The sequence below is a fragment of the Maylandia zebra genome, linkage group LG19 (assembly GCF_041146795.1).
Source record: "Maylandia zebra isolate NMK-2024a linkage group LG19, Mzebra_GT3a, whole genome shotgun sequence".
NCBI lineage: Eukaryota > Metazoa > Chordata > Actinopteri > Cichliformes > Cichlidae > Maylandia > Maylandia zebra.
Window position 1 is genome coordinate 24,176,259 of NC_135185.1, and position 119,364 is coordinate 24,295,622.

The 119,364-nt window shown below is 39.9% G+C and overlaps 1 long non-coding RNA gene across 1 annotated transcript; it reads right to left on the minus strand.

Moving 5' to 3' along the window:
• Window positions 1-1,058: 1,058 nt before the first annotated feature.
• On the minus strand, window positions 1,059-98,340 carry LOC143414157 (uncharacterized). Its single transcript, XR_013094685.1, has 5 exons — window positions 97,984-98,340; window positions 95,804-95,888; window positions 88,264-88,334; window positions 88,008-88,114; window positions 1,059-1,163 (listed from the first exon to the last, which is right to left on the minus strand). It is a non-coding gene; the product is annotated as an uncharacterized LOC143414157 (long non-coding RNA).
• Between the last annotated feature and the right edge of the window lie 21,024 nt (window positions 98,341-119,364).

Sequence of the window (119,364 nt, forward strand, 5' to 3'; positions counted from 1 at the left end):
AGCCTTCCCTTCCTGGATAAATATCACCAATGGGAGCAACAGAGCCAAACATGCCCAGGTTCACTAGTAACAGCATATTTATTTGTATAACATATCCCACTTATCCATTATTAGCTTGTGTATCCTTTAAAGTGGCCACAGTGCAACTTTAACAAGATGGATTTTGCTATATCCCCGGACCCTCCTGATGTGCATCCTGCTGAGTCTCCCTCAGAGGTCAAAGGTTGGAAATTTATGAATGATATTGTACTCTGAAGCAGCAGTCACAGGCAGCACGGTTACGCCGTGTTTCCAATGTTCTGCAGCAGCACTTTTTCTATATCTCTGGATCACATACAAAGGGAGGAATAAAGAGAAGGTAGTCACCAGGATTAAAACTGAATAGTGCATTAATGTTTGGCAGTGCAAGTCCTCAGCTGCAGAACCACATAATCATTTATAATGAGCAATATTTGTTTTTGATTTTCTTCTTGCTCAAAGTATTACAGTCTAAAACTTTTTTTCCCCTTTTTTAAATCAGCACACACGCTTTTTGCTCCCACCGCACGTTTCTGCTTTCACTACATAATTTAATATACTGTGTAATTTCTTCTACACCTCAATTCAATCAGCACTGACAATGGGACCTTTGACATTTTGACACATTAAGTGGAGGTCGGCCTCAGAGAACAATGTCATTGCTCTAGAAACAGCACCTAAAGAAAAAAAAACCTCATTTCTGATCCCTTCACATTCGAACTAGACAAGCGGCATCCTGGGATTTCTGTTCAGCATAGAGAGAGTACCTGTAATCTGACTCTCCACGTCTAAATGGGAGTTGAATAGGTTACATTGTGCAACACCAAATAAAATGCTTGCAATGCTTTAGTGAGTGTTTTTCATGGTTGGAGGCGAAATGGGGTTTGTGACGATATTTGAGCGTTTAATGCTATAAACACACAGACTTCCCTCCCTCTGGCATATGGATGGCTCCCAGGGACGCTTTGCATGTAAATATTCATAGTGTGATGGGATGGGCGATTAATTATTAAGCACAGCATAGAACTGTAATACTTGAATCTTGTTTTTTTATTTGCTGTACCTGAGGATGAACATTTTGAGGTGAAATGGGTCATATTTCAAAAAAACATTCTTCCGGTGAGGCTGAAGAAATTGAAGAAAAGCTGTTAAGAAATAGAGAGCAATAATTATCAAGCAGAACATGCAAAATATGTATGAATATACATAATTAACATCATAGCTAAAAGGCAAAGAAAGTTGATGATAACAGCAGAGCACAGAAACGTTTCTCTTACATCAAAATCAGGGGCATGACCACTCTAAAACGAATAACATGAAAGTCTGAGCGCTTCCTGTTTAACTTTCCAGGTGAACTCCATTGGCACACATTCCTGAAGTGTTTTGGTTTTTTTTTCCCTCCGCTAAGCTTTGCGGCCTCATGACAAACTGTCACACTATGATGGAGCTCGAGTGGGGCCACCAGTGAGAGGTGGTTAGAGGGCCATACCTGATCTTCAAATTGCAGATATTTGACAACTAAGAAGAGAGCTGGGTCTGTATGGTTGGGTAAAGAACAAGGAAGGAGCAGTGAAGAGTTAAATAAAGTGTAATTTTACACTCATAACGTTTGCTTGAGTAGAAGAAGCTTCACTCAAGTAGAAGCTTTATATAGATTCAAAATGCAGATTGGCCCCTCCAAAAAAGAAAAAAAAAGGGAACCAGTGATGCACATCATTTGCGTTGACGTGACTCAAAAGCAAAAAGGACCATAAGATGCTTGCATCCTTGCCATTCAAGTCATTTGTGTCCTGAAAAACTCTGAGCGGAAATGAATTAACAATTTCCCTAGTTGCTGCGTCCTTTTAAAACCCTCATTACGCAAAAGCATTGTATATATTATTCAATCCCTTAGAGGAATATAGAACGAAGACTATGTTCATCTTATCATCACTGGGTTGTAATATTATAATCAATTAGCATGGATGAACTAATTGTCCAATCTCTCACTTGCTAATTAACCCAGGAAATATAAATGGGACAAACTAATGCTCCATTTTTTAAAAAAAAGAGGATACACAAATTGAGCTCATGCTTTAGTTAACACGGTTGGTTTCTTGAATGGGTTCGTCAATATGTATGAGCTACATCAAAGAGCCGAGATAGAAATGGGGCTTGCACAGATGCAAAAAAAAAGCAGAACACATTTAAGATCCAGAATATGCAAATACATCGATTCTTGTTGAACTCTGGTGTTTGCATAACATCGAATGACACAGTCTGTGAGAGCTCTTGTGTGCCACTTGTGTACAGACTACAAAACACACTGTCCTCTGGGATATTTTATTTAAAAAGGCACACTCGGAGCGCGGCATAAATACACCGAATTTCAATGCGCTCTTATTTCCAAATTGCAGCTGCCTAAATGTGGCTGAAATTATGTAATTGAATGTAAAGCAGGATTGGAGTTTAACGCGAGCTGATCGCTATCACTCAGTCGCACGGATGTCGTAGGTGATGTGGATTCGCCACGCTGCGGTTAGACAAAAGGTTGTCAACATTTCTGGTACAGTGAGGCTGATGAGATTAGAGCAGAGATAAAAAGTTCACAGTGATAAACAGCGAATGAGACACTCGGAGAAAATCAGTGAGATATTTGCTTGTGTAACTCTAGACGTATGTTTCCAGGGAGTAGCCCTCGGCTAGATTACAGTACAGATGGTGACTAACTGCCCTTTAACAGAAATGAAAGTACAGTGAATAAACATATCTTTTAACCCAGGAACACTAAGACGGTTTATTACTTCAAATTTTATAGATACGGAAACTCACTATTGTGTATAAAATAAATGTATGTATAATAAATGTCCCATTTATGCAAAACTGCTATTTGTTTACACCAACACAAAATAAGGAATTGGCCCAAAAACGCCAGACAACTTTTTGTTTTTGCTCTCCGGTCCTTTGTTCTGTGCTGTTGTCAAATTTGAAATTTAATCCTGTTTTCACCTGACTCCATCTGTAGAAGAGATATCCCACATTCTCCTTTAATATTCACTGGTGGTTAATTATTAAAGGTATGTATTTGAATTATAAATATACTAGTTATACAGAAGTAGGCAAAGCAGGCATATAGCCTCAGGCTAAATTCTTCCATTACCCATTATTTTCCAGTCTGCCGTCTCCATATGCCTGCCTCCTTTCCCTATGTCATCTCCAAAAACACAGAGGCATTCCTTTGTACTTACCTACCCCTCCCCACTTTGGCCACCCGAAAAATCTCCCCCTCCATACATATGTGTGCTGTTTCCTTGAAGTAGGATGTCACACTTGTCTTAAATATAATGAATCACTATCTTCAAGGCATCCCTGGATCCCAAACACTCCCCACAGAAACCTGCCTAGTCCTCCCTCGTTTCGAGCCTTCCTACATGTCACAAATCATCCGTTGTGGAGGGCTCTCCACTAAATCATTAACATTGTCAGAAATGACTGGGCCAAGAGTGGGAAGAGCCCAGAGATGCAGCAAAGGCGTACGTGCATGTGATGGGAATATAGAATGGTAAACAAAGACACAGCCTTATACCCAGTCTTCCTTTTCCTTGCTGTTCCCCTTTGCCTCCTCTTTGTATTGTTTTTTTTTTTTTTTTTTGCTTTCCCCTTTCATGGGATTTTCGAACAAGAGAGAGTAATACAGTATGAGGAAAAGTAAAGAAACTGTCAAAGAAGTTTAACAACTCACGTGAAATTGCTAGCCTCCACTCTTGAAACTGCTGTGAGTTTTTCCTGAAGAGTTTTTTCTTAAAACTCTTCTTTGTAAACATTGTTAAAAAAAAATATGTGCAGTGCGATTATGTCTCTGGGCCATTTTGATAACCGTATTTGGAGGTCCAGCGTTGAGAGGATAATCAAAATTATGACGTCTTTTCCTCGAGTGGGTTAACTTAAACTGTGACGGCTTTGTTGTCACACAACGATAATTCTCCTGTCATACAGCATTATAGTTTGTTCCATATACAGCATATGTGCCATCTAATGAAATGCAAGCTCCTCGCGTGATGCTTCTTATCAGCCGACTTCCTTTTAATGCTATAGCCATACTCTCATCTTAAGTGTACACTCCTACCTATGGTATCATCCATCAAAAGGATTACTAATTTTCCTTCAATTTCCGTTGCTCTCTTAAGAATCTAAAGGATGATTGATAACAGATGAAGGAAAAGCACAGTGGTACTGTTTTTAACCTTGCTCAAGTCATTAATCTGCTTTATACCCATGAAGGTAGTAAAGGAGACAATGAATTAGTCATTAAAGCACAGGTCAGTTTATTAGAATTCCTGATTGAACTGTAAAACGACTTCTCCCAAGATGCCCGAGCAGAAGGAGGAATCTGCAAAACTGGGGAGAAAAAAGGAGCTGAGGGAAGCAAGCGGAGGAATTTGTGCAGGAGTGCATTTTCCCATCGAGAAAATGGCAGAAGCCATCGCTAATCTGCCAAAATAACAGCTAATTAGCACGCAGAGTGTATCTGCACACAGTTTGGTAAAAATCATGCACAAACTGCTACATGAAAAATATCAAATGGATTGTGCTAGTTAACATGCCCTCATATAAATGCATGTAACTACACTAAATCATGGTATTTGGCCAAACCTCGTGTCTGTTGTTGACGTGAGTGCTGGCTTATGTTTGTGACTAATTATTAAGCCATTTGGTTGCTGAAGCAGCCTGAGACATTTGCCGCTCCCTAAAACAGAGTAATCATCAAATGACTGGCAAAGGGGTCATGAGACCTGACTGAGAGGATGTAATAGATAAGATCGAAATCAAAACACAATGCAGTGCTGGCGGTGTTAAACAAGTGGATTTAATTTGTCTTGGAAAACAAATTTGTAGTAATTAAATCCTGCAGCTGCAATAACTGCGAGTGTGAAAATAAACGGAAATAAAATTCATCGTAACGATCAACAATTTGGTTTTTTAAATCTCTAAATCTGTTCCTGCCAGAGAATTATCAGAGGGGCAATGTTCGCATAAATCTGCTGAAAATAGCTGGTATTAAGCAGCGTAAAGTTTAAGAGTTGCAGTTTGCAAATGCTACATTCCACTCCCAACAGCCTGGATAAACACATTTCCCAGTTATGAGAATTCAGAATATGACAGCTGAGATATGCCATTATTAGCCAGCATTCTCAGGCATGTAAACATCTTAGTCCATTAAATGGTGATTTTGTGGCCTGCGTAAACTCTGTTTCCATGGCAGCAAACATAATATTGTTTATTTATGTAAACAAGGGTGTTTGTGGATGGGATATGAAGATCAATATAAACAGCCTACCCTAAATGACCTGAATGGGGTTGTGCTGTTGTAGAATATTCTGTTATCATCATGCATCACTTGCAGCATGGAGGATGGTTTTTCAATTTGCCAAAAAGTGTTTATTTTAGAACTTGCATGAACTGTGAGCTGTTAGATTGTTTTGAGACCAAATGCAGCCGGAGGGCTTTCAAGAGCTGATTGCGACGTGTCATTCTTACCAGGAAGGCCACTTATCACAGTGGCCGACTCCAGAGGAGCTGGCAGGGCTTTGGGGTTCTCCACTTAATGTTTTGTCTATGACACGAGAAGTGAACTGCATTAGTTTAAGGAATGCCTGAATCAGACGCACCAGGTGCTTTGAGCATGTGGGCACACAGGCTTGACTTACACTGTGGTGGTTTCTTGTTTACAGCCATGTCTACAGACTGTCACCCCAGTCTGTCTTACTCCGTAACTAAATGGAACTTTCATTTCCTGGTTTGTAAATGAGTCTCTCCCTCTGCTTTTGTTTGATATTTATTTATTCAGTTTATGTGACAGGAACAATGCACATTAATCAACATCTCAGCTTTCACGTCACTGTAAATGTGTCAGACTCTCTCTCCCCTCTCTCCCCCATCCCCCCCCCCAACTCTCCTCCCTCCCTCTCTCCTCTCGTTGTCGTTTCTCCTCTCCTTCCCTCGCAGTGCAGTAGCCTCAGCGTAACTCCAATCAGCAAATCAGCACAGTAACTCTAATGAGTGAAATTGCTTATGAGGGGAATCTGTTTCCGATGGCGGGCCCGATGATTAATGTGCACTGACAACATGTCTTTCCTCAAGGAGCTTTGCTAGGCTGTGGCAGATGTGTGACGCCACCTCCTCAAAGATGGCCTGCTCTTCCTCTGAAAGGCCGACATTCAAAGGGAGAGGGATTAACTGGAAATGCTTCTGTGGAAATTACGTAAGCTCAAGTGTTCAGGACAGCCCAGGACTGAAGAGTGATAAAATAGTATTAATATAATAATGATCACAATCACACTTTGGTTTTCTCGAAGTTATGATATCCATGTAAAAACTTATGTACACGCTGCACTAACACAGCAACAACGCAAAAGCCCACTGATCCAACTTGGAACTGGTGCAGATTGTCGAGACTGTTACTCTTGTGGAGTACTTCGGTTACCTAACCATGCAGTATTTTTAATGGTTTATATAGTTACAGAAGTTCATTAGTAAGTGAAATTGGATACACGTAAACTGGCTGAATGTTTTATGTTACTGTTTGACTTTTATTTAGAATAACCGCCAAGGATGCCAGTTGTTGACGCTTGAAGTCAGAAATTCCACATATCTCCAGCTCAAAATGACATCTCATTGGCTGGCATGAATATTTCTTTCTCCAATGCAGTTGCTTGTAATTACAGTGTGAGTGATACGACCTGAACCTGATAATATGCTGAGTTGTGGTTGGAAGGTAACACTACAGGCCACTTGAAGGTGGTAATTTGCTACAAGGTGTACGAAGCAGATCCAGTTTTACACCTACACTTAACCTTCCAATGCGAACAAGTTTCATGAAGCAATCATTTTATATTAAATATACTTTATATATATATTATAGTCTAGTATTAGGGTATGACAACATTTTTATTCTTACTTATATAAGTGTACAAATTAGAAATAATAAGAAAGGGCAAGTATTCTGTATTTGTTTGAAGACTTGATTTTAATGGAGTTCAAATGTGCTTTTTTTTTTCTTTCTCACAGAGCGCTTTGATTTTTCCCATATTACATCCACGAGTTGAAAAACAGATATTATCCATGTCATGATATAAATCTAGAATTACTGCCTTGTTGTTGTTTGCCTCTGCAAAACATTTCAGTTGCTTTTTACACGGGGCAGCTGTGGCTCAGGAGGTAGAGTGGATTGTCTAAGCTTTGACATGAAGACCGACTGAGGCGGAGATCAAACTATCAACTTTTCAACGAATAGATGGTAGAAGTGTGTAGAAAAAAAGCCCTGCACAGATATGTCTATGAACTGGTGAATGTGGCTTGTAGTGTAAAAAATGACTTCTTTTCAAGAGTGAAAGAGTATCTGTCCAAACTAATACATATGTAGTGTAAACTATACAGAAACTTTCAAGCAGGACATTAATTACTATCCCTAAACTAGTATAGAGTGAAACTTAGGTTACAAACTCCCCCTTCAGTTCCTAAATGACTGCACTGAAACGTGGCCAGAAAGGTTTATTTGCAGAACATTATGATTTCACAGTGAAATGTAATCACTTCTTCTTCTATACAGTTTTGCCATTATTAGTGTGAATTCTTGCGTTTTGGCCAAAAAAGTGTTGCGCAAGGTCACATTGACCTTGGTTTTTGTCTTTGCTCCACCAAGTTCTGCTCGGTTTGTGCCAATTTCTTAAGCATAGTGTCCATGGGACCGGGGTGGATGCATGGATGGACACGCTGCTTTTACCTGCACAGCCGCATAGCTACACATACAGTAATGTAGGACTGAATCCTCGTGATAGTGTTATATAGAACACAACCTTGGTCCATCACTTGTGATGCGATGGTGGTCTTACTGAGCTCAAATTAAGAAGTGTCACATGACACATTGTTACACATGAGGGGAATCCAGTGGCTGGAGTTCAGCCCTCCTGCTTCAGCTGCTCAGCTGTTTCCATTCCATCATGCGTGTACATTTCATCCGGCTCCTGTTAATGCTGAGAGATTGCTCACAACTAATGGCCGTTTCTGAATGTCTTATTAATGCTACATGAAATTAGCCATTTATTTGGACAACTGTTTTAAACAAGTAATATGATAGCAGCAACAAGCACACCCTTCTGCTTGCTGTGTTGGAGCTGCAGTTTAAAAAGTTACTGTATGCCATATATCATCTGCAATAAAAATGTCCATGATACATTTCAATCTTTTCACTTTTTAACTGTATTGGCTCAATAGCATGTGATGAGTTTAGATTAATAAGGAACTATTCATCTCCACACTTCACACTTCAAGAGAATTTCTTATCTACCATAACCATTCCCCAAATTACATTACACAGAGTCTGAAACACTTATCCTTGGTTTGTAAGGGTCTAATGTAACATGCACCATTATCGCAGAATTTCTACCTAACGACCCAACTAACCCGAACACTCCTTTCTTCATTCCAAGCTTGCAGATGAGATGAGACCCCACTGAGCCAATGAGCTTCAACAAAACTGACTTGATTGCCAGGGATTTAGCGTCAATGATCCTAGAATAACAAGGAGCATATTGTACCATCAGCACAGGGTTGCACAGCCAGGCCTGTTCCAGGTTAACAGGCTTTCAGATGCCTGGGCTCAATGATGGAGGTAATGATCTCATGATCCAGCAATACAGGTGAATAGATAACTGCATAGGCAATGGGGACTATAAAGGAGAAAAATTGCATAGTAGAACAAGTGGACACCCTACACATTGAAAAATGTGTAAAGATAAATTCAACGAAGGGAGATTATTGCATCATATCATTATATTGTTAAATATTTTTTAAGACTCACAGGGTGAGAGCAGTTAAATAACAACAGAGTTAAACATAACAAACTCATAAGAGATCATGATTAGATCATGAGGTACTAATAAAAAAATAACTATGGCATTGTGTCTATGGAGCGCATGTAAAGTATCAGCTTGCAAACAAGTCATTATCACAGTGAGACCACTGACGTTGTTACGCATCGCTGTCAATATTATGAGTGGAGCTTCAGTACTTTGCACAACTCTATATGAAGTGGTTTGACACTCCCACTAATTGTGTGTGACTTTTATCAAGCATTGAAAATTCATTTCTTGTAATTTCCGCTGCAAAGACACCTTGTCAGCCTGTCCCTGCCAGATGCCAAAGTAGTGGCGAATGAGTGAAAGAAAAAAAAACAGCTCATTTTGATTATTAAGATATGATTGACACCAAAACAAAGAGCAGTCATAGTGCATTGTGCATTTGTTTTTAATTTTCCACAAGTTTTTAATCACAATGTATGACATCTGTCACCGGGAGGCCTCTGTGATGTGACTGACGGAAAAGGCACATTTGTGGTGGAGGCACAACAGAGTGTTTATATATGATGCTTTCTGCATATGTGCATAAAAATATCTGCAGTAAAGACAAGCTTGCATGCATCTATATGCAGTCCTTCTTTGTCTGCATGTGCATATAGGAAACATGCACGTGAGTTGACGCTGATAGGACAAAAGCAAGGTAGCATTATCATTACTTAACATATCTGCCTGCCTGCGACCACCACTCATAAGCTTAGTCCCTGTCGCTAACCGCCTTGGGAGTTCAGATAATGTTCCGTGGCTGACAGAAGACAGGTTGATAGCTGTCAGGGACAGAAGCAAAATAGATGACAGGATTTCATTGGGGCACCTCTAAGGCGCATTAGGGACCTCAGGATCCCAATCCCCAAACATGCAATGAAGAATCATTTTGTCACAAAGGCACAGGGTCGCCTATCACTGTCTATTGCATGCCTTGATTAATCGTAGGGATGGATCAACATTATGTCCTATTCAGGGAGATGCTTAATTGCCTCTGCTATCCAACTCATCCATTGCCCTAATGATTGTGCGTCTGCTCCTCTGGACACATGGGTAGTCTGGCGGACTGTAGCTTAGCAGGACAGGACCCCCTTAAACATCATCACCAGCTGAGAGCTTACCCTCTTCAGACACCTTTACCTCCCCCCAACTGCGAATATGTGGATAAATGGAGCCGGCTTCATCGCCCGTAGCCCCGTGTTTATATTCACAGCAGAATGTCTGCGAGTGTTAATGTATGTAGATTTCATTTCTGATGAGTGATTATTTGACTGCTCATTTTGCCTAAGATTTATGGCACTCTCTCTATCTCCTGACTGCAGTGCCACTCTTATCTTTAATAAAAGAGATGAGGACATTAATCAGGTTTTGTTGGCGGCCCTTACTAAGACATTAAATGTATTGTATGGGGTGAGTAAACACGCTTCACATCCTTCTCTCTCACAGTAGAGAGAGACTGGAGGAAGGAGGGTGAGGGACAGGCAAGAGGCGAGTGAGAAGGAAAAAAAAAACCTCATTATATTTATCATAATTTCACATCTGCTGTTTTTGAAGCAATGTACCATGAGCCCATAAAGTGTATTACAACTGGGCATAAATTCAACTGATTTGTGGCTGGAGTAGCTAATTCCTTGAGTACATTTTAGAAAAACAAGCACTGAGCCCTGAAATTGCAATTCTATAAAGGCTTTAAATTACTGAGTACAGAATCAAGAACTTGCCTGATGTGCTGCGCATGGTGACCGTGTTATAGGGGAAAGCAGCACTCCCAAGATAGAGACAATAAAACCTGAGATGAGTGAGCCATATACTCAAACAAAATAAAGGAAGAGAGGATGGGGCTGGCTACAAGATGAGGAGAAGTGACTATCATACCCCTTCATCTCATTTTACCCTTTTAACCACAAGGATGCATTTGAGAAGACACGTTTAATTCTCTTCCTCTATAATATCAATCTCTCCCTGCTTCATCCAGGAGGAAGACCTAGTGCAGACGCTAGAACCGCGTGCAAACCCTCCTCATTCAGACGTAGTAAAAATGATACGAGTCTCATCATTAGCACAAAGGGGAGGATGTGTACTGAGACACTCCTGGCCAGCCAAAACAGAAACAGCCGCACGCATTTCCACCTATAATATAAGCTTGTGCACGCACAGTAACACACAGCATCCATTCATTAATTTCCCAGAATCACTAGCAGATATTTATGTTTTTCACTTTAACTGATTTGTATGACTATGTGATGCCTTCTTCACAAATCATTAAAAAAAGAAAAAGAAATCAGTTCCCACTTTTTATACAAAAGTATTATTTTGCTATCACACAAATTCAAGGCGTCACGATGTCTCACGGTGTATTAATATTTCATGTCATTCTTTCTCCTTTCCCTCATGCACTCCCATTCTATCACCTACCCTACCCACCTTCACTGCATCTCACCTCCCCGCGTTCTTCCTCTTCTATCTAGAGTCATTTGGGATCACCATGAACAAGATTTTCATATCAGGTAAATGAATATCTTTATCACAGAGGCAGAAGCTGGGATGCTCGGGGAGCTGGAGAGAATAATCACACAGAGCAAACAGTCTAGGGAGAAACAGAGAGGCACTCAGTAATAACAACCTCTCTCAGTCTCTGACACTGCTCTCTGTGTACATCTAAATAGCCTGCTTACTGTGGTGGATGCTGTGGGATCAATGGCTTTGCTGTGGCTTACCGCTGACCTGACACCTTGGAGGAGCCTACAGGAAAAAAAAGGATGAAAGGATGTAGTGATGGTACAACACGAGCCATGACACAATATTTGATATACAAGTTTAAGAGAAGTGCCTTTTTTCTTTTAATAATTGAGACATATTGGTCATATTTTTGGCCACTCTGGTAGTACTCAATCACTCAGTTCACCACTCTGGTCCTGACATAATTTTTCGGCAGCTGCTCCCAAGCAAATTTATCATCCAAAGATGAATAATCCTACTCACATTAGTACATTTTCAATTGGTGTGACAATCATTTTGTAATTTTTCCAGTAAAACATGCAACTATTGTACAGATTGCAGTTTAAATTTACCCAGACACTGATGGTTCCTTATGGATGACACCTAAAGATTATTTTAGGGATCCTCTGACTTTTCCACTGGAGCTGTACAACTCAACTAGTGTCACAACAACAGTAGGAGTAGCAGTAGCCAGGATTTGAAAACCATAGCTGAAGCTTAATGTAAAATCTACAGGAAGCATTTAAGATTACACTCTAAATGAATGAAGTTAAAGGTCGTATATTAAATATACAAATATTTTGTATATGTGTATTTTTTGTATCTATATGAACCCATTAATTGCGTTCTTCGTTAATTGTGCCATGAACGCCTCTGCAGGCACACACATTATCAGATTTGTTTGCAGTGTTTGGCTAACCGTAGCGGTGCTAGCAAAAGTAGCCTTTGTTTTTTCATGCTAGTGACCACATTTCACTGCAGAATGCGGTTACACATCACTTGGTTGTTTGGGTTATATCCCAATTTATTTGATCAAAGTCCACATACAGCGGGTATTTACTGCAGAAAAGCGTTAGCTTAGCTGTCATCTGTTTACTTCCTTATTTTCTCCTTTGCAACTTTAATTCACTGTCAGGGCTGGAGAGTGGAGCCCAGTAAAAAAATAGTACTGGATTAATACCCTGACTATAGTTTTAAAACAAAGCATAACATTTAAAATATTTGTGCAAATAAAAATAAAATAGCACTGATTAGCTAGAACAGTTTGTCACTAGTTTTATGCACTGTTACTAACAATTATGGAAGTTTTTAATAAATTAGATAAATCAGTCTGTTTCTGCATAACAGGTAGACTTTTCATTTACCTGTATGAAGACTGGGAACGCTTCATTCTTTTCTAATGTGGAGAGCAGAACAAAAAAGCAGCCATCTCTCTTTATTGCAATGCCCAATAACAGTTGATTTAATGGCTATAAAATGTGTTCATTAGAAGGTTATAGTTAAGAAATATTGAAAGTATACCTAAAAGTGTCACTTTTATAGTGAATGAACCGGATAATATAATCTAAAAAGGCTGTGATTATATTCAACTCCTGTCCTCCAGCATTATCTTGGAGCTCATAAAGGGATGAAATTTAATATGATGCTTTCAGTCAGTTTAATTGAATTTTAATTGCCACTTTGGACAGAAGGTTTAGATCTAATCAATAAAATATTAAACTTTTGGGGCTTTGAAGTGGAATGGTCTCCCTGTCGCCCTCGGTGCAATGCATCCTGCCGAATGGCGTGTATAAAAAGTCTGTTTATGAGATGAAGTAGCTGAGCCAACACCTTGCTGTTTTCCATAGAATTTCAACAGAATAGCAGAACAGCAGATAAATAACACAAGGCGAACAAGCTGAGATTCTATTAATTACGCTGGTGTGGAAGAGTGGTCGGTCACCTTCAAAGGAAGGCCTTTAATGTGCCAGAGCTATAAATATTTTGAAATGTCACACCTTGGGAAGACAGCATCAGGCCAGAGCCGTGGCGATAAATCAAAGCCGGAGAAGAACCAGGAAAGAAAAGATGGCTCTTTGGTATTTTAGAAATAATTACTAATACAAAAGAGGTAATGAATGAAGCTATAAATTACATTAAAACAGACCATTCGGAGAGAAATAGTTTATAAAACCCATTGCTGTTCCTTAAAATTACCTTCTCAGAATAGCGGCTATTTTACTTCATCCATCACTCATGGAGAAAAACATGTATGTATAATATAACTAACTCAGCTGACTGATGCAAAATTAATTGATTTTGTGCTGCTTTAAAATGGGAATATTGTTCTTTCCAAAATTACCATCACAGTAGTTTCTCCTTGCAAATATAATGCCTTACAATAATGTCCAAGGTCAACTTCTATGGGAACTATTAGAACCTTCCATGAAGTGCAACTTCGATCCAAATTGCAGAAGCTTTTCTCAGAGATACGACCTGGACAGACACCTGTGAGCTAGTGAGTGGCCTGTTTGTAGGCCACTCACTGACCGCCACTAGCATCACCAGCACACAATACAGTTATAAATCTGCAGGAGCCTTGGTAAGGCTGCTGCACGGATGGAAGGAATTTATCCTCCATCCCTATAGAGAGAGCTTGCGAGAGGAAATTGACATGGCCCATCCTCTAAGGCTCATAAAAGTCTAAATTAAATATCAAATGGAACCACTGATGGATAGCGTCCCTTCCATGGATCCCCAGCCCCGCCTCAGCCTCCACTCCCTGCCACGACAGGTGCTGCTCACATGACTGGAGAGCCAGACAACTTTGTTAGTGGGATTATTCTTGGTTCAGTGTAAAAGCCCCTGTGTACAAAATGAAGCAAGTGAACATAACAAGATGCCATTATTCGTTTCTGGTTTCTGCCAGTTAGATCCTCCCTTTCTTTCAGAGGATTCATAAATATTACACAGTGCATGTATGACTGAATGTTTTTTCAAAAGGAGCAATTTATCATCTGAATTACAGAATACATGATTCTCTACATATCCATATTTATAAACTCATGATTCTACAATCCTCAGCAGAAGAACGCTTCCAAAGATTGCTGTCAGAGCGAAACACCTCTATGGCAGATACACTAACACTAATGCCAACCCCACCACAATAGCAGTGGTAACACAAGGCTAAAACTGCACATTATGAATCATCAATTGTCGCCCTGCTTTGTATTATCTCCAGAGAAAATCCCAATCTGGGCTTGAGCCCACGGCTGATGGACACCCCATTATTCACTTGCGCTTCTTCAGCTCTGAGACAGGAGTGGGGATAGGCAGTAAAACGGCGGCCTTAAGATTAATCCTCCCCTCTTTCTCCTGCTTTCTGAATCAGAATGAAATAGAAAATTCCCTTCCCTTAATCAAAAAGTTTTTATCACCCCCCCCTCACCCGCACCCCAACCTGGAAGTGGAAGTGGGCATAATGCTTGTTCCATTGCTCATCCCCTGAATTGACACTGTAGTGTGTGATGAGAGGGATCTGCTAGTGCTGTCTTTTGTACTGTGACAAGCAAGCACAGCCCCAATCCCAAAAAAAGTTAGGATGCTGTGTAACATGTAAATAAAAATAGATTGCCATGATTTACAAAAATCTCATGAACCCACATCTTCACGCTAAAACATGGAAAACACACCAGATGTTTAAACTAACATAATTTACTATTCCATGAAAAAACAGGTGGGATCTGCTTGTCGTGTCAGTAACGTTGGAAACCATCAGCACCATCAAGGTTCATTTTTTTCGTATCAGGGAATAAAACTTTCTTCCACCTTTCAATGTCCCATGTTTGGTGCTCTCTTGCAAAGTCCAAATGGTTAGTTCTGCGGCGTTCAAGGAGATGAGGTCTTTGAAGACATGTTTGTTTTGAAGCTCTTCAGTCTCAGATGGTGTCTGATTGTTATGGGGCTGAAATCGACACCCTAATTTGGGTAGAGGATTGTTCAGTGTCTTAACGGACAGATAATTGGATCCTCTGGCTCGGTGCTGGTGAAATTTTTTTGGGTCTTCCACTTGACTTTTTTTCCATAACCCTCAGGATCATTTAAGAAATTCCAAATGACTGTCTTACTGCGTCCCACCTCAACAGCAATGGCTCGCTGCGAGAGACCCTTCTTATGCAGTTCAACAACACGACCACGTTCAAAAAGGGACCGTTTTTTTCCTTTGCCATCAGAACATCATGACAGTGTGACTACCTGACAGAAAATGACAATGAATCCACATTTTTTTTCACAGATTTGCCCTTTTAAAGGCATGTATTTCTAAATTTCTAATCAGCTGTAAAACAGCCTGTTTTACTTTAAGTGTTGTTCTCAATAAATTGTTTGCTCAAAAAAAATGTTTTCTCTCACTCCTATCTCTTCCTGTTGCACATTTGGGACTGTATATGCAGGTTTTAGACCACCATAATCTCCCATCCAGGCGTCTTTTTGAGGGAAGGCTTTGCATTTTTCAGCAAGACAATGTTAAACCACATTCTGCATAAACAGCATGACTCCATAGTAGAAAAGTTAGGGGGTTGAACTGGCCTGCCTGCAGTCCAGACCACCAATTTCCAGCTGTAAACATCTGCCACATCATGTAAGAAAACACATGACAAAGACGAACCAGCTGAGCAGCTAGAATCTTACATCTGATGAGAATAGGACAGTTTTCTTTCCCAAATGTCCAGCAAGGGATCTCTGCAGTTCCTAGACATTTACAGACTGTTATTAAAAGTAGAGTGGATGCTACACAGTGGCAAGCATTGGCCTGTCCAACTTTTTCCAATGTTAGCAATAAAGTTTTGTAAACTAAGGTTGTATGTCTGTGAAGGTTCTCAGTCATCCAGGTCATCGTAGTCAAAGGAGCTTGCAAAGAAAAGCGTCTGGACTTCTTTAAGTTGCTTGAAGACGTTTCACCTCTCATCCGAGAAGCTTCTTCAGTTCTAAGGTCAAATGGTGGAGAGTCCCAGATATAAACCTAGTGGGAGCAACCCCCCACGGAGGGACAAAAGGACCCCCTGATGATCCTCTAATCGCCTGAGCCAAGGTGTGAAACTGGGTGTGGGTCCCAATCAACCAGAGTTTCGGGTGTGTTCATTGTGAAACCTGGCCCCACCTTATCATGCGAATTCCTGAGGTCAGATGGCCCAGGATGTGAGTGGGCGTTAAGGCGTCTGGGAAGGGATCTCAAAACTGGATGATAGATGGCAGAGAGTTGGTGTCGTAAACCCCCGCCTCTGTTCAAAGATGGTCGCTCACAGTGGACATAGATGGCTTCTTGAACACACAATGAACACACCCGAAACTCTAGCTGATTGGGACCCACGCCCAGTTTCACACCTTGGCTCAGGCGATTAGAGGATCATCAGGGGGTCCTTTTGTCCCTCTGTGGGGGGTCACTCCCACTAGGTTTATATCTGGGACTCTCCACCATTTGACCTTAGAACTGAAGAAGCTTCTCGGATGAGAGGTGAAATGTCTTCAAGCAACTTTAAGAAGTCCAGACGCTTTTCTTTGCAAGCTCCTTTGACAAGGTTGTAAATTAAAATCTTTATTATTTACATACAGGTCTTAAGGGGCGATCGAAGCTCAAGAGTTGGCAGTTTGTCTTGTAATTGGAAGGTTGCCGGTTCGAGCCCCGGCTTGGACAGTCTCGGTCATTGTGTCCTTGGGCGAGACCCTTCACCCGTTGCCTACTGGTGGTGGTCAGAGGACCCGGTGGCGCCAGCGTCTGGCAGCCTCGCCTCTGTCAGTGCGCCCCAGGGCAGCTGTGGCTACAGTGTAGCTTCCCATCACCAATGGGTGAATGACTGAATGTAGTGGAAAGTGCTTTGGGTCCTTAGAGACTAAGTAAAGTGCTATACAAATACAGGCCATTTACCATTTAAGAACAGGGCAACCACATTTGAAATAACATGGTGGCAAATTTCGTGGTACTGTGCTGTAATAGAAGGCAATAAGGCATGGATATATAGAAAAAAGGCTAATAACATCATTTTAAATCTAATTATCAGAAAACTTATTCTATATGAGGAGTGTCTAGAGCCAATTATTTTAACTAAAACCGAACAATCACAATCATCTTTTCCTCGTGCTCACAGGTTGGTAATGTGCGGCATAAAGTGAGATGTGATTTGGCTCTCAGTGAGATCAAGCATCAGGTGAGCTGTGAAGTTGCGGTTGTAGTTGTCTCTTTCCTCATCCAGCTAAGCTCACCAAAGCCTCGATGCCATCATGCCTTAGTCGGCCCGCATCACTTAGCAGAGGGGTGTGAATTTGTTTTTACGGAGGCGTTAATGAACTGTGGGCTTTGCGGCCTTAATGAGAGTGTGCCTCTATTGAGCAAAGGTACCTGGGAGGATAATAAGAGTTCACAATTCACAAACGTATCCCTCGCTGCCGCTTATATGGTGTTTTAACAAAAGAGCTGTTGATGGCCGCTGATGCAGTTCATCTCTGACCTGGCAAATCAGCTGCGCAAGGAAACAAGACTACGGGAGTATTCGTCATCCATCAAGAACATGCAGTTTTGTACCACACCTTCTGGCTTCCAGCCAAGTCCAAAGCGACCCATTGTACAGCAGCCAAAAGACAAAGGCAGCTCCCCCTCTGCTCTGCGAGAACAGTGCGTGGAGGTGTGGGTGGTTATGCAGATCACTAATTGTACAGGCCACCGGGGAAAGAGAGAACGGAATGGCAGCCTCTCTGCAAGACATAGCGAGGGAGGGGAGGGACGGACTGGTGTGAGCCACCCTCCTTTCTCTCTCACTCCCTCTCTTTCTCCTTCTTTTTCACTCTCTACCCTAAATTGGCAGCTGGCAGGCAAATGAATGCAGTGTGAAGTGAGCCCACTGAAGTGCAGGGTCCTGCTGTTCAGGCAACAAAGGAGCTCCATGCGAGACATCTGCTGTTCAGTTATCAGAATACATTTAGTCACGTGCCTCCCTTCCCGTGCTCTTTCTCCATTCCTCTTCCACCAAAGCCATGCAACATCCATTCTGTCAACTGAGAACTGAGCCTTTCTTTCCAGCCAGTCCTCTTCAACAGCATTCTTCTTTAGATCACTCCTCCACTGATACTCCCCCCATCGCTCTCTCTCATTCTGTGACTTGCCTTTACAATCCCTCTCTCCACCTCTTTTTACGCTGCCTTTATTTAAACAGTTTAGGTCTGGCAGATAACCCTGGAGTGCTTCCTATCTGGTCCAGAATGCTTGAACTCTGTGTGAGTGATCACAAGACGGCCTGAGGAAACAGCAGACTGAATCTTAATGAGCCACACTCGCACAAGCAAAAGTAAATTGAGCTTACCACCATGATAAATTAAGCTAATGAATGCAATTGTTTTGTGGCACGCTAGCTTGGGCTGGAGCCAGATGGTCAATACTTAGTGCAGAGTTTTGTGGCGCTTATCTTACTTTTCCTCTTTTCTTGCTTTTCTGCTAAAAAACAAAAACAAAACAAACAATTTCTTCCTTCTGTTATATTACATTTTGCTTCTATCTTAGTTTACTACCTCTGACACGGTTTGCATGAATACCTTTTAGGTATGTGTCCTTCCGACACGGTTGACCAGGGACTTGCAGCTGAGTAAAACAAGCATCAACGAGGACATGATAGGGGTCTGTGGTGGAGACCGTGGTGTGCATTTCTCCCCATTTCCTGTCCTGACTCACGATATCCGTGTTTACTTTAACATTTAATACCCCTAAAGTGTGTCACTCGGTTTGCACGCTCTTCACTCTCCACTTTGTCCTCCATCCTCTCCCAGTGGTGCAGACTAGCATGAAGGTTGCACATCCAGGAAGGGACAAACCCCCTCCTGTACTGCGTGTAAACTAGATGACTTCCTCTAGGCAGGTGGCACATATCCAGATGTTCTCTCAATTTCCTTCGTGTGTGTGTGTGTCTGCTATGTGTATGCGTGCATGTATTGCTTGACACACCCCAAGACGGTGACCTCCATGCTCTCTCAACAACATCACCACTGGAGCAGTTTACACCATAATGACTTGTACTGCCCGAGGCCCCACCACATCTGTGGCTCCCTTCCTCCATCTTTGTCTCTCAGTCTTTACCTCTTTCTGTCTCTGTTTTTCTCTTTGTCTTTCGACCTCCCTAACATGCAACCTGTCCACAAGTCTTCTGCTTTCTCTGGTCTGTCATGCATTTTCCCACTCACTTCAGCCTCACTTTAGTCAACAGCACTATTACTGGGGGGAAAAAATTGCAAAGCTCACTTCGCAACGACTTAATGCATGTCTAACATGACACCTATCTGCCACAATAAACAAACACATCATTCATGTCAGTTGGCTCGAGAAGGTAGGTGCAGCCCCTCAGTGAAGGGCCGAGTGTCCAAGATAAAGCGCAGGGTCTGCTCTGCACTGACTGAGTCTAATGTCAGCAGGAGTGACGTGTACTCCACCAACAACAACTCAGCTCATTACACACCCAGGACGGCATGGAGGGAAAATGGTGCATCCAAAATGTGACCATGTGCTGACCAGGCATTCTGTCCCAGTCCTCCCCCCCGGCTGTATATGGAGAGCAATGACCTCTTACGCTGATAGTGCGGCATTCGATCGATCACACGTGACATTTGTGACACTGCATGCATCCTAGATATGCATCTCCGCGGTGTCAACTTATCAGTCAAACCATCTCACAGACAGGACATACATATCAATATACATGTTCAGCAGCTCCAGCAGGGAAGCTGTATGCGGCCTGACTCAGATTCTCTGACGATTTTACATAAGATCAACTGTGTCTCTGTGAATCTTGCCAGAGCCTGTTTCACCCTTACAGGTAGTAAACTCCCAAATACAAAGCAGACAGATAAATAATTGACTTCATCATCACAATACAGGGGGTCCATTTTTTTGTTTTTGTTTTTCAGAGATATATCTATATTTTTTTTCAAGATATACTGTACTAGAGCCACCTCTAAAAGATACTATAATGTATCTATCTGAATTTATGAGAACACACACACACACCAGTCACCACACACAGTGTCTTGTTTTCAGGTTCATTAAGCCCCAGTGTTACCCAGAGTGGCTGACAGGATGAGGAACAGTGCAGAAATCTCCCCCTGCAGGTATTCATTCACATTATCATTGGGAAAAAGCCTCTCTCGTCAGTGCCCTTGTTACGGCTCGAGGGGGGACCACTAATTAGAGAGACAAGAACTGCTTGAGAATAAGTCCATTACACCCATGTGGACCCAAAAGCTTAAAATACCTGGAATATCAGCAAACTCACAATATCTCCTCTAATCACTCTCAATCTGGCTGAGGGCATCTTTTAAAGCATGGAAAAATACGACCAAAGCATCGTAGAGATAGACAGGAATGGAGGGAGGAAGCTGTCGGCTGTTTGAGAGGCTTTATGAAAATTATCTTCCAATTAGAAGCGATAATCAAATCATACATGAACCCCACTCGTGAATTCTCAGCAATTTCTCCAATTTCTGTCTCTTTTTACGCTCTCAGTCTTAACCTGTGAGTAAATGAGTGTGTGTGATGTGGATCCAGCTTCAGATGAACTCACAGAAGAAAATGTGTTAGTTTTCTCATCAGCGGTATTTGTACTAATACACTGGAAATGCCTCTATCAAAGTGCAGGAGTCATGTGCGGCTCCTCATTGTAGTAATACAATTTAGGGTGAAAGATATCAAACTGATTATCACTGCTCATTTAGTAATCTCAACCCCACATCAACAGAAAAAAGCAGCTGGGATATAACAATGAAAAATATGATCAACTGAATTAGTATACACAAAATACAGTATACATGCATATTGTACTATACTACACAAATGTATCAGAGGAATTTTATGACAGCTTGCAGGTGCTTCTGCTTCACTTGAGCATTTACACTTTATGCCACATAATATTCTTGCATTTCAAAGGCAAATCATGCATTGTTAAACTGATGGACCCAGAAGCTACTACTTACAGCATACACTGCAAAACTACATATGTTGTCAAATAATCTTGTCTGTCATTACCTTTAAAAACTTTTATTTTCTAAAGACAGCTGACAAGATCTATCAGACCTCTGAGATCATTTCAATTTGTACCCAACAGAAAACAACCGCCAGAATCAATCTGGTGGCACTAGATGAGTGACTTTTCTCATAATGTTAAAGTTAAAGCTAAACGTGAGCTACACTATCAGTCCTGTTTGAAAGTGCAGACAAAGACAAGCTGAGCACCAACATGCCTCAATTTCAAGCATTTCAAGCTGTTAATATTTTACTTTTCTTACAGTACACAGGTACATGAAATCCCTTACAATACTGTGTCACATTGAGAACTAGTGCATAGGGAATATTACTAATTCCTACTTAACTTCATTGCTTCACATTTTCATTTCATTACGCTCCAACAAATGATCCATTAGTTTGGATGGAGACTCTAGTAGGCAGGTGAATTCAGCCTGCGTGCAGTTGGCAGTATTTATGCAAGTTGATTTAACTGCTGGATAGGGTCCTCTTGTGAAACATGAGTCAGTTCCAGCATTTAACCTCACCATACTAATTTATGCACCATGGCATAGGGTACTTTATCATCTGCTCTTTGGGGAGAGACAGTCATCTCATTAGGCAGGATTTAATGAAATGCAAGGATACACTTCTTAATTCCGTAGATGGCTGAAACAAAAATCCAGTGTAAATCCTGCACTCCTCTGTGGCTGTATAAATTGTAGCAGACAGAGGAGGGAGGAAGAGAGAGGGAGAGGCAGTGGGAGAGACTTGAGGTGAGGAAGAAAGAAGATGTGCCTATAAAGTCCAAATTTGTTTTGCGATGGTTACTTTCCTGGGTTGAAAGTTGGATAAAACAATGTTTTGGAAGCACGTGGCATGGAGATATACTGACTTATATCTCAGACATTGTAAGTCTAAAATATCTACAAAACAGGACGCAGATGCAGGATCTTTATTCACAGCAACAGACCAACATGTGCAGCGAAGCCACTGTTCTAACAAAGTCCCACTAGTGTTCTAGCCTCCAGCCAACAAAGGCATGTTAAATTCTTTTACAAGAGCAGACAGTCGATAGAAAGAAATAGGACAGACTGTTGACCAATCTTGGCAAATGTACTTGTTCATTTTCAGGCAGGCCTGTAGACAAGAGCCACCAGACAAGGAACACACCAGCTCATCATCAACTGCACGACACAGAACATTAACACCATAATTTACATAAAATTACTTACATACTGGTGTAGTAATTTAATTTGTTTGACCAGTACAGTGCAACTGTGAGGAATAGATTCATGCAGGCACTACGAGGGAGCTCTGCTTACTCTTCCACATGACTAATTCTATCACAAAATGTTATTTAAAAAAAATAGACACTTTAGAAAACCCCATTTAATTTACAACTCCCTCCATTCCTTCCCAGGCACACGCTCGCATGCGCGAACTGACATTCATGTGCAAATGTAGTTGATGCTGTAGTTCCGCATCAACGCCAGAGTATCCACTGGACAACTTGCATTGCAATATGAATAATTAGATGCTGATGTGTTTCATGCGCAGACTTGTAGAGAGACCTCAGGTTACAGTGACCTGGCGTAACACTTGAATAGCCCTGAATAAAACTTCTTTGAAATTCACAAAGGCAGTTTCACAGGTGGGACATTGTCAGTTACTGATGTGTCAGTTATAGAAAAAGTCAAAGCAAAATGTCCTTTTGATTAACACGTTTACAGTGAATGAAAACCATTTAAAAATCCTCAAAATAAACTGACTGTGACAACAAGCAACCTCGAAAGTTCTTTCAAAATATGCTAAACAAAACTGCCATTTCCTTAAGCGACTTGTATTGTGTGTATAGGTACTAGCCAGCACTGGCATTGCTTGGTATGAAAAGCACAATAACAAAGAAATATAATGGTCTGATGGTGATTTATCTTTAACGGCTTTGCCTAAATTCAAATGGTTTTAGGCTCAGCCCACAATATCTGTTGTCATCTGTTAAACAAGGTGTAGTGCTGGAACGGTATGGTCAGCCAACATTTCAGAGTCATTAGGTTCAGTGATCACTCTGCAGGGGACCATAACTGCAAAGGAATTGGAAGCCATTTCTAGACTAGAGGGAACAGTGGGTGCCAGCACTATTTCCTCACTGTTTCCAGACCCAGTAAGGCTTCATATGAGAATTTCAATGAATTGAAAACAAGGGTAAAAAACATCACAGAAACCGATCATTGATCTTTACACTAAACTTTGGTTTGTACTGTGTTTGTGTTACTGGCAGGTTTTAAAGATAATTTAAAAGAATAAAAACTGAAATGAAAGATACAATTTTCAGGTTCTTCTTCCTGTGTCATTGATTCAGTTTTCTCTGATATGTATGCAATATTGAAATACCTCTCTACTGTGTGTCACAAAGTATTAAAATGATCTCTACCACTGATTCCAAACATGGCAGTAGGGTGCTGGTTGAGCATCTTTTTCTTTTTCTCTCTATATATATTGTCCTGTCTAATAAAGGCGAAGATGCCAAAAACAAATCTTAAAACATGCTAAACATAATGTAACGTGAACATATGCATCAAATAAAATAGAAATTTGGACAAGAAGCTAACTTTCTCTGTGTTTCAACTTGTGTTTTTTGCAGGTATAATCCCATGAAATAGACTGTGCACACTCATTCTCTTGTGTAGTGCATGAATTTCAGTTTTCTCAAGTCAAGCACAGCAAGACACTTACAATACACCTACTTAAACCACAGGTTTTAGCTTCTGCTAATGCTTTAAGCTTGTTGTTTTAAATATACTTTATTGATAACCAATATTTACACACACAGACACACAAAAAAAACCCACAACACACATTAGCACATAAAAATCTGCTACCTTTACCTAGCTAGCTAGCATTAGCATTTAGTCTGTGCTTATGATATCGTCAATCCTGCTTCAGCTGGTTGAAAACTGGTTGGTGATCGCTCGCTTTTTGCACACTCTATGTAAAGGTAGTGTAAATGCACTACAAATAGGAACTTTGAATGCTGAAGTATGTTGAAGATACAGTATTTCCCTTACTACTGATTCACTGCTAGCTACAGACTAGCTACAGTAACAGAGCAAGACCATAGGGCAATAAATGAATAAATAAATAAATGCCGAATAAAAAGAATATAGTTGAAGTCTAATTCAGTCGGATTAGATATAACTAATATATTTCCAAACTCCTTCAATTAAATGCAGTTCTGAAACAAGGAAATCTATGAGGGAACATAAAACAATGCATCTTCAGCCTGTTTTCTTTGAACTTACAGGAGAATTACAGCAGCTCTTATTCAACATCAGCCATGGCTAACCTGACAGGAGAGCTGTCACCTTCCTGTCAACCTGGCTGCTGTTTCAACGTAAAACCCTGTCACTGTGACACGGAGAAAAAAAAAAACCTCACCACCTCTACTAGAGAAAAGAACTTAATGTCCGCCCTGAAAATTGCTCAATTCCTTTTTTTCTGTCCCTGTGACATATTATTATATATTGTTTCCAGGAAAAGCATTTTCTATTATTTCCATTAGAAATATGAAAGTTTTGGGGGGTGGGAGAAAAGCGCTTGCAGGATGTAGAACAACATTTGGGGGAGAGAGGTGAGGGTAAAATGCAATTGAAAGGCTGTAATTATTTGAAATAGTCTGCTAATGTGTATTATCATGTCATTAAATGTAAATGAGATGGAGCTAAAAGACCCAAAGCGAAGGACTTGTGGCATGCTCCACAAAGAGAGGAAAGGGTGGGGGGGGGGGAAACAACTCCATAATGCGGAAAAAAATAGAGGAAAAAATGTCAAGGCTATGTTCATTTGTGGGGACGTAAACATTTAATAAGCTGACCAACCCATGACAACGAACTGTGATGCATTTACAAACAGCTACTGGAACTTACCAAACCTTTGAGGCTGCTACTGACACGCAGATAAAGAGAGGGCGGATAGTGAGAGCGATTTAGTGGGAAGATCCTGATGCTATCTGAAGTCCCAAAGATAACTGTCTTGATTGTGAGTGGGTGTGTGCACGAGTGTGTGCGTGCATATGTGTTTACTCTTGCATTTGATCCCCGACGTGAGCGAGCATCATTCCACTCCAGCTGCTTAATAAGGCTGTCTGGGCCAGCAGCTCCTCATGGCCCCCAGCCCTGTTATCAGAAACATTAAGCTGAATATTAATGGCCTGGCTCGAGACGCATGCCATTAAGCTTGGTTAGCCATTTCTCTCTGTCCTTTCCCTACCACTGTACAGGAATTAATGAATCGTGGCTAAAACAGGGTACACAAAAGAACAAGAGAGATAGAGAAAGTGAAAGAGAAATGAGGAGCGTGGTTGGTGGCTATTTCTCAAAAGCAAAAGATAAATACGGGCGAAAATGTAACATGTCATGTGTGGACAAAGGGGGGAAAAAAAAAAGAGTAAGGTGGCAACATATCTAAAAATAAACTCCTGGTTGTAGTTCTTTCCCTCCCGCTACATTAATAACACACCCACGACAGACCTTTGTGTCTTGCTCAAAGAACGAAACAACAAAAAAATTATTTGGTAATGAGTTGTTCATCTTTATTTCCTCTGGCTGAGCAGGCACATAGGTTTACATTTAAAATGGAACAGAGAGAGGGAAAGCACTTATTACTCCCTAAGTGCTGTGCTGCTGCAGTCTAAGCAAAGTGAGCTGTTAACGGATATAATTTGTGCAGAATAGCCAGAGGAGAGCTTTTGATATGCAGAAGAGCTGACCTCCGGACTGCCACTTTAATTGGGTTTTTAATTTTCCAGGCCATCTGACAGTATCAAACATGATCCCTGAGCTTTGCCCCACTGATTGGAACCACCGTGACAAGAGGAGCCTGACGTTCCCTTCGCTTTTCACGGGAGGGAGGACAGCAGAAAGAAAAAGGAAAAAGAAGTGAGACGAGAGGAAATAAAAGCATGTGAGCCAAAGAAGGGCTTGGGATGGAAATTCGTCTTAATAGTGAAGACCTGAGTGCGGTATTGTGCGGGGGCTGAGGCTGTGCTAGTGATGGGATACCACCCTCAGAGATGGGGAGGAAAGTGCAGACTGCTGAAATATAGGCTGTCACTTCTGACTAGCGACAGTGCACAAAAGACCTAACCAGACTTCACTGCTTGAAGAGCTGAACCAGTTGTATACAGTATGCTAAAGACAGCAGGTCAGTTAACAGAGGCAAACTTTAGTTCTGAGCTCAAAAGAGTTTTGCCTCATTTCACAACAGTTTTTTCTGCTGTTGCTAACTAGATCGAAATCAGCAGGTGTAATGTGTATGCATTTGTGAGCAGGGTTGTCCAAATACTCTTCCACACTCTGCAGGAAAACTTCAGCTCTCATCTGGAAACATTATAGCGCAGCGTGGAATGGCTTTCAAATGAGGCTACATCATCAAATCCTAACATGGCCCATCAACACGCCAACCACCACAATTATCACCTGCGCCAGTCCATCTGGCTCGCTATCGTCACACAGACAAGAGTCTGTCTTGTGGTTTTTGGACAGGGGTTCCTACTGCAGCCTGTTTGTTCAATCTGCAAGACCACACAAAGAGTTTCAGCCCTCTAATCTCCTAACCAAACAAGACAGCAATTACACAGGCAGATAACTAGGGGACATTTTCATCCGTGGTGACAGTGCTGGCACAGAAGTGTGTCTGTTGTAGACAGAAGAAGAGAGGGAGACAGAGGGAGAGGGAAGAAGACTGTTGTCCTGTTTGAAGAAAAGAGAGGTTCACCTGCCAGTCAGAAAACACAACTGTGACACCCACTGTAGTCATTACAAATGGACAGTTATCTCAAGGAGCACTGGAGGTGGTTGAGCGGGTCACAACCTGCCAACAGGATGTGACAGTTATTGACTAACTGACATATTTAGCACTTTTATTTATGTCATGGAATTTATTTATTGCTGACATGAAACTCTGGATTGGATTTCCCTGAATCCAAACATCCGTGTTGAACTCTTTGTACACCATGAACGGAAAACTCTAATTCCAAGCTGAAACAAAATGACTCATGTCCTTGGTAAGTGTGAGAATGTGAATGAAATCGGTGGACAGGGTCATCATTCAGAATTAAGTCAGTTCCATGACATGCATTAGACAAATGTAGCTATTTTTCACGAGTAGTGGAATACATTACAGATGAGATTGAGAGTAATGTACCTTTCTTGGCACCACAGAGATTCTTCAACCTTTAGTCATTAAAAAGTGGGAACTTTTCCACCTTTTCCTTAAAGTTCATGTTCTCATTGAAGCTAAATTACTCTGTCCTAAGATACTCGTAAAAAACCTGCGATGACAAAACCCTTTTAGCATGTCATGAAATACAGAGCGGTTATATATTTGTACGTGTGAGGTGCACGCCTGCTAACCTGCACTCCTATACAGCGAAATCTGCATGCATAAGCACTCGCACACGAAAGCACACGCTGAAACGAGGCTCCATACACTCACACTCACATATACACACACACGGGCGTACACAGAAATCTCATTAGAGCCTTTGTTAATTGCAGTAGACAAATGCTAATGGTTTGGGCAACAAAGCAGCCGTGTGTATGAAAAATGAGAATCCACAAAGTAATTATTACATCCAATATTAATTTAATTATACCATTTTTTGTGATACAGTAATTTGAGGAGGGCTGGGGTTGGGTGGGGGGGTTTCTAATCACACTCACTCTTGAAATAAATTAGGAGTTACAGAGGCGCAGGGGAGCTGAGGATTTCTCCAAAGACTCACTAGGGGGGAAATAGCATCATTCTCCTTCAGAGAACTGGGATTTTCACATTTAAATTAAAACGCTACTGTTGCTCTCTCATCAAATGTGAGACTGCAAGAAAGAGAGTGGGATGCCTATGTGTTTTCTGTGCCAGAAAAAACACAGCCTTTTTTGTTTCCTGGTGGCCATGCCTAGCGTTTGGCTGATGAGAAAATGGTGAGACGGTGCGGCTGTCAGTGCATTGGCTGTGTCTGAATAAAAGTACGAATATTAATCATTTCTCCTGGGCCTGGTTTTGCCTCTTCGCCTCTGTCTTCTGAGCCCAGAAATGTAATTGCACTTGTTTTCTATATAATCAGTAGCCAGAGAGTCTGTGTTATTACAGACTCTCAACGAGGGAGCTTTTGTTTTAATCTTTTGATTCCAAAGTCAGGTTCTTTTTTATCAGCTGTGGTGTACACAAAAGAAAGTTTGATTGGCGGGGAGTTTGCATCTTTTTTCCACCACCACCCCCACCCCACCCCTCCTGTCTCTGTCATGTAAATTGTTATTGTCTTTTACCTCAAATTGCCTGAGAAGTTTGTCAGATGAATGGATTCGCAACGCTGCGCTTTCTTCTAAGGATTTGTAGGCTACATAACACGCACGGCGGCCAGTTATAATTCAAACAAACACACCTCAGCCCCAGCCTGTGCAAGGCTGTATCTGTGCATGCACAAATTGGACAGATGTATGTTAACAGTCTGTGCCATTGTACCTCTTTTTGTGCATGCGTGTCTCACTCTCTTTCCCGCTCCAGTCTTTTTTTATATTCACACTTTTTAATAAAGCAGAACATCTCGCCTCTGGACGTCACATGGATGGACAGCTGTGCCGGTGGTCGAGGTGAAAATAAACCCCAGGACATGTCAAAGAGTGAGATTTCCAGTCCTAAAATTAGATGAGAAACCTGGGTGTCTGTGAAGAGTGGGAAGAAGGAGCGAGGGGAGGGAAGGAGCGCGGAGGGGTGAAATAAAGTGTTAGAGAAGCACGTCCACCCCTGGTCAGTTACTGTAAATCAGGTCCCTGAATGACTAAGGGTTACACCTCAGGAAGTAGCTTCCTGGAGTCAAAAGTGCAATGGTATTTATATAATAACACTGTTTCATTCCAACATCCCCCCGTTACAGAGTAATGGGGCCTCTGGCAGCAGCGCCTTTAATGCTCTAATGGCAGAATTAAAACCAGGGGATGCCAATGAACGGATGTAAATTAACAATCACCTCGCTATAACAAACTCGTACACACGTACTTTATCACACACATGCACACAGGAAGTCAGCATGCCAACTTGCTCGCGTCCTTCAAGCAAATAGCAAATTAGGGGAGCATCTGATAAGAGTGGGCTATTGTTTTCTTATCTGCCTGGAAGCCTTTATAAGTTAGTGCCACGTGAAAAGAGCTGTTTAACGTGACTTTCAAACCAGTGGTGGACTAAACAAGTGCAATGAGATTTTTTTTCAAAGTAAACAAAAGTTGTGTCTGCATTTGTCACCAAAATGACTTGTCCAGGGGCCTACATGCAATAACCTCCTTTGAAGAAAAAAAAGACTGCGCAACACTATTAGTAGTCAGGAATCCAGAGGGTGAATTGCCAGCAAACATTTTGATGAGTAGTAACCATCAGCTGGCCGTCTTTTCTTGTTGACAAATAGCTCCAAAATGAAAGTTTATTTGACAGCACAGAAGCTACCCCAGTGTTTGCTCGAGGTATGCCTTCAACATCTCGCCTAGACATCGAGGAGGAGAAAGTCTGTTTTCTTTGTGGATTTGAATAAAATAACACACACAAAAAAATATATAATAATAAAATAGTCACTTGACTGATGATTCAAACTTGCAATCTCATGCTTTTATGTCCACACTGGTATGAATAACACCATTCCTTACCAGTTTACCATGCCACAGATGAAGTAAAATGTACTTCTAACAGGCTGTGGTACTACTACTCTATCTATACTGTATTGAGATGTGTGGACAAATCCGTTTACAGCAGTAGTTGTAGTTGAAAGGTTTCAACTGTTTTTGAAAAGGTAAGAGAAAAATTATTAATACCACAATTTAAAAATAGTAGACAAAGAAAAACGTCTTAGCAAAAAATGGAACTAAATATTATAATAATACCATAGCTAACTGTACTAAAGTACTGCAGTTTTCTCTAAAATGTAAACTAAAAATAATCAAGATAGTAACAGTAGCCACTGAGTGATGTTATACTGGGGTTGCTTTACTATATTTCAGTATATTAATTTTCTATTTTTACTTTTTTAGTAGATTGACTTCTCTTTTATCTCCCTTTACAAAATTAACTTGCCTCTTGTTTTTAAATAATTTATGACACAAAAGATCAGGCAACCCGTGCTGTTAAAATGCTTTGTACATAATTAACTTCAAATGTTATTGTAATTGGAGGAAATCCACACATGGGGATTTTACCCACCTTTCACCACAGAGCCTTATGTTCTCTACTGGGACAGGAAATGTTTGAGGAAACAAACTTAGTTCACATGTTACAGGTGGTTATGATAGAGCGACTATTCAAACTATATTTCTCTGGGGAAACACTAGCCCTGGAGTATTTACACTAACAATGGGTCTGGCACGATGCCCATGTTAGTGCCACATAGCCATATGTGAGTGTTTACAGGAGGGCGAAATGGGGTTGTAGGAAAATAATGACAGTCAATGTGCAGAAGTTAGAACTGGCAGCATTTTTTCCCTGCAAAGTTTTAAAAAGAAATTCCTACTGAAACACATCGTGTCAATTTTTCAAGAACTTATCTGTACTCCCCAATGCTTCTTCCTGGCTTCATATTGCACCATTATTCACCAGCCTAAGTAGAAATAAATTGATGGATTATCATTTGAGTTTATTCAATGGCTCAAACCTTATGGAAGGAGAAAAGAACAGTCCTTGCCATTTAGGATAATGGTTAAAAATGTGTATGAGTGTTTAATGTCCCTGCAGTGTTTGCTCTGTAGGGGTCTCGCAGGGAGAGGAAGATGGCTGTTCTGGGTCACTGGGGTGGGGACGGCTAGAGCTTAGTCGATTAGCCAAACTCTTTTTAACCACATCAGGCCCAACTGGCAGGCAGAGAGGCTGCTAGGTTCAGGCACACTCAGGCTTTTTGTTGTCCTATTATTCCGCTCAATGATTGGGATAATAGGCAAGCCTTTCTCTCGTACCCTTTACACCCCCCGATTCTTTCCTGTCTCGTTTCTCCTTTAAATGCCCTGTTGTTCCACGCTGTCATTTCCCGTTGCTATTTGAATTTTTTCTTCGCTCTCTTCACAGACAAGGTCGTTTATGAATTTGGAGCGGCTATTTTTGTTTTTGTTTTGCATTAGTGCCTTTCGGTACTTTTTATATGATAATTGTGTTGCTAAACTTGATTTCATATATAATAAAGAGTAATATCACAAGGCCATGTGGACAGAGTGACCTACATGGAAGATCTGGGTAAGTACGCTAAAGTACCCCAGGTGACTTCATATGGTCTTCATTTTTGATAACAAACAGTCGGCATGCCACCACATATACGCAGATGTATATGTTACCCCAATCAGATCACTCAAGAGGCTTTTCGTGATATTGCAGTGACAGATGGACAGTGAAACCTAAACTGTAATTAAAAGGTCTTTCTGTTTAAGTGTTTGTCCTGTTTTGTTCTAAACCCATCCGTCCTCTAATACGTTGGTAAAGTAATTGGAGTTCAGATGGCTCCACGTGGGTATGGATAGAATATACTCAACCACCAGGGCACACCAGGGCACCCAGACCTCTTAACTGTAACATCAACATGGTAATGCTGAGCTAATAACATTACAAAACAGCAATTCAGTTAAACACACTCAAACAAACTTTGACACAGATCTGAGATCCAGACTACATATGTTGAGGGATTTAAATACAAGGTACTTTAGGGTTAAGTGCCTCCCGTCCCCCCAGCCCATCCACCATCCCTGCCACCACCACTCCCACTCTACCCCCTGCAATGCCTGATTCCCCATTTGCTTTTGTATAAACCCAAATAAGGAGATTTGAAGAGATAAAAATAAAGGGCACTTAAATCTACTAACACACTTATGGTATTGTTCAGTCTGGTAAGGTTAGGTCTATCAAGAGCCTTAGTTTCTGCAGCTGATAGCTTAAAGTTCCCATTAAAGTGAATTGTTCAATGAAAGTTTTTACCTTTTTGAACAGTCAGAAAATAAAAGTAGGATGTCTTTTGAACATTGGTCAGTACTTATTTACAGATTACAGAATTATGAGTCCTGGGAGCCCTGATTGCCAGAATAAAGCCCAATGTAGTGTTAGCATGATCACCTATTTATACTACTAAAATAACTACAAATGTCCAAGGTTGAGATAAAAATATGAGAATAATCGTTGCTTCTTCTAAAGCTGATGACGTGTTAACCAACAGTATCTGTGGAGCTAACGAGAGGCATTCATTCTGAAATTTTCTCCAATCTCTTTTTTTGGGTTATATTTAGTCACGTTTTTTATTTAACAACTGATCATGTGAATTTATCCAGATAAACAGTGTCAGGTAGAGTTGAAAGGTCAGCCGAGGACAGATGTTAAAGTAGGAGTCAATCCAGGTCTACTAGATTCAGATATCATCATGGTTGGAGGGGACCTTCATGTGACCCCAGCCTGCCATTAGGGACTACACAGATAGATGTCCTTATCTCTCCCTGCAGCTCCCCTGCAGCTAACTGACAGAACTGGGAACTGTCAATCAGTGCTGACATGTGATGTCTTACTCAGCCAGGAGATGGGACAACACAAGACGAATCACTTCTAAATGACAAATCACTGTCGCGGTGGTGGTTTATCACCGTTTTGTCTTAGTCCTGAGATATGTCTCTTACTGATTGAAGATAAATACACTTGTTTGAGAGTGATATTTCAGATTTTCAGAGGGGTTCGAATATCACCACAGAAAGAAATCTTTAGCTACATGGAAACAAAGAAAAGATATTAGGCCTTTATATGACGAGCCACATGTTCAAAATGCTGATTTCACAAACAGGTGGTATAGCAGGAATGAAAGGATTCACTTCACTTAAGTAGTGATAATTTAGCAGTGATCGTTGATCACCCCTTCTCGGAAGCTGACAGCCTCAGTGACATCCTCTTTCTTTCCCTTTCCCATCCTAGCTGCTTCCTTATATGGCAAGCTATAATGACAAATGCTGTAAAGTCTGTGTAAGCACTGCCTTCAGACACTAAAAGTGACCCTCAAGAGTGTAATGGGGCTATATTCCTTCTGGCATTGTGAAAAGGTGAGACAAAAACAATTTATAACTCCTTGTACTGCCACTTAAGGACTTTCACCACCAGTTTATTTGCAGTGAATGAGGAAGCCTTTAATTTTCAGTGTTTCATAGGGAAAATAGGTATGTTTAGTAAGGTGAATAACAGGTTAAGTTGCAAGTTCAGTGCTGGTGTTTTTTTATGGGTTTGGAGGGCATGTGTTTAGAGCAGGGATTAAAACACGTGGATACACAGCAGACACATATGACACACAAATGTGAGCATGACTTTTAAGACAATAATTCAACTTAAAATGAATAAAATAATTGTTTTCTTTATGTTAATGTATTATATATGTGTGTATGGCAAGAGTAGTTCATTTTTAGTCAACATAACGTGTACCCTCCTACCACCATAAGTAGTTGGAAGTGCACCAAAATATTCCTTAATGTGCAGTTTAGAAACTCACTGAGCTGTTCAGACCTGTTCTAGTTTTAAAGTCCTTGTGACATCCAAAATATATAAGTCCACAATGGCAAACAGCTCTGTCTTTTTAAATTCTAAATCAGCAGATTCCCATCAAAAAAGTCTCTCCAATAAGCCAAATCTTCTGCAGCTGCTGCGAACGCAAGTATTTTTTGCATGTCCCAGTGGAAGGAAGGGGGCCAGGGACTGGTGAGTGTCGGCACCACAGTCCAGGATGAGACAATGAACATCCGAGAATACATTGGGAAGATGGCCCCAACTGACCGAGTGCTCAGTGAATACCTCAGGCAGCAGAAACCCAAGAAAGAGGAGGGAGACGAGGAACCATCATGGAAGGACAGGCCCCTGCACGGTATGTACCACCAGCAGATAGAGGAGGTGGCTGATATCCAGAAATCCTACCAGTGGCTGGACAAAGCTGGACTGAAAGACAGCACAGAGGCTCTAATCATGGCAGCACAAGAACAAGCTCTGAGTACAAGATCCATAGAGGCTGGGGTCTATCACACCAGGCAAGACCCCAGGTGCAGGCTGTGTAAAGATGCCCCAGAGACAATCCAGCACATAACAGCAGGGTGCAAGATGCTAGCAGGCAAGGCATACGTGGAACGCCATAACCAAGTGGCCGGCATAGTGTACAGGAACATCTGTGCCGAGTATAACCTGGAAGTCCCGAGGTCAAAATGGGAGACGCCCCCAAGGGTGGTGGAGAATGACCGAGCTAAGATCCTGTGGGACTTCCAGATACAGACGGATAAAATGGTGGTGGCTAACCAACCGGACATAGTGGTGGTAGACAAACAAGAAGACGGCCGTAGTGATCGATGTAGCGGTTCCGAATGACAGCAATATCAGGAAGAAGGAACACGAGAAGCTGGAGAAATACCAAGGGCTCAGAGAAGAGCTCGAGAGGATGTGGAGGGCGAAGGTAACGGTGGTCCCCGTGGTAATCGGAGCACTAGGTGCGGTGACTCCCAAGTTAGGCGAGTGGCTCCAGCAGATCCCGGGAACAACATCGGAGATCTCTGTCCAGAAGAGCGCAGTCCTGGGAACAGCTAAGATACTGCGCAGGACCCTCAAGCTCCCAGGCTTGAAGGATAAACCGCCCGCAGGGGCGTGCTGGGTGGTATATATATATATATATATATATATATATATATATATATATATACATATATACATATACACACACACACACACACACATACATACATATAGATATATATACAATGGTGCGTCTAAGGCATAGGTCTCAAACTCTGGCCTGCGGGCCAAATTTGACCCGCAGCCTAATTACATTTGGCCCACGAAGCCATACCAAATTACTATTAGAGCTGGCCTACTGGTATTATACAGCTAATATATATATTGTTTAGTATTAAGCTTTGCTTGTTCCATATTCAGTTTTTCAGCAAAACGTGTTTGAGTCCATAAGAAAAGATTCATTCTTATATCTGGAGGAATAGAGGTATAGACGATTTATTAAATAGTTTAGAGTCCTAAGTAAAAGTTTGGAGGTAAAATAAGAATAAAATCAGCTTAATCACAAAGTTGATTCTCCTAAGTTTTTCTACAGTTCTTGGTATGAGTATGCCTACTTAACTTTTTAAACTCATAGTAGTGCTTTAGTCGTGGCCATTTTTATACTCACAAGGCTTCATCATCTCCAAAGCAGGTTTAATTCTTGATATTTCACTCCTGTGCTCACAAAGATTACATTGAAAGTACAAAAATACAGGAGCTGTTGGTATTAGCAAGCCGGGGAAATTACATCTTCTCTGTTCAATAAGTGCTTGGGACTGTTAATCGGTCTGAGTGTAAGACTATGGTCCACAAGTGAAGTGAAAGCCTCTGAAAGCCTTGTCCACATTTTTGTGTGCGAGAGAAGAAGAGAGGGGGAAGAGAGAAAAGACTATAAGCAAGTTGGTAAGAGAAAAGCTCCTCACTATCAGCCGAGGTTCCCATGTATTTATGTGAAAGATATTTATTCAATTTCTGAACTCGAGGGACGGCGGATGATAATCCGTTAAATGTCTGCACACACCTTCCCCGCTACTGGCACCTTATTAAAATATGTAGATTAATTTGCGACTGGTTCTGCATATGATTAGAGCAGAAGGACTGAGTGCTCGAGATTCAACTCATATTTGTAATCTTCTAAATTTAACAGCGAGTGAGAGCTTGTCAATTAAATAGAATGAAATGATGGGGAAGAGCAAGATTCATCTTCATCTCCTTGTTTTATGCTCGAGTGGCCACAGAGTTATCATTTACAGGGCTTCAGATAATTGGCAGCAGTTTTGTTGAGCACCTCCGATTTCAGGATGAATTTGTATTCTTCAACCAGACAGCAGCTCAATACTCTTTGGCAAAGTGTAGCCAGGCTTTGTCAATTATAGTGCGTATCACAGGGAAAAATATCATGTCATTTCAAATGAGAGAAAGGCATTAATAGAAGAGTGAGGTGAAATAAGATCTTATGGAATTTCATGGTATTTATGTCACTTTATTTGAAGGTGATTGACTTGGACTTTTCATTCTTTATGTGTCAGACTTCACTGTTAATTTGACTTGCTCTGGAAATTTGATTTAAAATATAGGACACTTATGTGACAAGCTAACAAGACCAGTTAAAACTGTATAACTGCTCTATATACATTGTGCTACTTTACTTGGCCTAACAGCGGGAGCGAAGACACAAAAAATCTCTCTATATATATTTACTGTATTGTAGTTATGTTATACCAGTTTAAATACCTAATTTAAGAATGAACTCAATTAAAAAGCATTCTTATATTTAAAGCTTTTTAACCCCTAATGCACTGTTTCCTATTCTGGTATCTGGTGCACATCCTTCATTAAAGGCTAATGTTTCTATATCCTGTGCATATTGGCAGCTGTTTTTTGTTTTTTTTGACTGAGTTGAATAAGACAACAGAAAAATGATCTGACAATGAGGTTCGTGCACAAAAAAACCTTTGTCATCAGACCCAATAACACAATTTGGGTTAATTAAATAGGCAGTGATTAAGCCCAACATTTGGTTTAAATCAAATTAGTTGTGCCTTCAGACAATGCTAGTACACCATGATTGTAGTATGGAGAGGTCATGTAGGTCTCTGGAACAGGTTTGAATTGATCTGCCCAGAGGAAATGAGCTCTTGCTCAAGCAGCAATCAATGCAATAAGATCTAGTATATTACGACAGCAGCACACTTGTAATACTACCATTGATATTGCTCATTAATTATATTTATTGAAATTAGAAATTTTTCCACATCTTGTTCCAAACTTTATCCACAAACTTAGCAAAGTTCTCAAGGAAGTTAAAGTTGCCTTCTCGGGCTCTATGGCAGATATAGCCATGGGGCTTTCCTTGTCTTTGACCAGAACTCAGTAAAGACCCCAGGGCTCAGGAAAGACAGAGGTGAATCACACACACACACACACACACACACACACACACAGTTGTCTTGACAGTTTCTTGTTTCACCTCCCCTCAGCACTTTTCCATCCCTCCGGCAGGATTTTGCAGTGCCACTTTTCACCCACTTTGACCGTCAAAAGTTTAATCTGAAAACGAAAACTCTGCTGCTGCATCATTCTGTTAGTGCTATATAAAACTATCCAATTGGTTGAACTAGAATTCCAGCAGAGTGAGGAGGTGGTCTTCGCTCCATGCAACAGAGCCTACAGCAGCTGAGCTAAGGCTGGTTTGGCGGTAGATTTTTCTGGAAAGGAAAGGTAGTCTTGTGCTGATTGTCCAGCCAGACAGTGAGACAGGATTAGAGACCTCTCCTGACACTTGGCACAACACACAACTGGGGGCTGAGTTAATTTAACAGTACAGAGTCAGGGGGTCACGTCCTGACCTAACCACTACTGGCAGAGTGAGGAGAACAAAAGACACTTTGAAAAACAATACTTTGGCCTCTCATAATGCACACAAATTTCTAAACAATATGTTATGAATTCACCTCATATGACAACATGAACCTGCCAGATATGTAATAAATAAGTTAAACTTGATCATTGGTTGGGTGGAAAGGAGAGGACTAGTGTGTGCCCGTGCATGTATGTGCATTAGTGTTTTTCCCAGCTGGGTGTATGATAGGTTCAGAGGAGGAGCGGCAGGGCCTCCTTGGTCCTTCAGTCCTTCAGTCACTCAATTCCTTTTGCTTGACTGCTTTGCTCAGCCAGGCTGAAAGCTGCACTGTTGTCAGGTTGGAGTGTGCTAATTAGGCTGCAGTTTAATTTTCCAGGATGCTCTACTGCCCTTTAAATGGCCATTTCAAATTCAAAGTGATGGTAATTGTACTGTGGCGTGCTGATCTTGTAATCACCCTGGGATTTTTTTTCTGCTTGTTTTTTTTTCTTGTTTTCTTTCTCAGTTTATTCCATCTCATCTTATTTTTCGGGACCTTTGCTGCTTTCCGTAGGCATCTTCGATTGCACATTGTGTAGACTCTGGTAGGTCTAATCCAGGGTCAAAGCTACCAAGGTTAAACAGGGTCTAAAACAAATAACATCTAGTGAAAACAGGGGAATTTGGTTAAAACATGGACCAAGTTAAGAGATTAGCGGGGGGGGGGGGGGGGGGGGGGGGGGGGTTGGAACGTGGGACAGTTTTCCCTGTCTCCATGTGAATGTATTTCCCAAAAGTCAGTGGGTCACAAACTTCACTAATCTCGCTACAAAAAGGAACGTCTAACTTTTAATGACAAATTCAGCAGGGTGGGAGTATGAGGAACATAAGAGAAAAGGCAGAAAAAGGACACATTACATTACTTAGAGGCTGTATTAAGGGTGATTAACCTCATGTAACATTTTTTCATTTGGCTTACATCCCAGTTTAACTCACCCAGATTAAACTGGTTGATGAGGAGACCAGCTGGAGTTATTAGAACACTGGAAGAAAGAGTAATTTTGATAGCCTCCTGGAAGAGTAATTGGGGTTAATGAGCTGTACTGTATAAGGGGAAATTATTACATTTTGCCAAACTAAAAATCTCAGTGGCAGACGTATAAAAAAAAAATCCAAAGCAACCATTACTGTTACAAGATTTGAAAAATGCACCAACAATCATTAACCGTAGGATAAAATACCTCTCATTTCAATAATGAGACTGTTATTGATTGAAATCACCTCAACTTTTAACCGCGACTGCCTCCTGCATTTGCACACGCAGAATTCCTTTTGTCTAGTTTTATTTGTTTAAAAAAACATGCACAACAGCACACATGCCTAATGAAAATTCCTTTGGCAAAAACAGAACTTTTAAGAACATAATCAATTTCACTTCCTGAATCTTAATTAATTCCAGCGGGTGCATTTCCTTTTGTTAAAAGTGGAAATACCCTTGCTGTTTGATGCTATTTACTCTTGTCCTGGACTAGCTTTGCTTTGTCAGGTGAGGTTTTATTTCTTCTTGAAAGGGATTCCTTGAAGTGACTCGAGTGTCAGGTTTGTGACGCTTCCTCTTTTCAATTGTCTTTGCACTCTGAGGAGATGTGAGGACGGGTGGCTCCTCAGCCGTCACAATATTGATACTGTACGATGGCTGTCGAGGCACAAGCCCCAGCTTCTAATCTGCCCTGACAGACCGTGCAGCACATGAATGATAGCAGGTGTGACATCACAAATAGGAAGGAAATCAAATGGAGTGAGTAAAGAGAAAACTGAATAAAAACAGAAAAAGTTTTGGAGGAAGTTTTTTTTTTTCAGTTTAATTTATTCCTTCATGGCAAAGATTGGTAGATGGAAAAGAGATGCTCCTTTCTGTGTCTCTGATCCAACATCCATTATCTTTTTCTCCTACTGTTCTGAGCTGGAGGAGATGGTTGATGGGACAGTGGCCTGGGCCATTCATTGTAGCAGTGTCAGCAGTGGATTTATTTTCTCTTTAGTGTGCAGAGGGAGGCACAGGACAGGACGCTTAAGACTGTAGAACAAAGGCATACAATAGACTTCTTCAAAGACACCTTGAAGACACTGATTCATCAGTCAGACAAGAAGCCTGTGGGCAGGTGTCTGGTCACAATGGGTCACTCACAGATACGTACACAGACACACACAAGTACACAAAGAAAAGGCATAGAGGAAAAAAAACAAAGGTGGAAGCTAAATCAACTGCTTGCTTTTTACTGTGATGCTATAAGATAGATGGATCCTAGATGACACCTTTGTCCCAGAATGCAATGGGCCTAGCAGCTCTTTGTTAAGTTGTAGATTTCAGTTTCAGTATAGCCAATACTGTTACTGTCTCTCAAGAGATTAAACACTGTGAATGCAATTCCAGTTAATGTCAAGGGATTTCTTTACTCTTTAATAGCTCTGTTTTGGAGTACAATATGCATAAAAAAGCAATGGCAGAATTTCCCAGAGCCCCATGTGTTATTCAAGAACTTCATCAATGATAATCCATTATATGTCTGATTAATAACCCAGTTATTGATCAAGAAAAGAACCATAAAAAATAAAAACAGTCATTATACATTATATGTTTTTAAAAAGCAACAAATCATATATTTGAAGCTTCAACCAGATAGTGTTTGCTTTAAGAATAACTTGGACACAATTCATTAATTTTCTATTGTTTGAGCTCCAGTAAGACTGGATTTTGCTGAACATCAGACTGATATATGATAGTATCGCAGTTTTTAATTTTGTGAGGCCAGGCATGTGTGAGTAAGTCATAAATATCAGCAATCACTATTTTCTAGGTCCACTGAGAGTGTGAGGGCCCAAAATAATATATGTTTGTACACGGAGAGCAGGTGAGTAAATGCAGAGCAAAAACATATCCAAGCGCTGTCACAGTTTGATATGACAATAAGAGGTTTGCTTGGTCATATCGTGAGCATCCGAGGCTATTGTGGGACTAGAACTGGGTGTGAGTGACAAGGTGAGAATGGGGAACATATGTCTGATCAGGTAACATTTCCATTTCAGGCCACTGTGAATCTGATGGCAGTTTTATTTTTGTTGTCTTCACTGGACACCTTAAGGTCACTATTATTTGCAGACTAATTTACTATACACGTATAAAATAAATCCAAACTTATCTGTATTCATAGTTTTCGCAAGTAGTGAGAAAAGGTGAAATTGTGTGTTTACCACAGAAATGTGGGTAATATTTGATTGAAACTTGTTTTTAAACTGTACTAGGGTGACATACTAATCACTTGCATTTCCAGTGGAAATGCAGACATTAGGTACTGTATAATCTATATGGTTTCACTAATAGCACCAGAACCTTATGAGAAAATTATGCTGTTTTTCCTCTTAGTTGTCTCGTTGCCAGTCTTTTTTTCTCCCCTTGTCCCACAGGAAAGACTCTTGAAATTGTTCATTTACCGAGAGGAAGAAGTTGAAGGCCAGGACATTCTTTTTTTTCTGTCAGATTTGCAAAGATTATTCCCATCATGATCCTATTAGCCACAGGGAGAATGTGACTACTTAAGATGGATTTATGGAAAAATAGTTATCCCCCAAAAAACATTGGTTGGTGGATAAATCCAACCCCCCTCCCAGCCACAGAACTTATTCCCTCTGCAAATTCGATTCAAGAGGCTACATTTGTGTTCTCAAGGCCAACAAGTCTGAAAGTCATAATCCCAGACCACAAGTACCACTTCACGTTCCCAGCAGGCTCTTTTTCCTGGAACTTTGAGATTGCTGAGGCGGAGCTGATTTGGCAAGGGATTAATCAGCCCCAGCACCTGCAGTCTCTGTAACCAGCTAGAGACCCCAAAACAGTGGGTTAGCAGAGGTAAAGAAACAGAGTAGAACTTCTGATATCTTGGAAAATTCCATTTATTTCCTGTTATATGTTTTCATAAAATGTCCTAATTATTGTAAATTATTGTAAAACATAGATTGTTTAACAAATTCTTGTAACTTTTTAGGCACTCAAAGTCAAACCCCTACAAAGTTTACTCTCTGTTTGCTAATGAATGGATTTTATTTTTGCACTCATCCTAATGAGTGAGGCTTACCTTCCCTTGCCCTTCCACAGTTTATTTTCCTCAGGTCAGAACCCCAGCTAAAAGACCCCATAGCTGGCGCCATATGTGAGCAAAGCAGGGGGTGGTGCAGTGGAAGCCTGCTGGTCATGCCACTGAGCTCAGGTAGGTTCCCCAAGCCGGATCCCCCCCACCCGAGCACCCAAGGGAGAGGAGGTGTTAAAACCTGAAGGGCCTTTGCCTGGTCCCCCTGAGCATGCAACCATCTGCTCCCCGCCCCCACCCAGCTGGCCACCTTTGATCCCACCAATTTTGAGCTAAAATGAGGATGATGACTGAGGTCTTCCAGTTTGTTCTAGAGAAGAGGGGGGAAGCAGGGAAGAGAGGAAGAGCAGAAGTTCAGGGCCTTGAGATGGAGAGAAACTCGGCGATGACATGGCTACAAATCCCATGGACGTGTTTCCGCCTAAAACTACATGTTACTGTGAATGTGCAGGGACAAGCATCTGAATGTGTCCTCAGCTGATCTGTTAAGAAGCATGGTAGCTTCAAACTGTTGAGCCACACTCATTGTTGAGAGAAAATACTTAAAGTCTGTCGCATAAGACAGCACAGTGAACAATGAAAAAAAACTTGCAGGTAGATTGCCCATTATTACATGAAAATCTCGGAAATCCTACCATTTATCTCCCTTAATGGTTAGGAATTCACTGCGACCATGGCAAGCAATTGCAACATTTCATATCTCTAATTAAAACTCGTCTCTCAAACAGATGTAAAATGTGACCCAGGGTCAATTAAAATTGATATCAAAATGATCAGAATTACTCTTTCACATGAAAACATATGGATCTGAGCCAAATGGCTTATACTCCCAATGATTAAAAGAGGATTTTGAACTGGATGACCAATTCAGTGATGAATCAGTGAGTGAGCCCACAATCAGCATTTTGCTCTAACGACCCAGGACCAAATTGATTCCACAGAAAATATCATGTGAATAATTAAACGCATTGATTAAACAGTGAGATAATATTTAATTAAGGTGGCTCATTAGAATTCCTGGTGCCTCACCATTAATGGGTCATTAACACAATTAATTAATAAAGCACCCTAAAAGGAATTCAATCTATAATGAGTACACGTTTTTGAAGAAGTTAATTAGGTAATCCCAGCTCACATAACGTCTTGTGAACAGAGTCTAATGTGAACTACAGTTACTGTTGAAACTTGCTGAAGTCTTTGTCAAGAATGTAGCCAAAGAAGTTGGACTAAAGACAAAAAAGGGTGTTTTCTATAGCAATTAAATAAATTAAGAGAGTTTGTCCACTTGCGATGAACAGCTCTAGAACTTTACAACCCAGATGGTGCATCGTTGTATTTCCATGGGGCACTGACAAAGGTGATTTCACAGCTGAGTTCACAAAGTGGAGTTTAAGGATATCTGATTTTTCTTGGGGTCCCTGAATAAGGGGTTTTGTTAACTAAATAACAGAAGTGCAATTGTCAGCCAATTAATTGTGCGACTGAAAATGAATCAGCTATTTTAAAAACAGTTTGGTCTATATCTTAAGTAAGATAGTGTTTAACTTTAAATGGGTAAAATGCCCAGCTTGCTAGCTTGGAGACGGATTGGAATTGCAAGTGGGGTGTTTTCGGTAAACAGATGTGGCACTGGTGATTGAATGTTTGGCTGCTCCTGATAATCGACTAAAGATGAGCTTATGAGAAAAGTCCTAATCAAACTGTTTGATTGGTTGACTGGTCACCACAGGAAGTGGCGACCATTAGCTGTTTAGTCCAGCATGGATGGTTGAGCAGGAAATCCTAAGAGTTGGATCTTTTAAAGAGGAGAAAAGAACATCACATGTAGGTACCACACAAATGTTCAATCAACCAAACACAGTTTATCTTTTTCCTTTTTAATGTTAGTACCCTAATGTTAAGGACTTTATAACTATAGCTGGTTTAGTAAACATTTTAAAAAGCACAGTATTACTTATTGTTATTACTAGCCTTTTTCACTTCACTCATCAAGGACACAGGCATATATGGTTGATTAATCCCATTCTTCTTGATATCTTTGTTTATTCACTGTATATAGACAAACAACAGAAACTTGGTTATTTATATACAACAGATTGATATATACATGTAAAACTGATATATATTTGTCTTCTTTTCAAGCTACATAGAAACATGTCTGAAAGACAAAAAAATAACCTGTGAATCTTGGGTTTGATTGTTAAGTAGAATATCATAATGTTTGTATGACCACTGTGAACGTGCACCTTTAATCTGTAATTTTAAAAGAGACAGCACAGGCATTGATTTCATTGGTCAGTAATTTAAAACCCCAATTGTAATAATCTTGGCTGTTGATGTAAATTTACCCGCAGGCTGATCATTTAACCTCAAACTGCTGTGGTTATAGTAATTGACTTTTGTTTTAAACGTGTGTGTGTGTGTGTGTGTGTGTGTGTGTGTGTGTGTGTGTGTGTGTGTGTGTGTGTGTGTGTGTGTGTGTGTGTGTGTGCAGGAATGATTAACAACAGTCACATCCACCCATAAAGTTTTACATAAAATTTAGCAGTTCTTGCAATTGGCTTCACACAGTCCTTATGGTCCTAAAAAACATCTTCAGCTTTAGCAGAATGAAGTTTTGTCTGTTGTCCCAAAGACATATATTTTAATTTATTATATATAAATGACCAATCAAATTTAAAAATAACCTTTAAATATTAAAGCAATGTTAATACTTTTGTATTTTTGACTGCTGCTCAGACAACTCTAGACTCAACTTGAAATTGAGGAAAATTTATTAGGCAATATATCTGTCTGCTGACATTAAAACCATCAAGCAATTAACCAAGTTACACAGCACCTTAAGCACAAAGTCAGCAGCTGCAGTGATTTATTACGGCAGTTTGGTCTGTTAGATTCTGCATTTTTATTTGGAAATTCTTGACATGAAATATTTTGGGAATGCTTGATCTATATTCTACAGAGGAAAGAAGGCAAGGTGGTGAAGTGACAGCTAAAGCAGCCCTGTGTGTGATCAGGGGTGAGCTCCCCTGGTGAGATTCCTCACCCCTGTAGCGTGAACAATCCTCAGACGTGATCTGGCAGGCTAACCGGCTTGCATAAATAAAATCGGTTATCTCCCCATCCCTTTGCTTCTCTGTCCGCACTCGGGCTGTATTTAATCACACGGGGGCCGAGGCAATGGGGCCGTTTTTCTGCTGGAATAATCAGACAGCCTCCATGTGTCCTGGTCATATGTATTAATCCTGCCTTCCTATGGTTGGCCTTATCAGCTCCCAAAGCCTACCTCTCATGGGATCTGGGCTGCTGTCTCAGTGCCCTCTAATCTGCCCTGAGAAATTGTTAACAGGATGTAAATGCGTCCAGGGATGATATATGGCTTCGTGTATAACATACATGTTATTGTTAAGCATTTTGCATGCAAGCCCTGAGATTATGCACACAGAGAATAGAAGAGATGGTATTGATTGATGGAATAACAAATGTTGAATATCGTTTTAGATGCAAATGATCAAACAGGGTTATGGGAGAAATCTTTTTTCTTCTTCTTCTTTTTTTTTTTTAGCATTTTATGGATATAGACAAGGATGAAATAGTAAAGGGATTGGAGGACTTATCTCAGGCAACAATTTTAATTCAATGGAATGAAGTAAGGAGAATCTAAACATTAAGATTATTTTATGATTTTATGGGTTTCACTGTAGCTAGGTGAAAATTTGGATTTTCTTGAATTCACTAAAAACAAAATCTCAACGGTACAATGTGAGTCATGTTTCATTTTTTTAAAACATCATAAGGTGTCAACTGCAATTAGTGTCTGAGACAGTGAAGGAATACATGTTTTGGGTTTTTGTCACCGATCCAGAAATTTATTCACGGCTTCTATACCGTGTTTGAATTTTTTCCTTTTTTTTTTTCTTTTTTTTTTTACAAAAACATCATCTTGTCATTTTCAGTCAGAACCTGTTTGGAGTCAAAGTCAACTTCAGCTTACTTTCTGATGCATTTATATTTTGATGTACACTGTTTCATCTTTATTCTGTCAGCAGGCAGGGCGTATTGCTGATGAGCATTGGAAATATTCATACAAAGCTGTCAAGAACTGCATTTTTAAAAACATCAATAAAGCATATAGCGGTGTATATGCTGTCAACTCTAAGTAATATACTGTATTTTATCGAGACTCATAGTTATCTATACTTTCCCCCAAAAAAGAGAGAGAATCAGTGATTCGCTTTGATGAGAAAACTATTCACTCTCCAGTCATGAATCCCCTCAGTTTTGTTATCTTTTACTTTTCTTTTTCTCCAGTGCTCAGGCTAGAGAAAGTGTTCGTTGTCACTTCCTGTCAAGGTTCGTTAGGACTCAGCATCAGTTCCGATGGACAGGAAGCTGTGTGATTTTTCTGTAGTACAATAATTAGACCCCCCCCCCCCTTTTTTTTTTCCCATCCAGAAACTGCGATGCAAAGCATCTCAAAGTACTGTTTGCCATGATTAAAGACGGCTCATTATCTGTGGCTAGTCCCCGTCTGATTCAAGCCCCCATAGAGGAATGAGAGCAACCCAAAGAGAAAGCACAATTGTCCCTGTCACCCAAAAGGGAATCTGCTTTTTTGTATCTCAGGTCCTTCCCACTCTAAAACTGGATGTTCAATTTCAAAGATTAGCTTAAAGCATTAGGTTTTCTTAAGTTAAATCATACACCTTAATAATTTACAGTATGAGCTTAACGAAGAAGAAAAAAATAACAAAATATAAACTAAATCTGCCTGCAAATAACTGAAACAGTTAATTGATTAAGGTGTTATTTCAGCTCTTCACAAAATCAAGCCAAACATAAAGAAGAACCAGATGAAAAATGACAGTATTCCCAGCATTCCTTCATCCACTGATATAACCTGAAGGCATCCTAAGACAGCATACCTGAGGGAACACGCAGAAAGTGGTAAGATGGAGGTGAGGACCACCACAGAGATGCAGCAAAAACAAAAAAAAAGGAAGAAAAAATAAACAATACATTTGTCCAGCAACCATAATTATGAAAAATCAAATATTGAGTTAGTCTGCGTGGTGGCAACCTTTGATAGAAATGTTACAAATTAGGTCCTCAAATAATGAATAATTTGTGACCACTCTCAGTGGTGGCTCCCAGCAAGAGAGTGCCAAAACGTGGACATTTTTCAAGCTGGGGACTGATTAGGCTAAGGATGGGACTCGGCTGGAGGACGGACATCGCAGCGCTTCCCCAGAGAATAAATTTGCACCTGCCCCATCCGGAAGAATGGACCTCTGCGTTTGTGCAGTGCACGGGACTTAATTATAAAACATGGCTAATTTGCACACTGTACTCAGCTTCAAAATTGGAATCTAGTTCACCACTGAGTCTGTTAATTTGCGCAGGAAACTACCGACTGAGAGGGGATGGGGCTGTGATGGGTTTGACAGCAGACTGGACAAAGAGCGGACACAGTGAAAACATCCATATTGCGGGCCTGGATGTCTAGCTCTAACTCGCTATCTCTGTCAACACACAGTGTTCAGGGAGGGAAAAACTAACTTTGATTCAGCGTACCAGAGGAATAATCCTAACTGCTTCATAGTGTGGGATAATCTCCATAAAGTGAAATCACAGAAGGGCGGATGGTGGAATACGAATCCTTACACGTCTCTTCTGACAGGTGACCGGATTGATGATTCCACGAGAAAATGTATATTGCTGAAAAGGCGGATGAATTATGACAGTTTTCATATTAAGCAGACTTATCTGAAGCAAAGAGCATTAAGAGTGCCAAGTACATCGACCGATACAATCACAAATTGACCTGCCAATCACCTCGCTCTAGCTTCAAAGGTGCAGATAAAGTATTTAAGGTCATTGAAAGCAGATTCCACTGTCTGTTGGCCTCCCTCTTTACTATTATCACAGCCGTGTTGCTACCAATAAGAAAGCGCCTTGGTCTCTCTTGCAAAATGAAAAAGATCTCAGATAATTCCCCCGGGCTCAAAAATGGGGGCTATTTTACAGCTAGGATTTTAAACGCAAACTGAAATAGCCCTTTAATACTTACTTCATGTCTGAGAAGACTTGGTAGCAGCGAGGTCGTGGGGTGGAACTTGCCAAGGCTTACAAGGTAATCTCATTGATATTTATTCATCTAATGACGACAAAGAATGTAAACTAATGGCTACATTCGTTCCACGATGACCCCAATGAGTCTTTTACATATTAAAGTAATGAATTGTACATAAAAAAACGGCTCAAAATCTTCAAGTCTAACATAAAATAAGCTCTAGCACAAAGCAATCCCAGCAAGGTATTAAAGTTAGCAAATGGCAGATAATACCACAAGATTCTAAAATGTATGTCCAACAATGATCCTGTAAGGGTGAATTAAAGCTACTGACAAATTGGATGTGAGACTTAAAGACTCAGTTTCTGTAGACAGAAAATTTTAATGCTACCCTTACGTTCCTTATTTGAAAACTCTCGCATGAAATTTGGATAAAGACTAAAAACAAATTCCATCTGCAAACAGCTTAGTGTACACCGAGTAATTGCAAATGGCACGACCAAGATGATATAGAGAAAGGAAGTGGCAGGAAAAGTGAGTTCTTCCAGGGAGATCGAGGAGGTAGCGGGAGGGGATACAGAGTGCTGGAGACAGAAAGTCGAGCACAGGGAGAGTGTTACTTTTTGGGGGAGATCACTCCTCACAGTGAGCTGGAGCTGTCGTACCTGTCGCTGCGGTGCTGACAGGCGGTTTGTTTGAATGGGGGGTCAAGCAAGGAGCAGGGGAAGTGAAAGAATGCTAAGGACGCTCAAAGTTACTGATAGCATGAGGGGATCAGGCAGCAAAGGTGACACTGTGATTTATTGACTCCTCAGGGGGTCATCTTGACCTAAGTTTGAGGTCACTGTAACAGCCTCTAGTAATGGGAATTTTCTTGTCCTTATCTTCACTATAAACAAACACACATTATTTAAAACAGGGGGAATCAGAACAACTTTAATATCTATAACGTTCAGACTCTTTATAAGAATTCCATTTTATTATATCAGAGTTATTACATAAAAAGGCATCCTGAAGAGAAGATACTTAAAATTTGAAACAGGATACTGTTTTAGCTTCACATGAGTAAACAGCAGGCTGAAATGATATTCCAGTGCGTAAAAGCAGCACTCAAAGCACTGCCGTCTGCTCTCCTTCAGCTGTTCTTTTTGCCTTGTTTACTCAACATTCACCGGCGTCCATGTTGTCATCACCTGTGAAATGACTAAGCTTGGAGTATAAAGCTCTAATGAGAAAACACACAATGGCACTCATTTGGTATTGCAGCATTACACAGAGATACAGTACGAAGCAAATCCCCGCAGCTATCCAAACATGTTGCTTTTCATATTGCCTGTTGTTGCCTGCCGTTTGGCTTGCGTGGCCATGGGGGCAGCTGTTGACACTGTTACCATTGCATTTCCTGTTAAGCCTACCAGCTGCCTCTCCTCTATTCTCCATGGCCCCCTGGAAGGGTGGGTGAAGCAAGTGTTACCAGCCGTCTCGACGACAGACAGCTCCTTTCTGCCTCTGGCTGTTACTGTATCGCCAGGCTTTTATGGCACAAAGAAAACCAGTGAGCGTGGAGACCACAATGGCCTCAAACACACCTAACAAGCCCTCTCTTATTAACACACACTTTTGGTGCTGCAGGTTCAACCTACAACTGGAAAGGGGCGTTTAGAGGGTGGACTGTCTGCCACAAGCACAATGATAACATGGCTGCAGATGAGCATATGTCAGCATTAAAGCTGAACACAATTGAGATGCAGCTGAATACACAGAGGTTCATTTAAACTGAGATGTTAATCAAAAAGCAGGGAAATGCATCTTCGGCCATATGTTTGTAAGAACATCAGTTTAACTGCAATACAAAACACAGAGCGAGATTTCCACAACTGAGAGAAGAAAACATTTTTAGAGTTTTAGAGACACGGTCAGACTGGAGATTGCTTGGCTGATTCAGATTTCTTTTTTATTTGTTTGTTTGTTTTTTCGTATTTTTTACACTTAACGGTTTCAGATTTTTAAAAAATGTTATTATTAAAGATAGCCAATGTACAAAATTCAGTTTTACATAATGGTTTTGTCTATTAAGTGGAAAAAAGTTATCCAAATATACCTGGCCCTATGTGAGGAAGTAATTGCCCTCCCCCTTGTTAAATCATGAATTAAATTTTTTGGAAAGCTGGGTTCAATTTCACTAGCCACCCCCAGGCCTGATTACTGCCAGACCTGTTGAATCAAGAATTCAGTTAAAGAGAACGAGAAGTAGGCTGATATATCTCAAAAAGTAACACATCCTTCATTGATCTATTAGTCTGGAAAGGGTTACAAAGCCATTTCTAAGGCCTTGGGACTTCAGCAAACCACAATGAGAGCTGGGGAAAAAATGGGAAAAATTTAGAAACTTGGAAGAGTGGCAAACCTTCCTAGAAGTGGGCGGCCTACCAAAATTACTCCAAGAGCGCATCAACCCCTCACTTAGGAGGTAACAAAAGTAGACTGAACAGCATCCAAAGAACTGTAGATCTCACTTTCCTAAGTTAAGTTCAGAGTTCATGATTCAACAATAAGAAAGAGACTAGCAAAGAACACAAAATGTCTCATAATTGTCAAAAAACAGCTTGATGATCCCCAAGACTTTCGGGAAATACTTGTGTGGACCGACGAGACAAAAGTTGAATGTTCTGGAAAGCCATGTTACATCTGGTGTAAAACTACCGCAGCATTTCATAAAAAGAATATCACACCAGTCAAACGTGGTAGTGATTGTCCTAAGCTGCTTTGTTGCTTCTTTTGCTAATACATACAAATCTCTCACAAGACGACGTCCCAAAACTGATGGAACCATAAATTTGGCTCCACCAGGAATTGCCGAAGGAGAATGTCTAACATTCAGTTTCACACTTGGGGTTATGCAGCAGGACAATGATCGAAAACAGAAGGCAAAAAAAAAGGCAAAACAGTCCAGACTTAAATCCAATTGAGATGCTTTGGCATGTTCCTAAACCGGCCCTACATTCTTGTATGGCCCCTTCAGGAAGGGGGCAAATAATTTTTCACTGCACTGTAAGTGGGAAGTAGAACTCAGGAAGTAGAACAGGTCATCTACCCATCAGAACATTGGTATTGAGTTTCCCCTGATGCATTCATCGGCATGTCAATGTTGGGTTAAAAGTGCTCATATCATTGGAATCAAGTATACTATCTGAGACTGAACAGCTCAGTTTTAGTCTCTGACTGATGGACCAGTTCATTTCTAACTTTCTATCATCAACAGTGAAAAGTTGGCAATAGCAATGTAATGTAACTATATGCAGTACAGCATGTAAAAGAAAAGAATGCAAGAAATACGTAAATGCATTTGTAGGGCCTCTCCATTCTCCTTCAATTTTAAATATTAACTGTCAAACAGAGGATACACATTCAGGTAATTAGTTTATATGCATAAGAAAGACACCAGAGGACCAGTGATGTAAATGTGTCAATGCAATGTTTGGAATGTATGCATAAGCTTTGCAAGCAAAACCAAAGCAATCATCCCTAAATGTGTGAAACAGTTTCTTTACAATGCACAATCGATAATCAAATCTGACCATTTTGATGGGACTGGGGCTTTTAAGAGCAGACTTTGAAAAAGTTCTTGTCGTTATTGATGGCGGCAGTATTCTCATGTGGATGTTGATGGGGGGGGGGGGGGGGTTAGTTGTGAAGATGTCACATGATTAAAGCAGCAATTGGAGATAGCGATGATCGGTAGGGTAGGAGAGGAGATAAGAGGAGAGTAACCATGTTTAAAGTGTGCTGTGATCAGCCATTGCATGAGGGAAAGCAATGACAGGTGTATTGGAGATAGGCTTACAGCGAGGAAAACAGAAATGGGTGACTCCTCCAAAGCGCTGCCGCTAAAATTAGAATATTTTAGAAGATATGAACAATGGACAGTGAGATTGGGGAATAAAGATTCAAAAAAGTATTTTTATTCCATCTGAAAATGACCTTTCCACTATGTGTTTATTGTTAATTCAACGACTGTAGACAATATAGCTTTACCAAGATAGAAGACCTGGTCTGTCTTGCTTAAGAATGACAAAAGTAAAGCCAGGCAACACTGGAGGACAAGGCCATCCATGAAGTAGAGAAGCTGTAGGAGAAGGTGTTTATTTCACACTTTATAGACCTGCCTTGTCAGCATATCAGATTCCTAGCCAATGTCTCAAACATAAAGCTGCGGTGCAAGAGACACCTCAACCCAGTGCAACATTCGATAAATATAATAAACATCCCTGTGAAACAAATTGTTCATAAGATACCTGTTTAATTTTTCAGATCTCCTTGAACCATATATTTCCTTATTAGTTTGGAGACATTCGCTTGGCTTGAGTGGATGGATGATGCTGTCAGGGGCCTGGGCATTATGGCGGCTCTGTGTGAGTGATTTCTACCAAGGAAAGCCTATTAGGCCTGACAGGGGGATGATGATATTAGGCCATCATCATTCAGGAGACACCGCCCCCACCAACCCTACTACACCCTCATCCATCAGACAGCCCAAAACACCCAGCCATGCTCCCGCCTTTCTTTGCTCCCCCTCACTCCCTTACTCACTTGTTCTCCCTCTTTACTCTTTCCTTTGTTTTTTTCTTCTTCTTTTTTTACACTCCCGCCAATTTCCTTCCTTTACAGACTGTCTTTTGCTTTTACGGTATTCCCCTTGCATCCTTATTTTCATTCTTTTAGGTCTACCTATAATATCCCCTCGCTTTACCTTTCCTTTCTCTCTCTCTAATGGCAAACACAAAGACAAATTCTGCCCTTTTCTTAGCCCATGAAACATTTAACATTTCATTCCAGATCTTGGCAGACGAAAGTAAAAAATGACCTAATGAATCTTACTTATTGTCTACCCTGAGTGCAATCATGAGCTAAATATGACATCCCTGTCCCCTGGCCTGTATCCATTGTCTTCATGGCCTTCCCTGTTCTTGCGTATCTTGTGTGATTTGAGATTTTTGACTTTAAGCTAAAAACCGTGCAAGCCAGATCAGCAAATCAGTGTACTCCATATTCCTTGGGTGCTTGGGTGTAGGTAAGAAGAGAAATTTTACCAATATACACGAATCTCTCACAACATTAAAACCACGAGTAGAGTGAATAACATTGAGCTGCTCAATATTCTTTTGCGAATCCTTTGACCCTGGCATTCACATGGATGCTACTTTAATATGTACCACTCACCTAAACAAGAACACACTCTTACTCCCCACTTTAATCCCCTTGCAGGACAATTTGCCCAGTGACATCACAAAAACTACATGCAACTCCTCAAAAATGTATAGAGCTATACCAGCAACTGAAACAGTATATGTAAACTATAAAAACTCGCCATGGGTTGCCTTCTCCACCAAATTTCATCAGGAGAGCCTCTAGCATGCTTATAGTTGTCACTATATTTATGTTGGGTGTGTGAGGCAGACTCAGCTTGTGTTTAGATGGATTAGCACTTGGGAAGCTTTAGACATTAAGTACCTCCCAAACCAGAGATAGACACACATAAATTCTTCAGTGTTGCAAGTGTTAGCAATATAGATTTAAATATATATATATATATATATATGTGTATATATATATATATATATATATATATATATATATATATATATATATATATATATATATACATATATTTTGATAATATATTTCACATGAATAAAGTAAAAATGTATTGTCTTGATTGTCAAGCCCATTTAGCAATTAGTCTGAACACTGCTGATCCCCAAAGTCATCATCTATATCTTCACAAGTATGGATGGTTGAAATCCAGCTGGTGAAGTATGAACTATCTACAATTATCGGCTACAGGCAATTTGATTTGATTGATTTTCATGTAAGTCACTTCTTCTAACTAAGCCATGTGCAATGTATTCTTGTTTGCTTTCAACATAGAAGGCAATGTTGACCATTTTCTTCTTTTGTCAGGATGAAACAAGAAATGGTAAGAGATCTCTTTAGTAATCCATCTGACCCATAGTCTCTTTCTTAACCCACAGCCTTTTGTTGATGTATGATCCTAAGACAGCCTTACGACCTTAGCTTTTTAGTCCACAGTTCCTAGAGTTGTGACCCTCAAGACCCTGAGACTTGCGGGGCCCAAAGCAGTTCCATTGATAAAAAAATTAAAAAAAGCTTAGTCTAAGCTTGTTTCACATGGCGATCAGTTGAGCCAATGGCTGTCTGCTGGCCTTGACAATGGATGGTTTATATGCTAACAGTCAAATGGTGTCAACAACGCACTGCTCTTTCAATCTCTATTGTCAACCTCTTCTCATTGGGTTTTGTCTAAAGCCTTGATCAAACATGCCTTTGTCCTGCACTTGAATATCAGCTCTAAAAGCAGCAGATATGGCAACATCTGCCTAAAGTTGTATATGTGTGACTTTAAATATAAATACACTAGCATATATATATATATATATATATATATATATATATATATATATATATATATATATATATATATATATATACACACACATACACATATATAGTAACAACCCAATGCATTTAGGCACGTTGAAATGATGAAGACAACCTGGATATAGGAAAGGTGATATAACTTACTTTGACTGCGGTATGGCTGATCTGAGTATTTCAGAGACTGCTGAACTACTAGGACTTTTGCACACAACCATCTGTAGGGATTACAAATAATATTCTGAAAAATATCCAATAAGCATAAATTCTCTAAGCAAAAATGCCTTGTTGATGCCAGAGATCAGAGGAGAATGACCAAACTGCTTTGAGCCAATGGGAAGGCAGCAGTAACTCAAAGAACCACTTATTACAACCAAGGTATGAAATTGCTTCTACAATTGACATGGACTCACCAAAATTTGACAATAGAAGACTGAAAAAAACGTTGCTTGATCTGATGAGTCGTCCTTTGGATATGACACCATCCTGCATTGTATCAACACGTCACGCTGGTGATGGTGTGTTAATGGCTTAGAAGGTATCTTCCGGGCAGATTGTGGGCTCCTTAATAACAACTCTAGAATCATTTAAACACCACTGAGTTTTTTTTGCCTAGGACGCCGATTACTTTATGACCACAGTATCTGATCTTCTGATGATGCTTACAGCACAATATTTTTGAGTTCAAATCATCTCAAACTGGTTTGTTGAACATGAGTTCACTGCACTCAAATGGCCTCCAATAGAGTACCTGTGGGATGTGGTGGAATAGGAGATTTACATTCATTTGTGCAGCCAATGAATCCAAAGCTACTGTGTTATGCCATCATATCAATATGGACCAAAATCTCAGAGGAATGTTTCCAACACCTTTTTAAATTTATGCCATGAAGAACTAAGGCAGTTCTGAAGACAAAATGGGATCCAACCAGGTACTAGCAAACTCTCTCTAACAAAATGGCTGGTGAGTATACACGATTTCTTACACAGTCAATAGACAAAACAATTTCCATATTACTTTTTCATCCTCCCTCAGTACAACAAAAGAAACAGCTTCTATGTTAAGTGAAGAAAGACTTTTTTAATTGGACCTCATTATGCACCGCATACGCATACATTTATAAGGCTGATTCCAAAACATTCAGACCAATTTAAGACCATCTGAATGATGTTATTAAAGAAAGGTTCACCACTAAGGCAGCTTTCTCCCAGGAGAGCATTACGCATCTTCAAACAGCATTCATGGTTTACCGCTTTCCATTATGTTCACTTTGAATACTGTCAAAAAATTTCATTATGACATGATGGGGTTTGGTATGTAGATGCAGGTCAGATGCTTTTAAGAAACTCCACCCATAGATTCTTTTTGTCAGTCATCCTATGAAAAATGATTGCTCAGTAAAGACTCCAGGCGTTAGTCATTTGGATTCCTGATGTCTTCATGTATTCTCAGTGTCCCTCAGGCCATCACAAGAGGGTTACAAAAGGCTTACACCTTTCTGTAGTTAGTGTGTTTAAACCATAGCAGAATACTAAAGATATGGATTTGTTTTCCTCCTATGGAAACCATGAGTATATCATGCTGTGTTGCCATAATAGTTAACATTGTATCAAAAATATTTCAACAGTGATTGGGTCACTGTGATTCTATCTACTTACACGATTAAATGTAACTTGATACATTAAATGCTGGATTATTATCAGGATGAACAAATAAAATAACACGCAGATAGTCTATAACTAATAATATAAAAATATTATAGTAATATTATTATATAATATATAGTTATATAATTATATAAAATAATAATAATACTATAATATTACTAGGGTTGTATCCAAGTATTTGACTATGTGGGTATTCATTCACTTGGTAGAAATTCAGTTTTCAATTTGGGATTTGTTTTAATGTTTTCTTTTTTTTTTTTTAATGAAAACCATCTCAGCTTGTCTCTCTACCCCAACAGAGTTGTTGGTTTTTATTTTATTTATTTTTTTTTTACCTACATGACCTTTTCATACCTTTGTGGAACTTCATACCTAAGTTTTGTATAATAAGAACGATACCTTTCTGTCTCATTTCTGTACAGAGACAACCCAATTGGCTCAGTCACAGTAGAACAGAAACACAATGGCAACCTCCTTGTGACTAGGAAAACTGGTGGTTTCCAATTTCCTATGTAAGCAATTTCTTCAATTTTTTTTAAATGTGAATTTCTGTGTATGTACCGCCACATATTTGAGGTGTTGTCCAATTTTCAATTAAATTCGATCGCAAACTAGTTTGAAGCTGATAGTTAACTGTCTCTGTTTTATTGCTGTTTTTTTGAGAGCTTGACACACTAAATTTACTATAAAGACAGGAACTGACTGCGAGTGGTCACAGATCGGGTCCACATCTCTAACGCAACCATTTCAAAGGCAATAAAATCACAAGTTAATTGCAAACAGTTGCAGTGATTTTGGTCATGCCTTGGTGTCCAACCACTGTTTTCTCTAGTGTGACTGTAGCACAAGGCTATGAGATCATCTGTGCTATGAAAGTAAATGCAGAACTCTTTAATGTGCATATAATTTCATTTACAGTACTGGATGATGATATAGCTCTTTATTCTTCTATTATTCTCCTGTTAGTTTGTCTGCCAAATCTAGCAGAAATTGTATTTTGTAACCCAATGTGACTGTAATAGTAATTTCATATAGTAACATGCACTAGACCTCTTAGACAGACTGATCATTTTCAGCCACGGCCCCAAAATAGATTGGGGATTACCTTGGATGTGAATATGTCATGTGAACAAAATGACAGAGGCAGACCATGGTGAGAAGCAGTGGCTTTAAAGGTTTTATGCAAAACATGATATCTCTGCCTGCATTTCCATTAACTGGCTGTACTGAATTACTTAATATGGTATAGACATTAATTGAGGGATTACTCTAATATAAATCACACTGGCTGTTTGCTGTTGTGCACAGAGATTCAGGTTCAGAGCTCCAGCTGAGAATGTCTGCTATTCCTGAGACATGCAAAGCAGAGGAGAAAAAGCACTCATAATGCTAATTCTAGTGATGGTTGGTTACTGTCACAAAGAAATCTACATCGATTTGCCCGTACATGAATGTTGCAGCATTTCCAGACAACGTGACAACAGAATTTAGCCACTGCAAACAACTCAATTTGATCAGCTTTATGTAAATCAGTCATTTGAGGAAGGAAGAGGGGGGCTGGTGAGAAGATTAATTGCAAATGTTTACAGTGGAATTTGGACTGTGTGTTCAACATGCTAATCCAGCCAGGATCCAAACACAACAGAAATAACAAATTAATAACAATTGAAGCGTTTCCTTATCACAGACAGCTGTCTGTTTACTGTGTTAAAAATCCAGACGTCTGCCAATCCTGAACACTTGTGCGTACTGTGTAACACTTTTATTAAAGACCCAATCTTAGTTATTGGTACCATGCAAGGAAACGCCTTTTTAAAGTCAACACCTGCCAGAAGTTCCTGACTAGTGTATTTTTTCTTATCCCGCCACCCCCCACCCCCGTGCTCATGTGATTGCTATTAATAATTAGCTACGGGCACTCTGCGACGAAGGCAAAAGCAAATGCATTCTTGTGTTTTCTTTCCATCAGTTTGGTTGTCATGTCATTAGCTTTGCCTTACATGGATGAAATTATTAGGGAGTTTTGTATGGAAAGCAAGCCGACAGCATCGCCAACTTCTGACTTGACCTCTTTATCCCTTTAAAGCCTGAACCATGAAGTAATTGCCAGATTTATTTGTGTTTTTTGTAATTTATTGCTTAAAAATTTACTGGGCAATTTATTTAGGTTTTTCAGGGGAATGTCACAAATGTTTTATCACAAAAAAAGAAAGTACTGTGATCTTAAACGGTTACTTAAGTGAAGTGAAGTACATTTAAGTTAGGGTTTTAATTATTTTCTGTAGGCACTTAATTGCGTGTGTGTGTGTGTGTGTGTGTGTGTGTGTGTGTGTGTGTGTGTGTGAGAGAGAGAGAGACAGAGAGTGAGGGAAAACAGCTTTGCATCTTTAGTGTTGCAGATCTTTTCAGCCATTGAAACAAAGAATGAAAAGGATTTTTTTTTTTGCACGTTACATCCATATACACGCATGCGCACGCACACACACAGAACAGATGTATTCAAATTATTGTACCTTGACCCTTTATTGAATATCTGAGTGTGCGCATGTGTGTGAGTGTTTGTCTGTTCGTGTCACTGGCAGAAGATGGTGTCAGTCCTTAGCCAACCCCCACCTCTTTAGCTAGTCCTAATGCCCCTTTTACCTCCCCATTTTCTCTGGCCTATTCAAAACCTGTCAGTCACTACTATGAATTCCATTAAACCGAAAGGGTGCCGTGTATTTACCTGAAAGAAAGGAAAAATATACACCAGCAGTTTGTGTCACTTTGCGAAACACCGAACTTTAAATCTGCAGTTTGTCCTTTTTTTTTTGATAAAAGTAAAGATTTCTCTAGGGCTGTTTGCTCACACAAATCTGAAAGTACCCTCTCACTGTTCTTCACTTTTTCTTCACCTGAACACTGAAACTAAAATCCCAGTATAAGGTCACATATTAAAAGGAAGCAGAAATGTGGAGTCAGCAGAGCTGGCTGGGAGAGAAATGTATGTCTGGGTCTGAATGTGCTGAATGAATGAATGCAGGTCATGATTTATCAGGCCCAGAGAGCCACTCTCCGCCTGTCCTGCTGAGTCCTGATGGCTGCAGCCTTTATGTAAAACAAACCCAGCCTTTTCATTCTGCTGCTCCCATCGCACCACTTTGCTGTGGCTAGAAAGCCAGACTCTGCATTCCCCAAAGCAGCCCAGCAGCCACAAAATGACCATGGGCTTCTGTTTTTATTGAGGTATGAGCTAAAAATCCGCTCCACATGAGAGGCAGTTATTACGCAGTGAAGAGCAGTTTGGATTATAGAGCAGGCAAGCAGTTATGATTGAAAACAAAGGGATGGTTCATTCCGAGCTCTGTTTAACTAGAGGGGGTTGGCGGATTTAGCTGACTGCACTAATATTCAGCAGGTATCTGTCATTGATCATGATTCTGGCAACATATTAATACTTTCCCTACAGCTCAACATTTGTAAAGTTGAGTTTATGTGCGGAATAATTGGTGGCTACTGAAATCTTAATGCTCTGATCACCATTTTAGTAGCATTCATCAAAAGTTCTAATCTAAAGCGATGAGACAACTTCTGCAGGGAAGATTATGTATGGTTTTAAATACATACATTCTGCGCTGATCAAGATCTCCTTTTCGAAAGACTGCTCAAGCAGTGCACACCAACCTACCACTTAAACCCCGAAGGCCTTCCTTCAAAGTTTGAACTGAAAATGACCCCTTTCAGTTTAATTACCGAGAATCTCAATGACCCGGCATGTCCTTTTTTTTGTCCAACAAGGTGAAGGAGGGGTGTTTATGACCGGCTAAGCCTAAGAACGCCTTTCGGTGCTGGAGGTGTCAGTGGTAACCCCACAGTGGTAGTGTGGGCCTCTCCACTGGTCAGCAGTATTTAAGGGATTGACAAGAGACCAGGACAAAAGCACTCAGTCAACAAGCTGTTTAATATCCAGTATTATGGAGTGAACATTGTGCCTCAAGACAGGTAAACACATCTCCATTGATCCATTGATGGCAAGATAGAAATATTTTCTCTCGCCGCTCACTGCTATAAAGTGCCCCCTTTCACAAAGACAGGGAACAAACAATACAGAGGAAAAAAGCAAAGAGGCATATAGGAGGGCTGACATTCTGCTCCATTGGTAAATAATAGCATCAGCAAGCTGGCCTATCTATAACCCCTGAAACCGCTGTCTGCCAAGATAAAACGTTGGGCCTGCTACTCCAGAGCCTTCGAAAAAATCAACACGGCTGATGGAGTTTTATTTGTCTTTAATGTCACACTCAGTCTGGGCTCTCTAAAAAATAGTCTCGAGTAAACACTAATGACAAGAATGCTCTTACACACTTCAAATTGGACGTAAAGCACACCACTGAAAAGCCATTGCACCTCAGTGGACTGCTAATCTGTTGAACCTCTGAAGTGGATAAGACCGTGATGAAAAAAGCCTGTGGAGCTCTTCACAACACACACCGATGATGAGTAGAGTAACCTTAGGCCTGCTCGCACAATCAAAAAGAAACCAGCTCTGTTTTTCTTTTTTTAAACAATCAATCTTGACTCACGACTGATTAAAAGTCTCGCACGCATGCCATTTGGTGTTGAAAAATATCAAATTGCATGTTTTACCATTGTAATTGCACATTTTTATGTACTGTTGACACCCTTTCCTCCTCTGCTATCTTTTAACTGTGCGCTATTATGACTTCTCCCTTGTAAGCTGTGAATTAGATGCCTGCTTTTAAGTTTAAATGGAGGCGTATCCTTTCCCACAGGCTCTTACATATGAGCCCTCTGTCAAAGAGATGGGGACAGACACTTGGTATGCTGTTATTTTGTGAACTACTCCGCTTAGTGTGAAAGCAGAGGGCATCTCGTCCCAGCAGGAAGTGGACAGCTCTTCCCCCTGTAATGATGCATAACTAGCACACTTCCATTCACTCTTGCAATCCTCAATGAGGACGGCCTCTCAAACCTAACTATTATAGTCTAGCTAATGTCAGAGAGTCAGCCGCATTCAATATTATATTTTGGTCTTTTCTGCAGTTTGATTACTCTCCTTTACAAACACAGACCACCCCACCGCTATCACACCCACAATGGCATCCATTTCCCTCTATCTGGTTGTCTGTCTCTTACCAGACCTCTCTGAGTTTGTCTCTGTGATTTCATCTTTATTGTCATCTAGGCTTAACGCTGATATCCAGTCCTGTTCGGTATAAACAACCACTGTGGGTAATTCACACTATATTAAAAACTGGCGGTGCAACAAAGAACTCTTAACAGTAGAGACCTGCACAAGCAAATTATCACTGCTAAATTAAAACTCTAAGCACAGTCTAGATGGTAATAATATAGTAAATCTCCAGAGCAATCACAACCTGGGTGCATAAGTTTACTTATTTTTTCAGTAGTCAGCCTATCAGAGTGTTTTAGGGGCTCTAATGGCCTCATGAAAATGTCTTTATTATGGTATACACAATAAAGGTAATGTAGATTAGTATCTGTTGAACCGTTTGGATGAGCACAAATGCGTGGTAGTGTTATGGCTTTTGAGTTTGTAGTAGTAGAGCACCCATATTATTTGGAAGATGTATGACAGCGAAATGGCTCTTGATTTTCCTGGATTATTATATGTTACAGTTGCTATGTCTAAGTCACTTCCTTAGCTGTTTGTCAGAAAATTCTTTGCTTTGTGGTGCAACATTAAAAACCCATTACTAGGGGTCTCATTTTAGTGCATGATAGGGTTCATATTTCAAAACATTTCTTTGTTCCCTCAACTGTTGATTGTTATTCATGCAATGCAAAATATAAGCTCCGTATTCCTTGCAAACCCTACCGTGGCGTGTATCAAAAAACTCGTGTTCGCCTCCCACCTTTCAAATCGCAGCTTAATGTGATAACATCAGGATTATTTTGCATTTAAACTTATGTGCAGAAACAAGAAATTTGCATAAGCATCAAAAAACTCAATTTAAAGCATCATCTCACGGGTCAGTGGGATTTATATATGACCTAAAATGTTCTCTTTTATATACTTTTGTAACTCTTACGTATATATTAACAACTAAGAAAAAAAATTGTGGTTTAGTGATTTTATTAAAATCTTGCAGTGTTTTTGTCAGTCCATATTTTAAACGCTTTGTCAATAGTGGCATTCAGGCTGTTTAGTTCTGGTCGCTGTGGGCATAAGTGGCATATTTTTTAATGGGAAGACAGTCGCATTTTAATGTTCCACAAGAACAGGCTACCACTGTACTCTTTTCAGCCGTGGCCCTCCTGAATTCAAGCCGATTATGGATAACAACCACATTACAGCACGATGCATCAAAGACCTAGCTTACTGCTCAGTGGGGAGCCACTCTGGCACATTTCAAAAATCCACCCATTCAAGAGCTCTCACTGGAAGCATGTTATGCATTAAATGTGTCACACAGGAAAGTGTCTTCTGATCCATCTGATTCCAGTCCTCATTGCTGATGCTATGCAGTTGTGCTGGTTTCATTAAAGGAGGAAAAAACAAAACAGCGAGACAAAGAACAAACAGCAGCGTAAACAAAGGCTCACATGGAAATAATGACAACAATGAATTTGAATTTAAAATAAAGCTCATTAACTATTAACTGCTTTTCACATGGACTGTCTGGTTAATTACAGATTTTTCTGAATGTTATTTTGCAGCTTAAGCTTTGAAAATCTAACTAAAATTTAAGGAACACTCTGCTGTGCTGTTCTGCAGCACTTTCCTAACAACAAAAATTATTTCAAGAACAACACAAAAATCAGGTGAAGTCTAGGCTGTGACATTAGCAACAAAAAATTATGCACTATAATGTGCGTTTACTGTATTTCCTACTTCACGCTTAGCTCATATTACAAAGATCCATACATCCTTCTGCACATTTATGCAAAATATCACGTCCATTATAATTGAATCTAATTCATCTAAACTAATTGCAGGCTTGTTGTGTTAATAAGCAGATGTTTTTCACGCGCAGGTGTGAGGACCCTGGACTACCAGGGTGTGTTTATGTATTTGCATAGCTTCACACCTGTTAATGAAAGTGCTTGTTTTTCCAATGAATTTCCATGTTCCTCTAATAAGACTCAGTGTCCTCCTACAGCTACCCTAATGACTGTTATCACACCACCTTCACAGAGCCCAACGCAGGAGTTATAATAAACTGTGCACCGTAGCAATGCTTTGTGTGTATGTGTGTGTGCTTACACATTCACACAGGTGATACATGATCCATGCAAATGGGTGGAAAAGGGGAAAACCAGCAGATCAACCAGAAGAGAGCCATAAAAATACTCAAACAGGTGTTGCATCGTCTTTATACATTCACACATAAAGGCGAAGCATATTATCATTTACCTCGATTATTTTAAGGATATGACATGTGAAATATATTTATCTATATTGTACAGCACATTCAAAGTTTTTTCCTTTTACTTGGTCTTGTTTTTCCCCCCTTTTCTTATCCCATTGTCCTGCTCTCGAAAAATCCAGCCAGCACTGACATTTTGCGGGTGAGAGCTGGTGAGAGCCTGCCAAACCTTTACCTACACCCATCAACTTTTCCTGAGAGCTTGAAAACATGCCAAGGCTGCCTCCGATAACAAGCAGAAGATGTGGAGATGCTCCTCTGGGCAGTAACAGAGGTCTGTGAATAGCTTACGAATTTTCATCTTTCCTCAAAAATGCCCCTCAGCCTTTTGTGACTTTCTATGCCTGGAACTGTAGATATTTCCAACAAGCAGGCTTCTCCATTACCCAGAGCTAAATTAACAGCATTTAAGTGTCTATTAAAACACCAGTGCTTTGCTGCCTCTGGCTGACCTCGTCTCACCCTTTTTCCATCCGCTGCTGCTCATTAAAATGGCATAATTGCAGGTAAGCATCCTGCTGTATCAACACGCTTAATTACCAAAGTGAGAGAGGTTCATAGTGCCACATTGGCCCAAATAAACCTGGGTAGCACAGGAATAAATAACAGTTATCATTAACAGTCCAAGCCTGTTTCATTACTGAGGGCAGGGCCTTTATTGACGCGTCCTTATTAGCTAAAGAGAAATTAGGTGATGACAGTGTTTTTGGACAACAATAATAACATACTGTCATTCATATTTGTTGCTTTTTTTAAATACTAATTAATCGGGCAAGCATTTCTAATAAGAAACAATGTCTTTCTTTCAATCATGACATGAAAAAAGATCTAAAAGTGTGGAAAAAAAGTCAATTAAAATGGAAGTGAGGCCAGTAAGCAGTTGTGCTTACTGTGGAAGATATAAGGCAGTTAGCCGGGTTTACTGGGGTTTGCTTTCCGTGGTACACTTATCAAACTCAATTAATTTTCACATGTTCACACTTCCCTCCTTCGAGTAGTGAGTGGTGGTTTAGTTAAAGATTCAGGGTATAGTTAAGCTTCACACAAAAATCTGCCTTTTTAGCCTCTGTTTACAAAAACAATGTGCAATATGGTTTTATCTTATTTTACATCTACTTTGACTTCACTTCTAAATCGGCTTCCATCATGCCCTTCCTGAAGCTGGATTTAACCTCACTTCATTGAAGGTTTTAACTACGGTGCTAATCGGCTCTCAGATTCCACTTTTGTCATCTCCCGTCCCCTAATATGCACTAACTGGATATATATTGTATGGGAATGTTCTCACTTTTTTAACCTGCCTCTGAACCGTCAAATTTCTGCTTGCTCTTGATCCGTCTATTTTATACATTTTAGGTCCTTTAAAACCCTCCTTTAAAGCTTCTTAGTAACAGTCGGTCGATCAAAGCCACCACAGCCTTTCCATCCTCTCCTGAACTGAAGCACAAGTTTAGGATTGTCTGAAAAGGGACAAGGGACAAGCCGAAATGGTATTGTTTGCCACTGACCTGACTCAGTAAACCAAAATGTGGTACCCTTACACACATCATGTTGAAAAGGTGCTTATTTTTATTCAACAGTGCTGAAATGTTTGATTTTCAACAAGCATCTTGATTTAAAAGTCACCGTTATTTTGTAAGTTAAGCAGAGGAAAAAATACTTTTACCTCATTTATAACTGTGATACAAAGCGAAAGGGTTATCCATATGTGCTATTATGCTGTGAATAACACAGACTGCCTGTCTGCATTTTTCAAAAGAGGATACTGCAGGTGTTTTTTCCTCTTCTGCACAAACCTCAGTAAGGAAGCACAGGTGCACTGTGTCTGTGCACATATTTCAGAGAGAGAGACAGCGAGCGCGTGTGAAATCCATTTGTGAATGTGTGAGCATGGTCTGTTTGTGTGTGTGTGTGTGTGTGTGTGTGTGTGTGTGTGTGTGTGTGTGTGTGTGTGTGTGTGTGTGTGTGTGTGTGTGTGCAAGGTATTATTTGCCAGTCTGGGTCAGAGGAGGTGCAAGGTATCAAAGATCACAAAAAGTGTATGACAGCTGACAATTTCAGGCTTTTGATTAAGATTTGTTGATATGACCAGTCCCTGGGTCTCTCCCAAACTCACTCCAGGGATTCTGGGCTGCCTGGCTTTACCGCAGACGTACAGCCCGTCAGCTGATAGAAACAGGCGGCAGTTCTCCTCATCGCCTGCCTTACCTCCCTGCTGAAACCCCAGTAATTAGAGTCTGGGCAACATGCAGAAAAAAACACCTACAGAGAGCACAGTGTCATGGACATCACCAATTATGCAGCAATCTTGCTCATGGATGCAACCAGCTCTTGTTGTAACGACGCACACACACACACACCGATGGGCATGCATAGCCAAGCCTACGTACACACACACACACAGTCACTCACATACACAGGGAGATCATTACAGGACTAAATCAGGTTTAATCTTGACATCTGCTTATTATTTATCAGAGTGTCATGTCAGCAGTAAAAGCCAGAACACATGATGTTGCTTATTATTGCTATTTTGGTCACTAATCCCTATCAAGGTCCTCACCTATAAGCTTTGTATACACCTGAGATTCATTCACACGCATTCAATTATAATAAATTGCTACAGTCATAAAACGGGTATCTGTTTAAAAGGAAAATGAGCAATGGTGGATTTTTAGGCATAAAATTGAAAAGAAACTTGCTGAAAGCCGCATATGCATTTTATCTGATGACAGTAATAAGTTCTAACGACTATTATCCTTTAGATTCTTTGCCATTAAATCATCCTTGATCCATTATCTCCAGCTGAACTGTTAAGCACCACAGGAAAAAAAATGGCTTAAATTTCACAGCAGCCATAAGATGCTGTTGACTCGAGGCGAGTGTCTTTAAAACACCTTCTCTCTCTAGAAAAAGAGCAGGAAAAGTTAATTGCAGCATTTGCTCATCGGGGGAAACAGAGGGCCACTCAAAACGTCCCCTCATTTCTGAATTAGAGACACACATTTAGCCACAGGAAATGTAAAGTGGGACTGCGCTCCATGAAGAGGAGGTTAAGTGCACTAATGGAAAGCAGTTAAGTGTTTGTTATTGTTGCTCTGTTATTTCTTTTCTCGTCTGCATTTATGGTTTGCAATCACAGATGTAAATTTTTTATTTATATATGTTTTAACTGTGCGGATTTAATTCATCATCCAAATATAACATCCGTTGTTGCTAAATGCATCTGACTGCTTGTCCTTGGTTTTGTGAGAATTTTTAATGTCACATAAATTCAAATACTTCATGTATATATCACACACACAGTACAAAGACAGCTTGTCAGTGGCCTTTGTTTTTTACATGCTACCTTCATTTTGATAACACTACAGCTAAGAGCCAGTCCTCCCACCCTATGCATTTTTGGCCTTTGAGGAATTTGAGAAAGAGACTTTTAGTAATTATTTGTGCAACTCTTTCCAGTATAACTTGACATGTACATTGTTAATGTAATCCTGCTGATGATGTGCGGCGGAATTAGGACGTCAGTATTTTATTTAACATGGTTAATAGTATTTCCCTTGGTAGAGATTTTTGAGGGGAGGGAATTAATGGGTGCATTGTGGCAGCTATTGTTAGCTGTACCGAAGCACACGGACATAGTAAAATGCTTGAAATTGTATTTGTCATGTTTAAACTAAGTCAGTGCCATAAAAAAAAGTAGGTGTCAGAGGAGAGAAAATCCTCAGTATTGCTCTGAGCCGGCTTTGACACAGATCTTCAGCATAACATGCTGCCTCTTCCAGAACAAAACAACCCAGGCAAAGCTCGCAGACTTTTGGAGCAACCCCTTCTAATGAGAATTTTGTGTAATTGATGTCACGCTATGGCAAGATTGGGATCATTTCTCAGTTTCGTCTCTTTGTTTGCTGCCATTTCAGAAATACGCCCTGTGAACTTTAACAGCCATTTATTCTTTCATTTCCTTCTCTAAACAAAAGCGGGGCCTCTTTCTGCTCATCACCGTGCCAATATGAGAGAAACACCATCTTGTCACGCAATGTAACAAAACCATTAAATGTGCAGCATTAAAAGGAGACGAGATGCAATTAGCCAAGAAATTACTCTGATCTTGGTGACATTTGGGAGAAATTGTAACACAATATACACGGCCAACGCTTGATTGACAGCCTAATCCAAGTTTGATGGGCGCGGGTCCACATTCACCGAGCAGAGCGGGTCGTCGAAAGATAACGAGTACAGCTGCACACCCCTGATAGCTATGTCCGCCACGATTCGTCACCGGGCAAATTCCTCTGGTTTAAACGATGATGAAAGTATCGACCATTAATGACAGGATCATCTCCCTGCCTGAAATAAATGCTCTAATCCCTTTTGCCAGGTCCATGAATTCCTAATATGAGTTATATAAACTGGAGCAATAAATCAGTGTTAGCTCAGTTGTATTTGGAAAATTGTACCAAAGCTCTTTGCCCCCTCTTTAAAATGCAAGACAGGCAACTGAGGATGCTTAAGCTGTAACATCCAATGAGTTATTGCAGGGGATAGATTAACTTTCTTACAGCAATAAGAATTGCAAATAGGTGAAGAATGAGGTGGAATTTCCCTCCGCTATTGTGATCTGAAAAGCGTGTTTGACTGCTGTCAGTGAATGTTGATGAATTTCAAAATCGGCTGGACCTTCCGTAGGTTGAACATGCGTGATGAGACCAGCGATTGGAATATTCTCATTGTATTATTAAAGTCATTAAAAGATGAAGCACGGACAGCTGGGAAAATTATTAGTTTCTCTGAACCAAACAAATCAGTTTTTCTTTGCAACTTTTTGTAACACTGCATCGATAAATTACAAGCTCATATGTATCAACTGCACACGCTAAAAAGTACAAAAGGTTTTGCTTATAAAACCCAAGTTGTATTTTAAGGTGCATTTGAAGTAAATTAAGAATATATGCTTTTGTCAACACAACTGGTTACTTAAAGCACATGGGAAACCATCCCTGAAAACATGAGGAACATGATAGGAGAGGGGAGAAGACTCTTGACTGACATTTTTATACTAGAACATCCACCCATGGGATGGCTGACATAAAAGCAGAAACACATTGCCTAATTCACCTCCCCTCAGTAAGATGATTGTAGCCTTTTTTTTAAAGAGAGGTGACACAATGCTGCCTAAAAGTAATTATTAGGGTGAGTGGAAAGCAAAAGTGAAAGGCTGATGAATATTTCATAAATGTTAGCAGCACTTACTGGACACAAGGCCTGATTGATGGCAGAGTGGCTGTAAAGGGTTGGATGTTGAAGGGCTGCTGCCTCCTTTCACACCAGTGCTTACTTCAAGCACCATCATCATTAATCGCAGAATAAAGATGTATTTATCTGAAGAGCTCTTCATTAATGGCCTGCCTTTAAACAAAAGTAGTGTAGAATTTGTTTCGTTTGACTGACGTGCACAAGACTGTGTGATGGAAAGCAGGCGACCAGTCTTTACATCATTAGTAGTGGCGTGTTTACTCGAAAAATATATAATTAGTGTGACACTACAGATTAAGTATGCTAAGAGTCAACTGCTTTAACTTTTAGAAAATGTACAGAAAACAGTCTGGTTTCTGGTTTCACAAATGCACACACATTGTGTGCACAATCATGTTTGTCATAAATGTTAGGATGCTGTCTAAAATGTAAATAAAAATCAATAAACTTCTGATTTTTTTTAAGGAAGCTATATGCTCAGTTTGAAGGGACTGTTTTATCACCAAGTTGCATCCCCTTTTCTTCTTCTCAGTATTTAGGAGCTGAAAAAACTCAAGGGATGAACCAGTGTTGTGTGTACACAAAACAACTTTGCAAAGAAAACATTTTAAAAAGGCACTTTGTTATGTGTAGATTTCTGCAAAAACAAACAATTTGTTCCAATTTACATGAAAAAAGGCATAAAATAAATAGTATTAGGCATAAAACAGTCATTTTGCACCAACAGGCTCTGTCACTGAGCCTGTTTCTGCTGTAGGTTTCTTCCTGTTGAAAGGGAGATTTTCCTCCCCACTACTGCCAAGTGCTTGCTCATAGGGTAATGTCTGATTGCTGGGATTTTCTCTGTATTACTGTAGGGTCTGTACTTTGTAATATAAAAGCTCCTCGAGGCATCTTAATTGAATTTCTAAAGAGCTCAGCTTAGCTTTCCTTAAAAAAAAACTTTAAGGAAACTGGACACGTTGAGGACAGGCGAAGTGGCACACCAAAAAAAAAGTAATCCAGAAAAGACCTGACACAGGATAAGGAGAGATACATCTGGAACATCTGGACTGTAGGGAGTGATTAACACCAAATTATTGTGACTTTCAGTAAAGTGCTGCTCACAGGTCAGATAATCACAACCATTCAATATCACTGTTACTTACTAACTTATTCCACATTTGATAAAATGTGTTTTCTGTGTAAAAATGTTATTTAGATATAGGGTTTACCTCATATTTAATTCACTGTACTGTATTTACATTTCACACAGTGAATTCAATGCATGATGTGTCTTTTTTTAACCTCTATAGTTTACATATATGTGTGTCTTCTAGCAGCTTTCTTCACGGTCTTTCCTGACTCTTTACTACATTTTTACTGCATTGCTGCCACTGCATATTATTGAAAGATCATAAAACCAGAGTGAGACCAATAAATCAGCTAGGTCATTATAATATAAGTATTACCCTCTAAAATTCGGAATTGACCAAGCTATATATTCTTCACCGTGTATGTTTGCATATAAGTAAGTGAGTCATGCCCATGCAAATGAAACAAGTACAGACAAATACAAAATATCATGAAGACTTATATTCATTAAATTCTATTATGAAATAGTGGAAATGAGACAAATCTCCGGTCATCTATTAAACCCTAAATCTTAATAATATCAAGGTTACTACAGGAGACAGAGAAGAGTCAAAGGCAGCAAAAAAAAAAAAAAAAAATCAAATGGCATGTATTATACTGGCCACTTAATATAGCAAGCACTATAGTATTCAGGTGCAGACATCTCCCACTCTACTACTCACATAATAATTTGACATAAGAGTTTTCTGAATTTTTTAACAGGAAACGTTTGCTTATTCCACCTTACACCTTATAAACACAACTGTTATATTATTTCCATCATTTCATAAAGTGCATCAGTCTGGTTTACATTTTTGTCTATACGATTCACATGCAGTAGCATAATAGATATGCTTTCCTCATATAAGTTCAGTGAATGAGCGCACACGATTATTTTTACTGCCCTGTGCCCTCTGATGCATTCTGATACATAACGCTGCTTTACAGATATGGAGAGACACCTAAACCTACTTTGGATCCACTGGTCCAGCTCTCTTTAATTAAAGAGTGTGCATTTTTCTATTACTGGCAAGTACATTTGCAGACAACTATCCATCACACATTTGCCCCCTCTCTGCAGGGACGTAATGAATTGATCCAAAGTGATGTGTAGTAGTAATTCTTCAGAGAAACTGAATGAAATGTAAGCATTGGGTGTATTTTTTTTTATATTTCTCCCTTTATTTCTCTGGGGATTAATAGTGCCCCATAGGCATGGGTATCATATAGATGGCAGCGAACATTATGTTGACTAAGGTTTTCCTGCTATTACCATGTATTTCTAATAAAACTAAAGCCCTAAAGAATGAAGCGCCATCTCATTTTTCATTAGCTTTAGTGCCCTTTACCTGAAGTCTTCCTCTAGTTCTTTAGCTTTGCTATAAGCCTGCTAATAACTTAGTCAGACCATTAGGGAACAGAGGATTTGAGCAGTTATACATGAGATATTAATGCAGGGAAGGTAGATAGATATTGCTACTTCCATAAAAACTGTCACTGTTGGTTTTCTACTGTAGATTTCTCGCAGTCCTATTTGTTTATCTTGCTTTAAAACTTTTAGAATATCACAGGGAATATGGACTAAGCCCCAAAGTTAGGAGCTGCACAACTGCAAAATAACAGAAACCTGATTATTGTGGTCAGCACTGAGAATTGGGTGCTAAAGAATTTATCACTGATGCACCTGGAAGATAAACTAGAAAACTTTTTTAAAAAAATCACTTTACCGTTTGCCACACGACATCGTTTTCCCTCATTCTTCCTGTATGAGCACACCTGTGGCTCAGGAGAGTTAGGGGTCATGACAGCATCCCTTAGGGGGGCCAGCCTTAGACATGCCCAGCCCTGCTATATCCCAAAGGCCCTCCTGTCAGCTGTATGCCTCCACTACCGTCACTGATTTCCTGTGTTTGTGTGTGTGTATGGGTGGGTGTGTGCGCGTGTGTGTGTGCTCTAGTGTGTGGGTGCATCCTGCTGCAGAACAAGACCCAATTTGATTTGCTCCACTGGCCTGTGAAGCTCGGCTGCGAGGCAGCACCTCTCTTTATTCCTCTAATGGCTTCCCTTCCCCGCTGCTGCTTACCCTTCCCCAGACAGCAGTTATGTGCACTCTTGTAAATATACTGTAAATATACACAATGAACGGAGAAGAGAGGAAGCTACTGTGATGCACAGATGCAAAGGCAGACACAGAAGAGGGAGAAATGGAGTGAAAGAGCGTAGAATAAAAATGAGACAAAGGTCAAAAACTGTGTTCACTGAACAAGAAGCAACTTCCCTCAGAGGCTGACCTTGGTGCTGAGGTGTCTTTAATCTGGGGAATATTAGCAGCCTTAGATTGGCCAAAGAGGCTGAAGTGGTGGCGCCTGCCTATCAAAATAGGAGGACAAGCACCAGAAACAGTCCATTTTCACAGCTAGGGTACAAGCAGGGTTTGTCAATTTCTTAGTATTTCACTGCGGATGGTGTTCAGGGGCAATAGAGGTTACGCTTTCTCCTGCTATTGTTACATACTCTATACCACTGCAGTACATATGGTATTATACCAGTGCTATTCACCCTTTCCCCTCCCCTAAAAATGATCTAAATGGTAGCTCTTGTGAGTTGAACCATATAAGTGAGTGTGATGGAAAGACATGTAAATTGCATTGCACAGGACATGCAATTGGCTTAGTCTATAGCTACCTAACAGTATGGTTCTGCACAAATAGGTTTTTCAATGCGTCCATGTGTGACTTTGAGCCTAAATGGGTCATGCCATACAGGTACAATTCAATCATATATGAAATGAGTTTGCTGCAAGTAAACTTTGGAAATGATTTTCTTTGTCAAGTCTAATGTGCAGAGTTGTGCGGTTGTGGGTCTTGGAAAATTGCAAGGGCTGTGTGGGAGGGGGCGCTAATTTAAGAGGCTTAATAATGACCCCCTACTATTCTCTGCAGGAACTGCCTTCATTCGCCCATCACATCACATGCATGGCATGACATGGAAAGAGGAGATGCATGTCATTTTTGACACAGCTTGGCACTTACTGGCTGCAGGGGAAACTTGATTCTCTTGCTACAATACCTGACTCTTTTGGCTCGAAAGAATACCTGACTCAAAAGAAGAAAGGAAAAAGAAGTGAATCACTGATTTGTTTTTTTTTCCTTTCTCTTGTCTTCCTAGATTGAAATAAACAACACAATCTTACAAGCTTCCTTTCAAACATAAGAACACAATGCTGAATACTGAAAGCAGACAATGTAAAACCTGCTTTTTCTTACTGCAGGTGCAAAAAATGGATGAAATGCACAGTTGCATGACTGGATTAATTAATATCTTTGTAAAATTAAAGCACCTTTATTTATCTATTTTTTGCAAAGCCTTTTACAAAAGAGCTATTGTTTGATTTAAAGTAAATGTAAATGAGGTATATTTCTCCAAAAATACAACAGGGAATGTACTGTTAGTCGATGTGCTTCTATCTATAGAAATCACAGCATAATCTGACAACCCTATAAACAGACATTAGGAGTATGCTGGGTTTGCAGAAACACTCTAAATCTTATGGGTGAGAAATCATCATGAGAGCAGTTAGAGAATATGAAAGGTGAGCTGAGAGGCCAAGGTGCACACAGTGTTTAGGTAAATATCCAGGGATTTCCAGAGCTCAGAAATCCAACTGTGTGACCTTTTTTTCCGCCTAACAAGAATGCATCATTGCTAATAAAAGGCTGCGCTGAGCTTCCAGGGAAAAAATAGTATTCAGCACCCAAACACGTCAGACACCATGAATGAACCACGCGTGGAGATATAACGACACTGACAGGCATTAAAATGGTGAAGTGCATGACATAAACATCGGCTTCAGGCATGAATCGGATACAAAATCAAACTCACTGATACACAAGTGTAGTCTGCATTTTTTTTTTTTTACTATCATTCTTATTATTATTATTATCGGTATTTGTTTTCTTAAACATAAAAAATACAACATCTAAAATGTCTTACATTTTTTACTTTTTCAGCTTTTATTGTTATTTTCACTTGAAATCTGCTCTCTGATTCTATAACGTGAGTTATTAGCTCAGTCTTTACTTTGGTTGATTCATGTGGGGGGTTTTTTCCTAGAAAAGACCAAAAACCCTGGGGTTCATTGAAAAAAAAGAGGGCCCCTTGATGCAACAGTCACTATAATGCAAGTGGCATGGTGTGTCCGCTGTTAAACGATTCACATGAGAATCGCTCCCTCCTTCTTCCCTCTATTTATCTCTGTTCTATAGTCTTCCTGTCTTTGACCCATGTAGAATCTAGCTTCCCATTTGGGCTTCCATGCGTCTAGTCATTTACATTTCAGCACATTTAAACCCTTCCAAATAAGATCCAAAAGCGTGTCATCACACTGACTGTCAGGAGAGGCACTTCCCTTAATTTCATTTAAATTTTCATGTTTTTTTTTTCTTCTTTATTTTTTTTTGTCTTGTTTCAGTTTGGTAGGAGGCTTTCTCAGAGGTAACCGTTTGGAATGATTGTGGGCTCAAAGTGTAAATGTGAATCACAGCTTACAGCCTGAGAAAAACCACAGTGGAATACTCCAAAGTTATTAGTTACATTCTCTGAAAATCACTTCCTTCATCATAAATTTATAACTGCTGAATTGTAACCAATAGCTTTCATAGTCTGCCACCTAAAAAGGACCCAGCGCGCCAATTTCAGGTGAATTTTTGATATTTCATTATGAAATGAGCCAACTGTCTCATTTCTATCTCCCAAAATTCACTTTGCAAGAATTATTGCAACCCTCCCCGTGCCTCCATTTCCGCAGGTCTTGTCTCATCTTCCTGTAACCAACCCACGCTCATCTGATTATCAGTTGATAGGTTTCTGTCTTTATGTATTTCACATTCAATACCAATGATGAATTGAAACTCTGACAGTTAAATGACTCTGTTAGGTTCCTCTTAGAGCCTCCTAATTACTTAGACAGTACTTCCTGATATTTTTTTATATGGTTATTGTTCATAGCATTGCTGGTAATACACCTAGGGTGGTTCGTCAGTTTATATAAGTAGATAAATTGTATACTTGATGGCAGAAAGTTGTTCCTGCAGTATTGTTATACAGTTATTACATAAATAATAAAATATTATGTATCGATAAATAATATCGATATATTTTTTTTAAGTGATTTAAAGAAAGGCACTTTCTTAGCATCTATGTGAATTAAACTGAGGTTTATCATGTAACTTGGATAACTACAATTCTAACTTAAATTGCATACTCTTCTATGGAAGAGCATTTAATTATATTCAAATTAAAGCCTTAAACCAAATGAAAAACTTAAAAATGTACATATTTTGCTCTTCTACATGTAAAGACTATGAGTTAATACTTGTAGCGATCTTCACACCCAAACAACAAAATAGGTCATTTCCTAACAAATACCAAAAAGATGTGAGTACTTGCACAAGATTAGCGGCCCTGCTGAGGTAGTATGCTTACCTCCAGCTAGTGGAGGGGCTCATGATTTGTTATTAAGGAGAAGAGAGCCTTTCTCAATATTTACCTTATAGACATTGTCACCCAAAGCACCAAAAGCTAGTATTCTCTAATTGATTGAACATTTATATAATTGTGTCTGAGTGATTATATGAGCATTGTTTTGTACCTGATTGCAGTCAGACTGAATATTTCAGGTCTGCAGAGAACGAGTTGTCATTATAAATACATTCAAATTATGTATTTTGATGGACGAGGCCTGGACTTTTAACTATGAGATTAAGGTTTGTGTCCAAGGATGTTTTTAAATATAGTTCGCATATTAAACAGTTTATTGAGTTGTTTCTTTCTTTTTCAGTCTGCTTGTTTAGATTTCCTGTAACTATTTGCTTAAGTTTCAGGGGAAAAAATGTGATGTTGCTTACATGATACTATTAATCACATGCTAAAACAATATCATATTTCTCTCTGTGATAAGTCGTTCCCTAGTTTGTAAACTTTAGATGGACATTTACTCACACCAACTCAAGATGACGTCCACGTAAACAGTTTTCTATGAAGTTGGATTTTGTTCTGAAGCTGGACTGGATGCTGCTTACTCCATGAGGCATCATGGGATTTTGCTTTACAGAGACTTCACAGAAAGATAACTTGACACAGTTGATATTTTGTTTTTCTCATAGTTGGATTTTGTTTTTTCACTTAAAAAAAAAGGCACCTAATTTTGCATTGTTATGTTAACATGAACACACCAAAATGCATGTCAGCTGTCTGTTCTACATGAACACCTAGATAAAGAATGATTAAAAACTCCATGCTGGCAAATCACGGAGGATGTATTGTTCAGTATTTTTATTTCCCAAACTTAAGGTTGTGTGAGACTACCCTGAAATTTTTCCTTTAAAAACTTGCCAGAACCTTGCAGTTAACACGTCCTTTACAAACACACACACACACACACACACACACACAGTCACATTTTCCCCTTTGATGATATTCTGAAATCAGTTCTCTTTAATCACATGCGCCATGGTGTTCAGGTGTTGAAAAGCCCTTTTCCCTCCCATCTTCCTGAGGTTGTTGTTGTTGGAAAATAATTCACACTGGAAAGCAAACCCTGAACCTTTCCGTAATCCAAAGGGAAAGCATGGCTTGTATGGCTTGTGGGGGTTTTTTTAAATCAAGAAGCTTATAGATAAACAATAATAATACATTTCAACTAATGAAACCGACCACGATGTATGGAGAGCTTACCCGTAAGCCAAGCGCCTCAGCCTTGTCACCATTTGTTTGGAGCTGTTTGTTTTTAACTGCCTGCTATTGTTACTGTTTTTAATCCGAGAGGCAAAAAAAATTATTTGAATGCTCCATGGATTAAAGAAACTGTGATTTTTCCACTTCAAACACATGCAGTGTACCGTGTGATAAAACGACTGCAGCTCAGAGTTTCATTGTCCCTTTTCTTTATGCACCAAATGATGTTTATTTAAACTGTACACTCTCTTTTTTGGTTTCCAAGTGCCTGGGTGTCTCTATAAAGATAGCTTTTCTTTTGTTATTTGGAGACATTGTTTACCTTCTAAAAAGCTGGTCGGAATAATCCCAGAGCCCACCTGCTCAACCCAAAAAAAACCACCAGGAAGGTGTGTGCAAATGTGTGTGTAGCAATAACGCACAGTAAGTCTATACTTAGCCATAACTGCAGGGGAAGAAAACAATGGGAAGGCTTTATTTACATCGCACTGATTCCTTATCTCATCACAGCCAGTCGTCTATCATCTGTCTACCCGCAACTCCAATTAGCACCGTCCATTTCTTTGTGGTTTCAGGAAATCTGGTCAGATGGCTAAGGTAAGGGCCAACTTCGCTCCACAGGGAAACTCAACACCAAGGACCAAGTGAAAGATGGAAAAGAGGAACCATGTTTGTGAGAGAATGGGGGAGAGAAAAGAAAGCGAAAGGCCGACGTACAGGCGGGACCGTGCTAGTGAGAACGCGAATCAGACTTCAGATGCTTGTTTACGAGATGGTTGTGTTAGTACATTCATACATATTGCTGAAATAATTAATCAGTCACTGGACATATGCCTAACAGAGCGACATCTGTACAATGATGTAAACAGCTTGCACATGTTGAGCAGTGTGGTTTTGTTTGAAAGTAAAAGTGGAGGGATATGTTTTCTGTTTGGGCTATAAATCATCTGCACTTTCAAAATGTAAACCTGATATCATCTTAACAAGTGTTAGGAACCTAAATACAGATAATAAAAACAGACTTGTTTAAAGTAAATCAACTACAATTTTTGCTATATTGCTTTGAAAAGTCATTTATTATTTGTAGGTAGCTGCAGACCTCCTCTTGCCTTGTCCAAGAGCAGGTTGCATGAATGTGCTATAGGCTTGTATGACTGCACAAGCAGTCAAGTATGTAAATTTGCCCACGTTTTTTCAAGAAATAAAAAAAATAAAAAATCCTGCAACATTCTGACAGTCAGGTCTGTGCCTCCACTCCCGCCGACACCACCACCACCCTCTAGGGCTGGGGGCATTTTAATTGGCCCACTTCCGAAGTGTAATTTTTTTAATTGCTTGGAGACACTCTGCTCTCTTTAAAAGAATCAATGCAGATGTAATAATATCTGTAATTGTCTGCCACGCTCCAGGGACACCACAAAAGCCTTGGATCAATGGAGGAAAGCAGGGAAGCTGGTAGGGGTTAATTTTTCCCTTTCTGGAGGTAATGACAGGGAGGCAACGCTTGGCTCCTGGCATAGAGGCACAACTTGTGCTGTTCCTATTGTCTCTACAGCGCCTAATTGGGCCAAATGCAGTTAGTTCCCCTTGGCAGAGGCTGTCGAGGTGGTGATTAATGAAGCCTCCAGTCACGTAACCTGATAAAAAGAAAAGAACGGGATAGGAAAGGGAAAAAATATCAACCTGCTTTGTGTTCTTCATCCTTTTTCCTTTCTTGTGCTTTTTCACTGCCTTTGTCAGTTCTCCACAACTTGGTTCTTAAAGTAAACAGGTTAAGTAGTTTAAGTTTGGTGAGGTTTATTTTTCTTCGGGGAATAAAAGGGGGCATGCCCATTGCTACACTGTGGCAGTAATTAAAGAAAGAGAAACAGGGGGCTGGCTGAGCTTCAGTTCCAAGTCTACTTGCATTATATGCAATATCACACGTTCGCTGTTAAAAACTGTCTGGCCAAGGAGACAGTATTTGGATTTTGCAGCAGTCTTTCCTGTACAGTCTCCAGAGATGTGTGTCAGGAATCCAGGATCAAGAGGTCACAGGTATTAGCCTCCCAGGATCGTCATGGCCTTTGACTAATTACCTCATTAAGCTGCACTCCAATACTTTTCATGGTCTCTGCGGCCTGGCCTTGTTGCTTAGCGTAAAGAGAACAGAGTGGACACGGAACCCATCCAGAGTGACCTGAACGCAGCTTGCTGCCGCCTTGTAGGTGGATGGTGGGAGGGAAATCAATCCTCTGTAAATATATTAGATGCAATTACATCCTGCTGGACTTTGCCTAACACATTTATGGAAGCATTAGGCAAAGTCTTCTTTTATCAACCCCCTAGGGCCATTACGACAATGACATGTAATTTTCACATGTAGGAACCAGAAAAGTATTGGAAAGTATTGGAAAAAGAGCATGGAGGAGGAGTTTTGGGCCTGAAGTTTTGATTGCATTCAGAACAAAGCCATTTATTGGGTTGATGACAATTTGTGGGTTAGGTTTATCCTAATAACAAGGCTTGATGCAACAGTGCAGCCAAGCTTATGAAGAAACCTTGGATAAAAATTACTTTTATACCTTTAAAGCAGTGCAAGATGCAATAAATTAGCTTCACACAGTGAATAAACCCATTCCTTTTCTCGCTGATTAATTTAAGCACAACTCCATATAAATACGTCATCATCCATATAAATGAATTATTAATATGGCATTTCAGTTTCTCTCAAAGAGAAGTCTGATATACTCATTTTTCACGTGATAATCAGCAGTAGTTGCTGAATTATTTTGGGGGATTTGATTAATGTTTGTGTTTGTGTATGTTCATTTTGTCTGGAATTACGTAGGCACCTTAATTCCTCTGTGAAAAAATACCCAATTACCATAAAACGTATGAAAGATAATTGTGGAACAATGTAATGTCAATAGCCTTCTGATTAATCCCTCTGAACGCAGCCAAATGGCTGGCACAGTAACTCGGTAAGTGATAAGCAATTTAATTTGTTCCTAATTACTAAGAGACCCGTTTTGCCACTGTCACGATGAGATTTCTAAACCTCCTTAACCAGCCAAGCCTTATACATTTATAAAAGCATCTCTCTTCTTCTTTTTTTCCCCTCTTTCCTTTTTGGAAGGTATTCAAGTCTAATTACTCACAAGAGGGCATGTGTGCTTACAGTAGTACAAGAGGTGCTTGTCAACAAAGTTTATCCCAAACAGCTAAGACTGAAAGTACAATCAGGTACTTTGGAGAAGAGCAGCTGTCCTACTGGAAAAGTGTATTTGTTTATGCACGTTAACGCCTGCATGCTGTTGTGTCCAAATTACATGAGTTTTTTTTCACAGGGTTTCCGAGACAATAGTTCATTTGTGCTTATCCATAAAATAGCTTTGAGCCTACACGCCACAGGCTTTTCAAACTGCCTTTTCCCCACCTTTCTCTTTATTTTAGCAATGAGTCGGGGAACTGAAATGCATCATCACATAGTTTTACCTCAGGGCTTCCTCGCTGTCACCCAACAGCACCCTCAAGACCACTATTCTCCTTTTTATCCCAGACCTGAATTCTTCATTTGGTCACACTGTTTGCTCCTGAATAGTCACCTCTGAGGAGATTAACCCTTTCATTAAAAATGCCTGACTAGGGTCAACCTTCTGCCTGGCTCTGCAGTCCCAGTGCCTTGCTTTGATCTATCAGCTATGGTGAAATTATTAGCAAACTCTAAGCCATGCCATGTGATTTGTTTTTGGAAAATTTGTAGAAATTATTCATAATCCTATTATGTGGCCAAGGGGTAAACCTGCATAAAAAATATAAAGGCTTTGTCATGGGGAAGGCAGTAGGGACAAATGTTGAATGAGGGTAAACTGGAGTCCAGGAAAGCAGAAGGGTTGTGATGCAGTTCTAATCTGCCAGACCAGGTCTTATACATTTAATTAAAAACAAACTGCCTCTGTAACAACAGATACCACTCACTTAAAAATAATTGTAAAGTTACAAACCTTAGTCCCAACAGCGTGCATTATCGGGAGGGTAATGTATTGCGCATAAGTAGGGGAAGAGAAGAAATCACAATTTTTACACCGCCCATCTCCCTTTCAGGGGCCAATACTTTGCAGAACAAAAGTCAATGTCTCAGCCTAAATCTTGTCTGACAACGCGTAGCAGCCAGTGCTATTTTGGGCTCTTTGTGGTGCCAATCTCCTATCTCTCCTGTGACATTTTTTCAAAGAAAGAGTAGATTTCCTAGAGACTCTGCCCTTTGCAACTTCCACAGTGTATTCTTGCCCATAGAGTAAGGACCCACCTCCTCACTCTTATGCGGCTGCTCTCTGCAGTGACCTGAGAAAGGGAAAATTAAGACAGCGTATCAGGCTAAGAGCCCTATCTTTAGCTGGTGGAGTGAAAAGACATTATACAGATGCTTAATTCTCAGTTACACATTTGGACTGAAAGGTACTAAACCTGGGAAAATTTTGCCAATGAACTATGCTGAAAACAAGAGCCCGAAAAATGTTTAAATCTCTAAATAACATCTGATAGGAAACTGTTGCTACCGCTACTCAAATCAAACCTCGCAGGAATATTTCCTGACTTGCAATACAGTGGATTTATAATTGTGTGGAAAGTTATTCAGAAACCCCACACTTTAATCATCCAGTTCTCTGTTCAGCAGTAATTTACTGCTTATACAAAAACTTGCCTTCATGCTTTTAATGTCCCCATTTTTAGATGGACTGGCTAACTGGCAGGCCACCAACTTCACATTAATTTGCTGCAGTATCTGAGTGTACAGGTCTTATCTGGGCCTGCTTTTATTCGGGGTGAAGAGCTGAGTCGTTCTAAATAACGCAGGTCTAATTGGGTATGTTTTGCAGTCAATTTCCATAAAGAGTCTAGGAGACTGTCACCTCAGCGTGGGAGCACAAGGTGCTGGAGTTGGAGCCATGCACCTCAGCCAGCCGTTAATCAGGAAACGCACTTTCGACTGCTTAGCAAAGGGCAGAGGTCAAGGAGGAGGGGCTAACACCATATCTGCGCAGAGCGCTATAATTGTAGGAGTGTAAATTGCTGCAGAAAAATGCCCCATCTTGGAAATTCAGTGAAAATAAAAGGCAGCACTTTGACCAGAGGCCATAATGAAGAACCATGTGTCTCTTTGTGTAAGCAGAAAAGTAATACTTGGGAAACTTGGATATACCAATAACAGTATATCCAAAAACGCTGTCATGCCAAATCTAAAAGGATATACAGATCTTTTCTGGGTGGTGGCCCCAAGTCCTTTAAGTCCTGATTTTAACCTGTAGAAATATCAGCATCAGAGAGAATATCTCTGCTTTGGTCTTCTGTTTCTGCTGAACTGTAGCGTTGGCTAGGAGTGGACTCTTTCTCCTCGTGTGGAATGTTTGATCGCACAGCTGTGATATTTTTGCTGCCACTTAGCACCCGATGTCTTGAACAGAGGTGGTCTACACAGAGTTAGAGCTGCTTGCCTGTGGTCGGCACCACTGCAGTCCACAGAAAGGGGCAAGCTCGAACACATGGTCCACTCTTCATGTATGTTACATACATTTATGGAGTTGTAGAACAGATGCAAATACCTGATGTTTTGTACAATATTTATTACAAATAAGCAAGAATCCTGGCAGCAAAGAGTGGCTGAGATTAAATGCATGATGAATTCTTAACATAAAAACGTTACCTGACCCGTCAGATATAATCAGCATCTTCAGACTGCACAAAGACATGCAAATACTTCACCAAAGCACATCCAGGTCCTAAAGGTACAATTCTCAACTTCATAGCAACACTAAAAACATGAAAACCCACAAAATCTGAGAGCAACTTCCCCCAAAACAGGGTGCAGCCTATCTAAACTGCCCTTATTTATTCAGTTTAAAGCGACCATAATGGGTCCATGGAACACACTAAACCCCAGTGGTACACTTAAGTGGCTCACAAAAAGATGCAGAGGATGGTGCTGCCAAGAGTGGCTTTATAGGGACAATTTAACATAATGGTCAAATAAATACTGGTGTAAAAAAAACACCTGTGAACAGTGCTGGCAGGTTGATGCCATTACTATATTTTTTGCGTGACAGTTCAGCAGTGTACAACAGTTTTCATTCCATTTTGTCAAAGTACAAGGGTGCATTTTGGTTTTATACGTTGAGCATCATAAATGCACCGCGTCTCACCAAATGCGGCGAGGAAAGGACACGACAAGCGATCCTGTTATCGAGTAAAATGACTGAACCGTTTTTGTTTTTAGTTCCCAATTAGCTCCCATTTTTACGCAATAATCACTCTTCTGGTGAATTTTCAGCAACATCGCAATCGCGGAAACACCAAAGTCCTAAATTAAATTACAACGTGTATGCACCAATGGGAAGAAGCAAAAGCAAAGATCAATCTAATATTTCAGAATAATGTAAATAAATATTTTTTTCTTAAAACATTAAGCATGATTGTGATATTTCCTTTAATTTTGCAGAAAAGAATTACACACATTGGGTTTGTATACTGGTTAACAAACAAACAATGGTCAGTGGCACAGGCTCTGATTACTCTGTTTTTGTCACGTTTTTGGCACTTGGTTTAGTCTCGGGGGGGTCGGAGTGATGACTGGGTATCTACAAGCTGTCAAAGCTGGACAGCACTGTCAACTAAAAAAATGAAATCAATATAAAACCCAAATGGCAAGAACGACTGTGACGTTAAAAAAAATGTTCCTATCGATTAGTTGATTAATTCTTTTTAAATTAAAAATACTATACTGAACCTTCTCAAATGAATATCTGCAATTTATTCTTAACTGTGGATTTTCTAATGCTGGGCTGTGATGTTACTTGGAATCTGGAGACATATGCCATTGCGTTCTCATATTTACTCATGGATTTATTATGAAGAAAATAATTGATATGCTGGTTAATAGACATGTTGGTTTCAGCCACAGAGAGCCTTCTAGTCTTCTAATAAATTTTAGAGCAGAAGAAAACTTTAAATATATCTCATTTAAGGAGCTATGCAAACAAATGGCTTGCCCACAACCAAACATCCTTTATAACAATTTATGACATATGGATGAAACATCACCTTTAAAACACCTTGTTAGAAACCATAAAAGAAAGCGCTCTTTTTCTTTCTCCCTTCTAGTCTATAATAAAACATTGCATAACCTGACTTTCAGACTTTGTGTCAGCTACACAAAGATGCCACATAACCAGGCCCTGGTATTTTCTACGCATCTCGCACTACGTCTGCTTGTCATGCTTTTCCCTCTACAAGATATATGACCCCTGCTTCACCCTTGGCACAGGGTGTGAGCTAGATGTCCCAGTCAGACCTGTCCTGTTGAACACCTTATGGCAGGTTGTTTGTGAAACTCTTGTGGTCTGTTTGTTCCCGCTCCCCACCCTGCCCTTGTTGACAGTGTCTCCATTGTGAGGCTGAGGGGCCTCTGCTTAGCTTTGTCCGTGCCTCATTGGAGAAGGTGTTGGTCCAGAGAGAGCTCGCACACCACCTCTGCTTATTCTGTGGAAGCATCATTTGCGTACCTGCCCATTATTTCACTTTACACGCCTGCTAGTCTGCATTTGGTGACTCAAGAATAATGTGTAATATTACATTTATGCTGCTGATGTTAATGTGTGAGAAAAGCTACAGTGAGAGAGAACAACGGGTGACAGTGATAAGCATCAGTCAAGCTCCATCTCTAGGATCAACTCATTATATTTTAAATCTATGTTTTATGTATTTTAAGAGAAAATTTTATCTGCTATACAATTAATTATACAATTAAATATAGGAAAAAAAATATCATTTGAAAATTGTGTAAAACACATATTGTGTAGTATTGATTTGGTATTTCAGTATCTTCTAAATTACAACAAGAACTTATACATAATTAATTGAATAGGGTGCGTACAAAAACGAGACCTCAGTGGACTTCAGTGTTTTAACATGCTCTCTCACAGACACATAAAATCAATGATTTTGGGGGGCGGGGGAATCACGTTAAATAAAAATCCAATACAGTCAAATCCAGCCTCATGTCTACATCTAGTCATCTACCTAATCCCCTCCTCAGCAATCTCCTGTTCCCCTGTTCCTAACATCAGCGGGGAGCGTGGCTAATTTACGAGCATGGGCAATGCCAACATACTCTCTGAGGAGGGCCCATTTTAACACCTCCAAATGCTGTAATGCATCCCAGCTGACCTTAATTATAAAAGCATGTGCCTCCCCTGTGTTTCCCCCACCTCCCCCGTATACAGTCCACAAGGCCGGGGGTGTGAGCCAATGTTCTTACCTGCAGAGAACAACACAGCAGCAGCTACCGTAGCAGCTCAATGTTAATAGTTGCATCCTGAGAGGAAATCAATAAAGCTATAAAGGGTGATATCACAGTGTCTGGGCCCCCACGCACACATTCCTCTCATCTTCCTCCCTCCCTCTCTTCCTTCCTCAGTGGAAGCTGTTTATGAGGGGTTCTTGTGGTTGGTGGGAGCAACTGAAAGGTCAGTAGTATGAGGTTTTGATCCAGGGATGAGACACCCTCCTTGGGAGTGTGGGGTAAATGGTGGAGTGGGATCCCTGACTCATCTGGAGAAAAGTGGATCTTTTAAAGGGCTTATAGCTGCTGTGTGTTGTCAAGGTAGCGAAGCATTAGTGCTTGTAAAGGCCCATCGATGCCGCCTGGTTACGATCAGAGAAGAATCCCAGGAGGTAAAACGAGGCCTTGCTAAACTGCTGATGAACCGAGGGAGATATTAAAAGACCGACTCTCCCTCTTCTTCTGTCTGTACTGCAGATTTTTGCCCATAACATTGATATATGCACAGCACGGGGCTCTAGCATCATTGGACTGATAAACTGCTCATACAATAGATAATCTTTTATGTACCTCCCGTGCACAGCACAAATATTATGACTATTAGTACATTAATTAACTTGCTGGCCTGGGGGTCCTCTGCCCAGCCAAGGTTAAGAGCTTCTTTAATTAAAGATCAATACGGTTTTGCAGTATATTTCTACAGCTCCAAAAGAGACATGAAGCTCTTTAATGTCTACATGTCCGAATGATGTAAAACTTCACAAGATATGTATAGACAGAGAATCAGAGTGCAAAGTGCAACCATTTGTGAGCATAGAACAGTGAACAGCGTGTCAAAACAGCTGAGGTGATAGTGTAAATGATGTATTAACACCTCCTTGTGTTTTGTAACAAAAATGTATACAGTAATTTTTCGGCAGGTCTGGATTCATTCCCCCAAAAATGAACCCATTAGGATCGACACTAATTAAACTAGCAACAATATCCACGCAATCTTTACAGCCTTTGTTGATATTTGCACGCCTAACAGCACTTATTAATACACCTGTGTACTGAGCAAAGCAACGGAGGGTTGAGATCAAAGTCCACAGCACTCTCTCTGCGTGTACACCTGAGGATTTAGTCCTTGTTTGTAGAAGGAAAGATGGCGAGGCCCGAGGAGCACGCCTTTTTGTGCTAAATGCTCCAACGTCCCCCTTAGAATCCACTTCTAAGGGGGACTGTGTTTGACGGGACACCTCTGTGTGTTCAGAGTGCAGCCCACAAAGGGAGGCAACAGTCAAAACCCTGACCCTAGACCAAAACCAAGAACCAGCCTGCCTCCATCCGTAAGCTTCTTGAAAACACGGACCTTTTCATTTTTAACTTCTCACCCCTCTGACACCAAACCAGCCCATCCACGTGTACTACAGTCTTATTACATCATATTATCACATGTCGAGTATTATACCCAAGAGCTCTGGGTTCTAAGTGAAAAACTTCTTTCTCATTCATCGTCTCACACATACACTGCTGGACTATACCACCTCCACTGGCAATGTGATGGATAAGTCAGCCTCACTTATCAATGCTTAACCCACCTGGGTCTCTCTGGGCCTGTTGGCCAGTCTCTTTTTTAAACCCTGCTTCCTTGTCCTCCCTCCCACCAACGCCCACACCCCTTTGCCACACAAGACTAAGACAGGTTAAACAGTTAAACACCAGCAAATCCAGCACTGCCCTGTGGGAAATTTGCTTCTAATCCCTAACTTATAGGCACAGAATCAAAGCCAAAAAGCCTGAGCAACAAATCTGATCCTCCCTCTAACAATCTTGGGCCTCTTGGGAGGGTAGGGAGAAGCTCCACAGACTGGGCTGAGATGGATAAATACCTAAATGATGAGACAGTCAGGGGACAGGGGAGTAGTGTCTGGCTATGGCCGTTCACCTCCAATTTGGCATCCGCACAATGAAAGGCAATTGGGCAGCAGCCCCCACACAGTAGCCAGTCCTTATTATTATATGTTGAAGTGTGGCTTGGGCAATGATTAATGACAGTGTCAGGGTGAAAACAAAGCACAGCGCAAGTTATCTCCAATCCACCTGCTCCAGTGGCCCGATTGTAAGAGAATGGAAAAGAGTGTGAGAAGAGGCTTGATAATGGGGAAGAAAGGGGGAGAGAATAGAAAGAGGAGAAGGAAAGAGATGGGATGGTGGACTGGCGAGTATAGTGAAGGAGAATGGAGACTTCCTGACCACAGCAAGGTGAGAATAACTTTAAAAGACATGCCAAAAACGTATACCATACATATGAATAGTTTTTTCATAAGACAAATGACAAAGGTGCTGTACTGCTTATTACACATTCCATGTTACCTTCAAGATCAAAAATAATCCCTAACAATCTGGAAGGATTTATTCTTTGTCACTTGAAACCAACCAAATGCCAACTTGCAGGTAGTTTCCTCGTGAGGTGTGAACATGTAGCTTGTGGCTCGCCGCGGTGATTGATTTGACAGACAGAGTGGACTTTCATGCGTCTGTGTTTGTTACATCCAAGCCCACTGTCCCCCGCTGTATTGGTGTTGACATTTATGAGACATGTCGGAGGGGGCCTGCTAGACCTCACTAATGAGAGAGCTGGGGCTGACAGTTATTAGCGCAGCCTGACACTGCCATCCAGAGGACACACTTGGTAAAGCAGCTAGGGGACGGCATGGTCAATTACCATGTTTACAGTTGTTCCACTTCTGTGATTCTTTGACAGTGTACACTACCAAATTGCACTGTCTTTCAGATAATCTGAGGAATTGCATTGAAACTACGAATAGCTGCTGATTTCTTCTTTACAACTGACCAGTGAAATAGTATGAAGAATCTCAGAACTATGTGCTTTTATAAGTGTGAGCTGCCTAAATTGTGACCAGTGAGTTTATGCCCCTGTGAACTTGACTGCCACCCGGGCTATAAAGTTGCCCTGGATAATGTAACTGTCATGAGATTTCTCCAGTAGCCTATTTGAGACTGTTAAGAACCATTTACTTACAGTAACATAAGGCGGTGTCATCATTCAAGTAATTTTCCTTTGCCCGTCCCTCCTCTGCTCCAATCCACTTCCCAAGCACATGGCGAAACAAACACATGCAAACATGGCTGCACAGAGAGCAGACGAGAGGAGAGAGAAACATGTGCAACTCTACGTTATAGTTTGATTTGAAAAAACAGATGCAACCACCTTTACAGTCAATCAGTTAAACCACACAATCATAATGTAAACGACATTAGGATATAGAAATGCCCACCTGAAGAGCTAAACACAGCGTTCCTCGACTGCCAGGTTTTCATGAGGTTTAGCCAAACCCTTCCTCGCTCACTTGTGAAAGCAGAGAGAAAAATCACAATTAGTAGCCTGATTGCATACTGACAGCCCACGCTTAACTAAAGTTAATTATTAAGTGGTAGAGAAAGATTTTTTTTTAAATATGTTAAGCCACATCATATGACAATGCATCGATGGAAAAAACACCAAAATTGATCCAAGAATTTACTATGAAATTTAAAAGTATGTATTTCAAATTGTTTGTAACAGTTCTCCAAAGCCAGAGTTTAGTTCATAACCTTTTTTAAGGGGTGTTGAATAGCAATAAATGCATGAATGGATTATAAACAACAACTGAAAGATCTTTAAGCACTACAGCTTTCACTAGACTGTGTTTTGACTAGACATTTACAGTAACAGGAACGAGTACTGTGACACAATAGGTATTTGAATCACTGTTTTCATCTTTAATCATTAGTACCGACCAATAATTGCCAACTTAACTAAGAATTTGCTTTGTAAAAAATAAGCATTTTAGTCCATACTTTCTGGGCCCGGGGCTCCAAAGCTGCATAAAAAACAAAACAAGAAATGAACTCTCATTTTGACCCATGTGTGGACCTAGAGGCTCTCTCCATTAAAACCAGGAAATGAAAGCGCACCCCCCTGGCTCCACTAATGTATGTCTGCACTTTCCAAAGAACCCCTTGCTATATTACATACTCTTGCCATCCTCAGTGTGATATCTTCCCTAGAGTGGTACAAAAAATGTTTAACGTAGCATATGTCAGATAAAATGGCTTTATTTATATGCAGGCTACTTCATCATAAGTACAATCTCAGATTTGTTACTCAGCAGCATGAAAACTGTGGCATGAAACTCTTTATGCAGTGGGCAGCTTGACCATCTTCTGAGGAAGAATCACACACTCCACAATCTGAATTGCCACTAAAAAATTTGCTGAGCTCGTGATTGTATTATTGTCTGTGCATATGGCTACTAGGACCCAAAGCTTGCCTGGATTTAACTTCCTAATCTGTGTTTACTACTTTTTTTGTCCTGAAAGTTCAAAATCTGTGTTTCACATCTCAGCTAGTTTGATGCTTATGTTTCCAGACTATAGGAGCAGCTTTATAATCAGTACTGACTGCTACAGAGCTCTATCACACAGCACCAGACAGAGTTTAAGTTCTTGACTCAGGAGTTAGCAGTAGTAGTTTCTCAATTTAAAACACCCAGAAGAGGAACTCGCCTCCTCTCAGCATTAAAGGAGAAACATAATAACTGACAACTTTACCAAACGTTAGCAGATTACTCCTTTCTAATGTGTGGTCCTAATTAACCCCACATACTGCAACAATGATACCTAGTGATACCTTTAGCAAGAACGACAACAAAAAATGTATTAAACATTTGTTATCAAAGTAGAAATGATAGAAACAACTTTAAAATTACCTCAAATATGGGACAGAAAACTTTAGTTGTCTCTGACTTTTGAATCAATAAAGGGATTACGGATGAAAGAAAAAGCACCGGAGACAGATCCCCTTTCATTAATTCATACTGCTGTGTTAGAGTTGTTACAGGTGACAATCTCAAGTAAAAGAAAACTGGACCCCTTTACCTCTAGAGTGCTGGAATCTCACTTTGCTACGCTTAGAGGTAAAGGTCACTGCAAATCACCAAAGTTGGTTCTCCAATCGGTTTTTGTTGATTTGTTTCGTCACCCTTTCCCACGTCACTTTCTGTGACAACATGGACTTTCAGCATCAACATAAGTGAATAATACACAAACAGGGGAGATCTACTTCCCTTTATATCACACCTACAGGTTATGCGCTGACTACTTTAACCACACCTCCCATCTACACAGTGTTTCATTCGGCTTGTGTGAAATTACTTCAGACACTCTGCTCATTTCATTTTAGGGAATTAAGTCCTTTTTCATAATGTTTTGCCTTGATGAATAAATGTAAGCTAACTGAAAACTTGCTCAAGCTTCAGAGTGTTACACACCCAGCCTTAAACAAGTAGGGTGTCTGAACTAAACAGCAAATGCACAAAAACCACAATTTATAAATACGTTGTTACAAGTAAAAGTACTGAGAGTTCCAGCTTGGTAGGTCTAATCACAAATGGTATATCCTTGTTTTAGAGAATAAAAAGAAGTTGAATAAGCATGTGAAAATTGCTCTCTTTTTCTCTGATCCAGGTTGTTCAGCACTATAATTGACTCACAGCTCAAGACAGCAGCATGTTTTTTGCTGCTAACTCTAAGACTGAATCACATCCCTATTTAGTCATTAACCTACATCACAGAGCTGGGTACTGCTCCCAAAACTCAGTTAAGCCAGGCCAGCGCTTCATTTTCATGCCTATTTGGAGCCGATGAATGCAAGTGTGATTTTTGCTAATTCTTTCATAATGTAGGTTCTCAGCAATCTAAAAAGAAATGAATCAAATAAAGCTATATAAATTTACTTCCTGTTTTATTTATTTAACAGCTGTCTCCTGTGTCTTCCCTAGATTCAGTTCACCTGTGTCTCATTCCCCAGCTGTTTCCACTTCCCCTAGCAACCCTTTGTGTCTTTGTGTGTATGTCCGTATATCTGTTGTCCTCGCTGTATAAGCTTTTTGATGCCACTGAAATCGGATTAATTGGGATCTAAAATTTTAAACTTAAACTTTTGACCAATGTATGGCAAAAAAAAAAAAAAGTTTTTCGGTGGTGGAAGAAAAGTTTCTACACTTCTCTTGTGTTTTTATGACCCATTGCTGAGTTATTTGGATTCTATCACTTTGGATTTTTCCATTGACATGGAGATTCGGTGAAGCTGGTCTTGGTCATATAATGGGCCAAAATCTTATTATATAGACATTATGTCTTTATTTTGTGTCGTTTAACTTGTGTCTACAATGAGGCTGCACTGGTTCTGATTAATTCTAATAGTGCTTGTTTCAGTGCATTGTACTAATTTCTATTATTAATAAGTCTCCATTTTACTTAATCTAAGTCAAGTAGGAAGGTTTGGGCAGTGCTGTTACTTAATTTCTAATTAATAAGCATTCTGTCCTACAAAAAGCAGATCGATCCAGAAATTAAGAATTTCCACAATATCAAATTGGGAGATTGCTCGTGCCTAGGACCTAAAACAAGAAAAACTAGGCTGAGACAGAACTATCTAATTTTAAAAGCCTCACATTCACTACAATATTACCTCTAATAAGTACTATTTTAAATAAAAATGTGGTAACAAAAATTTACCACAAAATGTTGTAAAATTAGACTCATTCAATTCATGTTTTCTTTTTTGTTATCATACAATCTTGCGATGCTAATTCTGAACATGTGTGTAACTACTGCATACATCACTTTTCTCACCTTTTAAGCAACAGGATTTGTTCAGAGGCCTTGACCAGTTGTAAAGCACAACAACAACAACAAGGCTGAAGTAGGCAGCCCTCATACAAAAGCTAGACATTTCTAAACATCAAGAAAACTCACATTTCTTTGTAAACAACCTGTCAATCATTTCCATTAAAAATGTTTTGTCATTTTTTTTGAACACTTGTTTTGAGACTCCACCAACTGTATGCTTTATTTGACAGTTCCAATCATGTAACATTGCATCTTTCAGCTGTAGATGTGGCAAGGGTGTCTTCCCTGTGTAGTTTTCCCATAGCAATGTAATCTGCGGAGGAAACAGTAGTGCTTTTAATGAGAAGCCACGGTCTGCTCTTCTCCGTAACAGCGCTTGTCTGTCTGTAGCACCGTGCAGCAAAGCACAGCACAGCATGCTCCATTGAAATGTGGTCTGTCTATGTGGGATTGCAAGGGCCCCTTTGAAGTACTGAGTTGCGGCTGTTTCCTTTGTGTGTAACAACACTAAAAATCAAACCTAAAACCAAAACACCCATAAGAATACCTAAAAGGGGTACAATATAAAGAGCCGTATGTATATGATGCTTTACACATCTCTCCTTTGTTTCATCCCCTCCCTTCTGCCATGATTATGCATGTCTTCTGTGAAGAGCTGCAGTGCGTCTGGAGAGCCCCCTGAATGGAAACTGTGAGGTACAGAGAGGCACATTAAAATCCTCTAACGTTCTCAAACGAACAACCTAGGGACAAAACATGAATTCCATGTGGTTTCTCTCCTTGTAGTGCTGTAGCTCAGACAACCTCACATTTAGTACTGGCTGCCATCTCAGACAGTGGGTCCAGTGGGATGTGTAGCTATGTGTTTATCAGAGAATGAACTTCCACTTTTAATGTGGCATAACCGCCGCCCCCATTATCTCCTCCCCCATTTTCCTTATTCCTTCCTCCCCCTCCTCCCTCCCACTCCGGTTAGACTGTAGTTGAAGGTGAAGCACCAGAGTTCAGAGAGCAAGAGGAGCAACCGCCGCCTGAATCACACAAAGCTCTGCTCTTTGGGGGCTCAGGGGTTTTGCCCTAGTGTAGACGCTGTGGCACACTTACAGGAGTGACAATGTAGGATGCTTGGAATATAGTTTAGATTACTGTGGCCTATATAACATATGTGCTTGACAACTAAAACAGAATAAAAATAAACCTTTTATAATGGGATATGAATATGTGGACATGAATAGAGACCATGGATGCTCTTTTACATGTAATTCAAATATAAACACACAATTATGACCTTATGAAGGGAAGAAATAGTTGAGAATAAAGGGCACAAAAAGAGCAGCTAGCATATGCATAAAAGGCATGCTTGTGACTTTGTGCTGTCACCAATTTGTGTTGCACACACGTGTCCACATACTCAGATTAAATTAATACACTTTGTCAGTTAGTGATTCGTATCTTATTTATATAATATGTTTATCATAGTGAAACTAATTCAAAGGTTGCCAAAGAGACAAATAGTAAAAGCAAAAGGATATAAAAGATTTTACAACCATAATTCTAATAAAATATATTAACAAAAAAAATAATTGTGGAAAAATAGCACAATTAAAACAAGTAATCTTCCCGTACACATGCATGTATTTTTGAAGGATTTCCCACCTTCCACTCTGAACAATAACATTACGTATAATTAGTTTTAAACATCGTCATGGACAGTATTTAACTGAACTGATTCATATTTTCTGCCTAATACAGGAATAAATAAAGGAGGTCGATAACAAATTGCATTATCAACATTTACTTCAGTGTAGGTGGGCCTGATAATCGCTGAAGCTCTGAGTGAAACTGCTGTGGAGGATATTTAGGAGACAGCATTCTCAGTATATATCCGTGTGGTACAGCAGCTCCTCTTGCTTATAGCTTGACTTTTAAAAATGCTGGATTTGATGCACAGTACCCCACATGCCAGGTCACACATCAGTTGCCTGTAGTGTTTTACATTTACTGTCTCTCGGTTTATGAGTTCCCGGATTCAGTGTAAATGTATCTGCTATATAGTGCACTCTATGCCGTGATACACTGTTCTGCGTTACTTATACAATCTCTCAGTGATGTTGCAAAATGATGTAAGCATTTAAAATCTGAATTTACTGCTCAACATTGAGTACTTTTATGACCATCCTTTATACTGTATAGGCAGCAATGAATGGATGAAAAAGAACAAGATGTGATTTTGAAGTTATTACTTGTATACCGTCACTTTTTAAAGAACTATTGCATAACTCATATCAACTTCATATTGCCAAACTTTTTATTTGAATCAAGGCATAATAATATGTGAATGCACGGTACAAAAATATGTTACGTTTCTACAACTATGACTGTGAGAAAAAACAACAACAACAAGGGTGCAGTTCAATTCGATTTAAATGGTGCTCTCTAGTGGACACTTTGTATCACTGCTGCATTTATTTTATCAGTTTAACAGACTTGTGTACAATTAGACAAGTCTATTAAATGTGTAAGCTTTTTGTGAACTGACTTTTTACAGCCATTTGTGGATATTTTGGTCATTATAAATTCATCAAGCCAGATTTGTGCCATCTAACAGTAAAATTCAGTTGTTGATGCCTATTGTTTCTGTGGTTTATTCCAGAAAGGTGTTTTTGGAAAATCGACTCACTCACTATACATTTTGCAGTCCTGCTTCAGTTCTAAACTGGAAATATCAATTTTACTATAGAGTGCAAACAAAATATGGTTCCAATCTGTTGTTGGAAGAAAGAAAAACAAAGATATGTACCTAATCTTATTACATGCTGAGAATACATGGTGTTCATTATCAATGTCAGCCGTCTCTGTTCTGCAGTTGATTTCATTAAAATGCCTGCTGGAACAAAATTTAAGACTTTTCAGAATTGTGTAATCTAAACATATATTAATAAACAATAAATGTGTTATCACTATGAGTAGCTATAACAGCTACAAGAACAAAAATGCTGCTTTTGTTAAAAAAAATTTTTTATAATAGTTAAGTGCTTTGCATGTATAAATATCCTTAATTAACAATGAATATATGTTATATGTTAGTATCTGCTACCATGCAAATCTACAGTCTCATCAAGCTTGCGTAAGCTGATATAGTGCATTCAAAGTAAGTTATATAATAAAACACAGGTTTGTGATAGAAAGTAAGTTTTGGGGAGAGATCAGTGAATAAAAACATTTGTGCATGAGAAACACTGTAGTGTTATGTGCCCTATGTGAGACCTCTGTAGAACAGAGTGCTGAGACTTGCCTTGCTTGTTTGTGGCTTCCACTTTTCGATTTATATGGGGGCATTTAAAGACTTGGCACAATTTGGAGCACAATAGTCCTTTTGGGGTGGGCAAATATTATATAATAATATTATAAAAAAATGTATAATATTTGTCATGGCTTTGTGTTGTGCTTTCATTATAATTATTATTATTATTTATAAATCACATGCATGTTCTAGGTCTTTGATCTGAATAATGCTACACTATATTCATATTCTTACCATTTTCTTTTAATTTCTAATATTAAAAGTAATTCTAAATCAGTTTGGAGTTTTCAGTTTTTGTTATACTGTTTGTTTATTTATTTATTGTTTCTATGTTTTTTGATTTCTTTATTATAAGATTTTTTTTAATTGTCTCCAATAATCAAAATCCACAGGGCCAACTGTTAGATGAGCACACTGGCAAACCTCCCAGTGCAGACTGAGTACTGTAAAAGCTCCAGCTTATCAACACAAAGACTCTAAATGTAGTCTCACCAGTCACTTCAACAGTCACACCTGGCTAGAACCAGGTTGGCCTACCTTTGACATGGTAAGAAACAGTATTCACATATGCTGTGGGGTTTTAACAATGCCCAGTTGGTATGAAGGGGTCCATAACGTGCAAAGAAAATATCACCCACACCATTAGATGACTAGCAGCCTGAACAAGGCAAGAATCATCGATGCTTTCATGTGTTTTACACCAAATTCTGACCCTACCATTTGAATGACGCAGCAGAAATCAACAGTGATTAGATCAGACGATGTTTTTCCAATCTTCTATTGTGAGCCCATGCAAACTGTAGCTTCACATTTCTGTTCTTAGCTGAAAAGAGTGGCACCTGTTGTTGGCTTCTGCTGCTGTAGCCCGTCTGCTTCAAGGTTTGACATGTTGTGGATTCAGAGGAGCTCTTTTGCATACTTCAGCTGAAAGTATAAGTTATTTGGGTTACTGGTGCCATTTTCTCTTTTTCAGACCCTTTTCTGTAAACCCTAGGGAGTGTTATGCGTGAAAATACAAGTAGATCAGCAGCTTGGGAAATACTGAGATCAACCATAACCTAGATTAGCCATACCACATTTCATTCAATAGCCATACACATTTCTTCCCCATTCTGATGCTGAAGTTTGAACTTGAGCAGGTTGTCTTGATCATTTCAAAATGCCTAAATGCACTGAGCTGTTGCCATATGGTTGGCAAATTAGATATTTGCATTAGCAAGCAGTTGAACAGGTGTAGTTAACTATGTCTATGTTAGTTTATTTATCTCTAAACAGACGTCTGGCACCAACAGCCATGCCACATTCAAATTCATTTAAATCACCTTCCCTGTTCTGATGCTTAGTTTGAACTTTGTCTTGACTATGTCTGAATGCCTAAATGTATTGAGCTGTTGCCATTTGTATAGTTAATTAGATATTTGCTTACATAGCTAATCAAGTTGCCATTGATTATGTGTGTTTAATGTTTAAAACTTAATATGACAACCTTAATTATAGACACAGGAAAAGGCTGGCATATTAACGTTTTAAACAAATGCAGAAAATATTGAAAAAATAACTTACCAAACAAATTTTAAAAGCTTTAAAAAAGAACAAAAAAAATAGCTCAGTGCTAAATCGCCTATCTAGTAGTTTATGTCAGCAAGTCTCGATGCCCCAGGGGTAAACAAAACAGTTAAATGAATCCAAATCTCTCTTTTGATAAACAAATACTTGTCTATTTGAAAGCTGTATTAACTGTGAAGCCAAACTACTGCCACCCAACCGTATTTGCATATTTTCTTGGCAACCACATTTTCCACCAGAACCCAATAGAAATCAGAACAGTTTCTACTAAATATTCTCAAAGATGTTACATTTAATTCATCAAAACCTTAGAAAGTAAAAAGAAACATAAAAAGATGCCATGAAACACTGTTACCCAGTATAACTATTTTTACGTCACTAATATTTTAACGGACTTGATCATCTGAACTACATGAACCTTTAAAGATATTAGCATCAAAGTCCAATTAGTATAATGATAGTTGAAAACAACAACATAGCACATTTGGAAAATTTTAGAGTCAGAGCATTTTTAATAATACTATACAGGCATATTTTCCATGTTTACCTTGCTAATTTCAAATGTGCAGGCACTGAGATAGAGGGAGATGGCTCACAACTGGACATTAATAAAATGAAAATAATTAATTCAAGCTACAAATATTTCTTGGTGCTGACTAGCCAGCAACACTTAATGGCCAAGTAAACAGTGTTGCCAACTCCTCAGTAAGGAAAATCGCTATTGGTTGTCCTAAAAGTCGCTAGAAGTCGCTAAATGACGTCATCGCCTAATTTGCATAATTGGTCATGCTAATCTAATTGTAACCTATGTTGTTGGAGAGAGAAATAACATCGTGGAAGAGACATAAAGGGAGTAAAAAACGTCCTAAATGCATTTTGAGTTTATTTAGAACTACAAATTAAATTTATTTTAGCAATTATTGTTTTTTTAATGTCACAATTCCAACCCTGCTCCTTTACCCGGGCTTGGACCGGCAAAAGTGACCCGAAATAGGCACTCTGGTGGAGTTACTTTGTGTGTGTGTGTTTATAAGTAGTTTTAAACCTTGTGATCCACAAAACAGCATAAGAGTAAAAGAAGAACTGACTGCGTTACAGCACCCGCTGCTTGTTGAGAGTAAAAGCGATACGCGCTTTCACGTCTTTTTTTAGGGGTCTGAAAACTCGCTAAATATAGCGACAAAGTCGCTAAGTTGGCAACACTGCAAGTCAACTTATCAGATACATCCGCAGTGAAAGCTATCATACAGTGAAAAATAAAATCTCACCAAACATGAAAACTTCACAGGATGACTTTGGAGCTTTTATTTTTACCGAATCATGCTCAATTTTTCACATTCAAATGAACAGCTCTGACCAATCAGACCGCTGCATTTGGCAACAGTGGACTTGTAGCGCAAAACACACTGAATACACAAGGATAGGAAATAGTAAATAGAAAAAAATGTTTTACCTTAGACACGTAGCTAGAAGCTACTCCGGATCAGTGGGCTCTCTAAAAGTATTTCTCTGCTTCCTCAGATGTGGTGCCATCTCTGCCAACAACAGGGCAAACTGTCCCACTGACATCTTGAAATATGCAGGAAAGCAGTTGTGACCCACGTTAACTCCTGGATCCATGAAATTCTCCCTGCTGCTTCCTTCTCTTAAAAATTCATAGCTGAATCTTTTTTAAGTCACCGTGATTCTTATTGCTAAACTGACATGGATCCATAACCCACTGACAACATATTTCAAAAACTGTAAAACCAAAAATATTCTTGATAATAGCTAGCTAGCTAGCTAGCTAAGATGAGCAGCTGACCAGATAGCTAGCTGAGCAGCTGAAATCCTACATCAATCCATAAAGGGAAAAGGCCAGTTTCCAAATATTTTATAATATTTATTTTTGCATTGGTTACCAGATTTCGCTAACACGTGAAATATCCCTGACTCAAAAAATAGACACAAATCCCTGGGAGGGTTGTGTCAGGAATGGCATCTAGCATAAAACCCGAATACATGGATTAATCTGCCGATGTGCACCCTGTGGGGGATCTGAAAGAAGCCATCATGAAATGCAAAATGGTCTAATTATTTTGTGAGAGACTAAATTTCACATTTGCGACAATGGGCATGCTCTTTTTGTGCTATTTGTAACTTAGTGTAGGGTATAATTTATTTGCTAATCTTTGATTTTTGAATGCTTTGAATCCATTGTTTTTATAGTTTAAGAGCATGAACCGCATCCTCGACTATTAAAATATCCTTGAAAGTTCTACTTTGAGCTGGAAGTCCTGAGAAAAAATAAACAGCCCACTGTTCAAGGTAGCATAAAACCAAATCACAGCTGGAGTTTCCTCTGTGTGTATACACACTGGAGCATTGGTCCTACGATGGAAAATACTCATCCACATTTGTGATGAGAAAATAAATGATGGCGCAAAGTGCTGCTTTCCACTTGACCAAGCTTTCTGAAACACCTACAGATTGTATGATTTACTTCTATGAGACAAGGACCACAGAGTTAAAAGTTAAAAGAGTTAAGTGTCCACAGTATCTGAAATCTCAGGATAAATACTGATATTGACCTAATTAACTTTAGCAGTGCCTCCATATTCTTCTCATCCTAGATGTCCCCCAAATCAACTCTTAAGTGCTATTATTTTAAATCAGAATCAGAATCAGAATACTTTATTGATCCCTGGGGGAAATTATTTTTTGTTACAGTGCTCCATTTTAAACCAACATTAAGACAAGACAGACAATACGCTAACTAAGAATAGTACAATATATACATATATATACATACATACATACATAAGTCACTTATAAATAAATATTTGGAAAAGAAACATGTGTAGTTGTAGCAGCAAACAGTGTGTTAAGTGGATGCGTTGTACAGGGAGATGGCCACAGGCAGGAATGATTTCCTGTGTCGTTCAGTGGTGCTTTTCGGTAATCTCAGTCTCTCACTGAACGAGCTCCTGTGACTGACCAACATGTCATGGAGTGGGTGGGAGTGGGTGGAGTGGGAGTGGAAGCCTTTAGAAGTGAGCAATATAGTTTCAAAATTATATCACAATATTTCATAGAAATATGCAGTAATGTTATTTATGAAGATAGAAAAAGATACTGAACATTTTATCAGTGATTCCAGCTCGCAGGAAACAGCATCTATTAGTGCAAATAAAGTGAAGGGCATGTTTAGTTTGAATTACAGTCACTGATGACAATATACTTAATTTGTAGTGTGGATCTTTTGCCGTGCAAGCAGCAGTATTCTAAGGTAATAGTAGTGGCACAGCATTATATACAGTGATACTGCAGAAGTCAAATTCAAGCAGAAAGTTAGTCTTCTTCCTGGAAATATTAAGAAAAAGTATAACATAACAAGCAATTAAATCATCATTGGAGGGAGCTCTCACTCTCAGATATGTTTGGCCTTGTCATTGTTATCCACTTTAGGGAATATAAATGCACGGTGTCGCAATATATACTTGGTGCTGTGAGATAAGTTTTATAATCACATAAAAATGTATACCCACATTGGGAATCACAACAACTCATCCTCAAAGTAGCCCACTACATGACATTACAGAGCAGGGTTGCTGTGTAATATGCCAACACACACATATTGCACAAAAATCCCTAAAAGTCACCAACACTCTGCTGACTCAGTTCTGCTAAATGCAGAGTTCCAAACTTCATCTTGCATTAACATCAGAACAAAATAGTACGCCAGGAGCTTCATGGCTTGACTCCATGAATCCGTTTGTCCATAACATACATAAATTTTAATCCCACACCAGCAAAAAAAAAAAGAATTCTTTAATCCATAATTTTGAGTTTCCAGTTTATTTAGAATTTTAAAAATCCCTTCAACTGACAGATTTTAATAAAAATGGTAACTAGCCTATTCCCCTACCATCTCACTACTTCCAGCGTGAGAGCAATGTATTGAATAGTATTGAAAATGTTTTTCTAAAAGAGAAAAGATAATGAAGCAAGCAAAAGCATCAGAACAAGAAATGAATTATTAGTCAGCAAAGATAAAGAAGCACAGCGTTCTTTGTTTTTCCATTTTTTCTTTACTAAAATCTAAAAACAATATTTCTATTTTTGGCACTTACAGTCAGCCAGGTAGAGAATATAATACTACTTAAAGCATTGTGCAGTGCCAACCTCTGTAACCTCTAGCTCAAGCAAACACCAAAGGGAAACCAAAGAACTAAACAGAATGATGTTGATTTGTGATGACTCAAACATCAAGGCAGTCTCACAGTCAACAGTCGTGTCTGCATCTCCTCTATAAATAGCTCACCTGGTTGCATTTCTCTGCATGTTTTCACTGAACACCACTGATTGGTTATTCCGCAGCTGGCATGCTTCACACCCTCTTCAACATCATGGTTAGCAAGCTCAAAGAAGTTCACAGAGGTTTCAATCATCAAGCTTTAAAAGTACACTTCGAACAAATAGATACAGTAAAGGAGAAGTTTGGAAATTCTTTAGCATAATTTTGATGCCAGATATTAATTCAACTGATAAATATTCTGCCAAGAAGATGCCACAACCTGACAGCATTGATGGTGGAATCATATTTCCTGCGTGTGAATTCACATATAAATATCTGAGCTACACACTGCTGTGTTTCTTTCCAAGGTGGTGTGTTAAATGACAGTGACACTCATCCCTTCACGGCGACAGGATGAGCGGATCGCGGTGATCAAAGCACGAGTGACACGCCTTGAGGAGACAGATGTGCGTTTTACGTGGTAGGGTGTGGGCTTAGTATATTTACAGTAATTCATACGAAGTTTTCTCTCCATCCATAAACATCTGTTTGTCTCTGATAAAGTCATCTTACTGTGTTTCTTTCTAACAAGGGGCGATCGTGGCTCAAGAGTTGGGAGTTCGCCTTGTAATCGGAAGGTTGGCGGTTCGAGCCCTGACTCCGACAGTCTCGGTCGTTGTCCTTGGGCAAGACACTTCACCCGTTGCCTACTGGTGATGGTCAGAGGGCCCGGTGGCGCCAGTGTCCGGCAGCCTCGCCTCTGTCAGTGCGCCCCAGGGTGGCTGTGGCTACATTGTAGCTTGCCATCACCAGTGTGTGAATGGGTGGATGACAGGTTGTGTAAAGCGCTTTGGGGTCCTTAGGGACTAGAAAAGCGCTATACAAATACAGGCCATTTACCAATCTTTACAACTTGTCTATTTGTGTTGCTTCTCTACGGTAGGAGCTCTTTGCTTAATCTAGTGACTGAAAAACTGTTTGTCGTAAAAAATAAAGCCAATGTTGAATACGTTTTCAAAAAGTTAACTTTACTGTAAATTTAAGGAGATAAACCATCAAAAATCAAATACTTCTTTCATGTCAGTTTGAAAATTAGCTTTAACATGTCTGCACTTAATTCTGGTTTATGATGGAAAAATTGTTCAGCCCACTAGACCAGCAGCTGTCACAACTGGTGTGAGCTAGGCTACAGTGTTCAGTGTTGCACTTAATTAATGTGACACTATCCACCCTCTATGTGTCTTCTGTGGCAGGGATGGAAAAGCTGTTCTCTGCACACTGTAGAGGGCAGGGGTGGAAGAGAACTTTATTAATATAATAATAGGCTATAGGCTGTTGCGGTGGTTAGCACTGTTGCCCTACAGCAGCACGGTTTTCCATTCCCGCTTCCTCCCTCAGTTTAAAGACCTGTTTGTTAGGTTAACTGGTGATTCTAAGTAGACTGTAGGTCTGTCAGCCTTGGACCTGTGATAGTCTGACAATTTGCCCAGGGTGTACACCACCTCTTCCCCCGTGACAGTTCAGAGGGGCTCCAGTCACCACCATCACCAACCCCGCCCACGCTGCGATCCTGGACGGGATAAGTGGTTAAGAAACCTTACAGAAAGAAAGAATGGCAAAGGGAGAGAGAAAGGAGAAAACTTCCAATACTTTACTGTTATTTTTCTTTTCACAGCTGGCATGTTATGGGAAAATGGGAAATAGGTGCAGTGATTTATCAAAATATGTGCAAATATAGATGTAAATACAGTTTATAGGGCAAGGCCAGAAGTTAGTAATATTCTAGCAAGCTTGACAGTCAATGTTTGGTATGACCAACTTTATTCTTCATCACAGCTTGAACTTGTAATTTCTTCAAGCAACCATCAGGAATAATTCTTGAGGACAAAGCTGAAGGCTTTTCTATGGGTGCTGGGGCTCTGTTGAGGCCAATCCATGACTGATAATGTTTTGTTGTGTGTTTTATTATCTGTGTATGTCTTTAGATAGATAGATAGATAGATAGATAGATAGATAGATAGATAGATAGATAGATAGATAGATAGATAGATAGATAGATAGATAGATAGATAGATAGATAGATAGATAGATAGATAGATAGATAGATAGATAGATAGATAGATAGATAGATAGATAGATAGATAGATGCTTTGCTTCATAAAGCAGCTAGTAACTAGGAGTAGACCAACACACGTTAGGATCCTTTCTGATCATGTGAAATTTGAAGGAGGTGAGCATCTCCAATCTCAAGATATTGGCAAAGTTTATTTTTTAAAGGTAAATTTTTCACGTCATCTTGCTACTTTCAGATTGAATAGCTTCTTGTGCTTGTATGACTGTGAAGCTGAACTTGGATCACTGTCATCTGCCATGCTCTGAAAACTGACATATGTCATTAAATAATGTCATTCGAGGTTATCAGACATTTAACATTAACCGTAAAGAGGTGTGTTTAGACAATGTGAAAGGAAACTAAAACAACATTTAATGTTTGTTATAGTTGATGACTGGTATTCTGGTAGGTATCTGTCACTGTAGCTGTATCATGAAGGCTCCAGTGTTATTATTGCTGTTTTCTCAATAGAAAAATGGAATTAAAATGTAATGGAACATTTCAGGCTATTTGTAGTTGCTTTCACATAGTATTCACTGTAAATTACACCTTTGAGGTGTTTATTTTTGTTTTCGCATTCAAAATATATGGTTTGAATAATATAAATTTTATTTTATCATGTGATCACATATTTATCCATGTTTTAAATAAGTTGAAACTATATTCATATGCTATATAAGCTACCATATTTTTTTACTGTTGTATAATCTGTCAGAGAACACTAGAAAATGCCTATCAGATTTTCCTAAAGCGTAATATGAGGCTTTTATACCCAAAGATCTGCGATTTTCTGTCATAGTTTAACTACAAAATCCTTTTTTATGCTAGCAAAGAGAAACTCAGAGTTGTAGTCAATCATGATTACTAACAAGAAGTTAGAGGATTTAAGTGAGTGTATGTAAATATTTGAGCCTGTATGTACACTTTTGACCGGGTGTGGATCAGAGAAAATAAAAAATAAATTCTAAGCTGCGCAAGCGATTCTTGTTTTTATAGCTATTAAAGATCATCATCCCACCCTGTAAAAATAACTGTTCAAAGGAACTAACATTCAGGCCTGTGATGACTGCATTCAAACTTCTGACCACAGCTGTATCTCCACAAGGTAACCCTGGATCTTATTTACAGTGGGTTCTTGTTTACTGGTCATAGCTGTGAATGTCATCCCCAGTTTTTCAGTTTGGCTGTTTGTGAGTTCAACCTCCTTTCAAATAAGAACTATGGAGATAATGTGCTCTTGGGCATTTTAATACTGCAAAAACACTGTAACCATGAGTTGGTATTTCAATCCAAAATAGCTTTAACATTTTATATAGACAGGTATCCAGATTTCCTATTTATGTCCAGTTAGGCACAGCTGTTTATTAAAGACCAGTGATAGAAGCAGGATACACCACAGCTTGGTATGACAAAGTCTAAACACTTATGTAATTCTGATATTTTGTTTTTTTATTTTTCATGAATGGCTCAATGGTGTAGTGTTTTACATCAAAAGGTGTTTGGTTAGAAACAAATCCCTTTAGGGTCGCATCAGGGAAAGCATCCACTGTAAAAATCTGCTAAATCTATATATGTCATGATGATTTTTTCCCCTTACCATAGATGACATTATTGATGGTGTTAAACCTTGTTCATTCTGATCTCATTTGTTTCATTTGCATCCTAATACCGCAGAGTCTACCCCACTTCTGTCTGTTTCAGTCCATGTCCTGTGCTGTTGTTGTTCTGTCAAAAAAAAACAACAACAAAAAACCCCACAAAGACAAAGACAAAGACAGCCAAATAAAATATACAAGCCAACCTGTGTATTTTATTTTGCACAACTAGCTTCATATTTTATAAAAGGCATTTTGTTTTTTGTAATGGGATAATGTAATTCAATTTTTAAAATCCGATTAAAAATTAGAATGGGATATGGGAAAATATCCAAATCTGTCAGATGGATAAAATTAACAAAATATCTTCTTAGACTCAACCACAAGGGGGTGCCACTGCTTAAAAGTTGTTGAGACTGTTAAGCACTCTGGGCTTTTTCTTACGCTTTCTACGGTGCTCGGATGTAGACTTGCCCTTTCAGGCGATCGTGGCTCAAGAGTTGGCAGTTCCTCGTGTAATCGGAAGGTTGGCGGTTCGAGCCCTGACTCCGACAGTCTCGGTCGTTGTCCTTGGATAAGATACTTCACCCATTGCCTGCTGGTGGTGGTCAGAGGGCCCGATGCCGCCAGTGTCCGGCAGCCTCGCCTCTGTCAGTGCGCCACAGGGCAGCTGTGGCTACAATGTAGCTTGCCATCACCAGTATGTGAATGGGTGTATGACTGAATGTAGTGTAAAGCGCTTTGGGATCCTCAGGCACTAAGTAAAGTGCTATACAAATACAGGCCATTTGCCATGTTTAGATTTTTTTTAAAAAACAACGATGTCAATGTAGTGTAAACTGATAGGAGAAAATAAAGTTATCTAAGAAAAGAAGTGAAATTAAACAGCCTGGTTCACAAACTTGGACTGATCGTTGCGTTTTGTAGCGCATGATAAGCAACACTTGCAATTTTATGCGCAGCCACTTGGTGGCAGCAAAGGCCAAAAGAAAGCACTGCGAAGCGGTTTAAATCACCTAGCAACAAGGTTGCTGCCTGTTTATTCACACACCTACATTGTTACACATCCACATCTACTCACATGCAGAAACAATCCATCACAAGTACATACAATCAAAGGAGCTTAGGATCAACTGCATAAAGATATAAACACAGTACAAAAAGCCAGAATTTATCACAAAATAAAAATCTATGTTGTATACAGGTAAACATAGTAATCGTAATACACAAGGAGACATGGCAGAAGCTATGTCCGTGTGACCCCAGGGCCCTGTCACATGGGCTATTGTTACTGCCGGCCCACATCAAGTAACTTTCATTTTGAATGGAAACGCTCTGATTTTGGTTTCAGGCTGTGGTGAGAATCCATGCAACACTCTCTAATACTAGAACTATCCCCACCACTTTCACCCCTTCGTCTCCTGTTTTCCTCCATTCACCCTCATCAATGTCCCCCCCCCCCCCCCCCCCCCCCCCCCTCACACATTTCCTGTTTATTTGTCCCATTTGAAGAAATAAAAAAAGCAACGCAAAAATCAATTGGCCCTGCGAGTCTCAAGACTACCATGCAGTAAATGTGCTCTGAATGACAGCACTATGTGGACCATCTTTTTTTTCTTTTCTTCTTTTTAAGATTTCCTCTTTTTTTAAAAAATAATAATAATAATAATAAGTTAATTTTGAGTAGATGACTGTTGTTTTCCTTTTTCTGAAATCATGTCAAGGGACTTTTGACTGAAAGCATGTGATTGGTTTTGTGGTATAGTCTCTCCCCAGCAGCCAACCTTACTGGAAACAAAGCCTCTGAGGTTTTTGATAGCAGTACTGGGAAAAACGTTGTGCCCAACTAAACGCCAACTCCAAACCCCTTTGACACATTTTGACTACTTAGAGGACTGAACTTCAACGTGATAGTCAGGACCCTGTAAGGACCCATACCACTTAAGGAAACACTAATCAATCAATATAAATAAAGAGACCTAGTTTTCCAGTTTGCACGTGTGCTGAGGTGTGAAAGACATATAAACTATAACAGCCAGTTTCCCCCATACTTCCTACCTCTTTAATTAACTCTTTGATGTGAGTGCTATGAAGTTGGATCTGCCTGTAGGCATGGTTGAGGGCCAGGAAGTAAATGGGTAGGATTTCATATAGAGTACAACAATGTAGGTGCACTGTATATGAAGTCACTCCTGTTTGGACCAAACTGAAAGTTTAGATCATTGCTTACTTTCATTTTAATGTTTAGTTGTGTAAATCTTGTACAGCTGTCAGAGAGCTACACTATTTGCTGTATTATACATGAGTGGATGTATTATATAATGAAACTGATTGTTTCTGCAGCAAAATCAGCATTTAGGTTGGATTTTTCATCTAGATTTCTTTGCTCTGTAATAAAATGAGATGACACTGACTGTGGTAGTGTTAAGTACGTGAACTTCAGTGGAGTGTATAAGAATATGAGGGGGTTGAAGTAAACGGGCAGTGGATCTGGCAAGTTTTAAAAGGAGCAGCAAGCTTGCTTTGTTGGTTGGAATTTGCAGCCCCATGGAACGACTTAATAACAATGCGTGAAGCAATGAAAATTACACAGCTCCCGCTCAAAAGGAAAAATTAATTGCTCTCAGGTTGCACGCTAAAGAAAGTTTGTTGAAGTGAAACACGCACACATTCGTGGGAAAGCGCATTTACACCCCTCACCCAGCCACAACACACGCTCTCGGGCACATAGGTGCACGCGCAACCTTCACCGTGAGCAAAACCAGGACTAAGGATTGGACACGTATCCGTGTGTGTGAGCATGTGAACATGCAACTCTCCTGTGCAGTGAAGAGAAGAATTAGGGCCTAGGCTACATTCCAGCCCTGCCTCCCTGGGTGAGAGACAGTATTCAGCATTCCACTGCCTGCCTATCAGGGCAGGTGCATTCCAGAACACACACACTCACATTTAGACAAACACTACCTGGCTTAAAAACACACAATTACGCTCAGTCACAAACGCAGCATGCGTAGGCATGTGTGCATGTAAGTGCTTACAGGTGATAACAAAGTTTAACATTTGATGAAAAAAAAATTAAAATTAAATTAAATAAAAGCTGTGACAATGCAAATGTCATGGAACTTTGTCTGCATATGATAATAATAAGAAGAAGAACAGTGTTTAGAACAGACATGTGCTGCCTTGCCTACATGAACAAATGTTGGCTTTGACCAAGACAAACCAGCATTGTCTGTGCAGCACTGCTGCCGTGCGCTACACAATGTAACGACATTATCTCTGCTTCTTTAATTCTCGTGTGAGTCAATCATTTTTAATGCATGTATATTTCTGTTTGGAGGAGGCTGAGCTATTTAAAGAGCAGGGGTTTGAATACACTGTGAATGTACAGCCAGCCTCTTTTTGAAGTTCATACGGTGCTGCGATGCGCTGTGAGTCACTCATGACAGTGTAGACGGGGGTGGAGTGTGTGTGTGCATGTGTGTGTGTGCTTGTCCATCCGGGTATTTTCTTTATTTATCAGAGATTTGCTTCATTTCTGTCCTCTCTGTACTTGAGAGAAATCAAACAGAAAATGTCAGTTTGTCTTTAATTGGACAATTCCAGCACAGATTGGGGGGATGTGACAAGAATCTTCTACTGTCAAGGATGCGCAGCAAGTTAAAGAGTTAAATCCAGTTACTTGTTAAGAAACCGGATGAAGTCTTAAGTAGACTAATGTGAGGAAATGGAGCCTTATGATGAGGATTATTTTAATCATCTAGAGGCTTGTTCAAATGCAAAGGCACAACAACCTCAGGACAAAAGCTCTATTCAGTTTCAACGGGCTGCTTCCTTTATACAATGTTTCGCCCTCAGACAAAGAAAAAGGTTGTTTGCTTCATGCTGTTTGACAGGCAGAGAACTCCAGTGCTCGACAAGCCCTGAATCAGACCATTAGTCTTTGTGATTCTTCCCTCAGTGTTACGCTTACTTTCCAGATTCTCACATTCCCAATCACTACCCTTATCCTTTTTCTCATTCCCTGCCTTTCATCCTTCACCTCCCTCCCTTTCTTCCCCTTTACATCCCAGTTCATGTCTGCTGGTTGCAAGCCAATCCCCCACCACCCCACCCACCCTTCCACCCGCAAGCCCACTTCTCATCCATTTCCATGTGCTGACTTTTCATCAGTGAAGTGCCTTCCTGGCCCGACTACCCCAGACCCGCCTACTCCCTCTAGCAAACTCGCTGAATGGATGCAGCATTAAGGAGAAAGAGTAGGCTGAAACGATCCTTCCTTCCTTCTTCCTTCAAGCGCCACCCCCTTGGCTGTCGCAGAAGTGGTATGTTCCACAGCAGGGACTGCAGAAGTTGAGAGAGCACTTTGTTTGTAATCTTGCATTGCAAGGGTCACTTCCTGACTCGTGTGTCCGCTCCCCGAGCCCCACGCCGATCCCTTTTCCCCCCCCCCCTCCTGGCGTGTCCATCCATGGGCCTAGTAGCCGACGGCTTTGGACAAACCCTGTTCTTCCTCTTTTGTGTAGGAATGGTCCAACATCTGAAAACAATCAAATAATCTGGGCACAATACATTTCTTTATAGAGGAGTGCTGGTGGTTCCCAGATGAGCTTGAGGATTAAGAGGAGGTGGCCACAGGGGAGAGGAATGGAAGGATGGGGGCTACAAAGCTGAGGAGGGGAGGGAGGCAGGGGGGAGTTATTGTTACAAGAGTTTCATAGCAAAATGTGTGTGCGCGCGTGTGCATCCACGTGTGAGTGTGTGTGTGAAAAAGAGAGAGTGCACTTAGATATTTTGAGTGAAGGGATGTTTTAGGAAAAGACGAGATGTCTGAAGACTTCTGAAGAGTAATATAAGGAGTCATGTCTGGCTCAGAGTTTTTCCAGGCATCAATTTCTTCTGATTTGATGTGGTATGGAAACATTAGAGTGAAAACTAATCGTTACTTTTTTAATCACCCACCCTCATGAGACAGACACACACATCCACACACACAATGTTTACAACGTGCATTTTTAAGGTCTTACATTACCATCTTATGTAGCTGGGCAATGTCTGTCCAAAATAAAAAGGGGATGGTCTGCAGAATAATTATCAATGAAATCTGTCTTTAACTTTTGAGTATTTGATCCTTTAGGTGCAGTGATATTTAGACCCCGATGCACTATATGATTATTTCATTTTACTACCTTACATCTATGCAAGCAGGTAACAGTACAGCACATCCAGGTACTATGTGGAGGAAGTGTTTTGTTGTTTGTTTTTTGGCCTGTGGCAGATCTAGAAAATTTAAATGAGGGGCAAAGAGCTAGGCAGGGTTTCACATGCCTCTTCAGTGAGGTATGCGAAAATCCCCTATATGCAAATGGAGTCAACAAAATATCCCCAAAAACACTTTTAAACTATTTATTGTATCATTATCTCTTCTAAGAAAATAAAGACAAGGTGATTTTTATAAGCTTTAAATTAGAAAAACTCACACTGTGCAGTCCTCACTGGCAAAACAATAGCAATCTTGCACAGACGAAAGGGATTTTAAGGACATAAAAGTTGGGGGGGGGGGGGGGTGCAGCTAGGGGGCAAGGCTCTACAGCAGGGGGCAGTTGCCCCCCTGTACATCCACCCTTGTTTTTGGCAAATGTATCAATGTCGAATTAGTCGAATTGGTTAAGTGCCATCTTGAAATCCACTAACCAGTTCTCCTTAATGCATCCATCCATAGTGCAATGGGAAACTAGAGGGTAGTCTGGCTCTGTCTGATGATACCACAGTCCATCGAGTAGCACTTCTAAAGCTTGACAACCATAAAATCATCAAGTTGTAGTTTCACACTATGTGACTGACCTTTTGTCACCAGGTTACAGTTTCCCTCTATGCTGTGCTATATGGTTCAGGAGTGTTTTAAAAAGTTGAAGAAACCATTTAAAATGTAAACAGAAACAGAATAGAGTATTTACAAATGATTCAAACCTTAATCATGAACATTGTAGAGTTTTAAAAAATGCTTTGGCTCTTGGCTTGTGGTTTTGTATTGTATATTGTATGTTAACTACATGTACAGTTAAGCATAGTCATTTGAAAAAGACAGTTTTTACTGAACTCAATGTAGCCCTGTGAAAATTTTCACCATCACCTGATTGCTTACATAGAAATCAGGGGGGTAAGTAGCAGTTTCTGCTAATCAAATTCACTTGATTAACTGATCATTGGCAAGTGTGGCTATTCTATAAAAGCAGAAATTTTGATATGGAACATTTATGTGTGTGTTAAAACAATGCCTAACACTAACCCTCTTCTCAGGTGTGGATGTCCCAGCAAGTTCCCCCCAAGGATAAGCCCAGAAAAGCTCAGTAGAATGACATAATTCTGAAGATCTATATTACACACTCCTCAGGCAGCAGTCAGCGTTAAATGTTAAAGTTTATGACAGTACAATTTTAAAAAGACTGAATAAATATGGCTTGTTTGAAAGGGCTGTTTTCTCTTAACAACATCCCAAGTTCACCCAAGAATTGAAGTGTTCCAATGGTCCAGTCAAAGGCATACCATAAGGGCTGTGCCGAAACAAATGCCTACAAAGCTCAATGAACTGTAGCAAAACAAGTTCCTGAATCATGGGGTGTACTTAATTTTCACAGGAATGCACTGTGTAAACTTTTTCACACGATTGCATTTGTAAAAATGTTAAACTATTACCACTGTAAAGTGAAGGACCAATAAGATACGATAGAGAGGATTTCTCTTTTTACCCTTCCTTCCTATGTCTTTTATCGTATTTGCACAAACGCCCACATATGTGCGCTTGCTCAAATGCACCTTCTGCAACTTCTTCTTCTACTGTCTCTCATCCCGTTCCTTCTCATCCCCATGAGAATGATAAATAGTCATCTGTAACTTCCCCTCCAACATATTCATTAATCCCTTATATCCTGTGGGGCTGGGTGATGATTACAGGGAAGCCAACTGAAGCCGCCCAAATAAACACCCCTCAGGCAGTAACAAAGGCCTGTCCACCTCACCCTAAACACAGCTTCCCCAGCAAGATCAAGTTTCAGTCAAGCCCACACACAACATGCAAACAATAGGAAGTGACAGAGTCTCAAATACTGAAAAAGCGAACTGTGGTTGAAACTAATTTAGTTTCCCATTTTTGTAGCTGAGACATTACCAACTGGTGCATCAAGTTTTGAGAGCTGATGTAGTTTTAAATGTAATAGTCAGTCTAAAATGGAATGGAAAAACTGTCCTAGCTGCAAAAAATTGAATGCATAACACGTAAACAGACATTTAAGAAAGCAAAACAAACTATTTGAAGTAACACACTTACTATTTATTAATTTTTTTTTTCTGCACACATGGGACATATAACTTATTATAACACTCTTTATGTAAAGCACACAGTGTGGCCATGCCTTTCAGAAAGAAAGTTGTGTTGGTCTCCACATAGTTCAAATTCTGGTGATTTACAGAACTTTGATAACTCTAGAGATGTATTTCTCTCAAGGGCTTTGAATCCATACTGACCTTTCATATGAACATCCTTGTGCGTGGTCACAAGACCAGCTCTTTAAGCTTTACACACTTTACTCATCTACTTATCCACATAAATCTCTCTCAAAAGAGAGATGGATTTGTTTGGAGACATTCTTGAAAATCCCCTCATGCTGCTTGAATGTAGTCAGAGATTTCAAAACTGGAATTTTGAGGGTGATTAGGCAAGATAATAAATGTTTGTGTCTTTGGTACATACCGTATGCACATAAACAATCCAAAAGAGTGAAAGAGAGAGATGGTTCAAAGCACATCAAACACGCCTGAAGGCCTTCACACTTCCTTCCCCTCTAGCCACTACACCTTTTCTACTCACCACCCTGCAATTAGCTTGCCTAAAAGTTGTAGACTTCCGAGGCCAGGCCCACACTAATCATAGGTATGCATTGTTGTGTTCAGCTGCCAGGCCTTAAAAAATCAACACCTCTTGTGTAAGCCACACCTCTTGGCCTACATGACTGAGAGTCCACTGTAGTTATCGAGTGTGCCTCACAGACAAGCTGGAGATGATCATTTCTGGAAACTACACAATAACAAATGTGGCTAAAAGAGGTTAAAAGTTTAGTGTTGTCAATTAGTTACAGTTACAATACATATACAGGGAGTGCAGAATTATTAGGCAAATGAGTATTTTGTCCACATCATCCTCTTCATGCATGTTGTCTTACTCCAAGCTGTATAGGCTCAAAAGCCTACTACCAATTAAGCATATTAGGTGATGTGCATCTCTGTAATGAGAAGGGGTGTGGTCTAATGACATCAACACCCTATATCAGGTGTGCATAATTATTAGGCAACGTCCTTTCCTTTGGCAAAATGGGTCAAAAGAAGGACTTGACAGGCTCAGAAAAGTCAAAAATAGTGAGATATCTTGCAGAGGGATGCAGCAGTCTCAAAATTGCAAAGCTTCTGAAGCGTGATCATCGAACAATCAAGCGTTTCATTCAAAATAGTCAACAGGGTCGCAAGAAGCGTGTGGAAAAACCAAGGCGCAAAATAACTGCCCATGAACTGAGAAAAGTCAAGCGTGCAGCTGCCAAGATGCCACTTGCCACCAGTTTGGCCATATTTCAGAGCTGCAACATCACTGGAGTGCCCAAAAGCACAAGGTGTGCAATACTCAGAGACATGGCCAAGGTAAGAAAGGCTGAAAGACGACCACCACTGAACAAGACACACAAGCTGAAACGTCAAGACTGGGCCAAGAAATATCTCAAGACTGGTTTTTCTAAGGTTTTATGGACTGATGAAATGAGAGTGAGTCTTGATGGGCCAGATGGATGGGCCCGTGGCTGGATTGGTAAAGGGCAGAGAGCTCCAGTCCGACTCAGACGCCAGCAAGGTGGAGGTGGAGTACTGGTTTGGGCTGGTATCATCAAAGAAGAGCTTGTGGGGCCTTTTCGGGTTGAGGATGGAGTCAAGCTCAACTCCCAGTCCTACTGCCAGTTTCTGGAAGACACCTTCTTCAAGCAGTGGTACAGGAAGAAGTCTGCATCCTTCAAGAAAAACATGATTTTCATGCAGGACAATGCTCCATCACACGCGTCCAAGTACTCCACAGCGTGGCTGGCAAGAAAGGGTATAAAAGAAGAAAAACTAATGACATGGCCACCTTGTTCACCTGATCTGAACCCCATTGAGAACCTGTGGTCCATCATCAAATGTGAGATTTACAAGGAGGGAAAACAGTACACCTCTCTGAACAGTGTCTGGGAGCTGTGGTTGCTGCTGCACGCAATGTTGATGGTGAACAGATCAAAACACTGACAGAATCCATGGATGGCAGGCTTTTGAGTGTCCTTGCAAAGAAAGGTGGCTATATTGGTCGCTGATTTGTTTTTGTTTTGTTTTTGAATGTCAGAAATGTATATTTGTGAATGTGGAGATGTTATATTGGTTTCACTGGTAAAAATAAATAATTGAAATGGGTATATATTTGTTTTTTGTTAAGTTGCCTAATAATTATGCACAGTAATAGTCACCTGCACACACAGATATCCCCCTAAAATAGCTAAAACTAAAAACAAACTAAAAACTACTTCCAAAAACATTCAGCTTTGATATTAATGAATTTTTTGGGTTCATTGAGAACATGGTTGTTGTTCAACAATAACATTATTCCTCAAAAATACAACTTGCCTAATAATTCTGCACTCCCTGTATACATACATATATTTACACATATATATACATCTGTATAACAAACAAAGGGATGAATAATAGATTACTCATTCACCAAACCATCAGCCTACATGGGTCATTCGTTGCCCTGAGTGTACTGGAGACTGTATGGCTACTAGGGGTGGGGGGAAAAATCGATACTGTGTAGTATCGTGATATTTTGTTTGCTAATAATGTATCGATACAGGGACAGCAGAACTCGATATTTTGTTACAAAAAAAGTTTTTGTGGACTGGAACATGCTCTGGTTTCAGAGCATGTTGATCAGCTCCTTTTTCTGAGCAAGAATCCTGACATTCCTTCACTGTCCAAAAGTCCAAACTTTTTTTTGGGCAGCAATAAACATGACAGTTTACTTATTTTAATTTAAGACATGTTTTATTTTAATTAAGTTTAAAACTTTTTTATTTAATGTAAAATTATATTTTGTTTTAATTTACTTTCAAATTCTTCAGTTGCTGAATGGGCTGCATACTTTTCATAAATTGCATAGTTCAGAATAGCTATAATTGTACCAGATGGTTGCATTCAGTTAAGTTGGACTAGACTGTAATACAAACCGTTCAGTTTGTCAACAATAAAACTGACTGAAATGAGAGAAAGACTGATTGTGAGACTTTGATATTAGATAAAATGAATATTGATAAAGTTTACCTTTATGTACAGAATCTGAATATCGCAAGAAAATTTTTAAAAATTGCAATAATATTGTATCGTGCGTTAAGTATTGTGATAATATCGTATCGTGGGATGTATGGTGATTCCCACCTCTAATGGCTACACAGTTATAGTTCTCCATTTCTAGAAGCTGCTGTGCTTCTGAGATGATCAGAGCAATATGTTTGGGGATAGACATCTGATTCTCTCTCTTGGCCAGGCCAGAAACTATAGATCTGTGGTTTCCAACTCCAGGCCTCAAGGTCTGGTGTCCTGCAGGTTTTAGATATCACCCTGGATCAACACACGTGAATCAAATGATTAGTTCATTACCGGGCCGTGTTGAGGTGGTCATTTAGCCATTTAAAACAGCTGTGTTCGATCAAGGACACATCTAAAACCTGCAGGATGCCGGCCCTTAGGCCTGGAGTTGGAAACGCCTGCTATAGATGAATCTCCCATGCTCAGTGGTACAGTGCTTAGTATTGCTGGAGCCCTTTTTTTGTAGTGTTTTCAGGATTAGGTTAAGTGGCCATTCCAAAATTAGCTATATAGGTGCAAATGTGGGCCTATGTGTCTATCTACTTAGCCCTGTGAAGCATTAACAACTTGTCCAGGAAATGTCCAATCACTCGCCCAGTGTCAGATGGTCTCACTGTGAACCGGATGGATGGTACAGAATCACAGGTTCCCATGTGATCCTAGGTGCAGTTGATCACATTTTGCTGTCCAAATGCTTTCTGATGCTGCATTTTAAATAAAGGCATTCAAGGAGAGAAAATCTCTTTCATGTCATGAGCAAGTTTGTTTATCTACTGAAGTTTAGATTCTGATTTTTTGTGCAAACACGAAAATAATAAAAACGCAATGGAAACAAGTTTGTCTGGTAGTTTTATCATTTTTGTTCACATTGAATTATCACATTCTTTTCACATTACAAGATACATCAGACGCTTCAAGTAAATAAAAATTTGTGCTGCAAAGTCACTGAAAAATAAAGGAACATGATTTAACGGAAGTCACATCAGACTGCGGTATGTAACTCATTTCACTCCTCAGCTTAGATCTGATGAATGAGGATTGTATCGGGCTAAAAATATCATCCATTCTGTAGTTCCTTGTTGGCAATACAGGAACGTTATCTTGTTTACTGCCTTGAAGAATATTATGATGAGTCTGATTGCATTTAGTGAGTAAAGTTAAGGATGCTTCTATCAGCTAAACTTCCTGTTGGCCGGTTTAAATATGCTACATTGTGTGGTATGTTCAGTGTGAAAAACACAGGAAATGGACTAGGGTCATCCATATTTGTGAGATGAGAAAGAAGGCTGACTTCCTGAACTCTAAATACTCTAAAGGATAAAGGCATGCTAGTAGGAAAAATAAATCATGTTCATTGTTCTTTTCTGCTCTTTAAGAATCAAGGGACACTTCATTTGGACCTGATCATGGTAACTTAATCAGAAATAAGTGAAGAGGCCATGTTAAATAAAACAAAGATGCAGTATCCTAACCTGATTACCCCGTTTATAATACAGACTGCTTGTATAAACATTCATGTCAGCTTGAAATCTTTTTTTTTTTTTTGAGAAAACAATCCCAAGAGAGCTTTTGCTCTCAGGCAGTCTGTTTTGGAATTATGGCCATTTTTCTAAATAAAATCCTTAATTTTCAGAGGCTCACTGGACAATTGACTGACAAGCAGTTTCATGACAAAGAGAAGCCTAGTCCACAAATTAAGCAGATAAAAGAGTTGATTCTGAATTTTGAACTAGAATTTCATAGCTCTTGACATGACATCTTATATGAGGTTCAAAGACATGCTCATGCAAGTGAATGAGGCCAACACAAGGCTGGAAAAAAAGACAAAATAAACCGATTGGAGAGATAGCAAAAACGTTGGGAGTAATCAGATTAATAATTGGAACAATATGTAAAACAATTCATTGGCCAATAGACCTGGAAGATCACAGAATTCATTTCTAGGTTAAGAGAACCTCTTCAAAACATCTAGAAAAGTTAAGCACATTCTTGAGGTTGTAGGTGTATCCTTGTCATAGTCTAAAATCAAATGGAGTCTTAATGGATGTAAATACAGACGGTTTATAACAAGGTGCAAAGCACTGGTTGGTTACACTCAAGAACAGCACAGCCAAATTAGACTTTGATAGAAAACTTTTAAACAAGACTGCCCAGCTCTGGTGCAACCAAGATTAACTTCTGCCAGAATAATGGTGAAAAAATAAAATAGCTCATGAAGTATTTCACGTCATCTATCAGACATGGCGGAGGCAATGTTATGCCATGGACGTGTATGGCTGCTCACTGAATCAGGTTACTAGTGTTTATTGGCGATATGACTGCTGATAGAAGTAGAAGGAAGAACTCTGAAGTGTATAGGGGTATACTCTGATCAGGCGGTATTTCAGGGTATAAATAGATAATGACCCAAAACATGCCGCAAAAGCAGTCTTTCCAGGCAAAGAAATGGGATATTCCTTAGTGGCCAAGTCAGTCACCTGATCTCAGCCCAATAGGGCATAATTTTAGTTACTGAAGACAAAACTGAAGGTGGCTGCAGTAAAAGCCTGGCAGAACATCTCAAGGGAAGAAACAGGATTTGATGTCCGTGGGTTCTTCAGTCTATTTCTACAGGATTTCAATTCAAGTATTAAAAACAATCCTTGTATCCTAGGTTATCTTTACTTTTTCCCACAGTTCAGTGACATACCTGGATTAGATTAACGGGTGAGTCTAAATTAGACATAGTTAACTATTCATGAATAGTTACCTGTCTCTCTGGTGTTAGCCTTGTCAAATACTACACGCCCCCAAATTGGATAAGCAGAAGAAAGTAGATGAATGGATGGATATTTAAATTTTTGTCAGCAAGTCCAATAACTTTTAAACCAATCTGCTAAGTGAAAAGAAATGATAGTCTATCATTACTTTAAGAAGCAAATCTCAGTCAGTCTGGAAAATTGCAAAAACTTTAAATTTGTCCCCGAATTGCAGTTGCAAAGAGCATTGCCGTGACAAAACTGACAAAAGCCCGAGTGTCACCACTTCTGCTGAGGATAAATTCATCCGAGTCACCAGCCTCAGAAATCGCCAGTTAAAAGCACCTCAGATTAGAGCCCAGATAAATGCCACATAGAGTTCCAGTAGCAGACACATCTCTACATCAACTGTTCAGAGGAGACTGCGCGAATCAGGCCTTAATGGTCAAATAGCTGCTAAAAAAACACTACTAAGGAAAAGCAACAAGCAGAAGAGATTTGTTTGGGCCAAGAAACACAAGAAATGGACATTAGACCAGTGGAAATCTGTCTTTGGGGTGATAAGTCCAAATTTGAGATTTTTGGTTCTACCTGCCGTGCCTTTGTGTGACATAGAAAAGGGTGAACGGATGATCTCTACATGCATGGTTCCCACAGTGAAGCATGGAGGAGGAGATGTGATCGGGATTTATTCAAAACTGAAGGCATACTGAACCAGCACAACTACCACAACATCCTACAGTGGGATGGACCGCAGAGAGAATGCAAAAGGGCGACCGTGGCTCAGGGGGTTGGGAATTGCATCTGTAACCGGAAGGTCGCCGGTTCGATCCCTGGGCTCTCTGTCCTGGTCGTTGTGTCCTTGGGAAAGACACTTTACCCTACTTGCCTACTGGTGTTGGCCAGATGGCGCGATATGGCAGCCTCGCTTCTGTCAGTCTGCCCCAGGGCAGCTGTGGCTACAACTGTAGCTTGCCTCCACCAGTGTATGAATGTGAGAGTGAATGAATAGTGGTATTGTAAAGCTCTTCGGGTGCCTAGAAAAGCGCTATATAAATCCAATCCATTATTATTATTATTATTAACAAGTACTCAGAATCTCTGGGAACTCCTTCAAGACTGTCGGAAAACCATTTCGGGTGACGACCTCATGAAGCTCATCAAAAGAATGCCAAGATGGTCAAAAGCAGTAATCAAAGCAAAGGGTGGCTGTTTTGACCAATCTAAAATTTGAGTTATTTCAAATTTTTTTGGTTTACTACATAATTCCATGCGTTTTCATTCATAGTCTGGGTGTCTTCAGTGAGAATCTACAATGTAAATAGTCATGAAAATAAAGAAAAACCATTAAATGAGAAGGTGCGTCCAAACTTTTGACTGGTAGTGTATGTACAGTGACACAGAGGGATGTTTCATATGGCCGTCAGCATAATACTGTAGCACAAGCTGTATGAAAGCCAGAGAAATACAAAGAAACTTCTCACACAACATGTTGTCACTATGACAACCAGGCAGAATCATTTAGCCTGATCTCTTGCCTTTTCCACACAGCACAGAAATCCAATAGCATTTAAGTCTTATGCAACCAGGCTGCCAATTTGCTCTGAAAGGATTTTAACACATTTGCAACTAAGATTCATACTAGCACACATGGATTTTTCTGGCAACTTCTTTGACTGTT